At 36.5% G+C, this 112,735-nt stretch overlaps 8 protein-coding genes across 9 annotated transcripts; all 8 read left to right on the top strand.

The window, feature by feature from the left end:
• The first annotated feature begins 11,417 nt into the window (after nucleotides 1-11,417).
• On the top strand, nucleotides 11,418-22,988 carry LOC131938879 (uncharacterized). The gene is made up of 8 exons (XM_059297101.1): nucleotides 11,418-11,595; nucleotides 17,944-18,217; nucleotides 18,307-18,579; nucleotides 18,818-18,973; nucleotides 19,651-19,847; nucleotides 20,569-20,718; nucleotides 20,966-21,039; nucleotides 22,613-22,988. Exons 1-8 carry the CDS (start codon nucleotides 11,539-11,541, stop codon nucleotides 22,824-22,826), a joined length of 1,395 nt encoding a protein of 464 aa, XP_059153084.1. The 5' UTR covers nucleotides 11,418-11,538; the 3' UTR covers nucleotides 22,827-22,988.
• Nucleotides 22,989-30,834: 7,846 nt separating this feature from the next.
• Nucleotides 30,835-38,747, top strand: LOC131938877 (F-box/LRR-repeat protein 3-like). The gene is made up of 8 exons (XM_059297100.1): nucleotides 30,835-31,036; nucleotides 32,730-32,882; nucleotides 33,426-33,993; nucleotides 34,966-35,121; nucleotides 35,941-36,137; nucleotides 36,377-36,511; nucleotides 36,748-36,821; nucleotides 38,521-38,747. The coding sequence occupies exons 1-8, from the start codon at nucleotides 30,968-30,970 to the stop codon at nucleotides 38,660-38,662; spliced, it is 1,494 nt and encodes a 497-aa protein (XP_059153083.1). The 5' UTR covers nucleotides 30,835-30,967; the 3' UTR covers nucleotides 38,663-38,747.
• Nucleotides 38,748-43,838: 5,091 nt separating this feature from the next.
• On the top strand, nucleotides 43,839-44,968 carry LOC131938860 (uncharacterized). Its single transcript, XM_059297084.1, has 3 exons — nucleotides 43,839-43,926; nucleotides 44,072-44,478; nucleotides 44,888-44,968. The coding sequence occupies exons 1-3, from the start codon at nucleotides 43,842-43,844 to the stop codon at nucleotides 44,966-44,968; spliced, it is 573 nt and encodes a 190-aa protein (XP_059153067.1). The 5' UTR covers nucleotides 43,839-43,841.
• A 2,430-nt stretch (nucleotides 44,969-47,398) lies between these two features.
• On the top strand, nucleotides 47,399-57,445 carry LOC131938883 (F-box/LRR-repeat protein 21). Its single transcript, XM_059297106.1, has 8 exons — nucleotides 47,399-47,596; nucleotides 53,856-54,108; nucleotides 54,198-54,467; nucleotides 54,918-55,073; nucleotides 55,504-55,712; nucleotides 56,195-56,329; nucleotides 56,632-56,705; nucleotides 57,205-57,445. The coding sequence occupies exons 1-8, from the start codon at nucleotides 47,528-47,530 to the stop codon at nucleotides 57,356-57,358; spliced, it is 1,320 nt and encodes a 439-aa protein (XP_059153089.1). The 5' UTR covers nucleotides 47,399-47,527; the 3' UTR covers nucleotides 57,359-57,445.
• Nucleotides 57,446-60,356: 2,911 nt separating this feature from the next.
• Nucleotides 60,357-65,628, top strand: LOC131938882 (uncharacterized). Its single transcript, XM_059297105.1, has 8 exons — nucleotides 60,357-60,553; nucleotides 61,981-62,254; nucleotides 62,340-62,612; nucleotides 62,944-63,099; nucleotides 63,730-63,926; nucleotides 64,444-64,578; nucleotides 64,817-64,890; nucleotides 65,420-65,628. The coding sequence occupies exons 1-8, from the start codon at nucleotides 60,485-60,487 to the stop codon at nucleotides 65,571-65,573; spliced, it is 1,332 nt and encodes a 443-aa protein (XP_059153088.1). The 5' UTR covers nucleotides 60,357-60,484; the 3' UTR covers nucleotides 65,574-65,628.
• A 5,178-nt stretch (nucleotides 65,629-70,806) lies between these two features.
• On the top strand, nucleotides 70,807-75,837 carry LOC131938884 (F-box/LRR-repeat protein 3). Of its 2 annotated transcripts, none has more exons than XM_059297107.1 (8): nucleotides 70,807-70,894; nucleotides 71,106-71,379; nucleotides 71,469-71,741; nucleotides 71,911-72,051; nucleotides 72,522-72,718; nucleotides 73,237-73,371; nucleotides 73,563-73,636; nucleotides 75,617-75,837. In XM_059297107.1, the coding sequence occupies exons 1-8, from the start codon at nucleotides 70,829-70,831 to the stop codon at nucleotides 75,768-75,770; spliced, it is 1,314 nt and encodes a 437-aa protein (XP_059153090.1). In that variant the 5' UTR covers nucleotides 70,807-70,828; the 3' UTR covers nucleotides 75,771-75,837. The 2 variants fall into 2 exon arrangements, with proteins under 2 accessions (XP_059153090.1, XP_059153091.1); XM_059297108.1 differs by having other exon boundaries at nucleotides 71,127-71,379.
• Nucleotides 75,838-80,385: 4,548 nt separating this feature from the next.
• Nucleotides 80,386-95,174, top strand: LOC131938861 (uncharacterized). The gene is made up of 8 exons (XM_059297085.1): nucleotides 80,386-80,451; nucleotides 80,677-80,855; nucleotides 81,128-81,291; nucleotides 81,476-81,631; nucleotides 82,185-82,381; nucleotides 84,888-85,022; nucleotides 85,261-85,334; nucleotides 95,021-95,174. The coding sequence occupies exons 1-8, from the start codon at nucleotides 80,386-80,388 to the stop codon at nucleotides 95,172-95,174; spliced, it is 1,125 nt and encodes a 374-aa protein (XP_059153068.1).
• A 6,296-nt stretch (nucleotides 95,175-101,470) lies between these two features.
• Nucleotides 101,471-104,472, top strand: LOC131938862 (uncharacterized). Its single transcript, XM_059297086.1, has 5 exons — nucleotides 101,471-101,495; nucleotides 101,991-102,187; nucleotides 102,693-102,827; nucleotides 103,661-103,734; nucleotides 104,319-104,472. The coding sequence occupies exons 1-5, from the start codon at nucleotides 101,471-101,473 to the stop codon at nucleotides 104,470-104,472; spliced, it is 585 nt and encodes a 194-aa protein (XP_059153069.1).
• Nucleotides 104,473-112,735: the final 8,263 nt, after the last annotated feature.

The following is a 112,735-nucleotide window of genomic DNA, read 5'->3' on the forward strand; positions in this document are numbered from 1 at the left end:
AATAAATGTATAAATAAAGGTTACGCTCGCTGTGATGGTGGTTATGGTTACGCTCGTAGTTATTCTTCTTTGTTCTTTATTCAAGTATTGGAAGGGATCCCCTCAACCATACAGCAACCATACAGCCACCATACAGCCACCATACAGCCACCATACAGCCACCATACAACCACCATACAGCCACCATACTGCCACCATACAGCCACCATACAGCCACCATACAGCCACCATACTGCCACCATACAGCAACCATACAGCCACCATACAGCCACCATACTGCCACCATACAGCCACCATACAGCCACCATACAACCACCATACAGCCACCATACAGCCACCATACAGCCACCATACAGCCACCATACAGACACCATACAACCACCATACAGCCACTATACAGCCACCATACAGCCACCATACAGCCAATATACAGCCACCATACAGCCACCATACAGCCAACATACAACAATCATACAGCCACCATACAGCCACCATACAGCCACCATACAGCCACCATACAGCCACCATACAGCCACTATACAGCCACCATACAGCCACCATACAGCCACCATACAGCCACCATACAGCCAATATACAGCCACTATACAGCCACCATACAGCCACTATACAGCCACTATACAGCCACCATACAGCCACCATACAGCCACCATACAGCCACCATACTGCCACCATACAGCCACCATACAGCCACCATACAGCCACCATACAGCCAGCATAGACGACTGCAGAATGATAGTTGTGTGCTCAAATGTTCTATTATAAATAGCTTCCTCAGATATGAGCTACGTGGCTATTCTTCTCATGGAAATAAAGTTAACAATTTATACAAACTAGAGTTCAGTTTCATGATTCATGGACCTAAAACCATATTTGTAATTCAACCATTCAACTGTCACACTACTCTTTTCTATTGTATATTTAAAAAGCGTGAGTGATCTCCCCTAAACTTTCTAGTATTTTACATTTTAATAAAACAATTAAAAAACTTTATAGCAACACGCTTTTAAATGCACTGAAATTAAGTAAATAAAACTAATTTGTTTTATTTTATAAAAGCTTTGGTCTCTCATGAGATCTTCTGTATATTTTAGCGACTAACGTTTTTTGTCCCCACGATCGCATTACTTTATGTGTACTCTGTATACCAGTGGGGTAAAAACAAATTTTTCAAGAAAACTAGATCTTTTTTCCTACTGCTATGCATATAAAATTTTACCACCGGTGTTTTGAGCCGCCCCTTTATAGTTCAAACATGCAGTGCAAACGCGGTGCAGGATGTTACGGAAGAAATGTCTTTTGTATAAGAAATTCCCTGGAGCATATAAAATGATGACGAGACGCATCAAAATATTTAGGCCGATGCTAGCCGGAATAAGATACGCATGCGATACGCATGCGATACTACGACTTGCCTTCGCGGCGATGTTTTCGATGGTACTGCGCATGCGTGTGTTTACAACCGCAGAACCCTAACACCAACCCTAATCCTATCTCTAACCCTAATCCTAACCCTAGCCCTAACCCTACCTTAGCCCTAACCCTAGCCCTAATCCTATCCCTAACCCTATCCCTAACGCTATCGGAGCACGAAAATTAAGTTTATTTATCGATATTTTTAAAGTGATGATTAGAGCAAGCAGGATAATACCGAAATAAATATGTTTATCATGTAAAATAAAGATACACAGTCTAGACTTATTATCAGCATAGTTTTTTAGGGCGGCAGGCATAAAACAAAAACAATTAGAATCATAAATATCATTAATTTAAAAGTAAATATCTATTTATAAATTTCATCCCTTTGTATAGTTAGCAATAAATACTTCTATAAGATGAGCTGGATTAATACAGTATTATTAGCACGACATGATCGAGATATAACATACATGTATCCAAGACTAAAAAACAATCACTGACAAACAAATAAACCGGAAAAAAATTAACAAAAGTTCAAATATGAGTTTGTTAGGATATATCTATTTTAGGAATATATTCCATTTATGTCTCACAAGCAAGATTGAGATTTTCTGCCATAGTTAATTGCAGTTTTAAATGTATACTACTGCTTGCTGTATTTACTATTTAGTCTGACAAAATTATTGTGAATACAAGGTGGTCCTGGTAGAGGGCACGATTGCCAATCGGAATATATCGAGTAATCAGGCGCAACTGTCCCCACTTCTGTGGTAAATACCTACATGTTTCATGATACTTACATTGTATGAGAAACTAGAGGTGCCCAGCTAAAGAACTGATCACGCTGTAAACCTAGAGAGTATGTCGACGAAGGCTGTATGACGTGAACACAATGTAAGTGTAATGACTAGTAAGTGTTTGTTTCGTATTTTTTTCTTGTGCTTGGTAAAAATTAAAGAAAATTTCTGGCACTTCTAGCTGATAGATTCCGTTCAAAATTGGCAAGTGTGTCAAGACATAAAGACAATGCAATCTGATATTACGTTTGACTCAGTTGGATGCCTAATTAATTTTTTTTATAGATTAATTAAAATTTTAACCAAATTAGTGGTCCTAGGACCTTTGACCACAGGTGCTTTGACCATAGGGGATTTGACCATAGGGGGTTTGACCACAGCGGAGCTTTGACCATAGGGGCTTTGACCATAGGGGGTTTGACCACAGCGGGGCTTTGACCATAGCGGTGCTTTGACCATAGGGGGTTTGATCATAGGGGGTTTGACCATAGGGGGTTTGACCACAGGTGTTTTCTCAGCAGAGGGTCTTTGATCACAGGTGGTCTATCAACTGGTGTTTGATCACAAGCGCTGTTTCCGAGGTCGTCGCATCCGTGGTCGTGGCGAAAAGTACAAGCTTGCTTTGTTTCCAGTTGAAACTTGGAATCAAATGCACACGATTGGCGATGGTGTAGCACGAACAAATAACATTTGTGAAGGATGGCATTACAGTCTTCAGTCTCTCCTCCAATGTAGTCACCAAACAATGTGGTGTTTCCTTGAAGGTCTACAGATGGACTGCACACGGCAAAAGACAACTTTCTTGCAAGGTCTCGCAGGGGCTAGCTACCCAGCTGAGAAGCGATACAAGATGCTGCACGAAAAAGTACAACGTGCTGTCCAGACATATGGTCAAACAGATGTACTGACATATTTGCGTGCTATAGCACATCTGTCATTTAGTTAACCATTTTATGTATTACATCTTTGACTATATTGTTGGCACATTTTGTATCATTTTTTATCCTTTTATTCTTTATATATGATATGTAATTTCAAGTACATCTACATTATTTATTTGTGAAACGTGTTATATGTTGCATTATTTGTGTTTCATTTATATTTAAAATAAATCTATGAGGCCTAGCACCAGCCTTTATGTGGAGACAAAAATATAGTTCTTGGCTTTTTTTTAAATACATGTTAATTTCTATTAACGTACTCTCAGGAAACATGTAAAAATCGTGTTAATTGTATCACACCTATGATCAAAGCCGGACATAGCGCTTGTGATCAAACACCAGTTGATCGACCACCTGTGATCAAAGACCCTCTGCTGAGAAAACACATGTGGTCAAACCCCCTATGGTCAAACACCCTATGATCAAACCCCCTATGATCAAAGCACGCTATGGTCAAAGGCCCGCTGTGGTCAAACCCCCTATGGTCAAAGCCCCTATGGTCAAAGCTCCGCTGTGGTCAAACCACCTATGGTCAAACCCCCTATGGTCAAAGCACCTGTGGTCAAAGGTCCGCGCACCAAATTAGTATGTAATCTCATTCAACTATTTCGCACTATTGTACGCTCTTTATAATGTTCATTAGGCGCGCAATGGTTTTTTAGTTATGCAACTCTATTTAAATTTAAAAAAAAAAAACAACTTTAAAATACTGAGGTCGAGTCTCCAGGTCTTTCTTTGCCCCTTCTCCTCCTGCCTTGTGGATTCCACGTGAGGGCCTGTCTTGCTACGCTCGATACAGGCTTCTTGAGTGTGTGGCCAATCCATTTCCATTTTCTCTGGACGATCTCTACTTCAACTGGCAGTTGATTTGTCCGTAGCCATAGAACATCGTTTCTAATGGTTTTTGGCCAGCGAATTCGCAGGATCTTTCTGAGGCATGCGTTTATAAATTATTGTATTTTCTTTTTATTTATAGCAGTTATTCTCCATGTCTCAGCTCCATAGAGTAGAACAGGTTTTACTAGTGTGTTGAAGAACCGGATTTAATAGTAGTGTATAATGTATGTTCTACTTTTTAGTGCATTATTACATAACATTTTGTTATTAAAACGATATTTTTTAAATTTTTATTTACTATTGTTACATCTGGTCGAAACGAGCCTAAAAATAACCACTAAGCTAATTTAACAATGTATTAATATACCCACCAATGTGTCACTAGTGTATTAATATACCCACTATTGTGTCACTAGTGTATCAATATAGCCAGTAATATGTCACTAATGTAACAATATTTTCACTAATTTGACTAATGTGTATTATCTAGTTACAATTAATATGGTTTTAAAATCCTGTCTGTCTTTTTTTTTTGGACTTTACTAAAGATTGGATGTGTTTGCTGTTTTTAATATTTTCGGTAGCTAAATAACAAAAAATAAAAGCAATAAAAGTTTGGTTTTCCTTGGTTTTCACGTGTGATGGCGGCATAAACAATGATATCCTGCTATTCTATAGGCTACCATAAATTTTTTTTACACATTGTAAGCGAAAAAAAGTGAAAACTAGGTCATATGGTTTAAATTTGCATTGTTATTTAAAAACTTTATCTGCAAAGTTTTGTAAACAAACAAAAAACTATAATGTGGGGCTTTCAGAAATCGATTACGGAGTTCCTGTGCAATCAATATTTGTCTTACGAAAGTGAAACATCGGGTTATAAGTTAAGTTTGATAAAAATAAACAAAAATGTAGCCCATAAACTCAAAAACAAAATTCAAGTTCTCTGGGTTAGCATTGATTCTAGAAATATTAAATTTTCTAAATTATGTTTAGGCTTAAGTTTTAATTTTTTTATTATTTTTACGGTCGCTTTGATTGCAAAATCTAAATGAAAAAGACGTTTTAATCCATGTCAACAATATGATGGATGGATTATCGTCAACTCGATCGCCTCCATTAATTAATCAAATTTTAACAATTTTAATTCACATTGCATTGTCACCAAGTCTTGACCCACTTGTCAAGGTTGAATGCAACCGTTGTAGTAGAAGTGGTCAAATGTCGCTGGTCAACTCCGACCCATAGAACTCCGAAGAAATTAATTACATTGTGAACGAAAAAAAGTATCCAAGAATAATAATCAAACTCAAATCGATTTCGTAAAAATGTAAAAAAATAAACACAAACGGAGGTTTTTATCCTAATCTAATATGTTATTAAAAACAACCCTCTAAAATAAATATAGAACTCAAATTCACGTTTTTGATTCCAAAGTGCTTTCATTTTAAATCATTAGATAAACGTCATCAAAAATTGTGTAGCGCATCTATTTCAACATCCTGTAATCAATATGGCGGAATTTATAGGTTAATTTTATAATAAATTTATCTTCCTTGTAATTTTGAAAAAAATTAAATTAAATAACATCGAGAAGCAAACGGCCTCAGCCCTAAAGAGCGCCATGTATTTGTTTAACGTCAAAAGACTAAAAAAAGTTGCAGAAGACTTTGTAGGCCGTGTAAATAAACAGGTAAAGACACTTCAAATAGTGTGTTATAGTCTCCTATACTCACGTCCTATAGTCTCCTATACTCACGTCCTATAGTCTCATATACTCACGTCCTATAGTGTCATATACTTAAGTCCTCTAGTGTCCTTTAGTCACATCCGATAGTGTCCTATACCCACGTCTTATATTGTCCTATACTCACGTCTTATATTGTCCTATACCCACGTCTTATAGTGTCCTACACTCACGTCTTATAGTGTCCTATACTCAAGTCCGTACGCTCCGGGTCTGTACGCTAAGGGTCTGTATGCTACGTGTCTGTACGCTCCGAGTCTGTACGCTCCGAGTCTGTACGCTCCGGGTCTGCACGCTACGGGTCTGTACGCTCCGAGTCTAGGTGCCAGTACAGTGCTTGTCAACACCACGCGTACAACATTATTGTATATGTAAAGTTATTATGTTTGTCATACATGCATGGAATGTTTTATTGTATACGAGCCGACCCGCGGCATAACATACGCCGCTATTTAGTTGTTTTTTTTTTCTACTTTTCAGTAATTCATAATTTGTGAATTCGACAGTACCAACGCTGACACTGAAAATATTTCTTTAAGACACTATAAGTAGCTCGTTAAGGACCATAACCCCACCCCCCTTCCTCCCCCCCCCCCCCCACATTTAAAATCGTTTCAAACTAAATTATCTTCCCCTAATAGCCGTCACTAAACCCAACTCCACGAAGCTAAACATAGCGTGAACCACAGCTCACTAAGATCATGTAGGGGTGGGGATGGTAGGGAGCGCGCTTGCAGCTTGTTTTCTAACGGTTCGCAGAAGAGAATTATATATATAGATTCTACCTGTTGTCCACAGTATACAGCCGTGCACAAATCTGGACAGCTTCTCGCTAGGCTTGACCTCTTGTGTGATTGATGACGTGGAGATGTACAAGCTGGCCATCAGAGATGTCGTGAAGCGATGTCCATTGTCATGTGACCTCACACTGAACGTCCAAGTCAAATAAAACTGGTCAGTCTGACACGGTTGGTGGGGTCAGGAGAGTTCACCATGTTGGATCAGTTCAGGAATGCTTTTTTTTTATCGGCAGTAAAACAATTTTGAGCACATACGTATCTGATTTTCTTTTTTCGTCTGAAAAATATATTCGTTTCTGATTTTCATATTTCTTCTTAAAACGTTATACGTTTCTGATTCTTTTATTTATTCTTAAAACTTTATTCGTTTCTGATTTTCTTATTTCTTGTTAAAAATATATTCGTTTAATAGTTCGATTTAAACCTTCCAAATTCAAACTTTGCAATTAATTAATCCATTCTTCTGTACGTTATATGAAGAAATTGTTCTGGATTTATGAATAGGTCACGTGATGAGGGTCAGGTGTTTTTTTAGATCTTAAAGAGAGGGTCAGTACTAGATCTACACTCCCAAACTTTTTCGAGTGGTGACCCCCCCCCCCCCCTTATAAAAAGTAAGTGACCCGCGAACCCCATCGAATTAAAAAGCCGAAATTTGTTTGTAGTGAAATTAATAAGCACTAAAATAAGATTTTCTAGAAGACTTTCAATATGTAGCCTACTACTCTTGATAACTGTTTTAGTACGATGAGTAAAATTGCATACTAGTAACTAAACATTCGGGGTTAAGTTATTGTTAACGCCAACCTATGTCATTATCAACATTCAATAGTGTTTAAAATCTGTTCTCGAATAGTGATAATATTCGTTCGTTTTCCCTGAAGCTTCAGGTTAAGCGTATGTTGATGTTCGAATATATCTACTTGGTATGATACTCTCTCTCCAACCAATCTATATAGTTTTAAGTATATCAAAAGGTCTTGTTTCCTTTGCAATTCCAAGAACACTTTGATTTCAGATTTCAATTAAAAAAAACACGATTCACAACAATTCGTTTAACAGCCAGCGTACATTAGTGTAGAAAAGCAGAACCTCGTGATTTATATTAATTTCTTTGCTCAGTTCTTTTAATGCTCCAGATTAAATATAATGTACGACTGTTACTAGCAATGGAGTCTTGATGGCGAGGGCATACTGGTGAATCACGCAGTGCTTAGGGAGCACCATCCGTACAAACCCCCATAGCCGTTTAACCCATTTTAATCATCCAGTTTAAAAAAAACATAAACGTATTTATTTTCTCCATGCTATCTTCACAAAATAGCAACTCTTCTTTGCTATCATCTGAATGAATATAGACAAAGACCAGCAACTGCGAACACGAACTCACGTCTGTTGATTTATCAACTTGAAAAGCAAACAATGGTAAACGCTTGATTTCATTCTTCTTCTTCTTCGTTCTTAATTTTTAGTGTTGAAGGGGATCGAGATTTTATCTGCCAGTGGGTTTATCAAACATGAGCTTTTTGCCGACTCGACCACGTCTTCAACACAATTAAGCGTTACGTGTCAATTGGTTATGCGTCATTGTGGCCATTGACTCCGATTTCAGTCTGCTTTTCTTTTTGGATTTGCTTCCATAGCCTTTGTCCAACCAAGAACAAACTACAAGGCAGCAGTTGTTTAATTTTGGAGTTGTCTCTCCTAGAAGAGTGGCTGTCCCCAGCTAACGAGCCTCATCTGCCCGAGGGTTCGAACTCGAGACTTTTCGGTTTAGCAACCATGAGCTTTACCGACTCGACCACGCCGACCCCCTTGATTTCATTCAAAATTTGTTATTTAACATCTACGGCAATGTCAACTATAAGCCACTATATAGTATTATTAGGCAGAGATATCTGTGGCATCTTTACTGCAAATCCCCAATCATTATTATCACCATCATCAACATGCAGGGTTGGATGACATTTTCTACGTAGTAAGAAATTAAGTTTATTTATCGATATTTTTAAAGTTATGATTAGAGCAAACAGGATAATACCAAAATAAATATGTTTATCATGTAAAATAAAGATACTCAATCTAGACCAAGGGTCGGCAACTGCGGCTCGCGAGCCGCATGCCGCTCTTTTGATGGTAAGATGCGGCTCTTTAGTCCCAGGCACAAATATTAATATTTATTTTATTTTATTTTTAAAACTCAAAAAAATATTAGTCTTCAACACTGGTTATAAATGATATAATAATAAATATAAACAATAAACATTTGCTATTCTATGAGAATATTTAGATTCTCCCTATTTTTACAAGCTTTTATTTAACTCACTTCCTGTGTCTGTCGTCAGTCGTCAGTCTAGATCGAAACGTAGGAGTGAAAATTCGGAAAGTTCTACTTAACCGATACGATTCACAGTTGGCACGTGGGTCAAGACATGAAGACAATGCAATCTGAAACTAAATTTGACTTATTAAATTTGGATGCCTTATTAATTTTTTATGAATTAATTATAATTTGGACCGAATTAGTAGGCATGTCAATCCAACCACACCACACGCGTCATCACTTTCAATAGCTGCGCCATCAGGTTTAATAGCTGCGCCATCACGTTCAATAGACGCGCAATGGTTTTTAGTCATGTAACACTATTGTAAATAAAATATGTAAAGTACTGAAATTTTTTTTCATAAAAACGTTTTAATAACAAGCTTTTATGTAATGATGCACTAAAAAGTAGAAAATAAATTATACACTACTATTTAAATTACTATAAAGCAAAGCGTGGGACACTTTAGTACTTTATTACCTATTGGATACCTTTACTAATTTAATTAGATCAAACCACCTATGGTCAAAGCACCGCTATGGTCAAAGGCCCGCTGTGGTCAAACCCCCTATGGTCAAACCCCCTATGGTCAAAGGCCCGCTGTGGTCAAACCCCCTATGGTCAAACCCCCTATGGTCAAAGCACCTGTGGTCAAAGATCCGCGCACCGTATGTCTGTGTGTCTGTGTGTGTGTGTGTGTGTCTGTGTGTAAACTCGATTACTTGAGGACCGTTACACGCTTTTCTTTATAGTTATTTAAATAGTAGGCTATAATTTATTTTCTACTTTTTAGTGCATTATTACATAAAAGCTTGTTATTAAAACGTATTTTTATGAATTTTTAATGTACTTCCTTGTTTTCTAAACTGAGTTATATAATTAATGTAAAAAAATGCCTTTGCTCGGATCATATTTATCGGGGCACGGGTTCATTTACACCACTGCCCAGCTCGCAATGGGGCATGCTGTTTAAAAGCCTTGAGTGTAAGTTAATCACTCACTGTAATATCACCGTTAATCACTCGACGCCTGAGTGTCGGGGACGGAAAGTGCATCTCTTGTGAACCCGATTACACTACCGCAGGGTCGCCGAGTACGGCCGCTAGCTCGGTTTAATCATCGAATGTCGCGTGCCGCATTATCAATATTGTAAGGTGCTCCTTAAAACTAACGTAGTCGCTTAGTGCTCGCGGGATAGCCCTGGACGCCAAATTGCACACTGCAGAGACGCCGGAGACGCGCTTGATTTGGGTAAGTCAACGACTGTTGTTGCCCATCGTGTCTTTAGTGTACAGCCTTTTTTTTAAAGAACGTAGGTTCTGTAGTGCTCGCAAGGGAGCTCGGGGCTTCGGATGTCAGTTTTGCCGCTGAATATAGTAGTACCAATTACCCGCTATGCAGGACGCCCGATTAAAAAATGCGAAGAGCTAACATAGCCGATATGGAACTCTGGTCGCCAAACCGAGTATTGACAAAAACTGCACCCTCCCGGGCGCTACCAACAAGATTTTTTTTTTCGTAGAAGTCATATCGGGAATATTCACACCTACTTTCCAAAGTTTCATAGCACTCGGATGTGCGGTATCTAACCGCATCCGACTTTTATTGTTTTTATATACCCTATATAGAGAAAAATTGCAGCCTCACGGGGTGCCGCCCTTGGGAAATTTAAAAAAAAAATATGTCTTTGCAGAAACATTTCGTGGAGTATTCTAATCAACTCCCCAATGTTTCACGGCGATCGTATGAACGGTGTCAATCCACGATCGACTTTTATTATTATATACCGTATGTAGAGAAGAATCGAATCGCGCCCTACTATATATATATATATATATATATATATATATATATATATATATATATATATATATATATATATATATGTATATATATATATATATATATATATATATATATATATATATATATATATATATATATATATATATATATATATGCCAAATCCTAATAAAATATCATAATATTGAAATAAAAAAATGTGAGTGACGCTTTAAAACCTGGGAAATTTTGTAAATTGTAACTTTTGGCTCTTTCGTTTCAAAAGGTTGCCGACCCCTGGTCTAAGCTAATTATCAGCATAGTTTTTTGGGGCGGCAGGCATAAAACAAAAACAATTATAATAATAAATATTAATTTAAATGTAAATATCTATTTATAAATTTCATTACTTTGTATAGTTAGCGTTAAATAATTTTATAAGAAGAGCTGGATCAAAACAGTATCATTAACACGACATGATCGAGATTAACAAAAGTTCAAATATAAGTTTGTAAGGATATAGATCTATCTATTTTGAGATTTTCTGCAATAGTTCTTTGCAGTTTTAATTAAATGCATACTACTGTAATAAAATAAACACAAACGGAAGTTTTTATCCTAATCTCATATGTTTTTAAAAACAACTCTCCAAAATAATTATAGAATTCAAATTCACGTTTTAGATTCCAAAGTGCTTTCACTTTAAATCATTAGATAAACGTCATCAAAAATTGTGTAGCGCATCTATTTCAACATCCTGTAACCAATATGGCGGAATTTATATAGGGAAATTTTATAATTATTTCATCTTCCTTGTAATTTTGAAAAAAATTTAATTAAATAACATCGAGAGCAAACGGCCTATAGTGCGCCATGTTAACAAGACTAAAACAAGTTGCAGCAGACTTGGTTTGCCGTGCAAATAAAAAGGTAAAGACACATCAAATAGTGTGTTATAGTCTCCTATACTCAAGTCTGTAAAATCTTAGTTTAGCGTCGTAAATTCCAACGTAGCTAGTAATGTGCGATGAAGGTAACTAATGAATATTTCTTTCATTTGGCCATATTTATGTCATATTTTACATAATATGACAGGCAATTGAATAACAAATCACAATCCATGACCAAACCAGTCAAAAATATCCTGGAATAAACTTTAAAACTACCCCGTTCGAGACAACAATGAGTAAATACAAGCAGCGGCCATGTTTCAAAAACAATAATAGAGTAATTTCCCTTGAAAAATTGTCTATTCGCATGCATGTTGTGTTGATTTTGTGGTTTAATGTGGTTGTTTTGTATTGTTTTAATTTAAATATATGCCTGTATAGTAATTTTTCTTTTTTTTCCCACAATATACTTGAAATAAATGACTAATAGACCTTTTCAGACTTAATAGTGTGCATCCAAGACCACAACAATTGTTGGGAGGTGGAGGTCGAACTTTTGAACATTTTTTTTTGCAGTAATCAATTTAATATTAGATCGCCCATAAATGACGTCGCTCTTAAAATAGTAATTACAGCGTGCATTATTGCAGAACAAACATATGAACATATTGTTTCAAATAGAAATTGTGATTTATGGTGGGGAGAAGTTGAGTAGAACTCAGTGATGTGATTTTGGAGACGGGTCAGGTTTTTTATTCTCGTGAAAACAGGGGATGGTTGTGGGAGAAAGACAAGCTGTAGAAGTGTGACGCGTCGTTCATTTGTGATCCATTTTCTCAGTGGGGACGATAGAACTATTAAGAAGGGTCAAGAAATGTAAAAAGTATGTTGAGTCGCATTTCTTGAACCCCACCTTTTCATTCCCCCACTTAGCACATAGTCACCGAGTTAACGCTCGTGCATGACGTCATGTACCGGTACCGCCGACCGTTAGGCTAATTTTATAGAAAAAAAAAACCAGCACTGTCGTTTTGACACTTATGCGACATTTAATTTGATTACATATTTTGTTGGTGTTCAATAAAACAGCCCCTAACACATCTATCACTCGTCCATTTAAACATACGTGGTTATTTCTGCAAGCTTGCTGTCTTGAGACTTTCGGCCCTTTAAAAATGTATTAAGTTCTCACCGTATAGAACTAGACTACACATATTAAGCTCCAAACAAGCTTGGTGAAAACAGGATGGCCGTCCGATTTTGAAGCTGCTCTGCGCTTTATAAAAAGCACAATAAACGATAACATAACACTTATATTAAAGTAAATTATAGTTCTGAATCATGATACATTAAAAGTGATATTCAGAAATTAAGAGCCAGACAGTCAACATGATATTTCAATTTGAGTCCAAGAATATAAATTTCCTCAAACAATGAAAACGTTACTAAATTTTCGCGCAGTTTTGCGAAATTGAATTAAAGTATTTACGTCATCTTACAAAGCGCGATAGCTTACTGGTGCTCTAACGCGGCCCCATGCTAATGGCCGTATTCCTAACGCCCCGCATTAGACGCGGCTTATTCGTCGGCAGGCATTTGGTGGTGTGATTTTGGAGACGGGTCAGGTTTTTTATTCTCGTGAAAACAGGGGATGGTTGTGGGAGAAAGACAAGCTGTAGAAGTGTGACGCGTCATTCATTTGTGACCCATTTTCTCAGTGGGGACGATAGAACTATTAAGAAGGGTCAAGAAATGTAAAAAGTATGTTGAGTCGCATTTCTTGAACCCCACCTTTTCATTCCCCCACTTAGCACATAGTCACCGAGTTAACGCTCGTGCATGACGTCATGTACCGGTACCGCCGACCGTTAGGCTAATTTTATAGAAAAAAAAACAAGCACTGTCGTTTTGACACTTATGTGACATTTAATTTGATTACATATTTTGTTGGTGTTCAATAAAACAGCCCCTAACACATCTATCACTCGTCCATTTAAACATACGTGGTTATTTCTGCAAGCTTGCTGTCTTGAGACTTTCGGCCCTTTAAAAATGTATTAAGTTCTCACCGTATAGAACTAGACTACACATATTAAGCTCCAAACAAGCTTGGTGAAAACAGGATGGCCGTCCGATTTTGAAGCTGCTCTGCGCTTTATAAAAAGCACAATAAACGATAACATAACACTTATATTAAAGTATATTATAGTTCTGAATCATGATACATTAAAAGTGATATTCAGAAATTAAGAGCCAGACAGTCAACATGATATTTCAATTTGAGTCCAAGAATATAAATTTCCTCAAACAATGAAAACGTTACTAAATTTTCGCGCAGTTTTGCGAAATTGAATTAAAGTATTTACGTCATCTTACAAAGCGCGATAGCTTACTGGTGCTCTAACGCGGCCCCATGCTAATGGCCGTATTCCTAACGCCCCGCATTAGACGCGGCTTATTCGTCGGCAGGCATTTGGTGGTGTGATTTTGGAGACGGGTCAGGTTTTTTATTCTCGTGAAAACAGGGGATGGTTGTGGGAGAAAGACAAGCTGTAGAAGTGTGACGCGTCGTTCATTTGTGACCCATTTTCTCAGTGGGGACGATAGAACTATTAAGAAGGGTCAAGAAATGTAAAAAGTATGTTGAGTCGCATTTCTTGAACCCCACCTTTTCATTCCCCCACTTAGCACATAGTCACCGAGTTAACGCTCGTGCATGACGTCATGTACCGGTACCGCCGACCGTTAGGCTAATTTTATAGAAAAAAAAACAAGCACTGTCGTTTTGACACTTATGCGACATTTAATTTGATTACATATTTTGTTGGTGTTCAATAAAACAGCCCCTAACACATCTATCACTCGTCCATTTAAACATACGTGGTTATTTCTGCAAGCTTGCTGTCTTGAGACTTTCGGCCCTTTAAAAATGTATTAAGTTCTCACCGTATAGAACTAGACTACACATATTAAGCTCCAAACAAGCTTGGTGAAAACAGGATGGCCGTCCGATTTTGAAGCTGCTCTGCGCTTTATAAAAAGCACAATAAACGATAACATAACACTTATATTAAAGTAAATTATAGTTCTGAATCATGATACATTAAAAGTGATATTCAGAAATTAAGAGCCAGACAGTCAACATGATATTTCAATTTGAGTCCAAGAATATAAATTTCCTCAAACAATGAAAACGTTACTAAATTTTCGCGCAGTTTTGCGAAATTGAATTAAAGTATTTACGTCATCTTACAAAGCGCGATAGCTTACTGGTGCTCTAACGCGGCCCCATGCTAATGGCCGTATTCCTAACGCCCCGCATTAGACGCGGCTTATTCGTCGGCAGGCATTTGGTGGTGTGATTTTGGAGACGGGTCAGGTTTTTTATTCTCGTGAAAACAGGGGATGGTTGTGGGAGAAAGACAAGCTGTAGAAGTGTGACGCGTCATTCATTTGTGACCCATTTTCTCAGTGGGGACGATAGAACTATTAAGAAGGGTCAAGAAATGTAAAAAGTATGTTGAGTCGCATTTCTTGAACCCCACCTTTTCATTCCCCCACTTAGCACATAGTCACCGAGTTAACGCTCGTGCATGACGTCATGTACCGGTACCGCCGACCGTTAGGCTAATTTTATAGAAAAAAAAACAAGCACTGTCGTTTTGACACTTATGTGACATTTAATTTGATTACATATTTTGTTGGTGTTCAATAAAACAGCCCCTAACACATCTATCACTCGTCCATTTAAACATACGTGGTTATTTCTGCAAGCTTGCTGTCTTGAGACTTTCGGCCCTTTAAAAATGTATTAAGTTCTCACCGTATAGAACTAGACTACACATATTAAGCTCCAAACAAGCTTGGTGAAAACAGGATGGCCGTCCGATTTTGAAGCTGCTCTGCGCTTTATAAAAAGCACAATAAACGATAACATAACACTTATATTAAAGTAAATTATAGTTCTGAATCATGATACATTAAAAGTGATATTCAGAAATTAAGAGCCAGACAGTCAACATGATATTTCAATTTGAGTCCAAGAATATAAATTTCCTCAAACAATGAAAACGTTACTAAATTTTCGCGCAGTTTTGCGAAATTGAATTAAAGTATTTACGTCATCTTACAAAGCGCGATAGCTTACTGGTGCTCTAACGCGGCCCCATGCTAATGGCCGTATTCCTAACGCCCCGCATTAGACGCGGCTTATTCGTCGGCAGGCATTTGGTGGCAAGCCTTTTTGACGGGGATAATGTGTTGAGGCCGTTTTGCCAAATGTCTTAAACTAGCGGGCTTGAAACATTCATGATGATTCGTTTTGAGCAAGGTATACATATACTAATGCTTATTTATCGTAATTTTGATTGAACAAAGAATGATAGAGGGTATCCATCAATCACCTAGGGATTTTTCCCCGTTCACCTCCTTTCATGAGACCGACACGTCATAAATTGTGGACCCGCCTGAGTTGACGTCACAAATCTTCACTCACTCCCGTAGCAAATCATATGTGACATCATTTATGGACAACCCCATATCACTTATTTGGGCATTTGATTTTGACATTTTGACAACAAAGGATAACCAAAATGTTTCTTGACAGGTTGAGACTTGCGATCGACCATAATGACAACACGCACTTAAGGGGTAGAGTGCTGATTATTTTAGATGATATTTTACGAGGGAAGCTGGCGGATAATACATTTTGTCTCTCTGTATATATAAAAGATGACAAACATTTATTGTTGACAAAATTATGGTTAGGAAATTTAGATAAGGCAGAATAAAGCGTATTTTTTTTCATTATGACTAGTTCAAGTAGTTGTGACATTGACAACAAAAATATGATGGAGGTTGGGGTTTAATTAAGGTAAAGAGAAGTAAAAAAAAATGTCATAATTTACGATAGAATCACTAATTGATGAAAAGAAAAACCTGAAATGAAAATAGTGAACATTCAAACAACAAGAATAAACTCAAACTATATAGTAATAGTAATGAATGATCAAATAAACATTAGTACAAAAAAAACCCTGATTTTATACATGGATACAAGTTACATCTCACAATACTTCTAAAATTAATAAAATTGCTTGCTAGGAAATTCAGTTTTTAAAGGGCAGAATTTAAAACAAGTTATTAAAAAGTCTAGTGACAATTTAAGCGCAATTTCCTTATGTTATCTAAAAATAGCTCTGTCGTAGCTTAAAGCACACACGGGGACAAAGCCAGGTCACATGATTTACCCTCCTCCTCCTTCTACAACAAGACAATCATATTTAAATACATTTTCATACGAATAGAAATGCAAGGGAAGCTACTCTAAATAACAATTTCTTAAGATGGCTGCTGTTTTTAATAGTAAATTTACGATCTCGAACAGGGTTGATACACATATTAATTTCAGGATATTTAAATTGATTTAACCATCAATGGTGATCTATTATTCTATTATTTATAATATTTTATTAAAATATACGAAAATAAACTCATATTTAAAGAAATATACATTAATTCACTCTCTCCCCCATTACTAGTTTTGGCCGAATTTACGACGCTAAACTAAGATTTTACCCTCAAGTCCTCTAGTGTCCTTTAGTCACATCCTATAGTGTCCTATACCAACGTCTTATAGTGTCCTATAATCACGTCAAACAGTATCCTACACTAACGTCCTATAGTGAAATTTAGTCACGCCCTACAGTGTCTAATACTCACGTCCGTTAGTGTCCTATAATGTCCTACATTCACGCCCTATAGTTTCCTATATTCATGTCCTATTGTGTCTTATGGAGTGGTTTTCTGACGTCTTACAGTGTTCGATATTGTCCAATACTCACGTCCTACAGTGTCCTATACCCACGTCCTATATTGTCCTTTTCTCACGTTCTTTAGTGTCCTATAGTGTCACATACTCACGTCTTATATTGTCCTATACTCATAGTTTAGGCAGTTGGTAGGTTGGCCAAAGCCATAAGTTTCACATTATAAACACGTACTCAGGTGACCTTACCAAGTTGGACGACATCACTTCGATGATTATATTTTTACATGGATAAAAGTATATTTGTCAAATTGTGTCTTTAAAATAGCAGTAAAAAATACTTCACTCAAGCATTAAAATAATTTAGACATGTAATGTTTTATGAAAAACAATTTAAAAATGATTATGTAGATAACTTAAAAATACGATTTTGCGTAAAAGACTATATTTCAATTTGTTTTCATTGAACCTAAATTTTTAACCAAAGATTCACTTTGGTAGAACAATTACTTGTTGGATGTGATACTTCAAATATCACGGAAAAACCCCTTTGTATTAAAAATATTTTTTTTCAACTATTTGAAGCAATATGGTATGGTAATACCATATATATTTTTCCAGGTATTCGCATTTGATAATCAGCCTGACTGGAGCCAGCTGCCGTACGAAATTCTTCTTAAAGTCTTCAGTTACCTGAGCAACAGCGACAAGTACCATGCCGCTCTCACCTGCAAGACCTGGCTCCGTCCACTGTCAGAGCCGTCCATGTGGCAGTCCGGAGATTTTGTGTTTGACAACAAAAGCGACGAGAAAGCAATCATTTTTGTGAACATGACGGGAAAAACGTTACGTCACATCAACGTAAAATGTATAGCGAGCAATAAGCATTCTTGTGGTAAGTCACAGAAATAGTGGTGGAAATGTGCGTCTATGTACGAACCAGTCATCAACAAGCATACATGTGTACTTTCTTGGATTTTAAAGGAGATGAGGGCCGCGCATCCAGTACAGCGAAGATGTACCAATTTTTGGCCACCGTATTGAACGCACAAAACCATCACATTTTGACCTTCAAGCTAACCAATCTCTGCAGTTTGGAAATTGGTGGCATAAGCGCTAAGTCAAGAACATTTTCAGAGGTCTCCAAACTCTTGACCAAAGTTTTGGAAGTCCAACAGCAGCTTCGTGTCATTGACCTCAGAAACAGCCAAAAGTCTGTCAAACACCGTGGCAATGCTTGTTTTACCGTAAATGAAGGTCAGTATGGAAAGTCTAACATTGGGAGTTAAAAAGACGTTGGGTGCTTGCAAGGTTTGCATTTAGTTAGATTTTATTGTGGTGGTATCAACAGTGGAGCTCATTTCAGGCAGGGGATTGTGGGCTGAGCATTATTATACTTTTAATGCACCAAAAATCAAAATAATAAATTCTTTTTTTTTCTCCGAACATAATTAAACTATTTAACAATAAAAATGAAAACTTTATAATTTTCAAGGTCTGGAACTGTTGACTGCTGCTAGTAAAAACTGCGCCAACACGCTTCAGGAACTTGCGATCTCCAGGCTCGTTAGCTTGAAAGATAATTACAGGAATGACTTGAGCTTTCTTCCACAATTTAGAAGCGCCATCGCAGGTTTCAGCAAGTTGGCAGGTGGGTTGAATAGTTGTATGATGTTTTTTTTAAGTTAAACGAATAGTATGATTTAGTCTGTTCTTCTACATATTTAAAAAAGTAAATAATTATTAATAATACTTTCAATAATAAACAAACATTCGTTTTTCTATGACGTAGTGTGGTAGCTAAGGATGGTGGCTATAAATCTACATGGACGTGAGCACTGGTTATCTCTAGTATTTCCTCACTAGTAGTTTAGTTTGGAGAGTAGACAAACACTTTTCAGTGTAGCAGTCGTCCATGTTGAAAATGACATTGACCTGCCAGCTTTGATAAAAAACCTCAACAAGACATTGACTACCCAAAACTGACAAGACCTTGACCACCTAGCTCTGATAAGGTCTTGACCATCCAACACTGACAAGACCTTGACCATCTAGCTCTGATAAGGTCTTGACCATCCATCACTGACAAAAACTTGACCACCTAGCTCTGATAAGGTCTTGACCATCCAACACTGACAAGACCTTGACCACCTAGCTCTGGTAAGGTCTTGACCATCCAACACTGACAAGACCTTGACCACCTAGCTCTGATAAGCACGTGACCGCACAATTCTTTTAAGTAAAGGCTATGTGACGTAATAATTGACTTGGTTTCTGCTCTAGTCAACTCACCATGTGCCACATAACGAGAGACCCTGTGACTTTCAGAGCTGGACATCAACTTTTGTTATATGGAAGATGACCTGCTGCTCAGCTTAGCCATGTCAACAACCACCCTCAAAGTAATCAAAGTTCGAGCTGACAAAATCCCAGAGTTGGAAAGTCGAATTACCCCTCTAGCATGGGAGAAACTTACATCGGCATGTCCTGAGCTCAGAGTCCTATTTTACATCAAACCCATAACTGTGAGCTGTTGTTTAACAATATGCAGAAAAAACTTTCAGTATAACAATGTTTTATAAACAATAAAAGAAATATAAACATTAATTTAACGAGAAAACTGGCCCTTTGAAGAAGGATACAACGGGCGCTAGGTTGATAGTGCTGTCTATTTTCTCTAAACTAAAACCACCGCGCCCCCCCCCCTCACACACACCCCAAAACAAGTCTACCGTCCCATTCAACGAAATATAATTATATACTTTTTTCAGTGTCCGCCCCCTTCCAGAAAATTCTACCCCCGCCCCCGAAAATTTCAAGTACTCCCACCCCTCTCAGGGGAGGAAAAAGTCTGAAAGAAACACTGGTGTCGCACATAGCCACTACCCGAAGAATTGCATGAAAGAAACTCTCACGCAAACCACTTAGATTAGACAAAATTGCCTTTTTATTCAATGTTTACTCGAGAATCAATGACGTTATATTACTGTGTGCACTCTCCGGCTTGATATTATTTTCTACTACATGCTCAATATGACGTCATATTTCGTTTCCGTATTACTATGCATGTTTTTGTTTTGCTTGTGTTTTCTCTAGAGCGTTCTTGTCAGATACATACACAGATAGATACACAGAAAGATACACAGACAGCGAAACTATTATATAGAATTTTGATATTTAACTGTTTATTATTTTAGTAATAATTATAATTTAATACTTAATTGTAAAGTCTTGAACCTAACTTAGAAACTCACATTCATGGAGTCGTTCTTCCAAGACGTCACAACGATTCTCAAACCATCCATGCCGCTCTATCAAGTCAAGTGGAAATCTGGCAGTGTCACCGCTGTAGAGAACATAGAGAAGTTCTTTCAACATATGGGACAAAACTTTCAGGTGAAGGGGATGGGAGGGATGGGGGTATTAGGAAAACTAGTTTTTTTTTACGTGTTTGTATTTAGCTAACAAACGTGATCGAATGGGAAAGATACACGTATTTGTTTTCGAATCATAGAGCCAAATCATTGTCCATTCAGAACATTTGTTTGCAGGGAGTTAGCGTTAAGTTAACTAATTGAGACCAACGCAACTTTAATAAAACAACACTCGTTATTTGTACTCATATAATCGTCTGTGTTTACAGAAAACTTTACATCATCTGAAGTTCCGTACTCGTGTCCCCATAGACATGGAATGCTTTGAAGTGTTGTTCAAGAGGTAGGCGAACTCTGATTTGTTCATCTTTTGGTTTTGATACTATTCAATATGTTTTTTGGTTCAAAATAACTGTAGGTATAAAAAGTATAAAAACATATTGCCTAGGGTTTACCAAGATTATATCCACAAATTCTAATCGGTGTATATAATAAGTTGGACATATTTTTGATCAATGAGTCAAAGATAATCTTATAATAGTCACGTGACGGGTGGGGTAGAGTCAGGCACTAATTAGAGCTGTGTGGACTAGAGTCAGGTACCCATCAGACTTGGATGGACTAGAGTCAGGTACCTATCAGACTTGGATGGACTAGAGTCAGTTACGCATCATAGCTGGGTGGACTAGAGTCAGGTACCCATCATAGCTGGGTGGACTAGAGTCAGGTACCCATCATAGCTGGGTGGACTAGAGTCAGGTACCCTTCAGATCTGGGTGGACTAGAGTCAGTTACGCATCATAGCTGGGTGGACTAGAGTCAGGTACCCATCATAGCTGGGTGGACTAGAGTCAGGTACCCATCAGATCTGGGTGGACTAGAGTCAGGTACCCATCAGATCTGGGTGGACTAGTGTCAGGTACCCATCATAGCAGGGTGGACTAGAGTCAGGTACCCATCATAGCTGGGTGGACTAAAGTCAGGTACCCATCAGATCTGGGTGGACTAGAGTCAGGTACCCATCATAGCTGGGTGGACTAGAGTCAGGTACCCTTCATATCTGGGTGGACTAGAGTCAGGTACCCATCATAGCTGGGTGGACTAGAGTCAGGTACCCTTCATATCTGGGTGGACTAGAGTCAGGTACCCATCAGATCTGGGTGGACTAGAGTCAGGTACCCATCATAGCTGGGTGGACTAGAGTCAGGTACCCTTCATATTTGGGTGGACTAGAGTCAGGTACCCATCATAGCTGGGTGGACTAGAGTCAGGTACCCTTCATATCTGGGTGGACTAGAGTCAGGTACCCATCAGATCTGGGTGGACTAGAGTCAGGTACCCATCATAGCTGGGTGGACTAGAGTTAGGTACCCATCATAGCTGGGTGGACTAGAGTCAGGTACCCATCATAGCTGGGTGGACTAGAGTCAGGTACCCATCAGATCTGGGTGGACTAGAGTCAGGTACCCATCATAGCTGGGTGGACTAGAGTCAGGTACCTATCAGATCTGGGTGGACTAGAGTCAGGTACCCATCAGATCTGGGTGGACTAGAGTCAGGTACCCATCATAGCTGGGTGGACTAGAGTCAGGTACCCATCATAGCTGAGTGGACTAGAGTCAGGTACCCATCATAGCTGGGTGGACTAGAGTCAGGTACCCATCATATCTGGGTGGACTAGAGTCAGGTACCCATCAGATCTGGGTGGACTAGAGTCAGGTACCCATCAGAGCTGTGTATACATAGGAACGTCCAAGATCACCGAGTCTGTACGCTCCGGGTCTGTACGCTCCGAGTCTAGGTGCTAGTACAGTGCTTGTCAACACCACGCCTACAACATCATTGTATATGTAATGTTATGGTGTGTTATACATCTATGTAATGTTTTATTGTATATGCTACTTGTGTGTCCACAGTATACAGCCGTGCACAAATCTGGACAGCCTCACACTAGGCTTGACCTCTTGTGAGATTGATGACGTGGAGACGTACAAGCTGGCCATCAGAGATGTCATGACGAGATGTGCATTGTCTTGTGACCTCACACTGAACGTCCAAGTCAGTCCACAGTATACAGCCGTGCAAAAAGCTGGACAGCTTCTCGCTAGGTTTGACCTCTTGTGTGATTGATGACGTGGAGATGTACAAGCTGGCCATCAGAGATGTCGTGGAGCGATGTCCATTGTCATGTGACCTCACACTGAACGTCCAAGTCAAATAAAACTGGTCAGTTTGACACGGTTGGTGGGGTCAGGAGAGTTCGCCATGTTGGATCAGTTCACGAATGCTTTTTGTTATCGGCAGTAAAATAATATTGAGCACATACGTTTCTGATTTTCTTATTTCTCCTGAAAAATATATTCGTTTCTGATTTTTATATTTCTTCTTAAAACTTTATTCGTTTCTGATTTTCTTATAAGTTCTTAAAACTTTATTCTTTTCTGATTTTCTTATTTCTTCTTAAAATTTTATTCGTTTCTGATTTTCTTATTTCTTCTTAAAAAATGTATTCGTTTAATAATACGATTTAAAACTTCCAAATTCAAAGTTTGCAATTAATTAATCTATGCCAGGGTACGTTATATGAAGAAATTTTTTGGATTTATGAATAGGTCACGTGATGAGGGTCAGGTGTTTGTTTTTAGATCTTAAAGAGAGGGTCAGTGCTAGATCTATACTCCCAAACTTTTTCGAGTGTCGACCCCCTTTTATAAAAAGTAAGTGACCCGCAAACCCCATGAAATTAAAAAGCCGAAATTAGTATGGAAATTAATAAGCACTAAAATAACATTTTCTAGAAGACTTTCAATATGTACTACCCTTGATAACTGTTTTAGTACGATGAGTAAAATTGCATGCTAGTAACTAAACATTCGGGGTTGAGTTATTGTTAACGCCAATTATTATTGTCATTATCAACATTCAATTTATTTCTTATTTTGTGTTTTAATCGGAGAATAGTGTTGAAAATCTATTCTCGAAAAGTCAATCAATTTTTAAGTTTGGGTATAATTTTAATTATCTCACAGTCAGATTCATCTACTACACGGAAGAGTTTCTCAAATTTACAATTCTTCCACGATTTTGTTTTCGCCAATTTTGCAGCTTTAATAAAAATGCCCGGAGATTATCATGGAAAGTGATAATATTCGTTCATTTTCCCTGAAGCTTCAGGTTAAGCTTCTGTTGATGTTCGAATATATCTGCTTGGTATGATACTCTCTCCAACCACTCTATATCGTTTTAAGTATACCAAAAGGTCTTGTTTCCTTTGCAATTCCAAGAACACTTTGATTTCAGATTTCAATTAAAAAAACACGATTTACAACAATTCGTTTAACAGCCAGCGTACTGTAGTGTAGAAAAGCAGAACCTCGTGATTTATATTAATTTCTTTGTTCAGTTCTTTTAATGCTACAGATTAAATATAATGTACGACTGTTACTAGCAATGGAGTCTTGATGGCGAGGGCATACTGGTGAATCACGCAGTGCTTAGGGAGCTAAATCTTTTCTGTTTTTTAAAAGCCCGATTTTGAGCTAAACAAAGCGCACCATCCGTACATACCCCCACAGCCGTTTAACCCATTTTAATCATCCAGTTAAAAAAAAAACGTATTTATTTTCTCCATGCTATCTTCACAAAATAGCAACTCTTCTTTGCTATCATCTGAATGAATATAGACGAAGACCAGCAACTGCGAACACGAACTCACTTCTGTTGATTTATCAACTTAAAATGCATACAATGGTTAACGCTTGATTTCATTCAAAATTTGTTATTTAATATCTACGGAAATGTCAACTATAAGATGTTGAATATTATTATTTGGCAGAGATATTTGTGGCATCTTTACTGCACTGAAATCCCCAATCATTATTATCACCATCATCAACATGCAGGGTTTGATGACCTTTTCTCCTATTGTGTGACAGGTTTTGTTGCTTGGCAATTTCTAATGCGACTTCATCTAATGCTTGCACTAATGCTGTGTTTCCTTGGTGAAAACACCCTGTTCGATCACGTCTCTGACGGTTGCAACTAGCTTCATTCCGACGAAAGAACTCCATATCTATTTTGGTGTGTTCCGAATGACTCGTCTCAAATGACGTTTTAGTTTTGAAGATTTCATAAACTCGTGACTGAGCGCAACTTTGCACAGTACGCATTGCTTCTTCTCTATTCCATTTCCAGTGATGTTGGTAAAGCCGAATTTCAGATATTCTTCTAAATAATTTTGTTTTGTTTCTCAATACTAAGATTTAGTATACCAGTTGGCGACCCCCCCAGAAAGCCCTTTGCGACCCCCAGGGGGGTCGTTACCCCCAGTTTGGGAACCCGTGATCTGTCATAGTATGGAGGCAAGCTGTTATAGAACAATAGAATGGTAGTCCATATTGCTATGATTATAGAGTGATGCTATAACTATTGCCAATATCAATGTCAACATCAATGTCATTGTCATGTTGAAAGTCACAGTCGTGTTCGTGAAAAATAAAGAGTTTGACAAAATCAAAACTTGAACGAAGGGAAAATCTAGGTTGACATCATTCAAATAAATGTATATGTAAAGGTTACGCTCGCTGTGATTGTTTTTATAGTGACACTCGCAGTTATTCTTCTTCGTTCTTTATTCAAGTATTGGAAGGGATCCCCTCAACCATACAACAACAATACAAACACCATACAGCCACCATAAGCCACCATACAGTCACCATACAGCCACCATACAGCCACCAAACAGCCACGATACAGCCACCATACAGCCATCATACAGCCTCCATACAGCCACCATACAGCCACCATACAGCCACCATTCAACCACCATATAGCCACCATACAGCCACCATACAGCCACCATACAATTACCAAACAACCACCATACAATTACTATACAACTAGCATAGACGACTGCAGGACGTAATTATATCTGACAACCGTGTGAATGATAGTTGTGTGCTCAAATGTTCTATTATAAATCTTTTTCTCATATATAAGCTACACGCGTAAATCACAGTTTGTTTTGCCATACACTGCTGCATATCTGTGGCTATTCTTCTCATGGAAATAAAGTAAACCATTTATACAATCTAGAGTTCAGTTTCATGATTTATGGACCCACAACCACAGGTGTAATTCAACCATAAATACATGCTGTGACACTACTCTTTTCTATTGTATTTAAATAATGCCGGATTGATCTCCCCTAAACTTTCTAGTATTTTACATTTTCATAAAACAATTAAAAAAACTTTATAGCAACACGCTTTTAAATGCACTGAAATTAAGTAAATAAAACTAATTTGTTTTATTTTATAAAAGCTTTGGTCTCTCATGAGATCTTCTATATATTTTAGCGACTAAAGTTTTTTGTCCCCACGATTGCATTACTTTATGTATACTCGGTATGCCAGTCGGTTCAAAACAATTTTTTCAAGAAAACCAGATGTTTCGAGCCGCCCCTTTATAGTTCAAACATGCAGTGCAAACGCGGAGCAGGATGTTACGGAAGAAATGTCTTTTGTATAAGAAATTCCCTGGAGCATATAAAATGATGACGAGACGCATCAAAATATTTAGGCCGATGCTAGCCGGAATAAGATACGCATGCGATACGCATGCGATACTACGACTTGCCTTCGCGGTGATGTTTTCGATGGTACTGCGCATGCGTGTGTTTACAACCGCAGAACCCTAACACCAACCCTAATCCTATCTCTAACCCTAATCCTAACCCTAGCCATAACCCTAACCTTAGCCCTAACCCTAGCCCTAATCCTATCCCTAACCCTATCCCTAACGCTATCGGAGCACGAAAATTAAGTTTATTTATCGATATTTTTAAAGTGATGATTAGAGCAAGCAGGATAATACCGAAATAAATATGTTTATCATGTAAAATAAAGATACACAGTCTAGACTTATTATCAGCATAGTTTTTTTAGGGCGGCAGGCATAAAACAAACACAATTAGAATCATAAATATTATTAATTTAAAAGTAAATATCTATTTATAAATTTCATCCCTTTGTATAGTTAGCAATAAATACTTCTATAAGATGAGCTGGATTAATACAGTATCATTAGCATGACATGATCGAGATATAACATACATGTATCCAAGACTAAAAAACAGTCACTGACAAACAAATAAACCGGAAAAAAAATAACAAAAGTTCAAATATGAGTTTGTTAGGATATATCTATTTTAGGAATATATTCCATTTATGTCTCACAAGCACCATTTAGATTTTCTGCCATAGTTAATTGCAGTTTTAAATGTATACCAGAGGCGTAGCGACACTTCCCGGCGCCCGGGGACATACTTTCAATTTGGCGCCCCCCTCGGGAGCAAATTTTCGATTTGCACCCCCACCTCGAACTTTTCATTTGCACCCCCCCCCCCTCAAACTTTCGATTTGCACCCCCCCCCTCGAACTTTTCATTTGCACCCCCCCCCCCCTCAAACTTTCAATTTGGCGCCCCCCCCTAAGGTCGGCGCCCGGGAACATTTGTCCCCCCCCCGCCCCCCCCCTCGCTACGCCTCTGATGTATACTACTGCTTGCTGTATTTACTATTTAGTCTGACAAAATTATTGTGAATACAAGGTGGTCCTGGTAGAGGGCACGATTGCCAATCGGAATATATCGAGTAATCAGGCGCAACCTACCTCATTCATGATACTTACATTGTATGAGAAACTAGAGGTGCCCAGCTAAAGAACTGATCACGCTGTAAACCTAGAGAGTATGTCGACGAAGGCTGTATGACGTGAACACAGTGTAAGTGTAATGACTACTTGTGTTTGTTTCGTATTTTTTCTTGTGCTTGGTAAAAATTAAAGAAAATGATACAGATTTTATTCGTGGAATGTGTTTTTACAAACTTTTATTTAACTCACTTCCTCTGTCGTCAGTCTAGACGGAAACGCAGGAGTGAAAATTCGGACAGTTCTACTTGACCGATACGATTCACAGTTGGCACGTGGGTCAAGACATGAAGACAATGCAATCTGAAACTAAATTTGACTTAATTGGATGCCTAATTAATTTTTTAATGAATTAATTAAAATGTGGACCGAATTAGTAGGCATGTCTAGCCAACCACACCACACGCGTCATCACCTTCAATAGCTGCGCCATCACGTAATGGCTGCGTTCAAAAACCATTGCGCGCAAACTGAACGTGATGTTCAGTAGGCGCGCAATGGTTTTTAGTCATGTAACTCTATTGTAAATAAAACATGTAAAGTACTGAAAAAAAATTCATAAAAAACGTTTTAATAACAAGCTTTTATGTAATGATGCACTAAAAAGTAGAAAATAAATTATAGACTACTATTTAAATAACTATAAAGAAAAGCGTGGGTGTCTTCCTTAACATTAGTAAAGGTATCCAATAGATACTAAAGTGACCCACGCTTTTCTTTATAGTTATTTAAATAGTAGTCTATAATTTATTTTCTACTTTTTAGTGCATCATTACATAAAAGCTTGTTATTAAAACGTTTTTTATGAATTTTTTCACAAGCTTTTATTTAACTCACTTCCTCTGTCTGTCGTCAGTCTGTCTAGACGGAAACGCAAGAGTGAAAATTCGGACAGTTCTACTTGACAGATACGATTCACATTTGACACGTGGGTCAAGACATGAAGACAATGCAATCTGAAACTAAATTTGACTTAATCGGATGCCTAATTAATTTTTTATGAATTAATAAAAATTTGGACCGAATTAGTTGGCATGTCTAGCCAACCACACCACACGCGTCATCACCTTCAATAGCTGCGCCATCACGTAATGGCTGCGTTCAAAAACCATTGCGCGCCTACTGAACGTGATGTTCAGTAGGCGCGCATTTGTTTTTAGTCATGTAACTCTATTGTAAATAAAACATGTAAAGTACTGAAAAAAAATTCATAAAAAACGTTTTAATAACAAGCTTTTATGTAATGATGCACTAAAAAGTAGAAAATAAATTATAGACTACTATTTAAATAACTATAAAGAAAAGCGTGGGTGTCTTCCTTAACATTAGTAAAGGTATCCAATAGATACTAAAGTGACCCACGCTTTTCTTTATAGTAATTTAAATAGTAGTCTATAATTTATTTTCTACTTTTTAGTGCATCATTACATAAAAGCTTGTTATTAAAACGTTTTTTATGAATTTTTTTACAAGCTTTTATTTAACTCAATGTCTCTGTCTGTCGTCTGTCATCACTCTAGATCGAAACGCCAGAGTAAAATTTCTGGCACTTCTAGCTGATAGATTCCGTTCAAAATTGGCAAGTGTGTCAAGACATAAAGACAATGCAAACTATTACGTTTGACTCAGTTGGATGCCTAATTAATTTTTTTTAATAGATTAATTAAAATTTTAACCAAATTAGTATGTAGTCTTATTCAACTATTTCGCACTATTGTACGCTCTTTATAATGTTCATTAGGCGCGCAATGGTTTTTTAGTTATGCAACTCTATTTAAATTTAAAAAAAAACAACTTTAAAATACTGAGGTCGAGTCTCCAGGTCTTTCTTTGTCTGCCCCTTCTCCTTCTGCCTTGTGGATTCCAGATGAGGGCCTGTCTTGTTATGCTGGATACAGGCTTCCTGAGTGTGTGGCCAATCCATTTCCATTTTCTCTGGAGGATCTCTACTTTAACTGGCAGTTGATTTGTCGGTAGCCATAGAACATCGTTTCTAATGGTTTTTGGCCAGCGAATTCGCAGGATCTTTCTGAGGCATGCGTTTATAAATTATTGTATTTTCTTCTTGTTTATAGCAGTTATTCTCCATGTCTCAGCTCCATAGAGTAGAACAGGTTTTACTAGTGTGTTGAAGAACCGGATTTAAATAGTAGTGTATAATGTATGTTCTACTTATTAGTGCATTATTACATAACAGTTTGTTATTAAAACGATATTTTTAAAATTTTTATTTACTATTGTTACATCTGGTCGAAACGAGCCTAAAAATAACCACTAAGCTAATTTAACAATGTATCAATATACCCACCAATGTGTCACTAGTGTATCAATATACCCACTATTGTGTCACTAGTGTATCAATATAGCCAGTAATGTGTCACTAATGTAACAATATTTTCACTAATTTGACTAATTTTTATTTCCTAGTTACAATTAATATGGTTTTAAAATCCTGTCTGTCTTTTTTTTTTGGACTTTACTAAAGATTGGATGTGTTTGCTGTTTTTAATATTTTCGGTAGCTAAATAACAAAAAATAAAAGCAATAAAAGTTTGGTTTTCCTTGGTTTTCACGTGTGATGGCGGCATAAACAATGATATCCTGCTATTCCATAGGCTACCATAAATTTTTTTTACACATTGTAAGCGAAAAAAAGTGAAAACTAGGTCATATGGTTTAAATTTGCATTGTTATTTAAAAACTTTATCTGCAAAGTTTTGTAAACAAAAAAAAAACTATAATGTGGGGCTTTCAGAAATCGATTACGGAGTTCCTGTGCAATCAATATTTGTCTTACGAAAGTGAAACATCGGGTTATAAGTTAAGTTTGATAAAAATAAACAAAAATGTAGCCCATAAACTCAAAAACAAAATTCAAGTTCTCTGGGTTAGCATTGATTCTAGAAATATTAAATTTTCTGAATTTTGTTTAGGCTTACGTTTTAATTGTTTATTACTTTTACGGTCGCTATGAATGCAAAATCTAAAAGAAAAACACGTTTTAATCCATGTCAACAATATGATGGATGGATTATCGTCAACTCGATCGCCTCCATTAATTAATCAAATTTTAACAATTTTAATTCACATTGCATTGTCACCAAGTCTTGACCCACTTGTCAAGGTTGAATGCAACCGTTGTAGTAGAAGTGGTCAAAATGTCGCTGGTCAACTCCGACCCATAGAACTCCGAAGAAATTAATTACATTGTGAACGAAAAAAAGTATCCAAGAATAATAAACAAACTCAAATCGATTTCGTAAAAATGTAAAAAAATAAACACAAACGGAGGTTTTTATCCTAATCTAATATGTTATTAAAAACAACCCTCTAAAATAAATATAGAACTCAAATTCACGTTTTTGATTCCAAAGTGCTATCATTTTAAATCATTAGATAAACGTCATAAAAAATTGTGTAGCGCATCTATTTCAACATCCTGTAACCAATATGGCGGAATTTATAGGTTAATTTTATAATAAATTTATCTTCCTTGTAATTTTGAAAAAAATTAAATTAATTAACATCGAGAAGCAAACGGCCTCAGCCCTATAGAGCGCCATGTATTTGTTTAACGTCAAAAGACTAAAAAAAGTTGCAGAAGACTTTGTAGGCCGTGTAAATAAACAGGTAAAGACACTTCAAATAGTGTGTTATAGTGTCATATACTTACTTCCTCTAGTGTCCTTTAGTTACATCCTATAGTGTCCTATACCCACGTCCTATAGTGTCCTATACCCACGTCATATAGTCTCCTATACTCACGTCCTATAGTCTCATATACTCACGTCCTATAGTGTCATATACTTAAGTCCTCTAGTGTCCTTTAGTCACATCCGATAGTGTCCTATACCCACGTCTTATATTGTCCTATACTCACGTCTTATATTGTCCTATACCCACGTCTTATAGTGTCCTATACTCACGTCTTATAGTGTCCTATACTCACGTCCTATAGTGTCCTATACCCACGTCTTATATTGTCCTATACCCACGTCTTATAGTGTCCTATACTCACGTCTTATAGTGTTCTATACTCACGTCCTATAGTGTCCTATACCCACGTCTTATATTGTCCTATACCCACGTCCTATAATGTCCTATACTCACGTCCTATAGTGTCCTACACCCACGTCCTATAGTGTCCTATACCCACGTCTTATATTGTCCTATACCCACGTCCTATAGTGTCCTATACCCACGTCTTATATTGTCCTATACTCACGTCTTATATTGTCCTATACTCACGTCTTATATTGTCCTATACCCACGTCTTATATTGTCCTATACTCACGTCTTATATTGTCCTATACCCACGTCTTATAGTGTCCTATACTCACGTCTTATAGTGTCCTATACTCACGTCCTATAGTGTCCTATACCCACGTCTTATATTGTCCTATACCCACGTCCTATAGTGTCCTATACCCACGTCCTATAGTGTCCTATACCCACGTCTTATATTGTCCTATACCCACGTCCTATAGTGTCCTATACTCACGTCCTATAGTGTCCTATACCCACGTCTTATATTGTCCTATACTCACGTCTTATATTGTCCTATACTCACGTCTTATACTGTCCTATACTCACGTCATACAGTATCCTACACTAACGCCCTATAGTGACCTTCAGTCACGCCCTATAGTGTCTAATACTCACGTCGCTTAGTGTCCTATAAAGTCCTACATTCACGCCCTATAATTTCCTAAACTCATGTCCTTTTGTGTCCTATAGTGTAGTATTATGACGTGTTACAGTGTCCGATATTGTCCAATATTCACGTCCTACAGTGTCCTCTACCCGCGACCTATATTGTCCTTTTCTCACGTTCTTTAGTGTCCTATAGTGTCACATACTCACGTCTTATTTTGTCCTATACTCATAGTTCAGGCATTTGTAGGTTGGCCAAAGCCATACTTTTCACTTAATAAACACGTACTCAGGTGACCTTACCAAGTTGGACGACATCACTTCGATGATTATGTTTTTATATGGAAAAAAGTATATTTGTCAAATTGTGTCTTTAAAATAGCAGTAAAAATACTTCACTCAAGCATTAAAATAATTTAGACATGTAATGTTTTATGAAAAACAATATAAAAATGATTATGTAGATAACTTAAAAATACGATTTTGCGTAAAAGGCTATATTTCAATATGTTTTCATTGAACCTAAATTTTTAACCAAAGATTCACTTTGGTAGAACAATTACTTGTTGGGTGTGATACTTCAAATATTAGGCCTACTTTGTATTAAAAATATTTTTTTTTCAACTATATGAAACAATATGGTATGGTAATACCATATATATTTTTCCAGGTATTCGCATTTGATAATCAGCCTGACTGGAGCCAGCTGCCGTACGAAATTCTTCTTAAAGTCTTCAGTTACCTGAGCAACAGCGACAAGTACCATGCCGCTCTCACCTGCAAGTCTTGGCTCCGTCCACTTTCAGTGCCGTCCGTTAGACATGTAATGTTTTATGAATAAACAATATAAAGAAGATTATGTAGATAACTTAAAAATATTATTTTGCGTATAAGACTACACTTCGATGAATATGTTTTTACATTTTTACATGGAAAAAAAGTATATGTGTCAAATTGTGTCTTTAAAATAGCAATAAAAATACTCAATTCGAGCATTAAAAAATTTAGGCATGTAATGATTTATGAATAAACAATATAAAAATGATTATGTAGATAACTTAAGAATTCAATTTTGCGTAAAAGACTACACTTCAATTTGTTTTCATTGAACCAACCTAAACTATTACCCGAAGATTTACTTTTGTACGACAATTACTTGATGGATGTGAAAGTTCAAATATCTCGGAAAAAAACCCTTTTATTAATTGTTTTACTTAAATCTGTGCAGATATATATATATATATATATATATATATATATATATATATATATATATATATATATATATATATATATATATATATATTTTAATAAATTCAACTATTTGAAGCAATATGGTATAGTAATATCATATATTGTTTTCCAGGTAAACGAGTTTGATAAGCAGCCTGACTGGAGCCAGCTGCCGTACGACATTCTGCTGCACGTCTTCCGTTACCTGAGCAACAGCGACAAGTACCACGCCGCCCTCACCTGCAAGTCTTGGCTCCGTCCACTCTCAGTGCCGTCCGTGTGGGAGACCGGAGATTTTGTGTTTGACAACAAGAGCGACGAGAAAGCGATCATTTTTGTGAACATGACGGGAAAAACGTTACGTCACATCAACGTACAATGTATAGCGAGCGATAACCATTACATGTGTTCTTTCTTGGCTTTTAAAGGAGATGAGGGCCCCGCATCCTGTACAGCGAAGATGTACCAATTTTTGGCCACCTTATTGAACTCACAAAACCATCGCATTTTGACCTTCAAGCTAACCAATCTGTTCAGTTTGAAAATCAATGGCCTAAGCGCTAAGTCAAGGTCATTTTTAGAGGTCGCTCAACTCTTGACCAAAGTTTTGGAGGACCAGCAGCAGCTTCGTGTCCTTGACCTCAGCAACAGCCAAAAGTCTGTCAAACACCGTTGGGTTGATTCTTTTACCGTAAATGAAGGTCAGTATGGACAGTCTAACATTGGGTGTTAACAAGACGTTAGGTGTTAACAAGAAGTTGGGTGTTAACAAGAAGTTGGGTGTTAACAAGACGTTGGGTGTTAACAAGACGTTGGGTGTTAACAAGACGTTGGGTGCTTGCAAGGTTTGCATTTAGTTAGATTTTATTGTGGTGGTATCAACAGTCGACCTCATTTCAGGCAGGGGATTGTGGGCTGAGTATTATTATACTTTTAATGCATCAGAAATCAAAATAACAAATTGTTATTTTTCTCCAAACATTATTAAACTATAAACAATAATAAACCGGGAGTGATCTCCACTAAACTTTCTCGAATATTCTACTATAACACTACGGGGGATGGCAACTCTTGATATAGACTTCTAGACATGATTTTTAATCCATTTTAAATACTCAAACTTTTTAAAATAGAATATAATCTCGTAGAAAAAAGAATTGTACACCAAGTGAAGGCTAAATAAAGATGTGCATAATAGTGCGCAATATTATTAGCACTTAATAAATTTACATGCGTTTTTTTGAGAAATCTGAAATAGCGTAAATCAGTACTTTCGGTCAACGGAAGTTACTTAAAATTTGACAGAAGGTAGAGAATTTGATCTTTTACTTACATATAAAATTTCATTTATCTATCTGAAATAGTGCTCAAGTTATAGGCTTTTGAAAAATTTAAAGTTGAAAAAGTACCACTTGCTGTTATCGGAAATCTCTCAAAAGTTGAAACTAATATACGATTTTGATAAAATACTTATATATGAAATTTCATCAACCTAGCTGTAACGGTACTCAAGTTATCGTGTTTACATACGGATACACACACAGACAGACAGACAGACACACAGACATACGGACAAGATTGCAAAATTATGTTTTCCGTATCACGATTACAAGACTTTCTCTATACTTCGTATATACGAGAAAGTAAAAAATGGAAACTTTATAATTTTCAAGGTCTGAAACTGTTGAATGCTGCTAGTAAAAACTGCGCCAACACGCTTCAGGAACTTGCGATCGCCAGATTCGTTTGCTTGAAAGATATTTACCCTAATAACTTGAGCTTTCTTCCACAATTTCGAAGCGCCATCGCAGGTTTCAGCGAGTTGTCAGGTGGGTTGAATAGTTGTATGACGTTTTTTAAGTTAAACGAATAGTATGGTTTAGTCTACATTTTTAAAACTAGTAAATAATTATTAATAATACTTTTAATAATAAACAAACATTCGTTTTTTTATGACGTAGTATGGTAGCTAGTGATGGTGGTTATAAATCTACATGGACGTGAGCACTGGTTATCTCTAGTAATTTCTCACTTGTCGCTTAGTTTGGAGAGTAGACAAACACTTTTCAGTGTAGCAGTCGTCCATGTTGAAAATGACATTGACCAGCCAGCTTTGATAAAAAACCTAAACAAGACATTGACAAACCAAAACTGACAAGACCTTGACCACCTAGCTCTGATAAGGTCTTGACCACCCAACACTGACAAGACCTTGACCACCTAGCTCTGATAAGGTCTTGACCTTCCAACACTGACAAGACCTTGACCACTTAGGTCTGATAAGGTCTTGACCATCCAACACTGACAAGACCTTGACCACCTAGCTCTGATAAGGTCTTGACCATCCAACACTGACAAGACCTTGAACACCTAGGTCTGGTAAGGTCTTGACCATCCAACACTGACAAGACCTTGACCACCTAGCTCTGAAAAGGTCTTGACCATCCAACACTGACAAGACCTTGACCACCTACCTCTAAAAAGGTCTTTACCATCCAACAGAGACAAGACCTTGTCCATCCAGCTCCGATAAGAACATGACCGCACAATTCTCTTAAGAATAAGGCTATGTGACGTAATAATTGACTTGGTTTCTGCTCTAGTCAGCTCACCATATACCACATAACGAGAGACCTTGTGACTTTCAGACCTGGACCTCAGCTACGGTTATTTGGAAAATGACCTGCTGCTCAGCTTAGCCATGTCAACAACCAGCCTGAAGCAGATCACAGTTCGTGCTGACGAAATCCCAATGATAGAAAGTCAAATAACCCCTCTAGCATGGGAGAACCTTACAGCGGCATGTCCCGAGCTCAGAGTCCTATTTTTCATCAAACCCATATCTGTGAGCTGTTGTTTAACAAAATGCATACAAACTTTCAGTATAACAATGTTTTATAAATAACAAGAGAAATATAAACATTAATTTAATTTTGATATTTAACTGGCAAAGGTTTTAACACACAGCAGCTTTTACTATAGTAGCTAAACAAAATGCTTACATTCTGTTTATTATTTTAGTAATAATTATAATTGAATACTTAATTGTAAAGTCTTGAACCTAACTCAGAAACTCCTATTTAGGAGTCGTACTTCCAAGACGTGACAATGATCCTAACACCATCCATGCCGCTCTATCAAGTCAAATGGAAATCTGGCAGTGTCATAGCTGTAGAGAACATAGAGAAGTTCTTTCAACATATGGGACAAAACTTTCAGGTGAAGGGGATGTGAGGGATGGGGGTATTAGTAAAACTAGTTTTTTTTACGTGTTTGTATTTAGCTAAAAAGCGAGGTGGAATGGGAAACATATACATATTTATTTAGAGAGCCGAGGCATTGCCCATTTAGAAATTTTTTTTTTGCGCGGAGTCAGCGTTAACTAATTGAGACTAATGCAGCTTTAATAAAACAACACTCGTGATTTGTACTTATATAATCGTCTGTGTTTACAGGAAACTTTACATCATCTGAAGTTCCGTACTGATGTCCCCATAGACATGGAACGCTTTGAAGTGTTGATCAAGAGGTATCCGAAATCTGATTTGTTCTATTTTTGCTTTTGATACATTTCAATATGTTTTTTTTGTTCAAAATTAACTAAGTATAAAAATATATTGCCTAGGGCAGGGGTCGGGAACCTGCGGCTCGCGAGCCGCATGCGGCTCTTTTGATGTCAAGGTGCCGCTCTCGAGTTCCATGCACAATGATTAATAACAGTATTATTTCATTTTCAAAACTCATAAAAATTTTATACTGTAAAGAAAAACCACTTTAAATATGATTACAAAACACATCAGAGAACATTGAAAATAGGTGAGGTAGAAAGTAAATGGACAGCTGACAGCCGCTTTCGCACCAGGCCCAGCATCACGGCCGTGCTGTAGCCAGCCCAATGTCGACAATTCCATTCATGCCACTGCTGAAGTGCAGACTTTTTCGAATATCCTTAAATGGGGAATGTTATTTTATTCGGAATTGAGGTATTTTAGTTATTAGTATCATACGGTGGAGCCAGGTACTGGACTGTGGGAAACACGTAGGGTGGAAGATAAGCACTTTGAGAACGGAAGGACAGAAGCGACCGATTCAGTTATCAAACCTATATCTAAGCCAGTTTGTAAGAGTTGTGGGCTGCTTGGCTATGGGAGACACCTCCCTCCTGAGCCTGTGGTGCCCGCAATGAAAGAAAAAAAATCAAAGTCATTGGCTTCTAAAGTGGATTGGGATTGTCCTATAGTTATATTATTTGATAACTAACTAAATCATAGCAGAGCTAGCTAAAAACACACTTTTTTTGTGCGAAACATGTTTTTCTATAAATCAATATTAGTTAATATTTAACTGTATTTATTTCAAATAAATAATTAAAATTTATCTACTTAATTCTAATAAAAAACAGAATATTGGAAAAATAATGTTAGTGGCTCTTTAAAAACTGGAAAATGTTGTAAATTGTAGCTTTTGGCTCTTTCGTCTCAGAGGGTTGCCGACCCCTGGCCTAGGGTGAACCAAGATTATATGCACAAATTCTAATCGGTGTATATAATAAGTTGGACATATTTTGGATCAATGAAGCAAAGATAATCTTATAATGGTCACGTGACGGGTGGCATCTATCAGAACTTGGTGGACTAGAGTCAGGTACCCATCAGAGCTGGGTGGACTAGAGTCAGGTAGCCATCACAGCTGTGTATACATAGGAACGTCCACGAACGCCGAGTCTGTACGCTCCGAGTCTGTACGCTCCGAGTCTGTACGCTCCGAGTCTGTACGCTCTGGGTCTGTACGCTCTGGGTCTGTACGCTCCGAGTCTGTACGCTCCGAGTCTGTACGCTCCGAGTCTGTACGCTCTGGGTCTGTACGCTCCGAGTCTGTACGCTCCGAGTCTGTACGCTCCGAGTCTGTACGCTCTGGGTCTGTACGCTCCGAGTCTGTACGCTCCGAGTCTGTACGCTCCGAATCTGTACGTTCCGAGTATGTACGCTCCGAGTCTGTACGCTCCGAGTCTGTACGCTCCGAGTCTGTACGCTCCGAGTCTGTACGCTCCGAGTCTGTACGCTCCGAGTCTGTACGCTCCGAGTCTGTACGCTCTGAGTCTAGGTGCTAGTATAGTGCTTGTCAACACCACGCGTACAACAGCATTGTATCTGTGATACGATGTAAAGTTATGATGTGTTATACATGTATGGAATGTTTTATTTTATATGCTACCTGTGTGTCCACAGTTTACAGCCGTGCGCAAATCTGGACAGCTTCTCGCTAGGCTTGACCTCTTGTGTGATTGATGACGTGGAGATGTACAAGTTGGCCATCAGAGATGTCGTGAAGCGATGCCCATTGTCATGTGACCTCACACTGAACGTCTAAGTCAAATAAAAGGGGTCAGTCTGACACGGTTGGTGGGGTCAGGAGAGTTCGCCATGTTGGATCAGTTCAGGAATTATTTTTTTTTATTTGCAGTAAAAAATATTGAGCACATACGTTTCTGATTTTCTTATTTCTTCTGAAAAGTATATTCGTTTCTGATTTTCTTATTTCTTCTGAAAAGTATATTCGTTTCTGATTTTCTTATTTCTTCTTAAAATATATATTCGTTTCTGATTTTCTTATTTCTTCTTAAAATATATATTCGTTTCTGATTTTCTTATTTCTTCTTAAAAATTAATTCGTTTAATCATACGATTTAAAACTTCCAAGTTCAAACTTTGCAAATAATTAATCTATGCCAGGGTACGTTATTTGAAGAAATTGTTTTGGTTTTATGAATAGGTCACGTTACGCTGGTTTAGTGTTTTTTTTAGATCTTAAAGAGAGGGTCAGTACTGGGTCTATAGCATAGAGGCAAGCTGTTATACAACAATAGAATGGGGTCCATATTGCTATGATTATAGCATGATGCTATAACTTGTCACTGTCATTGTCAGGGTGACGGTCACAGTCGTGTTCGTGATAAATAAAGAGTCTGACAAAATCAAGCTTTGAAGGAAGGGAAAAATCTAGGTTGACATCATTCAAACAAATGTATATATAAAGGTTACGGTCGCTGCGATGGTGCTTATGGTTACGCTGGTAGTTATTCTTCTTCGTTCTTTATTCAAGTATTGGAAGGGATTCCCCTCCAACACAATTAAGTATAGGGCCTACGTGTCAACTGGTTATGCGTCATATAGGCCATTGACTACGATTTCCACCCGATTGTCTTTTTGGATTTGCTTCCATTACCTTTGTCCAACCAAGAACAAACTACAAGGCATCAGTTGTTTGATTTTGGAGTTGACTATCCTAGATGGGACGCTGTCCCCATCTATCAAGACGTAGACGTCTACACACATCTCTCCCCCCCCCCGGAACGAAAAAGGATTTGTATAGAAATTATATAATTTTACCATCCCCCATCCACTGAGAATTAAATCCTACCCCGGGAAAATTTCAAGTGCCCAACAACCCCCCCCCCCCCCGCCCCCTCAGAGCAAACAAAAGCGGCGATTTCCATACAGCCACCATACAGCCACCATACAGCCACCATACATCCACCTTACAGCCACCATACAGCCACCATACAGCCACCATACAGCCACCATATAGCCACCATACAGCCACCATACAGTCACCATACAGGATCAATACAGCCACCATACAACAACCATACAGCCACCATACAGCCACCATAGTACAGCCACCATACAGCCACCATACAGCCACCATAAAGCCATCATACAGCCACCATACAGCCACCATACAGCCACCATACACACCATACAGCCATCAGCCACCATACAGAAACCAAACAGCCACCATACAACAACCATACAGCTACCATACAGCCACCATACAACCACCATACAGACACCATACAACCACCATACAGACACCATACAACCAGCAAAGACGACGGCAAGCCGCGATTTTATCCGAGAACCGTATGAATGATAGTTGTGTGCTCAATTGTTGTATAATCTTTAATTTTCAAATATAAGCTACATCGCTTTAATCAGTTTTTTTTCTACCATACACTGCTGCATATCTGTGGGTATTCTTCTCATGCAAATAAAGTTAACAATTTATACAAACTAAAGTTCAGTTTCATGATTCATGGACCCGCAACCACAGGTGTAATTTAACCATAAATACATGCTGTCACACTACTCTTTACTTTTCTATTGTATTTTCTAGTATTTTACATTTTAATAAAACAATTTAAAAAACTTTATAGCAATTAGCTTTTAAATGCACTGAAAATAAGAAAATAAAACTACTCTACTTTCTTTCTTAAAAGCTTTGATCTTCACGAGATCTTGTATTTATTTTAGCGACTAAAGTTTTTTTCCCACGATTGCACTACTTTATGTATACTCGGTATGCCAGTGGGTTCAAAACAATTTTTTCAAGAAAACCAGATCTTTTTTTCCTACTACTCGGCATATAAAATTTTACCACCGGTGTTTCGAGCCGCCCCTTTCTAGTTCAAACATGCGTGGCAAACACTGCGGGGGATATTACGGAAGAAAGGTCTTTTGTATAAGAAAGTCCCTGGAGCGTATACGATTATGTCGAGACGCACATTGGGGGCCGGCATCAAAATATTTAACTGCTTTTAAAAACATGACCAGCAGTGGCGGAGCAAGAAATTAAGTTTATTTATCGATATTTTGAAAGTGATGATTAGAGCGAACAGGATAATACCAAAATAAATATGTTTATCATGTAAAATAAAGATACACAGTCTAGACCAGGGGTCGGCAACCTTTTGAAGCGGAAGAGTCAAAAGTTACAATTTTCAAAATTTACCCTGGTTTTAAAGAGCCACTAACATTTTTTTTATTTCAAATTTTTTATTTTTTTATTAAGATTATTAGTATTTGTTTAAGGAGCTGGAGAGCCGCATCTTGATATCAAAAGAGCCGCATGCGGCTCGCGAGCCGCAGGTTGCCGACCCCTGGTCTAGACTTATTATCAGCATATTTTTTTAGGGCGGCAGGCATAAAACAAACACAATTAGAATCATAAATATTATTAATTTAAAAGTAAAGAACTATTTATAAATTTCATCCCTTTGTATAGTTAGCAATAAATACTTCTATAAGATGAGCTGGATTAATACAGTATCATTAGCACGACATGATCGAGATATAACATACATGTATCCAAGACTAAAAAGAATCACTGACAAATAAATAAACCTGAAAAAATTAACAAAAGGTCAATTATGTGTCAGTTAGGAATATATTTAATTTATGTCTAACAAACACCATTGACATTTTCTACGATAGTTAATTGCAGTTTTTAAATGAATACTACTGCTTGATGCATTTACGATTTAGTCTGACTAAATTATTGTGAATATATCGAGTTATGAGGCGCAACTGTCCCCATTTCTCTGGTAACTACCTGATTTACGTAAGAGAAACTAGAGATGCACAGCCAAAGCCAAAGAACTGATCACGTTATAAACCGATGTTACAAGAACAGGTGCTGCATTGTCTAACTGGATCCTCTAGGTATTTTTACATTTACTTACATACGTGCATATTTTTCTCATTCTTAATACATTTATATATTAGTCACTGAATATATCATCCATTTAAATTAATTACCACATTCTGCCTACACCTCTGCTTGAGAGAAGAATTTCAAAACGAAGGAAATGTCAGAGCCCGCGCCTTTTAATTGCAGCCTATTTAAAACGCGCGTCTTTTTTTTTTATTGCATACAGGCAGAGGTTTAGCGCCAGGTAAGATATATTTTAAATATTAAATTATTCTTAACATTCAAATTGGTTTCAATCTAGTTAAATTGCTAATTAATACTAACATTTTGGCAGAAAAACAAAACTTGCAATGAATTAGACTAAACTAAGAAAAAAAAACAGTTTTAACAAATTTAATCTGATAATATATACAATATATCATGGTCCATTAAATATATAGTATTATTCACCACATCTTTTATACTTTAGTTTCGCTGTTCTGTCTGTCTGTCAATATACATACATATATATAGGTAGAGAAAAAAAAACACTGGCAATGAAAACTGCTACAGGTACATTGAATAAAACTAAGAAGGATTTATCTAATCGATTCAAACAAAACGAATTTTGTAAAGTTTAAGCTTCCCAAAACTAGAAGAAATAGAATGACGTCATCAAATGTAGAGTAAACATAATTTAAAACTAAATGCCGAAATGAACACACAATAAATTGACGTCATTGATTCTAGAGTAAATAAATCTAATGCCGAAAACAGTGAACAAGTATAACGATGTCATCGCTACTCGATAATAAAGACGCACTACCGCCAAATTTATTTATCTAATCTTAATTGAGGTCTGCCTGTTGAGTTTCTTTCAACTTCTCTTTGAGTAGGGATGCATAGCCCCCCCTCCCCAATCCCTCCCCCCACAGGCACTGAAGAACGTCAAACGTAGCTGACTCACAACGAGAAATTATATTCTCCTCCCCATTGTCCGCCCCCTCCCCGGAAAATTGAGTTATACCCCCCCCACTGAAAATTTATACTGACTCCACCCCCTCCCCCTCCCCGAAAAAATGTCTACAAGAAACACTGTCTGAATAATTGAGATTTATTAGAGGTGGGGAGGCGAAAACTGGTAAAAGTATATACATTTTGTTCGGGTGTGTGTGTGGGGGGAGGGGGGAATACCAAATAAAATATTGTGGTAATGTCAAGAATTAGCGTCTTTAGGCCTACACAAAAAAGAGCGGCGTTTTTGATTTATGAATTTAAAAAAAGTTGAATTAATAAGCGAATTCCGAAAAAGATAAATAATAGTAATGACGTCTTTGATTACAGAAACGAAAAAAATAAACCTGCAGTGATCTCCCCTAAACTTTCCCGAATATTCTTATATAAAACTACGGGGGATGGCAACTCGGGATATAGACAATATTTTAAATCCATTTTTAATTACTTAAACTTTTTATAATAGAAAAGAATCTCGTAGTAAAAAGAATTGTACACCAAGTAAACGCAAAACAAAATGTGTTTAATAGTGCGGAATATTATTAGTACTTTAAAAATTAAATGCGTTTTTTAAGAAATCGGAAATAGTAAAAATTAATACTTTTGGCCAACGGAAATTACTCAAAATTTGAATTGAGGCAGAGAATTAGATCTTTTACTTACGTGTGAAATTTAATGTATCTATCTGATTTTATACTCAAGTTATAGGTTTTTTGAAAAATTGAAAGTAGAAAACGTTTCACTTCCGGTAACCGGAAGTCGCTCAAAAATTTATACGGATCTACTATTTTGAAATAATACTTATATATGAAATTTCATGCGAAACTTGATACTTAGTAAGGATATAGCTCTAGAATATAGCCACCTGGAAAATAACAAGATTCACATACACGTATTATAAATAGATTATAGGATTATATTTCTCTTAGTATCGATCGAATGTGATCTACTATTAATGATTTTTAGTGTCTTTATATAATTTAGATTTTGACTAAATTTTAAAATATTAATTCTGATAAACATTGGTCATTTTCACTTGTGATCGAAAATCTCTTTTAGATCCACAATGAGTAACTCTTCAACCAACAAACCAAATATAGAAGACATAAACAATATGGCCAGTGAGAAAGACCTATCAAAACTTTTTACAGGTATTGTCAATTCATTTTCTTTTTATGTAGATTACTTGATGGTAATTATTGTGACTGAAGTTTTAAAATTTTATCAAATTTTTTCAAACGTTTAACAGCTAAACATATGTTTACAGTAATAAAAGTGTTTTGTTTACCTATACAGGTACACATGAAGTACAAGAATGTCTTGAAGGTGACAGTGAGTACGATTTGGATGTTTACAAGAAACAATGCCAGAAATCGCATGCAGGGTTCGTACCTGTAAAAAAATTTACCATTACACATTTACCATTTGAATACTGCGATAACGACCTGTATGACTTCACAAAAGCCATGGCTGACCTAATTGTCAGGATAGCCATTACGTTCACTAGTCCAGAAAGACCAGAGTTTGTACCAGGCACTCAAGATCCATATCCTTGCTACAACACCAGGGGACAGAACTCACTGAGGACAGGGACTGGGAGGGTGTGGGAGTTATGCAAGTACTCAAAAGATATGGACCAGAAATTGTATACATACAGAACTTGTCCATGTCCAGAATGTGACCACTCGGACACACCCAGCAAAGTCTGGTGAAGGGTTGAGGTGTTTACAGCCAAACATGTGGTTTTTAATGAGAGTGAGGCGAGAAAGTCCAGCTGTAGGTTGTGGTTTGATGAGGATAAAAGTCCAGTGGTCAAGATTTATGGGTGGATCGTGCGTGAGATAGACACCGGGGAAGACTGGTGTAGTTTTTTTTATGCAACACATGACTTAGATGTAGGTGATAAACTGCAGGAAATGGTGAAGCGCTTTGATAATCTACGTCAGAAATTAAGTGACAAATACGAGAGTCGTACGGATGTGGACAAGCTGACCATTATAGTGTCACATCCTCATGGCTGTTCTAAGCAGGTCTCTGTAGGTCACTGGGTACACAGGCGGGAAGTGAAGTTTAAACATACCAGTTACACATATACTGCTTGTACCTGTCCAGGTAGCAGTGGAGCTCTGGTCTACAGACTGGAAAGTTCGTCCTCTGACCATACCCACAGTGGTGCCAACTCTGATGGATTAAATTATAGTGGGGTGGAGTGGGGCTAAGATTTAAATTGTCTATTGTGTTGGTTGTTTAGTCGTGGCTAGAACTTAGGAAAAAATAATGCCAAAACATTTAACTTGTTCATAGGAATTGTGTGAGAGTGGCAGATGGAAGTAAAGGGAAATTTTAAAAAAGGAAGTTTTTTATCTTGTTAAAATATTTGTGAAAACAATATCTACACTGTACAGATAGAGTGGAACATGAATATTTTTATGGTAAATATTTTTGTTAAGAGTATGTTTGTGGAAGGCTTGCATATATTAAAAAAATGTCTTAGCTCACCATTATCTTATCTTCGCATAGTGTACATTGTGTGCATAAATATAAATTAATGTCTAATATATTAATTATTTATCAATACTAGAATATTTAGTCATTTTTCAAACAATTTTTTTAATGTATGTAAAATTCTAATCACAAATTAAAAAAAAAATTATGTCTTGAAAAGAAAATATTTAACATTTCTATAATATGTATTCATTTTACAACTGATATGTTTAATTAAAATAAATTACAAAGAACAAAATCAAAATAAAATGTTTGATCTTTTTCAAAATTTATAATATTTTCTAATAATTATTCATTTTTTTCCGTGAACGAAATAAATGATTTAAAAGACATAATCAAATTATTTTCTTTTACTTTGTTTTCATGTTGGCAAATAATTACAGAGTTTTCATGTATTAGTAAAGTACAATGTAGTAGGTAAAATAGAGGTATTTTAAATACTACATTCATTTATCTTACACTCTAAATAAATTGTTTATTCATTATTTTTTTAAAAATCAATAATAGTTTTGAGCCATTCCAAAATGGCCTCATTATGTTTTCAATTATGTTTGCATTAGCATTATTGTGTGGTTTTATGTTTGCGTATATTATTATGTTTCAGATTGGGCTATTATTTACATGTATAGTTGCTTATATGTTTTTTTTTTTATTTTCGCATTTTTGTTTGAGCTAGCACTAGTGTTTTCGTTATTTTGGGATTATATACCATTTTTATTGAAGGTGTATTTGTAAATATTGAGGTTTGAGAAAATGGAAAATCAAACGCAAATTTAAATTGAAAAATAAACGAAAACATACAAGTTCATGTTCGTTCTCACGTTCAAAATCATATTCATGTTCAAGTAACTGTTTGTGTTCGTACTTGTGTGTTTTGTGTTGTGTTTGTTGTTGTTGTGTTTTTTAGGTTGGAGTTAGGTTCACAAACTTTCCCAGGTTAAAAACTTTCCGAGGGTTTGTGACGTGATTTGATGTTAAGGCCAAACCAAAAATAGTTTCAAAGAAAAATACTGGGACTTATATTAACGTCCCTTGAAACGCATTGGAATAATCGCAACTTTTATGGAAAATCGAACTTTAAAGCCAAACCAAAAATAATTAGTTAAAAAGAAAAACATAATCCACTTTCTAGATCTACATCTAAATATATTCTAGATCTAGATCTAGAGTTTTGGAAAAGCTAGTCTTAAGCCAGCCGTAGATTCTAGATTCATATCTAGCAGCAATAATGAGTTTCTATACTAAACTATGTCAGGCCTTAATCATTTTATATAAAGCTTTGTTTGTTTAGCTATGGAATTGGCTAATTGTGGATATAATTTAATTTGAAATAATACGCGTAACTCAAGTTTCTTACTCGGACTGTCTAAGTAAACTACTCCACTAATTTTTCACCTAATTGGAAGTACCCAGATAGCCGAGTTGATAGTGTAATAGTTACCATATGGATGGTACGGGTTCGAGACCCAGCAAGTCAATATTTTTTTTTTAAATTAGTTTTTTTTAAAAAGAGATATAAATGATAAATTTGCCTATCTAAACTTTTACAAAACGTGCACAATTATTTTTTTTATACAAGATTCTATTCTATTTTAAAAGGTTTTAGTAATTACAAATGGATTAAAAATCATGTCTATTCCTTGAGTTGTCATCCACTGTAGTGTTATATTAGAATATTCGAGAACATTTAGGGTAGATTACTCCATTTTTTATAACACAATACAAATTTAAATCTTTAAAAATTAATTAATTAATCCAATTCAAACAATTTTAATTCACATTGCATTGTCACCAAGTCTTGACCCACGCGTCAAAGTTGAGTGCAATCGTTCTGATACAAGTGGTCAAATTATCGCTCGTCAACTCCGACCTCCGACCCAAAGAAATAAACAGATTAAAGAAGTTAATTATATTGCGAATAATACAACAATAAATACAACATTAATTCTCAAAAACAAATAGATTTCATAAAAATGTAATAAAATAAACTGATCTTTTTTATCCTAATCTAATAACCACAAAAATCATTTAAGAATTAAAATTGAGTTTTAGATTCCAAAGTGCTTCAATTTAAATAATTCGATACACGTCATCAAAAATTGTGTAGCGCTTCACTTTCAACTTCCTGTACATAATATGGCGCGGATGTAAGGTATATATTATTATTTCATCGTTGGATATCTATATAAACATCTCAATATAAATAATATAATATAAACGAGAAGTGACACATAGCTACACGGCGATATGTCGTTGTTCAGCATCAAAAAAATAAAAAGGGCTGCAGCTGAATTTGTTGGCGGTGGGACTAAACAGGTAAAGATACGCCCTATAGTTTCCTATAGTGTCCTATACTCACTTCCTATATTGTCCTATAGTGTCCTAAAGTGTCTTTTAGTGTTTTTAGTGTCTTAAAGTGTCTATACTCGCGTCCTATAGTGTCCTATAGTGTCTGATAGTGCCCTATACTAAAGTCCTATAGTGTCCTATACTCTCGTCCTATAGTGTCCTATATTGTCCTACAATCAAATCCTATAGTGTACTATACTCACTTCCGATATTGTGTAATACTAACAGTTCAGGTTTGGTAGGTTTACCAAGTTTAACTAGAAGACTTCGATCATTATATTTTTACATAGATAAAAGCAAATTTGCAAATTGTGTATTTAAATTAACAGTAAAAAATTCGAAACTCTAGCATTAAAATAATTTAGATATGTAATGTTTTACGAATAAACATTATAAAAGATGATTATGTAGAGAACTTATTTTTTTTTAAATAAACACGTTTTAATAACAAGCTTTTAGGTACTTGTAATAGATTGAAATAATTGTGAGGTCAAGGGAACTCACTCTCTGTATTAGTATTATATTTATATTGTTATCTTGAGTGATGTCCCTTACATGTTGTTATCTATAAATAGTTCTCTCTCGCCATTTCTCTTCCTCTCTTGGCTTCATGGCGTCTGTACATAATAAAGACTGTTAATAACCAACGCGGCTTCTCGTCAGTCATTACAATCCACGTCATTTGGCGACGAAGGATAAACATCTACTAGAAAGAGCACCTACTTACGCAAAAAAGAGGTTTGCTAGAGCTTATTAGCTAATTATTTCTAGAATTATGGCGCTGTATGGCCAAATAAAAGAATTTGATGCGAATGATGAAATCATTCAAGATTACCTAGAGAGGTTAAGCTTTTACCTAGAAGCTAACGACGTGACGATAGAAGCCAAAAAGAGAGCTGTTTTGTTAACAGTCATAGGGCCTCAACAATTCAGGCTACTAAAGGACTTATGCGCACCAGCTAGTCCAGATACCAAGAGCTTTAACGAGCTGAGCAAATTGCTAACAGACCACCATGCGCCTACCCCATCAAAGTTTCTATGTCGAGCTAGATTTGACAGTAGGACTCGTCAACCAAACGAGTCAATATCAGAATATGTTGCTGCTTTACGTCATTTAAGTGAATTTTGTGAATTTGGAGAAACGCTGTCTGACAGACTGTGTGAAAAGTTTGTGACAGGTGTAAACAGCCCTGATATTCAAAGAAAGTTGCTGCTCGAGTCAGATCTAACATTAGAAAAAGCAATACAACTAGCAACTTCATTCCAGCAGTCATCTGATGCGGCGAGATCTTTAGCACCTTCAGAGATCCATGCAGTAAACAGCAGGTTAGTCAATAAACATCAACCCCAACAGAGCATTCCAACTTATGCTAAACACCCTGCTCGTTCAAATCCTAGATCTAAATCTAGTAATAATTATCAAAAATGTCATCGATGCAAAGGTCCCCATGCATCTCATCGGTGCAAGTTCAAGTTAGCAACTTGTTATAAGTGCAGTAAGCAAGGTCACATTGCCAAGGCCTGCTTTGCAAAGTCTTCGTCTGTTGCTAAATCTAGCCAGTCAAGACAGTACCGCAACCAAAGGCAGCACTATGTTAACTCTCACCAAGACTACCTAACCCAACCAATGAACCACTCTACCTGTGAAAATGCTCAAACTGATTCGCAGCCGGATTTCAGCCTGTTCTCTGTGAAATCAATAAGTCATGCTCCCATCAATGTACTAGTTAATATCAACGGTAAGAGCATCAGCTTCCAACTTGACACTGGAGCATCTCTAACAGTCATAACAAAGAAAGAGTTTGACGCTGTCACAGGAGGATCAGTGCCTCTACAGCCATGTCACAAGTGTCTAACAACATACACTGGTGACAATGTTCCGGTAATAGGAGAGTGTATGGTTCATGTAAGTTATAATGGTCAAAGTGTTAAACTTCCTCTTCTTGTGGTTGAAGGAAATGGACCGCCATTACTAGGTAGGAACTGGTTAAGTGATCTTAAGTTAAATTGGGAGAGTATTTGTTCATTGAAGAATGTAAAAGAATCTAGTCTTACTTCACTAGATAAAGTTATATCTGAAAATAAATGTGTTTTTGGTAATTCAGGTTTACTAAATGATAGAACAGTGAAGTTAAGCATTAAAGATACAAATCCAAGATACTGCAAAGCTAGAGTTCCACCTTATGCAATGAGGAATAAAATTGAAAATGAGCTAAGTAGATTGGAATCTAATGGCATTATAAAGAAGGTAGACTATTCCGATTGGGCGACACCCATTGTGCCAGTGTTAAAGAAGGATGGTTCTATAAGAATTTGTGGAGATTATAAAACTACACTGAATAAGCAAATAGAGCTAAATAGGTACCCTAGACCTAACATTGAGGAAATTTCTTTGAATTTGGCAGGAGGAGACAAATTCACTGAATTAGACTTTAGTCATGCTTACACTCAACTAGAACTGCATCCAGATTCAAAAGTCTATACGACAATAAACACACATAAAGGACTCTACCAATATGAAAGACTATGTTTTGGCATATCATCTAGCCCTGGAATTTTCCAAGCTGTCATGGACAGTATTTTTAAGGATATTCCAAATGTTTGTGTGTACTTTGACAATGTGTACATAACTGGTAAGAATGACACTGAACATCTTAAAACACTAGATAAAGTCTTGAAAATTGTTGGTGAAAAAGGTTTAAAGATAAACAAAGATAAATGTCAATTCATGTTGACAGAAATTAGTCTTCTTGGTTATATATTGAGCAAACAAGGCATCAGACCTCAACCTGAGAAAACAAAAGCCATTAAAGAAGCACCCAAACCTGAAAATACCCAACAACTAAGAGCTTTTTTGGGCTTGATAAATTACTATGCAAAGTTCATGGGAAATCTGTCTGGTAAACTATCACCACTGTACAAGCTGCTACAGAAAAATGCAACTTGGCACTGGGGTAAACAACAAGAAGCTGCTTTTAATACAGCAAAAGAGGCTTTGTCTGCTGACACCTTACTAACTCACTATGACCCAGGAAAAAGACTTATATTAACATGTGATGCTTCACCAGATGGTGTAGGAGCAGTCTTGTCCCACATGGATGAGAAGGGTGACAGACCCATTGCTTTTGCCAGTAGATCTTTGAACCAGGCTGAGAAAAATTATTCTCAGTTAGATAGGGAAGGCTTAGGCATCATTTTTGGTGTTAAGAAATTTCATAAATTTCTGTTTGGTAGGAAGTTCACCATCTTTACAGATCATAAACCATTGCTAGGTTTATTTGGAGAAAACAAAACCCTACCTGAGCATGCCTCACCAAGAATTCAAAGATGGGCTATCACACTAACTGCATACAATTATGAATTGAAATACAAACCTGGATCTGAGAATAGTGCAGATAGTCTTAGTAGATTACCTTTAAAAAACCAAAGCCTGAGCTATGTACCAGAAGATGTTTTTGTTCTCTTCACTATCATGGATAACTCCAATATAAATGTGAATGATATTAAAAGAGAAACACAAAAAGATGAGTGCTTAATAAAAGTATATGAGTACTGTAAGAATGGTTGGCCTGAAGAGTCTGTGAATGATGACTTAAGGCCATATAAAATAAGAAATAAAACCCTTTGTGAAGATAATATAAAAGATGGAGAAGATGCAGTCCATTATCAGTCAGAGTTGCCTAAACAAAGTATTTGTAACTTAATAAATGATTATGGTGATATGGCAATTTCAAATGTTTTAAAGAGAATACATTAGTAAGAAGGAATGTGATCATCAAACAACTTTGCTAACATCATTAGCACTTACAGAAACTAAAAGAAACTAAAAGGGTAACATCAAAAGAAAAGAGCAAAGATTTTTGCCATTGAATACACCCACTTCAAATACTGGATCACAGTTGCAAAGTGATATGGTCCAGAATATTACTCATAAACAGTATTTTTGGTTACCAAAAAGCAATATCAGATTACCTGAGAAAATTGATCAATCAAAGAAATCTATGTCAGTCAAGGATCTGAATAACAGCATAATACTTTCAGATGCCAATTCAAAAATAGTTCCATTAAATCATGACAAACATTCATTGAAAGAGAATTTGGTGTTAATGAGAATGTGTATCTAAGAAATTATGGGAAAAAGGAAAAATGGATACCAGGTCAAATTGTTCAATGTACAGGACCTGTGCCTTATTAAGTTAAAAATAACTTGTGCAGATAATAAGTGTGAATCTATCAATCCCACCAAATCTGAACAGTTCACACCAACTCAGTTTGTTTCACAACCAAGTTCTGTTGATATGAGTGAACCAAGTTGTCTGGAGTCAGAAAATGTAAATTCTGGAGTTAATGATTTAAATCCTAGACCTCCTGAGATAGAGAATCCAGATGGTCAGAATATTGAGTCACCAAATCAAAAGCCACTGAGAAGGTCAAGCAGGACAATCAAGGTCCCAAATAAGTTAGAACTATGATTTTAAAGGTCAAAAGGACTTTGACATTATTGTTTTGTATCTTGATTATGTTGTGGCATATTGTGCATTGTTTGTAAGGATGTAATCTACCATAGTGTTCATGTTACAATATAATTGGTGATTTTAGGATACTATCAATTGTTCTATTGAGAGATGTGTTATTGTGTTCTAAGGGTAAAGGGATGTAATAGATTGAAATAATTGTGAGGTCAAGGGAACTCACTCTCTGTATTAGTATTATATTTATATTGTTATCTTGAGTGATGTCCCTTACATGTTGTTATCTATAAATAGTTCTCTCTCGCCATTTCTCTTCCTCTCTTGGCTTCATGGCGTCTGTACATAATAAAGACTGTTAATAACCAACGCGGCTTCTCGTCAGTCATTACAATCCACGTCAGTACTAATGCACCAAAAGTAGAAAATAAACTATAGACTACTATTTAAATAACTATTAAAAAAGCGTGGGTCACTATCGGATACCTCTACTAATGTTTAGGAAGTGACCCACACTCTTCTTTATAGTATTTTAAATAATAGTGTCTAATTTATTTTCTACTTTTTAGTGCATTAGTACATATAAGTTTGTTGTTACAACGTTTTTTACGAAATAATTTTTTAATACGTTACATGTTTTATTAACACTAGAATTGCATGACTAAAAACCATTTCGCGCCTATAGAACGTGATGACGCGTGTATAATAGCGCAGAATAGTTCGGTAATACTGCCTACTAATTTGGACCAAATTTAAAATAATTCGCAAAAAATTAATTAGGCAACCAATTAAGTCAAATTTAATGTCTTGACCTACGTACCAACTATGAACCGTATCTGTCAGTTAGAAGTGCCTGCAAATAATCAAAATGATTTAATGAGCCTTTCGAATAATCTGTGATAATGCTCTCGGTTGTGTCCATCAGAGGCGATACTATGCGAGGGAGGTAGTTGGAATCGCCCGGAGTGCCGATGTTAAGGGCGCCCAACGGGGGAGAAAAATAATTATAGAAATTATATTTAAGTGTTTTCTGCATCAATGGACACCAGCGAGTTGACGAGATTCTTTCCATAATGTTTATGATATGGAATAAAAACTTGCTTTTTAGATTTAGACCGTAAAAAAAATAAAAACTTAAGCCTAAAATTAATTTAGAAGTTTTATATTTTTAGAATAAATGCTATAAAAGTTGCAAATCCAGAGAACTTGAAAATAATTTGTTGAGTATAATGCTACATTTCTATTTATTTTCATCAAGCCTAAGTTATAACCGGATGTTTCACTTTCGTAAGACAAATATTGATTGGCTGTACAGTAACTTAGTGATCGATAACTATTTGTTTACAAAACTTTGCAGATCAAGATTTTAATTAACAATGCAAATTTAAAACCCCATGACATAGTTTTCTATTTTTAGCTTGCAATGTGTACAGTAAAATTTATGGCGGCCTATCCAATAGCAGGATGCCATTGTTTATGTCGCCATTACACGTGAAAACCAAATTCTTTTTCCTTTTTTTTAAATTTTAATTTAGTTACCGATTTTATAACCATATTAAATGTAACTAAGCTGTGCATGATTTTTAAATTAATTTATGGACCTCTCAAATACCTTTGAGACTTTTCTCGCTGGTGTCCATTCTATGACACCAATATAAAAACCATTAAAAAGTGACTAGACCTTTCTAAGCTAATATATCGACAAGTCGCTACGCCTCTGGTGTCTACCAGGCAACGATTGTTTAATACAATTTCAGCCTGACTGGAGCCAGCTGCCGTACGAGATTCTGTTGAACGTCTTCCGTTACCTGAGCAACAGCGACAAGTACCACGCCGCCCTCACCTGCAAGTCCTGGCTCCGTCCACTTTCAGAGCCGTCCGTGTGGCAGTCCGGAGATTTTGTTTTTGACTCAGAGAGCGATGAGAAAGCGATCACGTTTGTGAAAATCACTGGAAAATCATTACGTCACATCCATGCAGAATGTAAAGTAGTCGAACCAGAAACTTGGGGTAAGTCACAGAAATAGTGGTGGAAATGTGCGTCTTTGTACGAACCAGTCAACAACAAATGTACTTGTGTTCTTTCTTGGTTTTTAAAGACGATGACGGCAGCGCAACCTGTACAGGGATGTACCAATTTTTGGCCAACTTATTGAACTCACGCAACCAACAGCTGTTGACTTTCAAACTTACCAATCTGTGCATTTTAGAAATCGATGGCGATAGAGCAAATTCAAGGTCATTTTCAGAGGTCGTTGAACTACTGACTAAAGTCTTGGAGGTCCAACAGCAGCTTCGTGTCCTTGACCTCAGTAACAGCAACAAGTCTCGCAAAAACTGTCGCGAGGATCATCCTACCGTAGATCAAGGTGAGTGTGGCCAGTCTAACATCGGGTGTTTAAAAGACGTTTGGTGTTTACAAGACGTTGGGTGTTTAAAAGACGTTGGGTGTTTAGAAGACGTTCGGTGTTTACAAGACGTTGGGTATTTAGAAGACGTTGGGTGTCTAGAAGACGTTGGGTGTTTAAAAGACGTTGGGTGTTAAGAAGACGTTCGGTGTTTACAAGACGTTTGGTGTTTAGAAGACGTTGGGTGTTTAAAAGACGTTGGGTGTTTAGAAGACATTGGGTGTTTACAAGACGTTTGGTGTAGATTTAATTGTGGTGGTATTAACAATCGTCCACATTTCAACGAGGAGATTGTAGACTGAGCACTTTTTTATACTTCTAATGCATTCAAAACAATAAAATGCTGATTTTCTCCTCACGTGATTAAACTATTAAGCAATAAAACTGGAAACTTTATTTAAATATTCCAAGGTATGAGACTGTTGCATGCTGCTAGTAAAAACTGTGCCAACACGCTACAGAAACTTACGATCGCCAGGTTCGTTAGCTTGATAGATATTTACCCTAATGACTTGAGCTTTCTTCCACAATTTCGAAGCGCCATCGCAGGTTTCAGCAAGTTATCAGGTGGGTTAAATTACGCCATTTTTTAATTAAAAAGAATAGTTTGATTTTGTCTGGTCTTGTGCAGTTTTAAAACAAGTAAATAATTATTAATAATACTTATTAAAAAAACGAACACACGTTTTACTTGAAAGTAGTATGGTGGCTAATGATTCCGGTTATAATATGGAAGTGAGCATTGGTTATCTCTAGTGTTGCATCATTAGCTATTTAGTCAGGACATTAGACAAACACTTTTTAGTGTAGCAGTCCATCCAGTTTTAAAATGACATTGCATAGCCAGCTCTGACTAAACCTTGTCCATCTAGTTTCGAAAAGAACATGACCGTGCAGTTCTCTTAAGACTGACGTTTAGTGTATGCAATATTTGACTTGGTTTCTCCTCTAGTCCACTCACCAACTGTCACATAACGCGAGACCTTGTGACTTTCAGACCTTGACCTCAGCTACGGTTATTTGGAAGATGACCTGCTGCTTAGCTTAGCCAGGACAACAACCAGCCTGAAGGTGATCACAGTTCGTGTAGACAAGCCCCCATATTTCGAGACTAGCACCACCCCTGCAGCGTGGGAGAACCTTACAGCCGTTTGTCCTGAGCTCCGAGTCATATTTTTCATCAAAACCAAATATATGAGATGTATGGTAAAAATGCATAAAAACCTTCATTATAATAATATTTTGAAAAGAAAAGTTTACTTTTGCTATTAAATTAAAACCCGTGTCAGTCTGGCAACCGTTTGAACACAGACGCTTTTAGTATAGTAGATAAACAAGTAGCTTACCTTCTGTTAATTATTTTAGTCAGAGTAACATTGGACGGTGGTAGAGCGCTATGCTGTTAATCCGAAAGTCTCGAGTTCAAATCCAAGGTTCAAGTCAGTAGAACTCTGATGGGTACCTAACTTATAATAAGAAATAAAGACGACTAGGCAAAATGCTGGCTACAGCTCCCTTTCATAAGCCGAGGTTAATTAACATATGAACTCCTCTTTGTCTGCACAATTGCTAGGCCTACAATGATTCTTTACTTTTAAGCACTGAGTAACACAGTATTAATTTCAAGTGCATAAATTATAATTCTATACAGAAATTTCTAAGTAAGTCTTGAAACTAATTCCATTCAGAACACGTCCTTCCAAGACACTACAACGATGCTAACACCATCCATGCCGCTCTATCAAGTCAAGTGGAAAGCTGACAGTGTCATCGCTATAGAGAAAATAAAAAACTTCTTTCAACATGTGGAGCAAAACTTTCAGGTGAGCAGGGTCAATTTCACGAGGAGGGGGGGGGGAACGGTTGGCAAATAATAGGTACAGACCTTTATGGTGAGGGCGATCAGAAATAGGGTGAAGTAGTCAAAAACTAGCTTATGTTTTACATGTTTTCATTTAGTAAATACAAGTTGTTTAATGGTAGAAATACAAATATGTATTTTGTTAACACTAAGCGGAGCCAAAAATTTGGTTGCGCGGAATCAGCGTTTAACTAATTGAAGTTCCTGAAACTTAATGCAGCAACACTCATGATTTTTACTCATATAATTGGTCTGTGTTTACAGGAAACTTTACATCATCTTGATCTACAAACTGATGTTCGTCTAGACATGGAATGCATTGATGCGATGTTCAAATGGTAAGTCAACATTCTAGTGTTGTTCTGGCTGTGGTTTGAGGCTGTTTAGTACATTTTGTAGGTTCATAATGAATTAGTCGTTTAATTTGTAAGAAGTACATCATATGGTCTATTGTGTTTTTAGATTAACTTCGTACATTCTAATAGTTGTTTGACTGTTGGTTATGTTAAATCAATAAAGCATACTTTCTATGAGATAATCTTATCAGATGAAGTAGAGTTTGTATGTGTATGTTTCTTGAACTCTGTATATGACTAAATGGTGTAGCGTGCACCGTGCCCAACAGTTAGACAGGTATCTGAATCACGTTGGGGAACGAGCTGGGTTGAATAGAGCCAGGTACCCATTAGAGCTTAGTGAACTCAGCGACATCCTATTCTGGACACACGTGCAGTTTGTGTGCTACAACATGCTTAGCGTATTAGATACGATATGAGTTTCTAATGTGTGTCATACATTGTATGTTATGTTATTTCTACCCTACCTGTGTTTCCACAGTTTGCAGCCGTGCAAAAATCTGAACAGCCTGTCCCTGTGTTTGACTTGTGACAAGAGTGATGACGAGGAGATATACACGATAGCCATTAGAGATGCCATGTGGCGATGTTCAGTCTCATGTGATGTCACACTGAACGGTCAAGCAGTCAAATAAAACTGGTCAGTCTGACACGGTTGGAGGGACCTGGAGACTAAAGAATGTTCGACCAGTTGACGATGATTTTAGATCCGTATAAAACAATGTTGTAAAAATTAGTTTCTGTTTTTTATTTCTATTCAAAAATGTATCCGTTTAATTATTCGATTTAAAACTTTAAAGTTCTTACTTACAATTAATTTATCAATGCTACGATGAGCTAGATGAAGAGACAATAATTATTGAGGGGGAATTTTTATACCGTCCAATAATGGAATCTTCTATAAAAAGAGGTGTTAGGTTACTGGTAGTTAACTAAATAAACACATGAATGGCCAATGTCAATGCTCAAACTGTTCCTAACCCTAACACAAACCCTGGTCCTACCATACGCCATACGCCTAACCTTAATTTCTGACCATAAAATTAGTTGAGATTACAATGCTACTAACAACCCAACACACATATTTTATGCAAGAGTCTATTATCGAAAATCGGTTTCTAAACCAACCGTATGGTTGTCAGCAGTCCTAGAACAATAGCATGGAGGTCAACCGTTCTAGATTAATAACATGGAGGTCAACAGTTCTAGAACCATACCATGGAGGTCAACAGTTCTAGAACCATAACATGGAGGTCAACAGTTCTAGAACCATAACATGGAGGTCAACAGTTCTAGAACAATAGCATGGAGGTCAACAGTTCTAGAACAATAGAAATGATGAAAACAATACTAGAAACATGATACTCCCATCCAATCACACTCGGTGGTTTTAAGTTACCTGAAAATGCCTAAAAAAACCTGGGTTTGTATAGTAATAATAATTTTTACTGACCAAAGCAAAATAAGTAGTTTCAAATGCAGTTATTGAATAATTTCCCATATTTGCAAGTAAACATGGTCAAGGGAAACAATTGTAAATAAATCAAATCACTGACAACTTATCCTTGGATAAATAGCTTTAGGATAATCTCTCCTATCAGCTCTAAATTTATGCAAACGTTGAAATGAATTATGATTCTAAAATCGTTGGACAAATACTAGAAAAACGTTGGTTGCATTGTATAGATGATTGACTTTTAATATAATCATTGACAATTTTCTAAATATGCCATGTCTTAATGTTATTATTTATAAAAGTGTGAAAGCATTGATGTGCATTTTACACGGTGTTCGTATCGATAGACACATGGAACGAATGGCAGAGCGTTTGACTGACAATAAGTAAGTCTCGAGTTCGTATAGATAGACACATGGAACGAATGGCAGAGCGTTTGACTGACAATAAGTAAGTCTCGAGTTCGGATCCTGGCCTCAAGTAGGTAGGATGTCCCAGAGTCTACTCAGCTCTGATGGGCTGACGTTGGGGAAGGTAACTGCTGCTAGGCATCGTTATGACTACACCATCCCTTCAGGTAAACTCTACTTTATCTGGACCATGGACAGTATGAAACAGTGCTTTACATGTACCAGTGTAAAACTGCTGCGGTGTAATATTACGATACCATGAGACAAGAACAGTGCATCAATATACCCATGTGTCAACACAGTGTATCAATATACCCACTATTGTGTCATTACAAAATATCAATATACCCACTAATGTTTCACGACAATGTTTTAATATACCCACCAAAATATCACCGACCACTCTATCAAAATACCCACTAAAGTGTCACCACATTGTATCAAATAGATCTATTATCAAACCGATTGAAATGCCGATTCTGGATAAATATCCGTTTTCAATTTTTCGTTTCCTGTAAAATTTGAAAATGAGCTGGTAATTTGGTTTTGGTTTCGATTCAGAAACAAAGACAACACTATCAACCTAGCGCCCGTTGTATCTCTTCCTCAAAAGGGCCATTTATCGCGTTCATATATTTAATTCTGTTTACTTGGTGCACAATTATTTTTTTTATACAAGATTCTATTCTATTTTAAAGATTTAAGTAATTAAAAATGCATTAAAAATCATGTCTATATCCCGAGTTGCTATTCCCTGTAATGTTATATAAGAATATTCGAGAAAATTTAGGGGATATTACTTGTTATGACTGAGTATATTGTTGATGCTAGTTGGTTATCTATCCCACCCCCTCCCGTCCCACACCTGAACTGGGACAGCGTGTTAACGCCCCACCCCCATCATCCCACCCTACCTAGCGATGTGCAGGCTGAGGAAAGTACAGATCGCCGTCTTTGACCTGAGCCCGACCCAACTAACCTGCTATGCAAATTTGGTGAAACACGTAATGTGATACCCTATTGTATTCGAGGCATAGACCCCAAACTGGATGTTGAGGACCATAAAGATAGGACAGTTGAACGTTAGCTTTACTAGGATCTAGTCGTGTTGTGTTTTGTAATGTGTGGTAGGGCTGGCCCCTAGGGCTGGCCACTATTGATGTTCAAGATTATTTCCTGTTTTATTGAAGACCAAAGTAGTAACCATTAAAGTTGCCTTGCTGAAATTGTGTTTGCGTTTTACTTGAACCTCTCACTGCAGTCATCACCACCATCAGTACCAACCTTATGGATGACTCGTGACTCGTTTCGTAACATTACTCCAGGTTTATTAATTTATTTTTTTGATAGTGCAATAAAAATCATGACTTCATAACGGAAACCTTAGTTAAATCTTTAAAAATTAATCAATTAATCAAATTCAAACAATTTTAATTCACATTGCATTGTCACAAAGTTTTGACCCATGCGTTACTGTTGAATGCATTCGTTCTGGTAGAAGCAGTCAAAATATCGCTCATCAACCCAAAGTAATAAACAGATTAAAGGAGTTAATTATAGCGTAAAAGGAAAATAATTACAAAAATATTTATCAAACACAAATCGATGTCGTTAAAATGTAAAAAATAAACTCATGTTTTTATCCTAATATTAATATAATAATCTCCAAAATCATTCAAGAATTCAAATTGAAGATTTAGATTCCAAAATGCTCCCAATTAAATAATTCGATACACGTCATCAAAAATTGTGTAGCGCTTCACTTTCAACATCCTGTACACAATATGGCGCGGGTGTAGGATATAAATATTACTTCATCTTTAGATATTTAATATAAACATCTAAATATCAATTATATAAAATACAAGAGAACTGTTACAGCCCTACAGGGCGACATGTCGTTGTTCAGCATTAAAAGACTGAAACAAGCAGCAACGGAATTCGTTGGCGGTGGGACTGAAAAGGTAAAGACACGTCTTTTAGTGTCCTATAGTGTCCTTTAGTGTCCTGTACTCATGTCCTATAGTGTCTTATAGTGCCCTGTACTCACGTCATATAGTGTCCTATAGTGTCCTGTAGTGTCCTATAGTGTTCTATAGTGTCCTATACTAACGTCCTATAGTATCCTATAGTTCCATATAGTCACGTCCTTTTGTGTCCTATGGTGTCCTTTACTCACGTCATATAGTGTCCTATTGTGTCCTATTATGTCTTCTATTGTCCTATACCCACGTTCTACAATCTCCTATAGTGTCCTATAGTGTCCTTTACTCACGTCCTATGTGTCCCATACTCACTTCCTATAGTGTCCTATATTCTCCTATAGCGTCCTATAATCACGTCCTATACTCACGTCTTATAGTGTCCTATTGTGTCATATTATGTCTTCTATTGTCCAATACCAACGTCCTAGAGTATACTATAGTGCCCTGTAGTGCCCTATAGTGCCCTATAGTGTCCTATAGTGTACTTTATTCACGTCCTTTAGTATCCTTTTTTTGTCTCATACTCTCTTCCTATAGTGTCCTATTCTCACGTCTTATGGTGTCCTGTTGTGTCCTATTATGTCCTCTATTGTCCTATACTTACAGTCTGTAGTGCACTATAGTGTCCTTTTGTGTCCTATAGTGTCCTATAGCATTCTATATTCAAGATCCATAGTGTCCTTTAGTCACGTCCAACAGTGTCCTATAGTGTCCTATATTCACGTACTAAACTGTCCTATGCTAAAGTTCTATAGTGTCCTATAGTGTCTTATACTAAAGTCCTATAGTGTAATATACTATAGTAGTTTAGTTCCCTATGCTCACGCCCTATGGTGTCCTATAATATCGTGTACTCACGTACTATAGTGTCCTATAGTGCCCTAAAGTGTCCTATTCTTACGTCCTATAGAGTCGTAAACTCATAGTTCAATCATAGTAAGTTGGCCATAGCCTTAAGTTCCACCTTATAAACATGTACTCAGGTGACCTTACCAAGTTTGACGACAGCACTTCGATGATTATATTTTTACAAGGATAAAAGTATATTTGTAAAATGTGTCTTTAAAATAGCAGTATAAAATGCTAAACTCAAGCATTAAAATAATTTAGACATGTAATGTTTTATGAATAAACAATATAAAAATGATTATGTAGATAACTTAAAAATACGATTTAGCGTAAAAGACTACATTTCAATTTGTTTTCATTGAACCTAAACTATTACCCGAAGATTCACTTTTGTACGACAATTACTTGATGGATGTGAAAGTTCAAATATCTCGGAAAAACCCCTTTTTATTAATTTTTTTACTCAAATCTGTGCAGATATATATTTTTTAATAAATTCAACTATTTGAAGCAATATGGTATAGTAATAATATATATATATATATTTTTTTTTCCAGTTAATCGTATTTGATAATCAGCCTGACTGGAGCCAGCTGCCGTACGAGATTCTGCTGCACGTCTTCCGTTACCTTAGCAACAGCGACAAGTACCACGCCGCCCTCACCTGCAAGTCCTGGCTCCGTCCACTCTCAGTGCCGTCCGTGTGGGAGACTGGAGATTTTATTTTCGCCTCCGAGAGTGATGAGAAAGCGATCATGTTTGTAAAAATGACTGGCAAAACGTTACGTCACATGAAAGTAGAATGTAGAGCGAGCGGTTATCATTTGTCGGGTAAGTCACACAAATAGTGGTGGGAATGTGCGTCTATGTACGAACCCGTCGACAACAAATGTACATGTGTATTTTTTTTTTAAAGCAAGCAGAAGCCGCGCATCCTGTACTGACAAGCTGTACCAATTTTTGGCCAACTTATTGAACTCACGCAACCATCAAATTTGGACCTTCAAGCTAACCAATATCTGCAGTTTGGAAAACGATGGCATAAGAGAAAAGTCAAGGTCATTTTCAGAGCTCGCTCAACTCTTGACCAAAGTTTTGGAGGACCAGCAGCAGCTTCGTGTCCTTGACCTCAGCAACAGCCAAAAGTCTGTCAAACACCGTGGCTATGCTTGTTTTACCGTAAATGAAGGTCAGTATGGACAGTCTAACATTGGGAGTTAACAAGACGATAGTTGTTAACAAGACGTTAGGTGTTAACAAGACGTTAGGTGTTAACAAGACGTTAGGTGTTAACAAGACGTTAGGTGTTAACAAGACGTTGGGTGCTTGCACGGTTTGTATTTAGTTAGATTTTATTGTCGTGGTATCAACAGTCAACCTCATTTCAGTCAGTGGATTGTGGGCTGAGCATTATTATACTTTTAATGCATCGAAAATCAAAACAATGAAATGCTGATTTTTCTCCAAACATTATTTAACTATTTTAAATAAAAATGGAAACTTTATTTATATATTTCAAGGTATGAAGCTGCTGAATGCTGCTAGTAAAAACTGTGCCAACACGCTACAGAAACTTGCGATCTCCAGGCTCGTTAGGTTGATAGATATTTACCCTAATGACTTGAGCTTTCTTCCACAATTTCGAAGCGCTATCGCAGGTTTCAGCAAGTTATCAGGTTGGTTGAATGACTTCATTTTTTAAGTTAAAGGATTAGTTTGAATTTGTCTGGTCTTTTACATTTTTGAAACAAGTACATAATTATTAATAATATTTTCAATAATAAACAAACATTTATTTTACTATGACATAGTCAGGTAGCTAATGATGGTGGTTATAAATCTACATGGAAGTGGGCACTGGTCATCTCTAGTGTTTCATCACTGGCTGTAAAGTCAGGAGATTGGAAAAACACTTTTCAGTGTAGCAGTCCATCCAGTTTAAAACCACATTGATAAAAAACCTTGACCACCCAACTCTGACAAGATGTTGACCACCAACTATAACAAAAGCATGACCTAATAAGACCTTGACTACTCAACTATGATAAGATCTTGACCACCTAGCTCTGATAAGACCTTCACCAAACTCCGACAATACCTTGACTACTCCAGCTCTGACCTTGACTACCCAGCTCTGATAAGATCTAGACCACTTAGCTCTTAAAGACCTTATCCATCCAGCTCCGATAAGAACATGACCGTGCAGTTCTCTTAAGACTGACGCTTAGTGTACGTAATATTTGACTTGGTTACTGCTCTAGTCAACTCACCATATGTCACATAACGAGAGACCTTGTGACTTTCAGACCTGGACCTCAGCTACGGTTATTTGGAAGATGACCTGCTGCTCAGCTTAGCCAGGACAACAACCAGCCTGAAGGTGATCACAGTTCGTGTAGACAGGCCCCCATATTTCGAGAGTAGCACCACCCCTACAGCGTGGGAGAACCTTACAGCGGCATGTCCTGAGCTCCGAGTCATATTTTTCATCAAACCCACAACTGTGAGATTTTATTTTTTAAAACAAACCTATAGTACAACAATATTTTAAAAACAAAATAACATCAAATTACTTTAGCTATTAAACCAAAAGTCATGTCGGTCTGGTAACCGTTTTAACACAGACGCTTTTAGTATAGTAGATAAACAAGTAGCTTACCTTCTGTTAATTATTTTAGTCAGAGTAACATGGGACGGTGGTAGAGCACTAAGCTGTTAATCCGAAAGTCTTGATTTTTAATCCAGGGTTCAAGTCAGTAGAACGTCTCTAAGTCCAACCAACTCTGATTGGTAACTAACTCATATTAAGAATTAAAGACGAGTAGGCAAAGTGCTGACTACATCTCCTTTCATAAGCAGAGGCTGATTAACACGAACTCTACATCATCTGTCCAACAAATCGCTAGACCTATATTTATTGTTTACTTTTTAACACTGAGTTACAGAGTATTATTTCTAAGTAGATAAATCACAATTATATACAGAATTTCAAAGTAAGTCTTGAAAATAATTCCAATCAGGAGTCGTACTTCCAAGACACGACATTGATGCTAACACCATCCATGCCGCTCTATCAAGTCAAGTGGAAAGCAGGCAGTGTCATCGCTATAGAGAACTTAGAGAAGTTCTTTCAACATGTGGGACAAAACTTTCAGGTGAGGGGGATTAGCTTAACATGGGAAGAGGGTGGGGGTGGTAAATACTAGGTACAAAACTTTCATTTAGTCAATTCACGTTATTAAATTGTAGAAAATACAAATATATATTTTGTTAACAAATAGCTGAGCCGAAAATGTTGTCGCGCGGAATCAGCGTTTAACTAATTGTAGTTCCTGAAACTTAATGCAACAACACCCATGATTTTTACTCATATAATTATGTCTATGTTTACAGGAAACTTTACATCATCTTTATCTACAAACTGATGTTCGTCTAGACATGGAATGCATTGATGCGATGTTCAAAAGGTAAGTCAACATTCTAGTGTTGTTCTGGTTGTGATTTCAGGCTGTTAAATACATTTTGTAGGCTAAAAATTTATTAGTTGTTTGAATTGTAAGTAGTAAAACATATGGTGGAGGGTGCTGCAAGATTAAATGCATATTTTCTAATAGTTGTATGACTGTTGGGTTGGTTAAATCAATGAAGCAAACTTTCTATGAGATAATCTTATCAGATGAAGTAGAGTTTGTATGTGTATGTTTCTTGAACTCAGTATAAGACTAAATGGTGTAGCGTGCACCGTGCCCAACAGTTAGACAGGTATCTGACTCACGTTGGGGAAAAAGCTGGGTGGAGTAGAATCAGGTACCATCAGAGCTGGGTGGACTAGAGTCAGGTACCCATCAGTGCGGGGTGGGCTCAGCGATATCCTATTTTAGACACAAGTACAGTTTGTGTGCTACAACATGCGTAGCGTGTTAGATGCGATATGAGTTTCTAATCTGTGTCATACATGTATGTAATGCTATTCCTGCCCTATCTGTGTGTCCACAGTTTACAGCCGTGCACAAATCTAGACACCTTGTCGCTATGTTTGGACTGTGAAATGAGTGATGACGAGGAGATGTACACGAGAGTCATCAAAGATGTCATGAAACGATGTCCGGTCTCATGTGACGTCACACTGAACGGTCAAGCAGTCAAATAAAACTGGTCAGTCTGACACGTTTGGTGGGGTCAGGAGAGTTCACCATGTTGGACCAGTTCACGAATGGTTTTAGATCGTTATTAAAACAATGTTCTACACAAAATCTTCTGTTTTTTTTTTATTTCTACATAAAATTTATAAGTTTGATTATTGGATTTAAAACTTAAAAGTTCCGACTTACAATCAATTCATCAATACAATGATGAGCTAGATGGAAAGACAATTATGGGACCATAGCATGTAGGTGAACAGTTCTAGAACCATAGCATGTAGGTCAACAGTTCTAGAACAAAAGCATGGAGGTCAACAGTTCTAGAACAATAGCATGGAGGTCAACAGTTCTAGAACAATAGCATGGAGGTCAACAGTTCTAGAACAGTAGCATGGAGAAACAGTGGATTTGTATAATCATGATAATAATAATATAATAATAATAAGCAGAAGAAGTAGTTTCAAATGCATTTAGAGTGAATCATTTCCCATATTTGAAAGTAAACATTGTCAAGGGAAAGAATTACAACAATGGAATCTCTTTATTAAAACAATTACGAAAACATTGTAGAAAGGAATAAAGACAGTAGTTATAATATTTTATTTTATCGTCAAGTAGAAAAGTGTACAACAATTTTCAAACATTACAAAACGATATACTTTCTTCCGCTACTTAGGCTAACAACATGTATCATTTTACACCCGTACATTGTTTTTATAGTAAGCACTTCCATTACTTCAGGTTGAAGTTTTTTAGTCACTTTCTTTACTTTTTAGATCACATTTGAAAGAATGGACCTTATTAAAGTAGATTCAAAGAGCGGTTTACATTTTAATATGATCCACACAAAAAAATCATCAACTAACTGTCCTTCACAGAATATCAATATTCTGTTACAGGTTCGTGTAGCACGGTGTACAGAACTTCGATTAGCCGCATGTAATCTTATATATATATATATATATATATATATATATATATATATATATATATATATATATATACACTTTTCTGTTGTTTATATAACTTTCAATTAAAACAACAGTTGAACTATTTTAATCTTAGTTCAACCTAGTGGCCTGAATAGTATAATACGTACTCTTTGAAAACAGTTTTACATATTTAAAAAGTAAACAATTACATAGTCTACATTCTCGTAGCTTTTGTTTAACAAATAATTAAAAGTTTAAAAAAGAAATAAATAATAAATAGGCGTTAAATTTATACACAAAAGTAGTTGTAAATAATGATTGCATGTAGTTTAAATCTACAAAAAATTATTGATTTGTTGTGCTTTGTTTACATAATGTGCAAGTCGCTATTTACATAGAATTTGGATATTAATTTCAACAGAGTACATCCAATTTAAAAACGTGAGACTCGTTATGAGATAATTAAGTGAAAACTGAGCCTAGTATACAGGAGAAGATGTGTGATAAAACCCAGCTACGCAGGCATGTTTAGAAAATCTTGCCAATGATGTCTTCATACAACTTGTTGATTTTCTTATCCTGAAATGGAGAGTTAAAATTTAAGTATAGTCATTATGGTTGTGTAAGGTCTATGATAAAGAAAACATCAAACATATATTCTCGACTCTTTTTGTTTTGTTTCAATTAACTTTGTGGGCCGATCTATTGTTTTAAAAGAACCAGGAAAGACAAAATCAAACTACAAACTTACCATGAGATGAAATCAACACTGACAATTCACGGTGGGATAAAATCTATTCCCTGACAACTTGCCATGGGGTAAAATCAAATCATTGACAACTTTTCATGAAATGAAATCATATCACTAACACTTACCATTAGATAAAATCAAATCATTGACAACTTTCCATGGGATTAAATCATATCACTAAAACTTACCATGGGATAAATAGCTTTAGGATAATCTCTCCCATCTGTTCTCAATTTGGATAATTATTGAAACGAATTATGATTCTAAATTCGTTTGACAAATACAAGAAAAACGTTGGTTGCATGCTATAGATTATTAAATTTTTAATATAATCATAGACAATTTTCTAAATATGTAACTTTTAACTCATCGAAAGTATTAAAGTGCATGTATACAGTCTTTGTATCGATAGATACAACATGGAACGAAAGGCAGAGCGTTTGACTGACAATAAATAAGTCTCGAGTTCGGATCCTGAGCTTAAGTAGAGTCTACTCAGCTCTGATGAGTACTTGGCTGACTTTAGGGAAGGTAACTCTGCTAGGCATCATGCTGACCACACCATCCCTTTAGGCGAGCAATACTTTATCTGGACCATGGACAGTATGAATTAGTGCTTTACATGTACCAGTATACAACGGTTGTAGCGTCATATAACGATACCATGTGACCAGGACACTGTATCAATATACCCATGTGTCACCACAGTGTATCAATATACCCATGTGTCACCACAGTGTATCAATATACCCATGTGTCACCACAGTGTATCAATATACCCATGTGTCACCACAGTGTATCAATATACCCATGTGTCACCACAGTGTATCAATATAGCCATTTGTCACCACAGTGTATCAATATACCCATGTGTCACCACAGTGTATCAATATAGCCATTTGTCACCACAGTGTATCAATCCGATTGATCTGTCGATTCTGGATCAATATCCGTTTTTAATAACATGTTTCGTTTCCGGTTAAATTTTAAGCTGAATTGGTGAGAAAATTTAAGGCAAATTACTCTAGGTTTATTTTTATTTTTTTTGATAGCGCAATAATAAGCATTACTTCTGTCACAGACTGTATTATTAGGTATGTTTATTATATTGTGTTTTACATGAAGTTGCGTGAATGTAGAGTACCTGGCTAGCGGAAGGACTGTCTGAGCGACTCGTCATGTATTTTTCCACGCTTTTTGGTGAGATCGCTCATTGACGTAAGGGGAGAGAATGGACCGTATAAAAGGGGAGCGCAAGGTGAACGAAGGTGCTTGGACTGTGATTGTGTAGTAAGATGTAAGATGTCACCACGTCAGTTTGTTCTAGACTATAATGTAATAGTCATTTTTCTACTGTGGAATATTATTATTATTTCTCTTGGATCCATGTAAATAAAGTATGAAGTTACAAAGCACTGTTGCTCGTATTCTTGGATGAACAAACCCACAATAACAACAGTATCATATCATCAACTATATACGTGTTGTTACAACTTCATACAGGAAACGTTATTTAAATATTTAAAAATTAATGGACGCGAGCGAGTAAAGCATCAAAGGTATTCGAGAGGCCCTTTAAATATTTTTAAAATCATACACGGCGTTGATACAATTAATTTGGTTATAAAATCCTGTCTGTCTGTTTTTTTTTTCGGAATTTGCTAAAGATCGGATGTATTTGTTGTTTTTAATATTTTTGGTAACTAAATAAAGAAAAAGCAAAAACGATTTGGTTTTCACGTGTAATGGCGACATAAACAATGGCATCCTGCTATTTGATAGGCTACCATTAATTTTATTGTACACATTGTAAGCTAAATAAACCGGGAGTGATCTCCCCTAATATTCTTATATAACACTACGTGGGATGGCAACTCGGGATATAGACAAAATTTTAAACCATTTTGAATTTCTTAAACTTTTTAAAATAGAATAGAATCTCGTAGAAACACTAATTGCACACAAAGTGAACGCCAAGCCAAATGTGCATAATAGTGCGGAATATTAGTACTTTATAAATTCAAATGCGTCTTTTTGAAAAATCGGAAATAGCGTAAATTACTACTTCCGGTCAACGGAAATTACTCAAAACTTGACAGAAGGCAGAGAATTAGATCTTTTACTTTTATATGAAATGTTATGTATCTATCTGAAATAGTACTTACATTATATGCTTTTGAAAAATTCATAGTAAAAAAAGTTCCACTTCCGTTTATCGGAAATCTCTCAAACGTTCAAACGGATCTACGATTTTGATAATATATTTATATATGAAATTTCAACAACCTAGCTGTAACGGTACTCAAGTTATCGTGTTTACACATACACAGACACACAAAGTCACACACACACAGACACACAGACATACGGACAAGATTGCAAAATTATGTTTTTCCGTATCAGTGACTTTCTCCGTACTTCGTATATACGAGAAAGTAAAAATATTAAATTTTCTGAATTATTTTAAGGCCTAAGTTTTAATTTTTACAAGCTTTTATTTAACTCCCTTCCTCTGTCGTCAGTCGTCAGTCTGTCTGTCTAGATCGAAGACAATGCAATCTGAAATTAAATTTGACTTAATTGGATGCCTAATTAATTTTTTATGAATTAATTAAAATTTGGACCGAATTAGTAGGCATGTCTATCCAACCACACCACACGCGTCATCACGTTCAATGGCTGCGCCAACACGTTCAGTAGGCGCGCAATGGTTTTTAGTCATGTTACTCTATTGTAAATAAAACATGTAAAGTACTGAAAAAAAATCATAAAAAACGTTTTAATAACAAGCTTTTATGTAATAATGCACTAAAAAGTAGAAAATAAATTATAGACTACTATTTAAATAACTATAAAGAAAAGCGTGGGTGTCTTCCTTAACATTAGTAAAGGTATTCAATAGATACTAAAGTGACCAACGCTTTTCTTTATAGTTACTTAAATAGTAGTCTATAATGTATTTCCTACTGTTTAGTGCATTATTACATAAAAGCTTGTTATTAAAACGTTTTTTATGAATTTTTAAATTTTTTTTACGCAAAAATCCAAAAGAAAAACATGTTTTAATCCATGTCAACAATGTGATTGATGGATTCTCGTCAACTCGGTCGTCTCCATTAATTAATAAAATTTTAACAACTTTAATTCACATTGCATTGTCACCAAGTCTTGACCCACTTGTCAAGGTTGAATGCAATCGTTGTAGTAGAAGTGGTCAAAATGTCGCTGGTCAACTCCGAACTCCGAAAAAATTAATTAGGCCTACATTGTGAACGAAAAAAAAAATCAAAGAAAATTAATCAAACTGAAATCGATGTCGTAAAAATATAATAAAAAAACACAAACGGATGCCTAATCTAATATGTTTTTAAAAAAAACCCTCCAAAATCATTAAAGAATTCATTCTTTTAAAATTCCAAAGTGCTTTCATTTTAAATCATTAGATAAACGTCATCAAAAATTGTGTAGCGCATCAATTTCGACATCCTGTAACCAATATGGCGGAATTTATATAGGGAAATTTTATAAGAATTTTATCTTCCCTTTTATTTTTGAAAAAAATTAAATTAAATAGTGCGACATGTCGTTGTTAAACATGACACGACTCAAAAAAGTTGCAGAATTTTTTGGCCTTGTACAGAAACAGGTAAAGACACGTCCTATTGTTTCGTATAGTGTCCTATACTCACGCCATTTAGTACCCTATAGTGTCTTATACTCACTGTGATAGTTCAAATATCTTGGATGAACCCCTTTTTATTGTTTTACTTAAATCCGTGCAGATATATATTTTTAATATATTTAACTATTTGAAGCAATATTTATAATATAGCAATAACATATTTATATTTTTCCAGGTAATCGTACTTGATAATCAGCCTGACTGGAGCCAGCTGCCGTACGACATTTTGCTGCACGTCTTCCGTTACCTGAGCAACAGCGACAAGTACCACGCCGCCCTCACCTGCAAGTCTTGGCTCCGTCCACTTTCAGTGCCGTCCTTATGGCAGTCCGGAGATTTTAATTTTAACTCCAAGAATGATGAGAAGGCCATCAGGTTTGTAAAAATCAGCGGGAAAACATTACGTCACATCAACGTAGAATGTAGAGCGAACGATTACAGTGTTTTGGGTAAGTCACACAAATAGTGGTAGAAATGTGCGTCTTTGTACGAACCAGTTGACAACAAATGTACATGTGTGCTCTCTTGGTTTTTAAAGGATATGAACGCAGCGCATCCTGTACAGAGTTGTTGTACCAATTCCTAGCGAACTTAGTGAACTCACGCAACCGCCAGATTTTGACCTTCAAGCTTACCAATCTGTGCAGTTTGAAAATAAATGGCATAAGGGAACAGTCAAGGTCATTTTCAGAGGTCTCTCATCTCTTGGGCCAAGTTTTGTACGACCAGCAGCAGCTTCGTTTACTTGACCTCAGCAACAGCCAAAAGTCTGTCAAACACCGTGGCAATGCTTGTTTTACCGTAGATGAAGGTCAGTATGGACAGTGTTAAAAAGACGCTGGGTGCTTGCAAGGTTTGTATTTAGTTAGATTTTATTCTGGTGGTATTAATGCATCGAAAATCAAAACAATAAAATGCTTTTTTTTCAAAACATGATTAAACTATTTAACAATAAAAATGGAAACTTTATATATTCCAAGGTATGAGACTGTTGAATGCTGCTAGTAAAAACTGCGCCAACACGCTTCAGAAACTTACGATCGCCAGGTTCGTTAGCTTGAAAGACTTGAGCTTTCTTCCACAACTTCGAAGCGCCATCGCAGGTTTCAGCAAGTTGTCAGGTGGGTTGAATAGTTGTATGACGTTTTTTTAAGTTAAATCAATAGTTTGATTTAGTCTGTTCTTCAACATATTTAAAACAAGTACATAATTATGAATAATACTTTCAATAACAAACATTCGTTTTTCTATGACGTAGTATGATAGCTAATGATGGTGATTATAACTCTACATGGACGTGAGCACTGGTTATCTCTAGTATTTCCTCACTAGTAGTTTAGTTTGGAGAGTAGACAAACACTTTTCAGTGTAGCAGTCGTCCATGTTGAAAATGACATTGACCAGCCAGTTTTGATAACCTCAACAAGATATTGACTACCAAACACTGACAAGACCTTGTCCATCCAGCTCTGATAACAACATGACCGAACAGTTATCTTAAGAATAAGGCTATGTGACGTAATATTTGACTTGGTTTCTGCTCTAGTCAACTCACCAACTGTCACATAACGAGAGACCTTGTGACTTTCAGACCTGGACCTAAGCTACGGTTATTTGGAAGATGACCTTCTGCTCAGCTTAGCCAATACAACAACTAGCCTGAAGGTGATCACAGTTCGTGTAGACAAGCCCCCAAATTTCGAGAGTAGCACCACCCCTGAAGCGTGGGAGAACCTTACAGCGGCATGTCCTGAGCTCCGAGTCATATTTTTCATCAAACCCACAACTGTGAGATTTTGTTTATAAAAAAAACCTTCAGTACAACAATATTTTGAAAACAAAATAGCATCAAATTACTTTTGCTATTGAATTAAATTTATGTCGGTCTGATAACCGTTTTAACACAGCCGCTTTTAGTAAAGTAGATAAAAAAGTAGCTTACCTTTTGTTAATTATTTTAGTCAGACTAACATGCAACGGTCGTAGAGCGCTATGCTGTTAATCCGAAAGTCTCGAGTTCAAATCCAAGGTTCAAGTCAGTAGAACGTCTCTAAGTCCAACCAAATCTAATGGGTACCTAACTCATGAAAGGGAGGAGTAGTCAGCATTTTGCCTACTCGTCTTTAATTCTGAATATGTGTCGAGGTCAATTAACATATGAACTGTACTTCATCAGCCCAACGGATTGCTAGGCCTACAATTATTCTTTACTTTTTAACATTGAGTTACAGAGTATTATTTCCAAGTTGAGAAATCACAATTAAATACAGAATTTCAAAGTAAGTCTTGAAAATAATTCCATTCAGGAGTCGTACTTCCAAGACACGACATTGATGCTAACACCGTCCATGCCACTCTATCAAGTCAAGTGGAAATCAAGCAGTGTCATCGCTATAGAGAACTTAGAGGAGTTCTTTCAACATTTGGGACAGAAATTTCAGGTGAGGGGGATCAGCTCCACACTGGGTACAGACCTTTCACTTAGTACATTCACGTTACTGAATGGTAGAAATACAAAGATCCGAGGCGAAAATGCTATTGCCTGGAATCAGCGTTAAATTAATTGAAGTTCTTGGAACTTAATGCAACAACAATCATGATTTTTACTCATATAATTGGTATGTGTTTACAGGAAACTTTACACCATCTTTATCTACAAACTGATGTTCGTTTAGATATGGAATGCATTGATGCGATGTTCAAAGGGTAGGTGAAGATTTTATTGTTGTTTTGGCTGTGGTTTCAGGCTGTTAAATACATTTTGTATTAGTTGTTTGATTTGTAAGTCGTAAGATATATGGTCGAGGGAGCTGCAAGATTAAATGCATATGTTCTAATTGTTGGGTTGGTTAAATCAATGAAGCAAACTTTTGTGTGAGATAATCTTATTTGAGTTTGTATGTGTATGTTTCTTAAACTCTGTATATGACTAAATGGTGTAGCGTGCACCGTGCCCAACAGTTAGACAGGTATCTGAATCACGTTGGGGAACGAGCTGGGTGGGCTAGAGTCATGTACCATCAGAGCTGGGTGGACTAGAGTCAAGTACCCATCATAGCTGGGTGGACTAGAGTCAGGTACCCATTAGACTTGGGTGGACTAGAGTCAGGTACCCATTAGACTTGGGTGGACTAGAGTCAGGTACCCATTAGAGCTGGGTGGAGTAGAGTCAGGTACCATTGCGTGGGTTGGAGTCAGGTACCTTTGAGTCAGGTACCCATCAGTGCGGGGTGGGCTCAGCGACATCCTAGAGTCCCTAATCTGGACACAAGTACAATTTGTGTGCTACAACATGCTAGGCATTTGAGCTGCTTCTGTATGTTCAATACTTAGGATGGCTAAGTTATTGACCCAAAGGGCATATCTAAAACGTGTTTCATAACATCATCATAATCGAGAGACTTGGGGCGTCAAACTGTATACTACTTCCGATGCGGCTGAAGGACGCCACTTATTTTCTTTAGCTATTGATTATAGTAGCCCTCCTTATCCCTAGGGCATGGCGCTCATTAAAACAAGCGTATGCGCCGTAGTGCTCACGGGGGGGGGGGGAGAGCCCGGGGCGACGGCTGATGCACCTCTCCAGTTTGACCGTTGAATTAAGCAGTAACCCTGGCTCCTTGTGCAGGACATCCAATTAACTGACCACGAGTGCTAAGAAAGCCGCTGGAAAACTCTGGGCGGAAAACTGAACCGCCTTAATGTCAAGGGGCCGCTCCCCGAACGAAAAAAATAAATAAATTTATTGGCAGAAAACTTTACAGGAGTTTCTTTCTGGCTTATATTCGAGGGAGAAGGCAGTGCTCCTCATGTGTGGAGTTGTAGTAGGAAATTTCACGGTCAGCTGAGGTTTGTCTGAATTATTCTAAACGACTTCCCAGTGTGTCTTGGTGAATGGATCATTTTTGTATTAATGCATAAAGGACACGGAGACAGACAAACAAAAATCATTAAGTAGCGGAATATTGATTAGAGATAAATTAGATCAACAAACACGTTGTGATTAAGGTTAAAACTAGGAAAACATTGACACTTTTTCCACTTAGCTTGTTGTGAAAACACTGTCTACGGCCATTATTAACAAAGAAATGGCTCAGTTGTAATCATGGATTGAAGGAATTTCGGTGCGGATAGAGAGTTGAGAGGGTAGGGGTGCAGGTGTGTGGAGGTGGGGTAGAGAGTTTTTAGCGATGCGTAAAAAATTGTGGGTTCCGGATGCCACAAAAGAGTCAAAGTTCAATTATATTTATAGGTTAGTTCTCTCAACGGCTTGCCCGACAATGCAACAATGCCTATAGTGTTATTAATATCGATGAACAGAAAGAAACAATGCCTATAGGGTTATTGATACCGATGGGCCTTGTTCACTTCCCCCCCCCCCCCTTCACTCCACAGTAAGAAACGTTTGAGGTCTTTTTTTAATTTTTTATTACTTCTACGGTAGAAAAGAAACTGGATTTCCGTTTTCTTTCTAAAATTATTTTTATAATACAAATATTAAAATGTAAATTTTTTAAAAATTTAGAGAGGGGAAAGGGTCCCTATTTGCCTTGGGCCCCTATGCCTTGCTTACGCTAGCTTTACGGTAGCTACGCCACTGGCTTGGCGAGTCAGGTACGATATGAGTTTCTGATGTGTGTCATACATGTACGTAATGATATTTCTACCCTGCCTGTGTGTCCACAGTTTACAGCCGTGCACAAATCTGGACACCTTGTCACTAGGTTTGACCTGTGAAATGAGTGATGACGAGGAGATGTACACGAGAGTCATCAGAGATGTCATGACGCGATGTCCGCTCTCATGTGACGTCACACTGAACTGTCAAGCAGTCAAATAAAACTTGTCAGTCTGACACGGTGAGTGGGGTCAGGAGAGTTCACCATGTTGGACCAGTTCACGAATGTTTTTAGATCGTTATTAAAACAATGTTCTACACAAAATCTTCTGTTTTTTTATTTCTACATAAAATTTATAAGTTTGATTATTGGATTTAAAACCTAAAAGTTCCGACTTACAACCAATTCATCAATGCAATGATGAGCTAGATGGAAAGACAATTATTGGACCGTGAAGCTAATAGTAGATGTAAACAGTTCTAGAACCATAGCATGAAGGTCAACAGTTCTAGAACAATAGCATGGAGGTCAACAGTTCTAGAACAATAGCATGGAGGTCAACAGTTCTAGAACAATCGCATGGAGAAACCCTGGATTTGTATAATAATGATAATAATAATATAATAATAATAAGCAGAAGAAGTAGTTTCAAATGCATTTAGAGTGAATCATTTCCCATATTGGATTGTAAACATTGTCAAAGGAAAAAATTACAACAATGGAATATCTTTATAGAAACAATTAAGAAAACATTGTAGAAAGGAATAAAGACAGTAGTTATAATATTTTATTTTATCGTCAAGTAGAAAAGTGTACAACAATTTTCAAACATTACAAAACGATATACTTTCTTCCGCTACTTAGGCTAACAACATTTATAATTTTACACCCGTACATTGTTTTAATATTAAGCACTTCAGGTTGAAGTTGTTTAGTCAGTTTCTTTACTTTTCAGATCACATTTGAAAGAATTGACCGTATTAAAGTTGATTCAAAGAGCGGTTTAAATTTTAATATGATCAACACAAAAAAAATCACAGAACATCAATATTTCTTATAGCTTCGTGTAGCACGGTGTACAGAACTTCGATTACCCGCATGTAATCTTATATATATCTATATATATATATACACACACGTTTCTGTTGTTTATATAACTTTCAATTAAAACAACAGTTAACTTTTTTAATCTTAGTTCAACCTAGTGGCCTGAATAGTACAATACGTACTCTTTGAAAACAGTTTTTCATATTTAAAAAGTAAACAATTACGTCATAGTCTACATTCTCGTAGTTTTTATTTAACAAATAATTAAAAGTTTAAAAATTAAATAAATAATAAATAGGCGTTAAATTTATACACAAAAGTAGTTGTAAAATAATGATTGCATGTAGTTTAAATCTACAAGAATTTATTGATTTGTGGTGCTTTGTTTACATAATGTGCAAGTCGCTATTTACATAGAGTTTGGATATTATTTTCAACAGAGTACATCCAATTTAAAAATGTGAGACCCGTTATGAGATAATTAAGTGAATACTGATCCAATTATCCAAAAGAAGATTGTGATAAAACCTTGCTATCCAGGCTTGTTTAGAAAATCTTGCCAATGATGTCTTCATAAAACTTGTTGATCCTGAAATGGGGAGTTACAATTTAAGTATAGTCTTTATGGTTTTGTAAGGTCTATGATAAAGAAAACATCAAACATATCTTCTCGACTCTTTTTGTTTTGTTTCAATTAACTTTGTGGGCCGATTTATTGTTTTAAAAGAACCAGGAAAGACAAAATCAAACTACAAACTTACCATGAGATGAAATCAACACTGACAATTCGCGGTGGGATAAAATCTATTCCCAGACAACTTGCCATGGGATAAAATCAAATCATTGACAACTTTCCATGGAATGAAATCATATCACTAAAACGTACCATGGGATAAATAGCTTTAGGATAATCTCTCCCATCTGTTCTCAATTTGGATAAATATTGAAACAAATTATGATTCTAAAATCGTTTGACAATTCAAGAAAAACGTTGGTTGCATGCTATAGATTATTACATTTTTAATATAATCATAGACAATTTTCTAAATATGTAACTTTTAACTCAGTGAAAGTATTAAAGTGCATGTATACAGTCTTTGTATCGATAGATACAACATGGAACGAAAGGCAGAGCGTTTGACTGACAATACGTAAGTCTCGAGTTCGGATCCTGAGCTTAAGTAGAGTGTACTCAGCTCTGATGGGTACTTGGCTGACGTTGGGGAAGGTAACTGCTGATAGGCATCATGCTGACCACACCATCCGTTTAGGCGAGCAATACTTTATCTGGACCATGGACCGTGTGAATTAGTGCTTTACATGTACCAGTATACAACGGTTGTAGCGTCATATAACGATACCATGTGACCAGGACAGTGTATCAATATACCCATGTGTCACCACAGTGTATCAATATAGCCATTTGTCACCACAGTGTATCAATATAGCCATTTGTCACCACAGTGTATTAATATACCCATGTGTCACCACAGTGTATCAATATAACCACTAATGTGTCACCACACTTTTTTAATATACCCACCAAAATATCACAGACCATTGCCACCACAGTGTATCAATATACCCATGTGTCACCACAGTGTATCAATATAGCCATTAGTCACCACAGTGTATCAATCCGATTGAGCTGTCGATTCTGGATCAATATCCGTTTTCAATAACATGTTTCGTTTCCGGTTAAATTTTAAGCTGAATAGGCGAGAAAATTTAAGGCAAATTACTCTAGATCTAGGTTTATTTTTTTTTTTGATAGCGCAATAATAAGCATTACTTCTGTCACAGACTGTATTATTAGGTATGTTTATTATATTGTGTTTTACATGAAGTTGCGTGAATGTAGAGTACCTGGCTAGCGGAAGGACTGTCTGAGCGACTCGTCATATATTTTTCCACGCTTTTTGGTGAGATCGCTCATTGACGTAAGGGGAGAGAATGGACCGTATAAAAGGGGAGCGCAAGGTGAACGAAGGTGCTTGGACTGTGATTGTGTAGTAAGATGTAAGATATCACCACGTCAGTTTGTTCTAGACTATAATGTAATAGTCATTTTTCTACTGTGGAATATTATTATTATTTCTCTTGGATCCATGTAAATAAAGTTTGAAGTTACAAAGCACTGTTGCTCGTATTCTTGGATGAACAAACCCACAATAACAACAGTATCATATCATCAACTATATACGTGTTGTTACAACTTCATACAGGAAACGTTATTTAAATATTTAAAAATTAATGGACGCGAGCGAGTAAAGCATCAAAGGTATTCGAGAGGCCCTTTAAATATTTTTAAAATCATACACGGCGTCGATACAATTAATTTGGTTATAAAATCCTGTCTGTCTGTTTTTTTTTCGGAATTTGCTAAAGATCGGATGTATTTGTTGTTTTTAATATTTTTGGTAACTAAATAAAGAAAAAGCAAAAACGATTTGGTTTTCACGTGTAATGGCGACATAAACAATGGCATCCTACTATTTGATAGGCTATTATTAATTTTATTGTACACATTGTAAGCTAAATAAACCGGGAGTGATCTCCCCTAATATTCTTATATAACACTACGTGGGATGGCAACTCCGGATAAAGACAATATTTTAAACCATTTTGAATTTCTTAAACTTTTAAAAATAGAATAGAATCTCGTAGAAACACTAATTGCACACAAAGTGAACGCCAAACAAAATGTGCATAATAGTGCGGAATATTAGTACTTTATAAATTCACATGCGTCTTTTAGAGAAATCGGAAATAGCGTAAATTACTACTTCCGGTGAACATAAATTACTCAAAACTTGACAGAAGGCAGAGAATTAGATATTTCACTTTTATGTGAAATTTTATGTATCTATAGTACTCACGTTATATGCTTTTGAAAAATTCAAAGTAGAAAAAGTTCCACTTCCGTTTATCTGAAATCGCTCAAAAGTTTAAACGGATCTACGATTTAAATATAGTACTTAACGGCACTCAAGTTATCGTGTTTACACACACACACACAGACATACACCTACAAACACAGACACACAAACATACGGACAAGAATTCAAAATTATGTTTTTCCGTATCAGTGAGTTGTAATGCACGATTACAAGACTTTCTCTATACTTCGTATTTACGAGAAAGTAAAAATATTAAATTTTCTGTATTATTTTAAGGCCTAAGTTTTTTTTTTATATTTTTTTACGGTCGCCTTGATTGCAAAATCCAAAAGAAAAACATGTTTTAATCCATGTCAACAATATGATTGATGGATTCTCGTCAACTCTGTCGTCTCCATTATTTAATAAAATTTTAACAACTTTAAATTCACATTGCATTGTCACCAAGTCTTGACCCACTTGTCAAGGTTGAATGCAATCGTTGTAGTAGAAGTGGTCAAAATGTCGCTGGTCAACTCCGAACTCCGAAAAAATTAATTAGGCCTACATTGTGAACGAAAAAAAAAATCAAAGAAAATTAATACAACTGAAATCGATGTCGTAAAAATGTAATAAAAAAACACAAACGGATGCCTAATCTAATATGTTTTTAAAAACAACCCTCCAAAATCATTAAAGAATTCACGTTTTAAATTCCAAAGTGCTTTCATTTTAAATCATTCGATAAACGTCATCAAAAATTGTGTAGCGCATCTATTTCAACATCCTGTAACCAATATGGCGGAATTTATATAGGGAAATTTTATAATAATTTGATTTTCCCTTTTATTTTTGAAAACGAATATTAAATAACATCGAGAAGCAAATTTCCACAGCCCAATATTGCGACATGTCGTTGTTAAACATCACACAACTCAAAAAAGTTGCAGAATTTTTTGGCCTTATACAGAAACAGGTAAAGACATGTCCTATTGTTTCGTATAGTGTCCTATACTCACGACCTTTAGTACCCTATAGTGTCTTATACTCACTGTGATAGTTCAAATATCTCGGATGAACCCATTTTTATTAATTGTTTTACTCAAATCCGTGCAGATATATATTTAACTATTTGAAGCCATATTTATGATATAGCAATACCATATTTATATTTTTCCGGGTAATCGTATTTGATAATCAGCCTGACTGGAGCCAGCTGCCGTACGACATTTTGCTGCACGTCTTCCGTTACCTTAGCAACAGCGACAAGTACCACGCCGCCCTCACCTGCAAGTCCTGGCTCCGTCTACTCTCAGTGCCGTCCCTGCGGCAGTCCGGAGATTTTGTTTTTAACTCCAAGAATGATGAGAAGGCCATCAGGTTTGTCAAAATCAACGGGAAAACATTACGTCACATCAACGTAGAATGTAGAGCGAACGGTTACCATTCTTTGGGTAAGTCACACAAATAGTGGTGGAGGTGTGCGTCTTTGTACGAACCAGTCGACAACAAATGTACATGTGTGCTCTCTTGGTTTTTAAAGGAGATAAAGTCAGCGCATCCTGTACAGAGTTGTTGTACCAATTCCTTGCGAACTTTTTGAACTCACGCAACCGTCAGATTTTGACCTTCAAGCTAACCAATCTGTGCAGTTTGGAAATTGGTGGCTTAAGCGGAAAGTCAAGGTCATTTTCAGAGGTCGCTCAACTCTTGACCCAAGTTTTGTACGACCAGCAGCAGCTTCGTGTCCTTGACCTCAGCAACAGCCAAAAGTCTGTCAACAACCGTGGCAATGATTGTTTTACCGTAAATGAAGGTCAGTATGGACAGTCTAACATTGGGTGTTAAAAAGACGTTGGGTGCTTGCACGGTTTGTATTTAGTTAGATTTTATTGTGTTGGTATTAATGCATCGAAAATCAAAACAATAACATGCTTTTTTTCAAAACATGATTAAACTATTTAACAATACAACTGGAAACTTTATTTAAATATTCCAAGGTATGAGACTGTTGAATGCTGCTAGTAAAAACTGTGCCAACACGCTACAGAAACTTACGATCTCGAGGTTCGTTAGCTTGGAAGATATTTACCCTATTAACTTGAGATTTCTTCCACAATTTCGAAGCGCCATCGCAGGTTTCAGCAAGTTGTCAGGTGGGTTGAATAGTTGTAAGACGTTTTTTTAAGTTAAATCAATAGTTTGATTTAGTCTGTTCTTCAACATATTTAAAACAAGTACATAATTATTAATAATACTTTCAATAATAAACAAACATTCGTGTTTCTATGTCGTAGTATGGTAGCTAATGATGGTGGTTATAACTCTACAGGGACGTGAGCACTGGTTATCTCTAATATTTCCTTACTAGTTGTTTAGTTTGGAGAGTAGACAAACACTTTTCAGTGTAGCAGTCGTCTATGTTGAAAATGACATTGACCAGCCAGTTTTGATAAAAAACCTCGACAAGACTTTGACTTCCCAACAATGACAAGATGTTGACCACCTAGCTCTGATAAGGTCTTGACCATCCAACACTAACAAGACCTTGACCACCTAGCTCCGATAAGAACATGACCGCACAATCAATTCACCATCCATGCCGCTCTATCAAGTCAAGTGGAAGGCTATGCGACGTAATATTTGACTTGGTTACTGCTCTAGTCAACTCACCATATGCCACATAACGCGAGACCTTGTGACTTTCAGACCTGGACCTCAGCTACGGTTATTTGGAAGATGACCTGCTGTTCAGCTTAGCCACGACAACAAGTAGCCTGAAGGTGATCACAGTTCGTGTAGACAAGCCCCCAAATTTCGAGAGTAGCACCACCCCTGAAGCGTGGGAGGATCTTACAGCGGCATGTCCTGAGCTCCGAGTCCTATTTTTCATCAAACCCATAACTGTGAGATTTTGTTTATTAAAAAAAAAACATTCAGTACAATAATATTTTAAAAACAAAAAAAACATCAAATTACTTTTGCTATTAAATTAAATTTATGTCGGTCTGGTACCGTTTTAACACAGCCGCTTTTAGTAAAGTAGATAAACAAGTAGCTTACCTTCTGTTCATTATTTTAGTCAGACTAACATGGGACGGTGGTAGAGCACTAGGCTGTTAATCCGAAAGTCTCGAGTTCAAATCCAAGGTTCAAGTCAGTAGAACGTCTCTAAATCCAACCAAATCTGATGGGTACCTAACTCATGAAAGGGAGGAGTAGTCAGCACTTTGCCTACTCGTCTTTAATTCTGAATATGAGTCGAGGCCAATTAACATATGAACTCTACTTCATCTGCCCAACAGATTGCTAGGCCTACAATTATTCTTTACTTTTTAACATTGAGTTATTGTTCCAAAGTTGAGAAATCACAATTAAGGATAGGCACCACGGATAAAAATTTTTTTTTTATTTAACACATTTCTGGATGTTTAATAAGTTCATATAATTATAGTTGTTAAACTATAGACAAAAATAATATATAGCCGTCAATAGCAGTACTGGTTGCCATGGAAACAGCGAAAAGGTGTGAAAACTAACACCTTTTCAAATCGCTAAGGCTTTGTTCTTATAAGAGATTTAAAAAAACGGATGAAAGATTTAGATTTCTCAAACCAAACTATACATTTCTACGTTTACTCATTGCGATAGCTTGTACTCAATTTTTTATACAAATTTTTACGTAAATGTATGTACAAAAATTAGGGGGTGGTGTTACAAAAATATCAATATTTCCTTAAGTATTGTAGTAAACTCAATGTACAAACGTAGTTTTGTAGATGGTATAATGCTGAACGCACGTGGAATGTTTTATTCTTGTATGACAAAGGGTTCCAAAGCCTTAGCGATTTGAATGTCGAATTTTGAGTAAAAATGCAAAGTTGAGAAAACGTGAAAAGAAGAGCGGGAAAAGGCACAGTGCGTTTTCTCTTATAGAAAACAGAAAAAAACGTCTTGTTATATGTGGAAGAACCATTTGTCTAATAAAATACGCTTTGATTTATGTTGTAAGTTTTAGATAGATTTTTTCTATGTAAGCAGAAAATATGTATACAACAGGTAATGAATGTATGACTATTAAGTATTACACATCCTATCAATCGAGCGGTATTCTCAGAACAGCTATCATCAAACCAGATAAAGTTTTGTTTGTTAGCCGGTCTTCTCACTTCAAAACAATGTCTTTCTCTACTCAAATTGTAGCTTACACAAGTTTATTGCCTTATGATAATAGCCTACAACACAACACTGGGTACAACGCTTGAGGCTAGACACGCCCCTCCATCCACCCCACCGCTGGATAGTGCATGAAGAACCGATGAGCCATAGATTACCAATGTTCTTTCAACCGCGAATAACACATCTGTGTAGATAGGGTCAAGTACAGGGCCTAAGTGAATGCTTCTCAGCTATCCTATCTACTACTATCTAGTATTTACATTCGTTGCTAGCACACCCTATACGCCGTATACGGAGAGATGGGCATACACATTAACACATGTGTCGTATACAGTCCGGTGTAAAGCCTGATGAACGCGTTCAAGCCTATCACAGCATGCCGTAACAAGATTATAAACCGGCCGTTGGTTGAATGGCGAGAAGGGAATGAAGGGGGTAAAGGGGATGGACAGTACATTCTTCAAACTGATAGTCATGTCCATGACGCATTGTTTCAGCTTAGTATAATTTTAAAGCGTACGCAACAGTGTTTAATATTGTTCCAGTGATAATCAACAGTACATTTCTAGGCAAAGTTTCAATTATTAAACTTAATGTTGTTGTATAACTTTAAAACAACAAATAGAAGAGTATACGCAAATGAGGTAAACAAACGAGACAGGCGATTGTTTTGTTTATCTAGAAACAAGATGGCTGCCTAGCACACGTGGTTAGTTGCAGCCTATCGTGAATTATTTTGATTTACTGTACTATAATATGATTGGTCAAGCGTATCAATGAACCTCTTCCCATTCATAAATTTTACGCGCATGCCCTTAAATGGAGTTTAATATAAAATTTTACTTTGTAGAAAACAACTTCTATCCCAATTATTTTTAGAACAAAAGAAAAGGTCACTACACCAGCGGGTACACGAGTGCTTGGCCCTTAGATTGCTGTAAAGTTTATGGTGCCTCGCGGGCAATAAATGATGTAATACCCGCTCGAAGATAGCCGCTGTCCGCGTAGTAGTGTGAAAACTTGCCGGGGGGTACCATGTTTCACATCGCAATAAACGAATAACCGTAAGCTGTAGAAGTCCGAAATGTTCGGGTTAGATAGATAAAAGGTATTTTTATCGAATTAAGAAATAAAAATTTTGGGTAGCAAAATTAACATTTTATCGAAAACATGGGTATCTTGTTCCCTTAAATACAGAATTTCAAATTAAGTCTTGAAAATAATTCCATTCAGGAGTCGTACTTCCAAGACACGACATTGATGCTAACACCATCCATGCCGCTCTATCAAGTCAAGTGGAAATCTGGCAGTGTCATCGCTATAGAGAACTTAGAGGAGTTCTTTCAACACGTGGGACAGAACTTTCAGGTGAGGGGGATCAGCTTAACATGGGAAGAGGGTGGGGGTGGTAAATACTAGGTACAAAACTTTCATTTAGTCAATTCACATTATTAAATTGTAGAAAATACAAATATATATTTTGTTAACAAATAGCTGAGCCGAAAATGTTTTCGCGCGGAATCAGCGTTTAACTAATTGTAGTTCCTGAAACTTAATGCAACAACACCCATGATTTTTACTCATATAATTATGTCTATGTTTACAGGAAACTTTACATCATCTTTACCTACAAACTGATGTTCGTCTAGACATGGAATGCATTGATGCGATGTTCAAAAGGTAAGTCAACATTCTAGTGTTGTTCTGGTTGTGATTTCAGGCTGTTAAATACATTTTGTAGGCTAAAAATTTATTAGTTGTTTGAATTGTAAGTAGTAAAACATATGGTCGAGTGTGCTGCAAGATTAAATGCATATGTTCTAATAGTTGTATGACTGTTGGGTTGGTTAAATCAATGAAGCAAACTTTCTATGAGATAATCTTATCAGATGAAGTAGAGTTTGTATGTGTATGTTTCTTGAACTCAGTATATGACGAAATAGTGTAGCGTGCACCGTGCCCAACAGTTAGACAGGTTTCTTACTCACGTTGGGGAACGAGGTGGGTGGAGTAGAATCAGGTACCCATCAGTGCGGGGTGGGCTCAGCGATATCCTATTTTAGACACAAGTACAGTTTGTGTGCTACAACATGTGTAGCGTGTTAGATACGATATGAGTTTCTAATCTGTGTCATACATGTATGTAATGCTATTCCTGCCCTACCTGTGTGTCCACAGTTTACAGCCGTGCACAAATCTAGACACCTTTTCGCTAGGTTTGACCTGTGACATGAGTGATGACGAGGAGATGTACACGACAGCCATCAGAGATGTTATGACGCGATGTCCGGTCTCATGTGACGTCACACTGAACGGTCAAGCAGTCAAATAAAACTGGTCAGTCTGACACGGTTGGTGGGGTCAGGAGAGTTCACCATGTTGGACCAGTTCACAAATGGTTTTAGATCGTTATTAAAACAATGTTCTACACAAAATCTTCTGTTTTTTTTTTATTTCTACATAAAATTTATAAGTTTGATTATTGGATTTAAAACTTAAAAGTTCCGACTTACAATCAATTCATCAATACAATGATGAGCTAGATGAAGAGACAACTCTTGAAACGTGAAGCTGATAAGGGATGGTTTGTTGAGATCTTAGACAGAGGGTTAGCGCTAGAGCTATAGTAAATGTCAACAGTTCTAGAGCAATAGCATGGATGTCATCAGTTCTAGATCACTAGCAATTATGAAAACAATACTAGAAACGGGGTACTTCCACCCCTTCCAACGCGACTCGGTGGTTTTAAGTTACCCACACGAGAATGTCTGAAAGAAATCCTGGATTTATAAAATAATGATAATAATACAATTTAGAGACCAGAGCAGAAGAAGTAGTTTCAAATGCATTTAGAGTGAATTATTTCCCATATTTGAATGTGGACATTGACAAGGGAAAAATTTTTTCAACATTGAAAACTCTTTCTTGAAACAATACGGAAAAAAATGTAGAAATGAATAAAAACAGTAGTTATTATACTTTATTTAACCGTCAAGTAGACAAGTGTACAACAGTTTATAGAAAATGTTTTCAAACATTTAAAAAAGATATACTAGCTTTCGCTACTTAGGCTAACAACATTTTTCATTTTACATCCGTACATTGGTTTAATAGTAAGCCCTTCCATTACTACGGGTTGAAGTTTTTTAGTCACTTTCTTTACTTTTTAGATCACATTTGAAAGAATGGACCTTATTAAAGTAGATTCAAAGAGCGGTTTACATTTTAATATGATCCACACAAAAAATTTCAACTAGTTGTCCTTCACAGAAAATCAATATTCTACAGAAAATCAATATTCTGTCGTAGGTTCGTGTGTAGCACGGTGTACAGAACTTCGATTAGCCGCATTTAATCTTGTTGATTCAACTAATTAGTCAGGAGACAGAAGTTACACAATTGCAAAAAATCATCGCGTAATTTATTAGGGAATATTAGTTTAATAAGTTGAATGGGTGTTAAAAGACATATTTAGCAGAGGACGACTTCTATAGCTATTGCTAGTTTTACTACAGAAAATACCTGTTTATAAAATTAATTTAAATAGTCCAATTAGTTTATTTTCTTTATCATTTATTCTGATTTACATTCGTATTCGAAATTATTTTTAGCAATTAATCAATGTTATATATATATATATATATATATATATATATATATATATATATATATATATATATATATATATATATATATATATATATATATATATATATATATATATATATATACTTTTCTGTTGTTTATATAACTTTCAATTAAAACAACAGTTGAACTATTTTAATCTTAGTTCAACCTAGTGGCCTGAATAGTACAATACGTACTCTTTGAAAACAGTTTTACATATTTAAATAGTAAACAATTACATAGTCTACATTCTCGTAGCTTTTGTTTAACAAATAATTAAACGTTTAAAAAAGAAATAAATAATAAATAGGCGTTAAATTTATACACAAAAGTAGTTGTAAATAATGATTTCATGTAGTTTAAATCTACAAAAATTTATTGATTTGTGGTGCTTTGTTTACATGATATTAATTTCAACAGAGTACATCCAATTTAAAAAAGTGAGACTCGTTATGAGATAATTAAGTGAAAACTGAGCCTAGTATCCAGGAGAAGATGTGTGATAAAACCCAGCTACGCAGGCATGTTTAGAAAATCTTGCCAATGATGTCTTCATAAAACTTGTTGATTTTCTTATCCTGAAATGGAGAGTTTAAATTTAAGTATAGTCATTATGGTTGTGTAAGGTCTATGATAAAGAAAACATCAAACATATCTTCTCGACTCTTTTTGTTTTGTTTCAATTAACTTTGTGGGCCGATTTATTGTTTTAAAAGAACAAGGAAAGACAAAATCAAACTACAAACTTACCATGAGATGAAATCAACACTGACAATTCACGGTGGGATAAAATCTATTCCCTGACAACTTGCCATGGGGTAAAATCAAATCATTAACAACTTTTCATGAAATGAAATCATATCACTAACACTTACCATTAGATAAAATCAAATCATTGACAACTTTCCATGGAATTAAATCATATCACTAAAACTTACCATGGGATAAATAGCTTTAGGATAATCTCTCCCATCTGTTCTCAATTTGGATAATTATTGAAACGAATTATGATTCTAAATTCGTTTGACAAATACGAGAAAAACGTTGGTTGCATGCTATAGATTATTACATTTTTAATATAATCATAGACAATTTTCTAAATATGTAACTTTTAACTCAGTGAAAGTATTAAAGTGCATGTATACAGTCTTTGTATCGATAGATACAACATGGAACGAAAGGCAGAGCGTTTGACTGACAATAAGTAAGTCTCGAGTTCGGATCCTGAGCTTAAGTAGAGTGTACTCAGCTCTGATGGGTACTTGGCTGACGTTGGGGAAGGTAACTGCTGATAGGCATCATGCTGACCACACCATCCGTTTAGGCGAGCAATACTTTATCTGGACCATGGACCGTGTGAATTAGTGCTTTACATGTACCAGTATACAACGGTTGTAGCGTCATATAACGATACCATGTGACCAGGACACTGTATCAATATACCCATGTGTCACCACAGTGTATTAATCCGATTGAAATGTCGATTCTGGATAAAAATATCCGTTCTCAATAACATGTTTTGTTTCCGGTTAACTTTGAAGCTGGTTGTAAAATCTTGTCTGTCTGGGTTTTTTTTTCGGAATTTACTAAAGATTGGATGTATTTGTTGTTTTTAATATTTTTGGTAACTAAATAAAAAAAAGCAAAAACTATTTGGTTTTCACGTGTAATGGCGATATAAACAATGGCATCCTGCTATTTGATAGGCTAAAATAAGTTATATTGTAGACAGGGAGTGATCTCCCCTAATATTCTTATATAACACTACGTGGGATGGCAACTCGGGATATAGACAAAATTTTAAACCATTTTGAATTTCTTAAACTTTTTAAAATAGAATAGAATCTCGTAGAAACACTAATTGCACACAAAGTGAACGCCAAGCCAAATGTGCATAATAGTGCGGAATATTAGTACTTTATAAATTCAAATGCGTCTTTTTGAAAAATCGGAAATAGCGTAAATTACTACTTCCGGTCAACGGAAATTACTCAAAACTTGACAGAAGGCAGAGAATTAGACCTTTTACTTTTATATGAAATGTTATGTATCTATCTGAAATAGTACTTACATTATATGCTTTTGAAAAATTCATAGTAAAAAAAGTTCCACTTCCGTTTATCGGAAATCGCTCAAACGTTCAAACGGATCTACGATTTTGATAATATATTTATATATGAAATTTCAACAACCTAGCTGTAACGGTACTCAAGTTATCGTGTTTACACATACACAGACACACACAGTCACACACACACAGACACACAGACATTCGGACAAGGTTGCAAAATTATGTTTTTCCGTATCAGTGAGGTGTAAAACGTCGAGATTTTGAAAAAAATCTCGATTTTTTTTTTTTGCACGATTGCAAGACTTTCTCCGTACTTCGTATATACGAGAAAGTAAAAATATTAAATTTTCTGAATTATTTTAAGGCCTAAAATTTAATTTTTACAAGCTTTTATTTAACTCCCTCCCTCTGTCGTCAGTCGTCAGTCTGTCTGTCTAGATCGAAGACAATGCAATCTGAAATTAAATTTGACTTAATTGGATGCCTAATTAATTTTTTATGAATTAATTAAAATTTGGACCGAATTAGTAGGCATGTCTATCCAATCACACCACACGCGTCATCACGTTCAATGGCTGCGCCAACACGTTCAGTAGGCGCGCAATGGTTTTTAGTCATGTTACTCTATTGTAAATAAAACATGTAAAGTACTGAAAAAAAAATCATAAAAAACGTTTTAATAACAAGCTTTTATGTAATAATGCACTAAAAAGTAGAAAATAAATTATAGACAATTATTTAAATAACTATAAAGAAAAGCGTGGGTGTCTTCCTTAACATTAGTAAAGGTATTCAATAGATACTAAAGTGACCAACGCTTTTCGTTATAGTTATTTAAATAGTAGTCTATAATTTATTTTCTACGTTTTAGTGCATTATTACATAAAAGCTTGTTATTAAAACGTTTTTTATGAATTTTTAAATTTTTTTTTACGCAAAAATCCAAAAGAAAAACATGTTTTAATCCATGTCAACAATGTGATTAATGGATTCTCGTCAACTCGGTCGTCTCCATTAATTAATAAAATTTTAACAACTTTAAATTCACATTGCATTGTCACCAAGTCTTGACCCACTTGTCAAGGTTGAATGCAATCGTTGTAGTAGAAGTGGTCAAAATGTCGCTGGTCAACTCCGAACTCCGAAAAAATTAATTAGGCCTACATTGTGAACGAAAAAAAAAATCAAAGAAAATTAATACAACTGAAATCGATGTCGTAAAAATGTAATAAAAAAACACAAACGGATGCCTAATCTAATATGTTTTTAAAAACAACCCTCCAAAATCATTAAAGAATTCATTTTTTTAAAATTCCAAAGTGCTTTCATTTTAAATCATTAGATAAACGTCATCAAAAATTGTGTAGCGCATTAATTTCAACATCCTGTAACCAATATGGCGGAATTTATATAGGGAAATTGTATAAGAATTTTATCTTCCCTTTTATTTTTGAAAAAAATTAAATTAAATAGTGCGACATGTCGTTGATAAACATGACAAGACTCAAAAAAGTTGCAGAATTTTTTGGCCTTGTACAGAAACAGGTAAAGACACGTCCTATTGTTTCGTATAGTGTCCTATACTCACGCCCTTTAGTACCCTATTGTGTCTTATACTCACTGTGAGAGTTCAAATATCTCGGATTAACCCCTTTTTATTAATTATTTTACTCAAATCCGTGCAGATATATATTTTTAATATATTTAACTATTTGAAGCAATATTTATAATATAGCAATAACATATTTATATTTTTCCAGGTAATCGTACTTGATAATCAGCCTGACTGGAGCCAGCTGCCGTACGAGATTCTGCTGAACGTCTTCCGTTACCTGAGCAACAGCGACAAGTACCACGCCGCCCTCACCTGCAAGTCTTGGCTCCGTCCACTTTCAGTGCCGTCCTTATGGCAGTCCGGAGATTTTAATTTTAACTCCAAGAATGATGAGAAGGCCATCAGGTTTGTAAAAATCAGAGGGAAAACATTACGTCACATCAACGTAGAATGTAGAGCGAGCGATTACAATGCTTTGGGTAAGTCACACAATAATGGTGGAAATGTGCGTCTTTGTACGAACCAGTCGACAACAAACATACATGTGTGCTCTCTTGGTTTTTATAGGATATGAACGCAGCGCATCCTAGCGAACTTATTGAACTCACGCAACCGTCAGATTTTGACCTTCAAGCTTACCAATCTGTGCAGTTTGAAAATAAATGGCATAAGCGAACAGTCAAGGTCATTTTCAGAGGTCTCTCATCTCTTGGGCCAAGTTTTATACGACCAACAGCAGCTTCGTGTCCTTGACCTCAGCAACAGCCAAAAGTCTGTCAAACACCGTGGCAATGCTTGTTTTACCGTAAATGAAGGTCAGTATGGACAGTCTAACATTGGGTGTTAAAAAGACGTTGGGTGTTAACAAGACGTTAGGTGTTAACAAGACGTTAGGTGTTAACAAGACGTTAGGTGTTAACAAGACGTTAGGTGTTAACAAGACGTTAGGTGTTAACAAGACGTTAGGTGTTAACAAGACGTTGGGTGTTAACAAGACGTTAGGTGTTAACAAGACGTTAGGTGTTAACAAGACGTTAGGTGTTAACACGACGTTAGGTGTTAACAAGACGTTAGGTGTTAACAAGACGTTAGGTGTTAACAAGACGTTAGGTGTTAACAAGACGTTAGGTGTTAACAAGACGTTAGGTGTTAACAAGACGTTAGGTGTTAACAAGACGTTAGGTGTTAACAAGACGTTAGGTGTTAACAAGACGTTAGGTGTTAACAAGACGTTAGGTGTTAACAAGACGTTGAGTCTTGACCAGGTTTGTATTTAGTTAGATTTTATTGTGGTGGTATCAACAGTCGACCTCATTTCAGTCAGTGGATTGTGGGCTGAGCATTATTATACTTTTAATGCATCGAAAATCAAAACAATAAAATGCTTATTTTTCTCAAAACATGATTAAACTATTTAAAATAAAAATGGAAACTTTACTTAAATATTTCAAGGTATGAAACTGCTGAATGCTGCAAGTAAAAACTGTACCAACACGCTACAGAAACTTGCGATCTACAGGCTCGTTAGCTTGAAAGATTTGACTTTTCTTCCACAATTTCGAAGCGCCATCGCAGATTTCAGCAAGTTGTCAGGTGGGTTGAACGACGTCATTTTTCAGTTAAAGGATTAGTTTGATTTTGTCTGGTCTTTTTCATTTTTAAAATAGTAAAAATTATTAATAATATTTTCAATAATAAACAAATATTCGTTTTACTATTAAGTAGTATGATAGCTAATGATGGTGGCTATAAATCTACATGGACGTGAGCACTGGTTATCTCTAGTTTTGCATCACTGGGTATAAGGTCAGAAGATTGGAAAACACCTTCAATGTAGCAGTCCATCCAGTTTTAAAACGACACCCACCAGCCGGCTTTGATAAAAAACCTTGACAACCCAACTCTGACAAGATGTTGACCACCAACTATAACAAAAGCCTGACCTAATAAAACCTTGACTACTCAACCCTGATAAAATCTTGACCACCTAGCTGTGATGAGATCTTGACCACCTAGCTCTGATAAGACCTTCACCAAACTCCAACAATACCTTGAATACTTTAGCTCTGACCTTGACTACCAAGCTCTGATAAGATGTTGACCCCCTAGCTCTGATGAGATCTTGTCCATCCAGCTCTGATAAGAACATGATCGCGCAGTTCTCTTAAGACTGACGCTATGTGTACTTAATAATTGACTTGGTTTCTGCTCTAGCCGACTCACCAACTGTCACATAACGAGAGACCTTGTGACTTTCAGACCTGGACCTAAGCTACGGTTATTTGGAAGATGACCTGCTGCTCAGCTTAGCCACGACAACAACCAGCCTGAAGGTGATGACAGTTCGTGTAGACAAGCCCCCAAATCTCGAGAGTAGCACCACCCCTGAAGCGTGGGAGAACCTTACAGCGGCATGTCCTGAGCTCAGAGTCATATTTTTCATCAAACCCAAATCTGTGAGATTTTGTTTATTAAAAAAAAACCTTCAGTACAACAATATTTTGAAAACAAAAATAACATCAAATTACTTTAGCTATTAAATTAAATTTATGTCGGCCTGGTAACTGTTTTAACACAGACGCTTTTAGTATAGTAGATAAACACGTAGCTTACCTCCTGTTCATTATTTTAGTCAGAGTAACATGGGAAGGTGGTAGAGCACTAGGCTGTTAACCCAAAAGTCTCGAGTTCAAATTCATGGTTCAAGATCCATAGAACGTCTCTAAGTCCAACCAACTCTGATGGGTACCTAACTCATGAAAGGGAGGAGTAGTCAGCACTTTGCCTACTCGTCTTTAATTCTGAATATGAGTCGAGGCGAATTAACATATGAACTCTTTGCCCAACGGATCGCTAGGCCTACAATTATTCTTTACTTTTTAACATTGAGTTACAGAGTATTATTTCCAAGTTGAGAAATCACAATTCTATACAACATTTTAAAGTAAGTCTTGAAAATAATTCCATTCAGGAGTCGTACTTCCAAGACACGACATTGATGCTAACACCGTCCATGCCGCTCTATCAAGTCAAGTGGAAATCTGGCAGTGTCATCGCTATAGAGGACTTAGAGACGTTCTTTCAACATATGGGACAAAATTTTCAGGTGAGGGGGATCAGCTTCACACTGGCTACACACCTCTCATTTAGTAAATTCACGTTACTGAATGGTAGAAATACAAAGATCCGAGCCGAAAAAGCTATTGCCTTGAATCAGCGTTAAACTAATTAAAGTTCCTGAAACTTAATGCAACAACACTCATGATTTTTACTCATATAATTAGTCTGTATTTACAGGAAACTTTACACCATCTTTATCTAGAAACTGATGTTCGTTTAGATATGGAATGCATTGATGCGATGTTTAAAGGGTAGGTGAAGATTTTATTGTTGTTTTGGCTGTGGTTTCAGGCTCTTAAACACATTTTGTAGGCTAAAAATGTATTAGTTGTTTGATTTGTAAGTAGTAAAACATGGTCGAGGGTGCTGCAAGATTAAATGCATATTTTCTAATAGTTGTATGACTGTTGGGTTGGTTAAATCAATGAAGCAAACTTTCTATGCGATAATCTTATCAGATGAAGTAGAGTTTGTATGTGTATGTTTCTTGAACTCAGTATATGACTAAATGGTGTAGCGTGCACCGTGCCCAACAGTTAGACAGGTATCTGACTCACGCTGGGGAAAAAGCTGGGTGGAGTAGAGTCAGGTACCATCAGAGCTTGGTGGACTAGAGTCAGGTACCCATCAGAGCTGGGTAGACTAGAGTCAGGTACCCATCAGAGCTGGGTAGACTAGAGTCAGGTACCCATCAGAGCTGGGTGGAGAAGAGTCAGGTACCCATTAGAGCTGAGTGGACTAGAGTCAGTTACCCATAAGAGCTGAGTGGACTAGAGACAGGTACCATTATCGTTTCGTGGGTTGGAGTCAGGTACCTTTGAGTCAGGTACCCATCAGAGCTGGTTGTGCTCAGCGACATCCTAGAGTCCCTTTTCTGGACACAAGTACAGTTTGTGTACTACAACATGCTTGGCGTGTCAGATAGGATATGAGGTTCTGATGTGTGTCATACATGTACGTAATGCTATTTCTACCCTACCTTTGTGTCCACAGTTTACAGCCGTGCACAAATCTGGACACCTTGTCGCTAGGTTTGACCTGTGACATGAGTGATGACGAGGAGATGTACACGACAGCCATCAGAGATGTCATGACGCGATGTCCGGTCTCATGTGATGTCATACTGAACGGTCAAGCAGTCAAATAACACTCGTCAGTTTTGAAACGGTTGGTGGTTTTAGATCGTTATTAAAACAATGTTCTACACAACATCTTCTGTTTTTTATTTCTACATAAAAATTCATCCGTTTAATAATTGGATTTAAATCTAAAAAGTTCTGACTTACAATCAATTTATCAATGCCATGATGAGCTAGGTGGGACGGAGTGGTCTAGCGGTAGAGAGCTGGACTGCTAACCCGTAAGTCTCGAGTTCGAATCCGGGTTCACATCAGTAGACCGTCCCTGAGTCCACCCAACTCTGATGGGTACCTAACTCCTGTTAGGGAAAGTAAAGGCGGCTGGGCATAGTGCTGACCACACTATCTCTTCATATGCCGAGGTCACAGAAACAAATGAACTCTACTACACTTGCCCCATAGACTGTCAGGTTTGAAAGGGAAACTTTTATGATGAGCTAGATGGAAAGACAATTATTGAGACGTGAAGCTGGTTGGGGATGGTTTTTTGAGCTCTTAGACAGAGGGTTAGCACTGGAGCCATAGTAGATCTCTGCAGTTCAAGAACAATAGCATGGAGATCAACAGTTCTAGAACTATAGATGAAGGTCTACAGTTCAAAGCAATAGCATGGATGTCTGTAGTTCTAGAACACTGGCATTGATGAAACAATACTAGAAAAGGGGTACTTCCACCCCCTCGAACGTCACTCTAAGTTACCCACACGAGATAACTGTCTGAAAGAAACCCTGGATTTGTATAATAATGATAATAATAATATTTAGAGACCAAAGCAGAAGAAGTAGTTTCAAATGCGTTAAGAGAGTATTATTTCCCATATTTGAATGTAAACATTGTTAAGTGAAGCAATTACAACAATGAAATCCCTTTATTGAAACAATTATGAAAACATTGTAGAATAGAATAAAAACAGTAGTTATAATATTTTATTTAAACGTCAAGTAGACAAGTGTACAACAATTTAGAGAAAATGTTTTTAAACATTTCAAAACGATATACTATCTTCCGCTACGTAGGCTAACAACATTTATCATTTTATATTCGTACACTGTTTCAATAGTAAGCACTTCCATTACTACAGGTTGAAGTTTTTAAGTCTTTTTCTTTACTTTTTAGATCTCATTTGAAAGAATGGACCATATTAAAGTAGATTCAAATAGCGGTTTTCATTTTAATATGATCCACACAAAAAAATTATCAACTAACTGTCCTTCACAGAACATCAATATTCTGTCATAGGCTCGTGTGTAGCATGGTGTACAGATTAGCCGCATTTAATCTTGTTGATTCAACTAATTAGTCAGGAGACAGAAGTTACACAATTTCAGAAAATAATCGTATAATTTATTAGGGAATATTAGCTTAATATTAGCTTAACCCCCTATGGTCAAACCCCATATGATCAAATCCCGCTATGGTCAAAGCCCCGCTGTGGTCAAACCCCCTATGGTCAAAGCCCCTATGGTCAAAGCACCCGTGGCTTTTTTGTTGTTTATATAAAACAACAGTTGAACTATTTTAGTGGCCTTAATAATAAAATACGTAAATTTTAAAAACAGTTTTACGTATTTAAAATTTATACAATTATATAGTCTACATTCTCGTAGCTTTTGTTTAACAAATAATTAAAAGTTTAAAAAAGAAATAAATAATAAATAGGCGTTAGATTTATACACAAAAGTAGTTGTAAAATAATGATTTGTTGTAGTTTAAATCTACAATAATTTATTGATTTGTGGTGCTTTGTTTACATTATGTGAAAGTCGCTGTGCACATAGAGTTTGGATATTACTTTCAACAGAGTACATCCAATTTAAAAAAGTGAGATTCGTTATGAGATAATTAATTAAAAACTGAGCCAATTATCCAGAAGAAGATGTGTGATAAAACGAAGCTTCCCAGGTTTGGTTAGAAAATCTTGCCAATGATGTCTTCATAAAACTTGTTGATCTTCTGATCCTGAAATGGAGAGCTACAATTTAAGCATAGTCTTTATAGTTTTGTAAGGTCTATGATAAAGGAAACATCAAACATATCTTCTCGACTCTTTTTGTTTTGTTTCAATTAACTTTGTGACCCGATTTATTGTTTTAAAAGAACCAGGAAAGACAAATTCAAACCAGTGGCGGAACTAGAAAAAATGGGCCACCCCGCGAAAAATCATATATATATATATATATATATATATGATATATATATATATATATATATATATATATATATATATATATATATATATATATATATATATATATATATATATATATATATATATATATATATATATATATATATATATATACAAACACAATACGAACATAGGATACTCTTTTCTGGCCTGATCGGGTTTTGAAAAAAAAATTCAATTAAATCTAATCACAACAACACGATCACTCTACTATAAGCGAGCAAAAACGTGGGGCGCCGAAGTAAAAGTTATATTACTATTGATTAGATAATACTATTGACTTTTATTAGGGAGCTTGTAGAGAGTCAACAGTATTAGAAACTGTAAGAAAATCACGGCGCCCCACGTTTTTGCTCGCTTATAGTAGAGTGATCGCTTGCATTATTGTGATGTAGGGCCTATAGCATTTATTTTCTACTTTTTAGTTCAATCAGAAAACGTGGGTTTTTTAAAACTTTTTTAATGATTATTATTTTCTACTTTTTAGTCTTTGTCTGTTTGTTTGCATTAAAATCTTGCTATCGATTTTATCTTTTCACTTTTTTTGGGTAAACGAAGACAACTCGTAAAAGGACAACTCGTAAAAAGACAACTCGTAAAAAGACAACTCGTAAAAAGACAACTCGTAAAAAGACAACTCGTAAAAAACACGTTGTTTGAATACGTTACTGACTAGAACACATAGATTTGAACCCGTGTCGAGTGGGATAGCAATCGTGTGCCCAACCACTCGACCATATCGTCTCCCCCAAACTGGCCTACCTCCTGTAAGTTTAAACTCGGTTCAAGCTAAATTCTCTGCCCCTAAGCCTGTGGCGACATGTGATCGTTCGCTTCACTGCGCGCGAGGTACGCGTCGCTGGTTTTTTTTTGTAATGGCTAGCAGAGGAGAATTATATATATAGATTATATAGCGGTCTAAAATGCTCAATAAAATGTTTCCATTGATCAATTTAGTAATAATAACAATTGAATATTCAATGGTCATCCAAAAGAAAGCTTCCCTGAAAATTTCAGCGCGCTAGCTAACTGGGAAGTGCCAGAAATTTCGATCGCAAGATTTGATTGGAAAGACAAACAAACACACAAACAGAGAAAGCAAGTTAAAGAAAACGTGGGAAAAATGGATTAAAAATCATGTCTATATCCCGAGTTGTCATCCCCCGTAGTGTTAAACAAGAATATTCGAGAAAATGCAGGGGAGATTACTCCAGGCTTATTTATTTTTTTATAACACAATCCAAATTTAAATCTTTAAACATTAATTAATCCATACAATTCATACAATTTTAATTCACATTGCATTGTCACCAAGTCTTGACCCACGCGTCAAAGTTGAACGCAATCGTTCTGGTAGAAGTGGTCAAAATATCGCTCCTCAACTCCGACCCAAAGTAATAAATTGATTTAAAAAGTTAATTATATTGTGAAGGAAAATAATTGCAAGAGTAATTATAAAACACAAATCTATTTCGTAAAAATGTAATAAAATAAACACAATCGGAAGTTTTTATCCTAATCTAATAAGTTTTTAAAAACAACCCTCTAAAATAATTATAGGATTCAAATTCAAGTTTTAGATTACAAAGTGCTTTCATTTTAAATCATTAGATAAACGTCATCAAAAATTGCGTAGCGCATCCATTTCAACATAATGTAAACAATGGCGTGTGTAGGGTAATTTTATGATAATTTCATCTTCCTAGTAATTTAAAAAGAAAAAAAAAATTAAATAACATCGAGAAGCAAACGGCCTCAGACCAATAGTGCGGCATGTCTTTGTTCAACATCACAAGACTAAAACAAGTTGCAGAAGAATTTGTTGGCCGTGTTAATGAACAGGTAAAGACACTTCAAATAGTGTGTTATAGTCTCCTATACTCACGTTTTATAGAGTCATATACTTACTTCCTCTAGTGTCCTTTAGTCACATCCTATATTGTCCTATACTCACGTCTTATAGTGTCCTATACTCACGTCTTATATTGTCCTATATTCACGTCTTATAGTGTCCTACACCTACGTCTTATAGTGTCCTACACTAACGTCCTATAGTGAAATTTATTCACGCCCTATGGTGTCTAATACTCAAGTCCGTTAGTGTCCTATAATGTCCTACATTCACGCCCTATAGTTTCCTATACTCATGTCCTATTGTGTCCTATGGAGTAGTATTCTGACGTCTTACCGTGTCCGATATTGTCCAATACTCACGTCCTACAGTGTCCTATACCCACGTCCTATATTGTCCATTTCTCACGTTCTTTAGTGTCCTATAGTGTCACATCCTCACGTCCGATATTGTCCTATTTGTCACGTTCTTTAGAGTCCTATAGTGTCACATACTCACTTCCGATATTGTCCTATATAGTTCAGGCAATTGGTAGGTTGGCCAAAGCCATAAGGTTTACCTTATAAACACGTACTCAAGTGACCTTACCAAGTTTGACGACATCACTTCGATTATTATGTTTTTACATGGAAAAAAGTATATTTGTCAAATTGTGTCTTTAAAATAGCAGTAAAAAATACTAAACTCAAGCATTAAAAAATTTAGACATGTAATGTTTTATGAATAAACAATATAAAATGATTATGTTGATAACTTAAAAATACGATTTTGCGTAAAAGACTACATTTCAATTTGTTTTCATTGAACCTAAACTATTACCCGATGATTCACTTTGGTACGACGTGATAGTTCAAATATCTCGGAAAAAAACCTTTTTATTAATTGTTTTACTCAAATCTGTGCAGATATATATTTTTAATAAATTCAACATTTTGAAGCAATATGGTATAGTAATATCATATATTTTTTTCCAGGTATTCATATTTGATAATCAGCCAGACTGGAGCCAGCTGCCGTACGACATTTTGCTGCACGTCTTCCGTTACCTGAGCAACAGCGACAAGTACCACGCCGCCCTCACCTGCAAGTCCTGGCTCCGTCCACTTTCAGTGCCGTCCGTGTGGGAGTCCGGAGATTTTATTTTCGCCCCCGAGAGTGATGAGAAAGCGATCACGTTCATGAAAATGACCGGCAAAACGTTACGTCACATCAACGTAGAATGTAGAGCGAGTGGTTGCCATTTGTGTGGTAAGTCACACAAATAGTGGTGGAGGTGTGTGTCTATGTACGAACCAGTCGACTACAAATGTACATGTGTATTTTTTCGTTTTTTAAAGCAAAGAGAGGCCGTGCATCCTATACAGCAAAGCTGTACCAATTTTTGGCCAACTTATTGAACTCACGCAACCATCAAATTTGGACCTTCAAGCTAACCAATATCTGCAGTTTGGAAATCCGTGGCATAGGCGCTAAGTCAAGGTCATTTTCAGAGGTCGCTGAACTCTTGACCAAAGTTTTAGAGGACCAGCAGCAGCTTCGTGTCCTTGACCTCAGCAACAGCCAAAAGTCTGTCAAACACCGTGGCAATGCTTGTTTTACCGTAAATGAAGGTCAGTATGGACAGTCTAACGTTGGGTGTTAACAAGACGTTAAGTGTTAACAAGACATTGGGTGTTAACAAGACGTTAGGTGTTAACAAGACGTTGGGTGTTAACAAGACGTTGGGTGTTAACAAGACGTTAGGTGTTAACAAGAAGTTGGGTGTTAACAAGACGTTGAGTGTTGACCAGGTTTGTATTTAGTTAGATTTTATTGTGGTGGTATCAACAGTCGACCTCATTTCAGTCAGTGGATTGTGGGCTGAGCATTATTATACTTTTAATGCATCGAAAATCAAAACAATAAAATGCTTATTTTTCTCAAAACATGATTAAACTATTTAAAATAAAAATGGAAACTTTACTTAAATATTTCAAGGTATGAAACTGCTGAATGCTGCAAGTAAAAACTGTACCAACACGCTACAGAAACTTGCGATCTACAGGCTCGTTAGCTTGAAAGATTTGACTTTTCTTCCACAATTTCGAAGCGCCATCGCAGGTTTCAGCAAGTTGTCAGGTGGGTTGAACGACGTCATTTTTCAGTTAAAGGATTAGTTTGATTTTGTCTGGTCTTTTTCATTTTTAAAATAGTAAAAATTATTAATAATATTTTCAATAATAAACAAATATTCGTTTTACTATTAAGTAGTATGATAGCTAATGATGGTGGCTATAAATCTACATGGACGTGAGCACTGGTTATCTCTAGTTTTGCATCACTGGGTATAAGGTCAGAAGATTGGAAAACACCTTCAATGTAGCAGTCCATCCAGTTTTAAAACGACACCCACCAGCCGGCTTTGATAAAAAACCTTGACCACCCAACTCTGACAAGATGTTGACCACCAACTATAACAAAAGCCTGACCTAATAAAACCTTGACTACTCAACCCTGATAAAATCTTGACCACCTAGCTGTGATGAGATCTTGACCACCTAGCTCTGATAAGACCTTCACCAAACTCCAACAATACCTTGAATACTTTAGCTCTGACCTTGACTACCAAGCTCTGATAAGATGTTGACCCCCTAGCTCTGATGAGATCTTGTCCATCCAGCTCTGATAAGAACATGATCGCGCAGTTCTCTTAAGACTGACGCTATGTGTACTTAATAATTGACTTGGTTTCTGCTCTAGTCGACTCACCATATGGAACATAACGAGAGACCTTGTGACTTTCAGAACTTGACCTCAGCTACGGTTATTTGGAAGATGACCTGCTGCTCAGCTTAGCCAGGACAACAACCAGCCTGAAGGTGATCACAGTTCGTGTAGACAAGCCCCCAAATCTCGAGAGTAGCACCACCCCTACAGCGTGGGAGAACCTTACAGCGGCTTGTCCTGAGCTCAGAGTCATATTTTGTATCAAACCCAAATCTGTGAGCTGGTGTTTAGTAAAAAAAAAAACCTTCATTATAACAATATTTTAAAAACAAAAAAAATAACTCAGTTTATTTTGCTATTAAATTAAAACTCATATCGGTCTGGTAACCGTTTTAACACAGACGCTTTTAGTAAAGAAGATAAACACGTAGCTTACCTTCTGTTCATTATTTTAGTCAGAGTAACAAGGGACGGCGGTAGAGCAGTAGGCTGTGAATCCGAAAGTCTCGAGTTTTAATCCAGGGTTCAAGTCAGTAGAACTCTGATGGGTACCTAACTCATATTAAGAATTAAAGACGAGTAGGCAAAGTGCTGGCTACATCTCCTTTCATAAGCCTAGATCGATTAACATATGAACTCTACTACATCTGTCCGACAAATCGCTAGACCTATATATATTGTTTATTTTTTAACACTGCGTTACAGAGTATTATTTCCAAGTGGATAAATCACAATTCTATACAGAATTCCAAAGTAAGTCTTGAAAATAATTCCATTCAGGAGTCGTACTTCCAAGACACGACATTGATGCTAACACCATCCATGCCGCTCTATCAAGTCCAGTGGACATCTGGCAGTGTCATCGCTATAGAGAACATAGTGAAGTTCTTTCAACATATGGGACAAAACTTTCAGGTGAGGGGGATCAGCTTCACACTTGGTACAGACCTTTCATTTAGTACATTCACGTTACTGAATGGTAGAAATACAAAGATCCGAGGCGAAAATGCTATTGCCTGGAATCAGCGTTAAATTAATTGAAGTTCCTGAAACTTAATGCAACAACACTCATGATTTTTACAAGCTTTTATTTAACTCACTTCCTCGTAAGTCTGTCGTCAGTCGTCAGTCTGTCTAGATCGAAACGCCGGAGTGAAAATTCGGACACTTCTACTTGACCGATACGATTCACAGTTGACACGTGGGTCAAGACATGAAGACAATGCAATCTGAAATTAAATTTGACTTAATTGGATGCCTAATTAATTTTTTATGAATCAATTAAAATTTGGACCGAATTAGTAGGCATGTCTAGCCAACCACACCACACGCGTTATCACGTTCAATAGCTGCGCCATCACGGTACGTTCAATAGCTGCGCCATCACGTTCAGTAGGCGCGCAATGGTTTTTAGTCATGTAACTCTATTGTAAATAAAACATGTAAAGTACTGAAAAAAAATTCATAAAAAAACGGTTTATAACAAGCTTTTATGTAATAATGCACTAAAAAGTAGAAAATAAATTATAGACTACTATTTAAATAACTATAAAGAAAAGCGTGGGTGTCTTCCTTAACATTAGTAAAGGTATCCAATAGATACTAAAGTGACCCACGCTTTTCTTTATAGTTATTTAAATAGTAGTCTATAATTTATTTTCTACTTTTTAGTGCATTATTACATAAAAGCTTGTTATTAAAACGTTTTTTATGAATTTTTTACTCATATAATTGGTCTGTGTTTGCAGGAAACTTTACATCATCTTGATCTACAAACTGATGTTCGTCTAGACATGGAATGCATTGATACGATATTCAAAAGGTAGGTAAACATTTTATTGTTGTTCTAACTGTGGTTTCAGGCTGTTAAATACATTTGTAGGCTAAAAATGAATTAGTTGTTTGATGTGTAAGTATCAAAACATATGGTCGAGAGTTCTGCAAGATTAAATTCATATATTTTAATAGTTGTATGACTGTTGGATTGGTTAAATCTATGGAGCAAACTTTTGTATGAGATAATCTTATCAGATGAAGTAGAGTTTGTATGTGTATGTTTCTTGAACTCTGTATATGACGAAATGGTTTAGCGTGCACCGTGCCCAACAATTAGACAGGTACCTGAATCACGTTGGGAAGGAGCTGGGTGGAGTAGAGTCAGGTACCCATCAGAGCTGGGTGGACTAGAGTCAGGTACAATCATCGTTTCGTGGGTTGGATTCAGGTACCTTTGAGTCAGGTACCCATCAGAGCTGGTTGTGCTCAGCGACATCCTAGAGTCCCTTTTCTGGACACAAGTACAGTTTGTGTACTACAACATGCTTGGCGTGTCAGATAGGATATGAGGTTCTGATGTGTGTCATACATGTATGTAATGATATTTCTACTCTACCTGTGTGTCCACAGTTTACAGCCGTGCACAAATCTGGACACTTTGTCGCTAGGTTTGAACTGTGAAATGATTGATGACGAGGAGAAGTACACGACAGCCATCAAAGATATTATGACGCGATGTCCGATCTCATGTGACGTCACACTGAACGGTCAAGCAGTCAAATAAAACTCGCCAGTCTGAAACGGTTGGTGGTTTTAGATCGTTATTTAAACACTGTTCTACACAAAATATTTTTTTTTTATTTCTACATAAAAATGTGTCCGTTTAATTATTGGATTTAAAACTTAAAAGTTCAGACTTACAATCAATTTATCAATGTCATGATGAGCCTGATGAAGAGACAACTATGGAAACGTGAAGCTGATTGTGGATGGTTTGTTGAGATCTTAGACAGAGGGTTAGCTCAGGAGCCATAGTAGATGTCAACAGTTCTAGAGCAATAGCATGGATGTCATTAGTTCTAGAACACTAGCAATGATGAAAACAATACCAGAAACGGGGTAGTTCCATCCCTTCCAACGCCACTCGGTGGTTTTAAGTTACCCACACGAGAACAATGTTTGAAAGAAACCCTGGATTTGTATAATAATGATAATAATAATATTTAGAGACCAAAGCAGAAGAAGTAATTTCAAATGCATTTAGAGTGAATCATTTCCCATATTTGAATGTAAACATTGTCAAGGGAAACAATTACAACAATAAAATCTCTTTATAGAAAATATTGTAGAAAGGAATAAAAATAGTAGTTATAATATTTTATTTAAACGTCAAGTAAACAAGTGTACAACAATTTATAGAAAATGTTTTCAAACATTACAAAACGATATACTATCTTCCGCTACTTAGGCTAACAACATTTTTCATTTTACATTCGTACATTGTTTTAATAGTAAGCAATTCCATTACTACAGGTTGAATTTTTTTAATTCACTTTCTTTACTTTTTAGATGTCATTTGAAAGAATGGACCTTATTAAAGTAGATTCAAATGTTTACATTTTAATATGATCCACATAAAAAAATTATCAACTAACTGTCCTTCACAGGACATCAATATTCTGTCATAGGCTCGTGTGAAGCATGGTGTACAGAACTTCGATTAGCCGCATTTAATCTTGTTGATTCAACTAATAAGTCAGGAGACAGAAGTTACACAATTGCAGAAAATAATCGTATAATTTATTAGGGAATATTAGCTTGATGAGTTTAATGGGTGTTAAAAGACATATTTAGCAGAGGATGACTTCTATAGCTATTGCTAGTTTAACTACAGAAAATACATGTTTATAAAATTAATTTAATTAGTCCAATTAGTTTATTTTCTTTAACATTTATTCTGATTTACATTCGTATTCGAAATTATTTTTAGCAATTAATCAATGTTATATATATATATATATATATATATATATATATATATATATATATACACTTTGCTGTTGTTTATATAACTTTCAATTAAAACCATAGTTGAACTATTTTAATCTTAGTTCAATCTAGTGGCCTGAATAGTAAAATACGTACTTTTTAAAAACAGTTTTACATATTTAAAATGTAAACAGTTATATAGCCTACATTCTCGTAGCTTTTGTTTAACAAATAATTAAAAGTTTTAAAAAAGAAAGAAATAATAAATAGGCGTTAGATTTATACACAAAAGTAGTTGTAAAATAATGATTGCATGTAGTTTAAATCTACAATAATTTATTGATTTGTGGTGCTTTGTTTACATTAAGTGCAAGTCGCTATTTACATAGAATTTTAACATTACTTATCAACAGAGAACATCCAATTTAAAAACGTGAGACTCGTTATGAGATAATTACGTGAAAACTGAGCGAATCATCCAGAAGAAGATGTGTGATAAAACCCAGCTACCCAGGCTTGTTTAGAAAATCTTGCCAATGATGTCTTCATAAAACTTGTTGATTTTCTTATCCTGAAATGGAGAGTTAACATTTAAGTATAGTCTTTGTGGTTTTGTAAGGAAACATCAAACATATCTTCTCGACTCTTTTTGTTTTGTTTCAATTAACTTTGTGGACCGATTTATTGTTTTAAAAGAACCAGGAAAAACAAATTCAAACTACAAACTTACCATGAGATGAATTCAACACTGACAATTCACGGTGGGATAAAATCTATTCCCTGACAACTTGCCATGGGATAAAATCAAATCATTGACAACTTTCCAAGGAATGAAATCATATCACTAACACTTACCATGGGATAAAATCAAATCGTTGACAACTTTCCATGGAATGAAATCATATCACTAAAACGTACCATGGGATAAATAGCTTTAGGATAATCTCTCCCATCTGTTCTCAATTTGGATAAATATTGAAACGAATTATGATTATAAAATCGTTTGACAAATTCAAGAAAAACGTTGGTTGCATGCTATAGATTATTACATTTTTAATATAATCATAGACAATTTTCTAAATATGTAACTTTTAACTCATCGAAAGTATTAAAGTGCATGTATACAGTCTTTGTATCGATAGATACAACATGGAACGAAAGGCAGAGCGTTTGACTGACAAAAAGTAAGTCTCGAGTTCGGATCCTGAGCTTAAGTAGAGTGTACTCAGCTCTGATGGGTACTTGGCTGACGTTGGGGAAGGTAACTGTTGATAGGCATCATGCTGACCACACCATCCGTTTAGGCGAGCAATACTTTATCTGGACCATGGACCGTGTGAATTAGTGCTTTACATGTACCAGTATACAACGGTTGTAGCGTCATATAACGATACCATGTGACCAGGACACTGTATCAATATAGCCATTTGTCACCACAGTGTATCAGTATAGCCATTTGTCACCACGGTGTATCAATATAGCCATTTGTCATCACAGTGTATCAGTATAGCCATTTGTCACCACAGTGTATCAGTATAGCCATTTGTCACCACAGTGTATCAATATAGCCATTTGTCATCACAGTGTATCAGTATAGCCATTTGTCACCACAGTGTATCAATCCGATTGAAATGTCGATTCGGGATAAAAAATATCCGTTCTCAATAACATGTTTCGTTTCCGGTTAAATTTGAAGCTGAATTCGTGAGAAAATTTAAGGGAAATTACTCTAGGTTTATTTTTTTGATAGCGCAATAATAAGCATTACTTCATACAGGAAACGTTATTTAAATATTTAAAAATTAATGGACGCGAGCGAGTAAAGCTGCAAAGTATTCGAGAGGCCGTTTAAATATTTTTAAAATCATACACGGCGTCGTTACAATTAATATGGTTATAAAATCCTGTCTGTCTGGGTTTTTTTTCGGAATTTACTAAAGATTGGATGTATTTGTTGTTTTTAATATTTTTGGTAACTAAATAAAAAAAAAGCAAAAACGATTTGGTTTTCACGTGTAATGGCGATATAAACAATGGCATCCTGCTATTTGATAGGCTAAAATAAGTTATATTGTACACATTGTAAGCGCAATAAACCGGGAGAGATCTCCCCTAATATTCTAATATAACACTACGTGGGATGGCAACTCGGGATATAGACAAAATTTTAAACCATTTTGAATTTCTGATTTTCTTATTTCTTCTTAAAAATTATTCGTTTCTGATTTTCTTATTTCATCTTAAAAATATATTCGGTAAATCATACGTTTAAAAACTTCCAATTAATTAATCTATGCCAGGGTACGTTATATGAAGAAATATTTTTTGTTTTATGAATATGTCACGTTACGCTGGTTTAGGTTTTTTTTAGATCTTAAAGAGAGGGTCAGTACTGGGTCTATAGCATGGAGGCGAGCTGTTATACAACAATAGAATGGGGTCCATATTGCTATGATTATAGCATGATGCTATAACTATTGTCTATGTCATTGACATGGTGACGGTCAGGTTCGTGATCGTGGTAAATATTTTGTCTGACAAAATCAAAACTTGAAGGAAGGGAAAATCTAGGTTGACATCATTCAAACAAATGTATATATAAAGGTTACGGTCGCTGTGATGGTGCTTATGGTAACGCTCGTAGTTATTCTTCTTCGTTCTTTATTCAAGTGCTGGAAGGGATCCCCTCCAACACAATTAAGTACATGTGTCAACTGGTTATGTTTGAAGGGATTCCCCTCCAACACAATTAAGTATACGTGTCAACTGGTTATGTTTGAAGGGATTCCCCTCCAACACAATTAAGTACATGTGTCAACTGGTTATGTTTGAAGGGATTCCCCTCCAACACAATTAAGTATACGTGTCAACTGGTTATGTTTGAAGGGATTCCCCTCCAACACAATTAAGTACATGTGTCAACTGGTTATGCGTCATATAGGCTATTGACTACGATTTCCACCCGCTTTTCTTTTTGGATTTGCTTCCATAAGGTTGGTCCAACAAATAACAAACTACAATGCAACAGTTGTTTGATTTTGGAGTTGTCTCTCCTAGATGGGCGGCTGTCCCCAGTTATCGAGACGCAGAATGTCTAAACCCACCTCACCCCCCCCCCCCCCCCAACGAAATAGGATTTATATAGAAAATGTATAATTTTACCAGTGTCGTCCTCCATCTACCGAGAATTAAATCCGTCCCCGCGAAAATATCAAGTGCCCAACCACCCCCCCCCCCCCAGAGCGAAAAAAGGCTGAAAGAAACAATGTCTGCATGATTAAAGTTAGTTTAGCGACTTCTGATAATCTGAAATGTTACATTCCGCGTTTTCAGTTTTTTTAACATTCCCATAATTTGAGTACCGTTTCATTTCGGTAGACAAAATTGTATACAAGTTATACTAATATCATAACCTCTTGATTCTCTAAGATCACAAATGATTTCCGATTACCGAAAGTAGAAGGGCCTACTTAAAGCTTTATCTGATTTCTGCAAAAAGTGCTATAAAGTACATATAATACTTATAATGTACTAATTTTCCACTGCTTATGTTTAGTTATTGGTGCGTACTTTTTTTTCTACTTGTAACAAGCTGTATTATTGTGTATTGTGTTTGGAAAGAATCGAGTGTAGCAGTTGAATATCTGGCCAACTTAATTCGTATTCGATAAATTATTGTCTTTCTTGCTTTTTGGATAGCGCTCAATGAATGGCGTGAGAGAATATAGGCATTATACTCTAGGTGAATGTTGTGTTGAGGGGCCACCGTAAAACAACTATCGAGCCAGCATCCAGCAAGTATTCAGCGCCCATACAGCCACCATACAGCCACCATACAGCCACCATACAGACACCATACAGACTCCATACAGCCACCATACAGCCACCATACAGCCACCATACAGCAACCATACAGTCACCATACAGCCACCATACCTCGAACATACAGCCACCATACAGTCATCATACAGACACCATACATCCACCATACAGCCACCATACAGCCACCATACAGCCACCATACAGCCACCATACAGACACCATACAACCACCATAGAGCCACCATGGAGCCACCATACAGCCACCATACAGACACCATACAGACACCATACAACCACCATAGAGCCACCATACAGCCACCATACAGCCACCATACAGACACCATACAGACACCATACAGACTCCATACAGCCACCATACAGCCACCATACAGCCACCATACAGCCATCTTACAGCATCAATACAGCCACCATACAACCACCATAGAGCCACCATAGAGCCACCATACAGCCACAATACAGCCACCATACAGCTACCATACAGCCACCATACAGCCACCATACAGCCACAATACAGCCACCATACAGCCACCATACAGCCACCATACAGCCACCATACAGCCACTATACAGCCACCATACAGCCACCATATACAGCCACCATACAGTTACCACTCAGCCACCATACAGCCACCATACAGCCGCAATACAGCATCAATACAGCCACCATACAGGCACCATACAGCCACCATACAGCCACAATACAGCCACCATACAGCCACCATACAGTTACCATTCAGCCACCATACAGCCACCATACAGCCGCCATACAGCATCAATACAGCCACCATACAGCCACCATACAGTCACCATACAGCCACAATACAGCCACCATACAGCCACCATACAGCCACCATACAGCCACCATACAGTTACCATTCAGCCACCATACAGCCACCATACAGCCACCATACAGCCACCATACAGCCACCATACAGCATCAATACAGCCACCATACAGGCACCATACAGTACAGCCACCATACAGCCACCATACAGCCACCATACAGCAACCATACAGCCACCATACAGCCACCATACAGCCACCATACATTACAGCCACCATACAGCCACCATACATTACAGCCACCATACAGCCACCATACAGCCACCATACAGCCACCATAAATTACAGCCACCATACAGCCACCATACATTACAGCCACCAAACATCCACCATACATCCACCATACAGCCACCATACAGCCACCATACATTACAGCCACCATACAGCCACCATACAGCCACCATACAGCCACCATACAGCCACCATACAGCCACCATACAGCCACCATACAGCCACCATACATCCACCATACAGCCACCATACAGCCACCATAGAGCAACCATACAGCCGCCATACAGCCACCATACAGCCACCATACAGCCACCATAGAGCAACCATACAGCCACCATACAGCCACCATACAGCCACCATACAGCCACCATACAGCAATCATACAGCCACCATACAAACACCATACAGCCACCATACAGCCACCATCCAGCCACCATACAGCCAACATACAGCCAACATACAGCCACCATACAGCCACCATACAGTCACCATACAGCCACAATACAGCTACCATACAGCCACCATACATCCACCATACAGCCACCATACAGTCACCATACAGCCAACATACAGCCACCATACAGCCACCATACAGCCACCATACATCCACCATACAGCCACCATACAGTCACCATACAGCTACCTTACAGCCACAATACAGACACCATACAATTACCATGCAACCACCACATTCTGCCTACACCTCTGCTTGCGAGAAGAATTTCAAAACGAAACGAATGTCAGAGCCCGCGCCTTTTTGTTGCAGCAGAGCTTTAGCGCCAGGTAAGATATATTTTAAATATTACATTATTTTTAACATTCAAATTGGTTTCAATCTAGTTAAATTGCTAATTAATACTAACATTTTGGCAGAAAAACAAAACTTGCAATGAATTAGACTAAACTAAGAAAAAAAAACAGTTTTAACAAATTTAATCTGATAATATATCCAGGATATCATGGTCCATTAAATATGTAGCATAATTCACCACATCTTTTATACTTTAGTTTCGCTGTTCTGTCTGTCTGTCAATATACATACATATATATAGATAGAGAAAAAAAAAACACTGGCAATAAAAACTGCCACAGGTACATTGAATAAAACTAAGAAGGATTTATCGAATCGATTCAAACAAAACGAATTTTATAAAGTTTAAGCTTCCCAAAGCTATAAGAAATAGAATGACGTCATCAAATGTAGAGTTAATATCATAATTTAAAACTAAATGCCAAAATGAACACTCAATAAAATGACGTCATTGATTCTAGAGTAAATAAATCTAATGCCGAAAACATTGAACAAGTATAACGATGTCATCGATACTCGATAATACAGACACTTACATTACCGCCAAATTTATTTCTAATCTTAATTGAGGTCTGCCTGTAGAGTTTCTTTCAACTTCTCTTTGAGAGGGATGCACCCCCCCATCCCTCCCCCACAGGCACTGAAGAACGTCAAACGTAGCTGACTCACAACGAGAAATTATATTCTACTCCCCATTGTCCGCCCCCCTCCCCGGAAAATTGAGTTATACCCCCCCCCCCCACTGAAAATTTATACTGACTCCTCCCCCTCCCCCTCCCCGAAAAAATGTCTACAAGAAACACTGTCTGAATAATTGAGATTTATTAGAGGTGGAGAGGCGAAAACTGGTAGAAGTTTATACATTTTATTCGGGGTGTGTGTGTGGGGGAGGGGGGAATACCAAATAAAATATTGTGGTAATGTCAAGAATTAGCGTCTATACACGGCGTTTTTGATTTATGAATTTTAAAAAGTTGAATTAATAATCGAATTCCGAAAAAGATAAATAATAGTAATGAAGTCTTTGATTACAGAAACGGAAAAAATATACCTGCAGTGATCTCCCCTAAACTTTCTCGAATATTCTTATATAAAACTACGGGGGATGGCAACTCGGGATAAAGACAATATTTTAAATCCATTTTTAATTACTTAAAATTTTTATAATAGAATAGAATATCTTAGTAAAAAGAATTGCACACCAAGTAAACGCTAAACAAAATGTGTTTAATAGTGCGGAATATTATTAGTACTTTAAAAAATCTACATGCGTTTTTTAAGAAATCGGAAATGGTGAAAATTAATACTTTTGGCCAACGGAAATTACTCAAA

This window comes from Physella acuta, unplaced genomic scaffold (assembly GCF_028476545.2).
Source record: "Physella acuta isolate Inbredline_101_S28 unplaced genomic scaffold, ASM2847654v3 ptg000258l, whole genome shotgun sequence".
NCBI classification, from domain to species: Eukaryota; Metazoa; Mollusca; class Gastropoda; family Physidae; genus Physella; species Physella acuta.

Bases quoted from the DNA above. Each gene is read 5' to 3' on its own strand.
- LOC131938879 (XM_059297101.1), top strand. From the start codon at position 11,539: ATGTTAACAAGACTAAAACAAGTTGCAGCAGACTTGGTTTGCCGTGCA. The intron at 18,974-19,650 runs GTGGGTTGAATA...TGTGACTTTCAG, and splicing joins AGGTTTCAGCAAGTTGGCAG to AGCTGGACATCAACTTTTGT. The intron at 21,040-22,612 runs GTAGGCGAACTC...GTGTGTCCACAG, and splicing joins TTTGAAGTGTTGTTCAAGAG to TATACAGCCGTGCACAAATC.
- LOC131938877 (XM_059297100.1), top strand. From the start codon at position 30,968: ATGTATTTGTTTAACGTCAAAAGACTAAAAAAAGTTGCAGAAGACTTT. The intron at 36,138-36,376 runs GTGAGCTGTTGT...ACTCCTATTTAG, and splicing joins TTTTCATCAAACCCATATCT to GAGTCGTACTTCCAAGACGT. The intron at 36,822-38,520 runs GTATCCGAAATC...GTGTGTCCACAG, and splicing joins TTTGAAGTGTTGATCAAGAG to TTTACAGCCGTGCGCAAATC.
- LOC131938860 (XM_059297084.1), top strand. From the start codon at position 43,842: ATGAGTAACTCTTCAACCAACAAACCAAATATAGAAGACATAAACAAT. The intron at 43,927-44,071 runs GTATTGTCAATT...TTACCTATACAG, and splicing joins CCTATCAAAACTTTTTACAG to GTACACATGAAGTACAAGAA. The intron at 44,479-44,887 runs GTCTGGTGAAGG...GTACCTGTCCAG, and splicing joins ACTCGGACACACCCAGCAAA to GTAGCAGTGGAGCTCTGGTC.
- LOC131938883 (XM_059297106.1), top strand. From the start codon at position 47,528: ATGTCGTTGTTCAGCATCAAAAAAATAAAAAGGGCTGCAGCTGAATTT. The intron at 55,074-55,503 runs GTGGGTTAAATT...TGTGACTTTCAG, and splicing joins AGGTTTCAGCAAGTTATCAG to ACCTTGACCTCAGCTACGGT. The intron at 55,713-56,194 runs GTAAAAATGCAT...AATTCCATTCAG, and splicing joins CCAAATATATGAGATGTATG to AACACGTCCTTCCAAGACAC.
- LOC131938882 (XM_059297105.1), top strand. From the start codon at position 60,485: ATGTCGTTGTTCAGCATTAAAAGACTGAAACAAGCAGCAACGGAATTC. The intron at 63,100-63,729 runs GTTGGTTGAATG...TGTGACTTTCAG, and splicing joins AGGTTTCAGCAAGTTATCAG to ACCTGGACCTCAGCTACGGT. The intron at 64,891-65,419 runs GTAAGTCAACAT...GTGTGTCCACAG, and splicing joins ATTGATGCGATGTTCAAAAG to TTTACAGCCGTGCACAAATC.
- LOC131938884 (XM_059297107.1), top strand. From the start codon at position 70,829: ATGTCGTTGTTAAACATGACACGACTCAAAAAAGTTGCAGAATTTTTT. The intron at 71,380-71,468 runs GTAAGTCACACA...TGGTTTTTAAAG, and splicing joins GAACGATTACAGTGTTTTGG to GATATGAACGCAGCGCATCC. The intron at 73,637-75,616 runs GTAGGTGAAGAT...GTGTGTCCACAG, and splicing joins ATTGATGCGATGTTCAAAGG to TTTACAGCCGTGCACAAATC.
- LOC131938861 (XM_059297085.1), top strand. From the start codon at position 80,386: ATGTCGTTGTTAAACATCACACAACTCAAAAAAGTTGCAGAATTTTTT. The intron at 80,452-80,676 runs GTAAAGACATGT...TTTGATAATCAG, and splicing joins TTGGCCTTATACAGAAACAG to CCTGACTGGAGCCAGCTGCC. The intron at 85,335-95,020 runs GTAAGTCAACAT...TTGTGTCCACAG, and splicing joins ATTGATGCGATGTTCAAAAG to TTTACAGCCGTGCACAAATC.
- LOC131938862 (XM_059297086.1), top strand. From the start codon at position 101,471: ATGGTGGCTATAAATCTACATGGAC. The intron at 101,496-101,990 runs GTGAGCACTGGT...TGTGACTTTCAG, and splicing joins GGCTATAAATCTACATGGAC to AACTTGACCTCAGCTACGGT. The intron at 102,188-102,692 runs GTGAGCTGGTGT...AATTCCATTCAG, and splicing joins TTTGTATCAAACCCAAATCT to GAGTCGTACTTCCAAGACAC.